The following is a 144,179-nucleotide window of genomic DNA, read 5'->3' on the forward strand; positions in this document are numbered from 1 at the left end:
CTTTGCAGGGTAACAAAAAGCCGGTACATCCCCGATGACGGGACAGAGCTCCATCCTGTCTTCCTCCTCGCTGATCAGCAGGTGGCGGCGCTCATCCATTGGCCAGCACCCGCTGTTTGGTTTGTCCTGTGACTAATCACAGCCGGCACGCCCCCTACCAAGAAATGCTGGATCACGTACTGAATACATGATCCCGCACAGGAGAGACTCTCTGCCATCGTACCCATGTGTGATAAAGGGCAAACTTTGTATTGGGTAATTCAAACCTTTTCCAACTTTGGAAAAAAGTGTTCTGTCTGTGATATGTATTGAGAGAATAGTTGGAAGTCACAAATAATTAACATGCAAAGTATCGGCTTTATCTGACTATGGATAGCCAATGGGAAAGGTATAATTTAACCACTTTAAGACCACCCCACGTAAATATACTGCAGCAGGGCGGCCCTCCTCCCAAAAGCATCAGTTAGGTGTCCGATTTGTTACATATCACAGCCCTCTCCTCTTCTAAATGTGTATAATTATGTCTTTGCTGGCCCAGCTCCTCCTCATCTCACTGTATAACCTTTTATGACTGGCAGGGTAGGAGCAGAGAAGAATACTACAGAACAGGGATATGTAATTAGCGGACCTTCAGCTGTTGCAAAACTACAAGTCCCATCATGCTTCTGCCTCTGGGTGTCATGCTTTGGCTGTCAGAGTCTTGCTATGCCTTATGGGACTTGTAGTTCTGCAACAGCTGGAGTTCTGCTAATTGCATATCCCTGCTATAGAATGTCACCTCAATGGCAGCTCTGAGTCTGCTATCTTTGCTTCCAAGATGGCGGCACCGGGCAGCAGTCTCAGGGCTTTGGGATGTCTACACCAGGCTTTTACAGGTAAATAACATGCATAACATGTATTAATTGCACATTTAATCAAATGGGAAGATTTTTGCCGAAATCAATGATCTGGCAATGTGTTTTCTTTAAAGAAGCACAGCCAAAGCTCGTTTGGCTGTACGTCTCCTATAGATTACAGAAGTGCAGTCCGTTTTGCACTCCTGTGATCCGTTTTCAGCAGACAGCGGGCTGACGTCACAGAGCCAGTCCAGGCTCGGGCAAGATTGCGAGCCTATGGTTGGTTTCAGCCATGGACCAGCACCCGGCTCAGCCTCTCAGCAAGCTGGGGAGAGCCTGAGCCGGCTGCTCCCACCCCCTCCATAGCCCAGCGCTCCAGCAAACACAGAGCAGAGAGCCAGTCATTAGCTCTCTGCTCACGGAGCTTGGAGAACCGAGCGATCGGTGGAGTTTGATCACTCAGTTGTCAGTGATAGAGCCAGCGGGGGAAAGATTTAGCATGGGACCGCTGCTGCATCTGGCTAGCCAAGTATGATTCTAGAAAAAAAGCCCATTCCCATACTTCTCTTTCTCAAAATAAAGTTAGATTTTCTTTAAATACCAGCACACATCTTTAAAAGTGATTCTAATGGCTCAAGGCTTTTTATCCAAATGCATTCTCTGTATAACAGCCCCCCTAATACTTACCTGAGCCCCACTGCGATCCAGCGATGTGCATGACAGCCTTGGCTCTCTGGGGACTCTCCCTTCTTATTGGCTGAGACTGCAGTGGGAGCCATTGGCTGTCAATCACTGCCAGTGAGCCAATTAGGACACAGAGGGGGTGGGGCCAAGTTGTGGCACTGTTTGTAAATGTACACGCAGAGCAGCGGCTGGGGCATGAGCCTGCTTAGGTGCCCCCAGAGCAAGCTGCTTGCTCTGGGGGCACTCGGCAGGTGGGAGGGTCCAGGAGCGCTGGCAGGGGACCCCGAGAAGAGGATCCGACCTGTACTGTGCAAAACCACTGCACAGAACAGGGGAGCGTAACATGTTTGCTATTTAAAAAAAAAACAAAAAAAATAATTGTCTATAATATCACTTTAATACTTAAAAAAAAATAGCTTTTCAGAGTGAAAATATTTCTTCCTTGCAGTTTATGTCTTCTGCCCTGAATCTTCGGACACCTCAAACTGCTGCTTAGGTTTAGTGGCCTCCTGCATGAGTTCATGTAACTGTCCGATCTGCTCTGGGCTGAGTAAATCCAGCTTCTCTTCTGATAGGCTGGCTCCAAACGGCATCTTCTCTGTGTCTGGATTATAGAGACAGGATTTGGCTTGTTCCCACATCATTGCAGCATAACTCTGGGAAATAAAAGATCAGCCAGTGACTCCAGTATATATGAAAAGGTAACAAACAATTGTTCAAGGAAATAAAAGACTTATCAAAGAAATGCAGGCCTGTCACAAACCGGGGCGGTGCAAAGCAAGCATGGTGATGAAAAAGTGCATTAGCGCAGGTTACCTTCTCTATACAGTAAAACCTTGGATTGCGAGCCTAATTTGTTCCAGAAACATGCTTGTAATCCAAAGCACTTGTATATCAAAGCAAATTTCCCCATAAGAAATAATGGAAACTCAGATGATTCGTTCCACAACCATTTACTCATAGGTCCTTCAGTTTATAGTCCATATAAAAAGATTATAGTAATGTGATAAGTTGTGTAACCATAAAATGTCCATCCACAAATGGAAGCCTCCACAAGGGTATTAAAAGCAAAATCCAGCAGGAGCTCCAGGGTATAAAAGAGGAGAGAGGCGCCTCTAAGTGTAGTAATATGTTACTAAATGTTGTACCTTCATAAAAATGTAACCATATTGCTACACTTGGAGGCGCCTCTCTTCTCTTTTATACTCAGTTGTGACATGACACTACTTGTATATCAAGACATTGCTATATCAAGTCAAAATGTATTAAAAAAATTTGCTTGTCTTGCAAAACGCTCTCAAACCAAGGTTTTACTGTATTCTGCACAACAGTATGCAGATACGGAAATATAGGAAGCTAAAGCTATACACGAGCCTCGACTCCCCCTGTAATAATCCAGCTTGGCCCTGCCCCTGCCTATTTTTAAATTGTTTTTAACTGGTTAAAGTGGTTGTAAATTCTCCCCCACAACTTTGTCCAATGTAAATCAGCATAAAAAACCCTGTAATCCTTTTTGTTCTTTAGAATGACGTCACTGAGCATGCCCATATCTCCCCTGATTTACGGCACACTCTGTGTGCTTGTCTGTCTATTATCAGGACTTCCTATGGCACAACACTGACATCCCACAAGACTGCATAATCACTCAGAGCTTCCTACTACACCCCATGTGACCTGGGCATCGGACAGCATTACTGCAGTCTTATCAGCTGAAGCCGATAAGATTGACATAGGCAAACACTAGATAATTGGCACAAGTAAATGCTATGTAATAAAACAAGTCAGCTATGAACAGGGAAGCAGGGTTGCCATAGAAACGTTGGATTGAAAAGGAGGCTTGGTTAACAGTACAGGAAGTGCTTAATGTAAGGGCGGAAATACACTCTACTGTGGACTCAGAAAACAATACTTAAGATGGCGCTGCCTTACCCCTGGAAGCAAGTTTTTTAAAGTTTCTTTAAAAAGTAAGTAATATGCGATTTGGGCTGGATTACAGTGGCTATAGTTTGATAATTACTTATTATAATGGACTAAATGAAAACAAGCATCAGAGTGGGAGAGTTTACTTCCTCTTTAAGGAAGCTACTAATCAAATAGGATAATAGTGGAGGTTGAGGAGACAGAAGGGGGGGGGGGGCTAAACTTGATTTTTGGAAAATTGATTTAATAGCTTCAGCTTCAGTATTTTTTGATCATTTTAAAAGGCCGTTTTCATTTATTGCGGAACTACACTGCGAGCACCACAAGCTAAACACACTACCTAATTCATTATTAATATTCAAAGCAAACTTTACTCTTTCAATCAACATTAAAGTGGTTGTAAACCCTTATACTGTATATACTCAGTAAAGTGACTGGCCTCAGGTGATGCACAGAGATGAAACAAATCCTCCTACATAAGTTATACCTGTTTACAGTGCCTTGAAAAAGTATTCATACCCCTTGAAATTTTCCACATTTTGGCATTTTACAACCAAAAACGTAAATGTATTTTATTGGGATTTTATGTGATAGACCAACACAAAGTGTCACATAATTGTGAAGTGGAAGGAAAATTATAAATGGTTTTCAAAATTGTTTTACAAATAAATATGTGAAAAGTGTGGGGTACATTTGTATTCAGCCCCCCTGAGTCAATACTTTGTAGAACCGCCTTTCTCTGCAATTACAGCTGCAAGTCTTTTTGGGGAGGTCTCTACCAGCTTTGCACATCTAGAGAGGGAAATTTTTGCCCATTTTCTTTGCAAAATATCTCAAGCTCTGTCAGATTGGATAGAGAGCGTCTGTGAACAGCAATTTTCAAGTCTTGCCACAGATTCTTAATTGGATTTAGGTCTGGACTTTGACTTCTAACACATGAATATGTTTTGATCTAAACCATTCTATTGTAGCTCTGGCTGTATGTTTAGGGTCGTTGTCCTGCTAGAAGGTGAACCTCCGCCCCAGTCTCAAGTCTTTTGCAGACTCTAACAGGTTTTCTTCTAAGATTGCCCTGTATTTGGCTCCATCCATCTTCCTATCAATCTCTTCCCTGTCCCTGCTGAAGAAAAGCATCCCCACAACATGATGCTGCCACCGCCATGTTTCACAGTGGGGATGGTGTGTTCAGGGTGATGTGCAGTGTTAGTTTTCCGCCACACACAGTGTTTTGCTTTTAGGCCAAAAAGTTAAATTTTGGTCTCATCTGGCCAGAGCACCTTCTTTCACATGTTTTCTGTGTCCCCCACATGGCTTCTCGCAAACTGAAAACTGGACTTCTTATGGTTTTCTTTCAACAATGACTTTCTTCTTGCCACTCTTCCATAAAGGTCAGATTTGTGGAGAGCACGAATAATAGTTGTCCTGTGGACAGATTCTCCCACCTGAGCTGTGGATCTCTGCAGCCCCTCCAGAGTTACCATGGACCTCTTGGCTGCTTCTCTGATTAATGCTCTCCTTGCCCGGCCTGTCAGTTTAGGTGGACGGCCATGTTTTGGTAGGTTTGCAGTTATGCCATACTCTTTCTATTTTCAGATGATGGATTGAACAGAGCTTTGTGAAATGTTCAAAGCTTGGGATATTTTTTTATAACCTAACCCTGCTTTAAACTTCTCCACAACTTTATACCTGACGTGTCTGGTGTGTTCCTTGGCCTTCAGGATGCTGTTTGTTCACGAAGGTTCTCTAACAAACCTCTGAGGAATTCACAGAACAGCTGTATTAATACTGAGATTAAATTACACACAGGTGGACTCTATTTACTAATTAGGTGACTTCTGAAGGCAATTGGTTCCACTAGATTTTAGTTAGGGGTATCAGAGTAAAGGGGGCTGAATACAAATGCATGCCACACTTTCCACATATTTGTATAAAAAATTGAAAACCATTTATCATTTTCCTTCCACTTCACAATTATGTGCCACTTTGTGTTGGTCTATCACATAAAATCCCAATAAGATACATTTACGTTTTTGGTTGTAACATGACAAAATGTGGCAAATTTCAAGGTGTATGAATACTTTTTAAAGGCACTGTAGCTGCAGTATTCTCTTCTCTACATCTGTTCGAATTCCAGAATTTATAAAGCTTGTCTGAGCGTTCAGATAAAAGGTGGCGGAGAGCTGAAGTCACACTTTGCAGAGCTCAGTGAGGAGAGGTCTGAGAGCTGATTGGAAGGAAGAGACACACCCCCTTCACATAGCACACAGGAACAGAACTGAGGCCATCAATCATAGGCTGTGTGCTGGAGATCCCTCCCCTGTTACCTTTTGTCTTTCGGTGTCAGGAAAACTTGTCAAAACTGAGCTGTGCAGAGTGTAATTTCAGCTCTCCGCCCTCTGCTTTCTGAAAGCTTTGAAAAGCTTTATAAATACTGGATTTTGAACGGATGTAAAGGAGAGAAGACTAGAGATCAGTGGCGGCCCATCCATAAGGGGCGCAGGGACACCGCCCTCCTAATCCATGCGCCCAGCCCCTAATCTACATGCAGGGTGCCGGACACATGGATTTCAATGTTTTTTTTTTGTTTTTTTTAAAGCACATCATTTGAGCCTGAGGCTCTAATTGGCTTAAAAAAATGGGTGGGCTCGGGGCGCAGAACACTTCACCCTGAGCCCACCCAGCTGTGTGACAATAGCAAATTATTATTCGCTATTGTCTTCCTGATTCTCCTCCTGGCCAATCAGGAAGTGGGTCCTGAGACCCAATTGGCCAGGAAGTCTTAGGAGTCCCGGCCAATCGGGGCTCAGGACCCACTTTCTCTTCGGCCAGGAGCAGAAGCAACGACCGTGTAGCGAGGAGTAGCAGCCCAACCCCTGGTCCTGCCTGCTAAGGTAAGGAGGCCTCTGATTTCCGCCTTCCCGTCCGTCTACCGCTGGGGTTGGGGGATCACCACTTACCCATCCCTTCTCTGCAGAGGGGGGTGTGATCGCCGCCTACCCATCCGTCTCCCGCAGGGGGGGTCCCCGCCTTCTCTTCCGTCTCCCGTGGGGGTGGGGTGGCGTTGGTTTGCTGCCCCCTCCCCCCAAAATATTGAGCACCATCCACCACTGCTGGAGATAAACAGGTGCAAATTATGTAAGAGAATTTCTTACATCTCTGTACATCACCTGAGGATAGCCACTTCAGTGGGTATAGGGTTAAACCACTTTAAAGCAGTAATAAATAAACTCAAAAGCAAACATTTATCATTTTGCTGCTTACCAATTCTTTGATGTGATGGTTGTATTGTTTTTTTAGGCTTTCTTTTTTCTATTTTTATCCGATATTCCAGTTAGCAAGTCTTTTTTTTCATAGCACACACTCTCCAGCAGAATGTATCCGTTTACATGCGTGAGACAAACCACTTAAAGGATAAGTTCACCTTTTGACAAAAAATGCTAAATACAAATTTTTTTGCAGGTGAAAAAATTTGCATTTAGTTTATGTTTTGGGAGCCTGTAAAGCATTGCAAAATATGGGTGTCTTGCGAGCCACAGATGGACTAATGCCTCTAAGGAGTAAACTATTTAAGCTGCAAGCACTGAACCACGTTTCATTGCGTGTGAATAGATATAAAATAGTAAATGTGCCCGCGCTAGTGTAGTGTCACATGTAAAATATATAATATATATAAAAATAATTTTCACATATAAAACACATATAATGTGATAAATAAAACCATACAGGTAAAATATAATGCAAATAACTATAAATGATAAACCACCAAGTGCATATAAAAGTGCAATCGTGGTAATAACTAATAAAATTGCAACATGCTGAAATATAAATATCAAAACACTTTCCAGTGACAAATGAGTGTATAACCCAATTATTAAATACAAATCACAAAAAACGTGAATAAATAGTGTCCATAAAATAAGTATACATCATGCTTCTTCTGATGGGTGTATAAATCACAACACGTGAAAACTGTGCTCTCCCGTGACACCCCACATGTGCTTGCGCTCACCTTCAGTCGTGTGACACAGTAATTAAACGGTGTCAAAATAAGCATTGGGGCCACTGCTAGGCTCACTCAGGATACAATGATGCAAAGACACTCCTCTCAGGTGAAACCAAGATCCAAAATCATAGAAAAAACAAACAGAGGGACTCCATAGTGCAATATAGCCAGGACATTTATTAAAAGAATAAAGCCCTCCAAGAGGGTACTCACATTGGATGGGTGCTAGAGTGCACCAGACTGTACAGGTAAAATAATAAGCAGCTGATCGTATGGCGTGCGGTATGGCATGTGCAATCCTCCTCCTCTGCTGACAGCTCCGTCCTAGGGGAAGGGTAGGACGGAGCTGTCAGCAGAGGAGGAGGATTGCACATGCCATACCGCACGCCATACGATCAGCTGCTTATTATTTTACCTGTACAGTCTGGTGCACTCTAGCACCCATCCAATGTGAGTACCCTCTTGGAGGGCTTTATTCTTTTAATAAATGTCCTGGCTATATTGCACTATGGAGTCCCTCTGTTTGTTTCTTCTATGATTTTGGATCTTGGTTTCACCTGAGAGGAGTGTTTTTGCATCATTGTATCCTGAGTGAGCCTAGCAGTGGCCCCAATGCTTATTTTGACACCGTTTAATTACTGTGTCACACGACTGAAGGTGAGCGCAAGCACATGTGGGGTGTCACGGGAGAGCACAGTTTTCACGTGTTGTGATTTATACACCCATCAGAAGAAGCATGATGTATACTTATTTTATGGACACTATTTATTCACGTTTTTTGTGATTTGTATTTAATAATTGGGTTATACACTCATTTGTCACTGGAAAGTGTTTTGATATTTATATTTCAGCACGTTGCAATTTTATTAGTTATTACCACGATTGCACTTTTATATGCACTTGGTGGTTTATCATTTATAGTTATTTGCATTATATTTTACCTGTATGGTTTTATTTATCACATTATATGTGTTTTATATGTGAAAATTATTTTTATATATATTTTACATGTGACACTACACTAGCGCGGGCACATTTACTGTAAAGCATTGCACCAGCGATCAGCAGATTGCTGATGCCATGCAGGTCTCCTGTAGATCTCAGTGTATCGGCTTGCTCGTACCTCATACAAGGAAGCCGATACAGTCTGACAGGAAGACTCAATGAATGACCACAGTGCCGTGGTAGTTCACTGAGAACTACAAGCCGACACCTGTAGGACTTGTAGTTTTTCCATGCAGAGAATACTACAATTTTGACAGTTAGTGGGGGGGAGGAGATCCCCGCTAGCTGTCAGAGCAGGGGACGGGGCCGCGGGGGCCGGTCCATTCATAACATGTTACATACTGACACTGAATATGTGGGTAACGTTATGAACGGCAGAGAAAAACAGATGAGCCTCCACCCCTAAATACATACATACATACATACATATATATATAAATATAAATAAAATAAAGGATACATTGGTCACGGGACTTTAAATGAGGCAAATCACTTCAAAACATAGTAGTACATAGTACACATGATTATTACAAATTTATTGCATGATAGCAGATTTCATATTGGCAATTTATAGACACAACATACCGATTAAAAAGAAAATGTAATGAGCTGATCCAGAATAGGGTTACCATAATACACACTATAAATTCATGAAAAAATTTTGATATTCGTATACATGATATTTTTTTCAGATGGAAATACATAATTAGCAAATGAAATTACATGATTGCAAAATACATAGCGATCCGCACATTTCTTGGCATCCTATAACTCTACGCATTTCGTGGATCCCTGTCCACTTCCTCAGGAGTAGATGCAAGAAAATTAGAATAATAGAAAAGATAGAAAATGCCAGAATAATAGTATTGTATTCAAAATAGGATTACTCCCAACACAGGAATAAAAAAAAAGGGAAGAAAAAAGTGGAATAAGGTGGGCACTTAGCCCTATTAGGCTTTGTTCACATATACTGTGGCTCACAGTAGGGGGTTTGGTGCATCCCTGTTCACTGATTCAGGTGCGAATCAGGTCAGAATTTTTGCCTGAATTTGCACCTGAATCGGACCAGAAGACGCACAGGACCCTTCTTCAATGCAGACCGCGGCCGCTCCGGAGCTGTGTGAACCGGATCACACTTTTCTGTCATGCGAATAAGATGCGGGGAAACCCACAACCAATTAGCATATGTGTGCACCCGGCCTTACCTACAGGGGAGCTCAAAAACAAGGGGGGATGGGTGGATCGCTATGTAATTTGGAATCATTTCCATTTGCTAATAACCCCTGTTAAAATGTCAGGTGATGTAAAAAAATTAGACAAAGATAAATCATTTCAGATTTTTTAACACCTTTGATGTGACCTATAAACTGTAAAACTCAGTTGAACAACAAACTGAAATCTTATAAGTGAAGGGAAGTAAAAATAAAAAAACAAAAATAATATGGTTGCATAAGTGTGCACACCCTTACACTAATATTTTGTTGAAGCACCTTTTGATTTTATTACAGCACTCAGTCTTTTTGGGTATGATGAGTCTATCAGCATGGCACATCTTGACTTGGTAATATTTGCCCATTCTTCTTTGCAAAAACATTCTGTCAGATTGCAAGGGCATCTCCTGTGCACAGCCCTCTTCAGATCACCCCACAGATTTTCAATTAGATTTAGGTCTGGGCTCTGGCTGGGCCATTCCAAAACTTTAATCTTCTTCTGGTGAAGCCATTCCTTTGTTGATATGGATGTATGCTTTGGGTCATTGTCATGCTGAAAGATGAAGTTCCTGAAGGTTTTGTGCCAATATTGCCTTATATTCGCAACTGTTCATAATTCCCTCTACCTTGACTAAGGCCCCTGTTCCAGCTGAAGAAAAACAGCCCCAAAACATGATGCTGCCACCACCATGCTTCACGGTGGGTATGGTGTTCTTTTGGTGATGTGCAGTGTTGTTTTTGCTCCAAATTTATCTTTTGGAATTATAGCCAAAAAAGTTCAAGCTTGGTTTCATCAGACCATAACACATTTTCCCACATGCTTTTGGGAGACGTCAGATGTGTTTTTGCTAAACTTGGATGTTTTTCTTGGTAAGGAAAGGCTTCTGTCTTGCCGCTCTACCCCATAGCCCAGACATATGAAGAATACGGGAGATTATTGTCACATGTACCACACAGCCAGTACTTGCCAGATATTCCTGCAGCTCCTTTAATGTTTCCGTAGGTCTCTTGGCAGCCTCCCTGACCTGTTTTCTTCTCGTCTTTTCATAAATTTTGGAGGGACGTCCAGTTCTTGGTAATGTCACTGTTGTGCCATATTTTCTCCACTTGATGATGACTGTCTTCACTGTGTTCCATGGTCTATCTAATGCCTTGGATATTCTTTTGTACCCTTCTCCTGACTGATACCTTTTAACAATGCAATAATTTCTGACGCTTTGTAAGCTCTCTGCGGACCATGGCTTTTGATGTAGGATGCGACTAAGAAAAAGTCAGGAAAGACCTACTAGAACAGCTGAACTTTATTTGGGGTTATTCAGAGGCACTCTGAAAAAATGTCAGGTGTGTACTGACTCCTATTTAACATCTGTTTGAATGTGATTGCTTAATTCTGAACGCAGCTACATCGACAGGTATAAGAGGGTGTGCACACTTATGCAACCACATTATTTTAGTTTTTTATTTTGACTTCCTCTCCCTAAAAGATTTCAGTTTGTTTTTCAATTGAGTTGTACAGTTTATAGGTCACATTTAAAGGTGGAAAAAGTTCTAAAATGATTTATCTTTGTCTCATTTTTTTTTACATCACAGAAACCTGACATTTTAACAGGGGTGTGTAGACTTTTTACATCCACTGTAAGTGTATATACGTATATCAAGATTGTTCATAAATTTATAGTGTGTATTATGGTAACCTATTATGGATCAGCTCAGCATTTTCTTTATAGTTGGTATTTTATTGTGTCTATAAATTCTCAATATGAAATCTGCTATCATGCAATAAATTGTAATCATGTGTACTATTATGTTTTGAAGTGATTTGCCTCATTTAAAGTCCCGTGACCAATGTATCCTTTTTTTTTTTGCATGTTATGAACGGTGTACTTATCCTTTAACACTGGCAGTAAAGCTGCACGATTCTGGATAAATTGAGAATCACGATTTTTTTTGCTTAGAATAAAGATCACGATTCTCTCACGATTATGAAAAACTTTTTTATTTTAAAGGTTTACAACCCCTGAACATTAGGATATCAAACAAGATGGCAATCAAATAAAATAAGACATAATACTCTTTGCTTCAATTAAATTTAAAGAAATGTAATGAAAAATAATGTAATGTGTGAAGAAATAAAAAAATGACCATTAAGTTATATTAGGGTCTTTTTCTTTTAGTACTCGCCGATACCAATTACGGATACCTTTTGCAACTTTTTTGTTTACACTAAAGCCTCGTACACACGATCGGACTTCAAACAAACTTTTCCGTGGATTTCTGTTCAAAGGGTGCTGGCCGTGAACTTGTTCTGCATACACACGGCAGGACTTTTTCAGCCAACTTTCACCAAATCACGTGGTTTTTCAGCCCGTTACCGCCACCCTTTGGTCATCTTCTGTATTGTTGTCGGATCTTTTGCATTGGTTCTGAGCATGCGTGTTTGTACTTTGGACTAAAGTCCGATGGATTTGTGTACACACGATTGGACTAGCCAACGTAGGACTTTTTTGCAGGAAAGTTTGTCTGTTTGCACAGCCAACATTTGTCCAATGAAAACCGAAAAAGTTTGTCCAATGGAGCGTACACACGGTCGGACGTTGCCTTAAAACAGGTAATTTGCATGTTTGCTGTCAAAAAGTCCGATCGTGTGTATGGGCCTTTAAGCTGTCAGCAATGGTACAAAGCATTGAAAAGTTATTTTACAAATAAAATAAATTAATTTTAATTTTGCGCTTTTTTCAATGTTAAAACATGTAAATATATGTTAAAGGTGTGACAATATTAATGAACAAAGCAAACAAAAAAAAGTTTTAAAAATAGTTTATAAAAGTAAATAAAAAAATAAAAAAAAACAGCAGTAAAAAAGTAATTAAATGGAGAAGGAGAATAAGGAGTGAATAAGGCTGATTAACGTAAATTAAGGGGTTAAACAGAGAAACGGTTTAATAAAAACCCCAAAAATAAGCTTTTTTTTTACTTGACAAGGTTGCTTTAAACAGGTTTCATTTACAGACCGAAGTTCATCCCTCTGATTTGTAAATGAACAGAAAGATACAATGTTTATTTGTGTCTCTCTTTCAGCACTGAGCAAAGTTGTTGAATGATAAACATTGCCGGCTGCTTTTTCTTTTTACCAGCTGTGAGCAGAGAACTGCTCTGCACTTGTTACATAAACCATGCAAATGCTGAATTAAGATCGTGTGGGGGGGATAAATCGTCTTTTTAATGATTATTCGTGCAGCTCTAACTGTCAGGGGTGATTATATTGATCAGTTTTTATTTATTCATGTAAAACCTTTATCCCAAAAGAAAAAAAAAAAAACGGTTTGCTGCAACTGCTTAGAAAGTGTATGCTAGAGTTTAGCTTCCTGTGCTCATGCATCCAGAGTTGAGGCACTCTAATACAGGAGGAGATGTGTTACTGGGCAGATCACCAGGTGATAATGGGTTTAAGGCTTCATGTACACGGGACGTTCTTACAACCTCTCCTGAACGATTTAACTTGACAGATAGTAACCCACGTTTAAAAACGTCCGTTTTGCCGCGTTTGCGTTTAGAAGCGTTTTTAACTACTTCAATACCAGGCACTTACTACACCCACTTCCCGCCCAGGCCAATTTTCAGCTTTCAGCGCTGTCGCTGTTTAAATGACAATTGCGCGTTCGTGCTACACTGTACCCAAAACTGAATTTTTATCATTTTGTTCCCACAAATAGAGCTTTCTTTTGGTGGTATTTGATCACCTCTGCGTTTAATTTTTGCTAAACAAATAAAAAAAGACCTAAAATTTGGAAAAAAAAAGTTTTTCTTTTGTTTCTGTTTTTTGTAAATAAGTAAGTTTTCTCTTTCAGTGATAGGCACTGATAAGGCGGCACCGATGAGGTGGCACTGATGGGTACTGGTAGGCGGCACTGATATGCAGCACTGATGGGCTGCACTGATGGGTACTTATGGGTGGTACTGATAGGCAGCACTGCTGGGCAATGATACGTGGCACGGATATGCGGCACTGATAGATGGCATTGATAGGCATCATTGATGGCACTGGAAGGCATTGGAGATGGGCACTGATTGGCAGCTGCCTGGGCACTGATTGGCAGCTGCCTGGGCACTGATTGGCATTTCCCTGGTAGTCTAGAGTGGCATACCTGGTGGTCCAGTGTGGTGGCAATCCCTGGTGGTCCTGGCGGCATCCTGGTGATCCTGGGTGGGCAACTGAGGGGGGGCTGCGCTCACAAACAATCAGCACAGACCCCCCCTGTCCGGAGAGCAGCCGATCGGCTCTCCTCTACTCGTGTCTGTCAGAGGCTCTTTACCAAGATTGGTGTAGCGCTGTGTCGGACTGACACACCACCAATCGCCACGATGCGCGCCCCCACAGGCGTGCGAGAGCGGTCATTCTGGAAGGCCGTCATATGACGTCCACCCAGAACGAGAGCCGCGCCGCCCAGCCGTCATTTGACGGCCGGCTGTCGGGAAGTTGTTAAAAATAATAATAAATAATTTTTTTGTTTTAAATAGACAAAAGATGAAAAACACCTGTAAATGAAACACGGCTAAGCGCTTGGCTCTTGAAATGCCTCTAAACTCAGCTTCTGAACCCATTTTTTTTGCGTTTAAAAAAAAAGCCTCTAAACTCAACTGCCAAGAAACGACTATAAACGCCCCCGTGTACAAGTACTGATAAGATAACATCGAGGAGAGTTCAAGAGCAGTAGAAGAAAATGCTCAACTGCTCCTAAACGTCCGTCTACCAGCAGCAGTGTACATGAGGGCTAATACCGCTTTAAGACTTCAGTTCCACTTTAAGAAGAATTGTCAGACAGAACGTACATTTCAGGATGGATACCTGTTATGTAAATGTCATCCTCTCTCTGAATAGAGAAAAGTTGCTCTCTGGCAGGAGCAGGAAGAATATTAAATATCTCCTTTAATTTACCCGTCTGCTTAGGAACATAAACAATCTCACTGCAGCACACATACAGCAAAACAAACATATATTTGGAAAATGATGATCCCTGACAGGCAGTTCAGTGACTGTGTCCATCTGTTCTAACAAGGAAGGTGCTGACAAAACGACATGAATTTTTTATAGGATGTTGCTATTTTTTGCAGATCCTGTTTGTTGCAGTTACTCATCAGAAAACACATAACGGATGGAGGTGTAAAAAAAAAAACAAAAAAAAAAACCATAACACTCTATAGTAAGTTAAAGCTGAATTCTATCTGCATCATAAGTCAAAGGTATGTAATCAAAACTACCAAAAAGTAGAAAAAAAGGTAACCAACTCCACAATGACACTTCTATCTAGGTTCACACCTATGCAGGTTGCGGTTGATGCATTTTTCCGGTGTGGTTTGTGCTTTCTCTCTCTCTCTCTTTTTTTTTTTTTTTTTTTGTATTTTAATCCTTTATTTCAAAAGAAAAGAAAAAAAAAGGCTCCAATCATTAGAACCTACATATTTTAAATACTAATAACCTCAATATTGGGTAATACATTCATATCTAACAAGTTAGGATTAATTTGTTCAACAATATAATATTCCATATCAACATATTAATCGGAATGTCTTATAGGGCGTACACACGGTCGGACTTCGTTCGGACATTCCGACAACAAAATCCTAGGATTTTTTCTGATGGATGTTGGCTCAAACTTGTTTTGTCTACACACGGTCGCACAAAGTTGTCGGAAAATCCGATCGTTCTGAACGCGGTGACGTAAAACACGTACGTCGGGACTATAAACGGGGCAGTAGCCAATAGCTTTCATCTCTTTATTCATTCTGAGCATGCGTGGCACTTTGTCCATCGGATTTGTGTACACACGATCGGAATTTCCGACAACGGATTTTGTTGTCGGAAAATTTTATCTCCTGCTGTCCAACTTTGTGTGTCGGAAAATCCGATGGAAAATGTCCGATGGAGCCCACACACGGTCGGAATTTCCGACAACACGCTCCATCGGAAAATCCGACCGTGTGTACGGGGCATTACCCCTCTAATGCTCTAAGGAGCCTAATCCCAAAATCATAGTCCTAGAGTAACACCTCCATCGGGGTATCTCTAAATAATAATAATAATAATAATAATAATAATAATAATAATAATAATAATAATGAGTATTAAACCATCTCTTCCCTTCCCTCTTTTTTCATTTGAATGTAGTCTTTGTTTTTGTTTTTCAGAGTAGAAAAAAAAAAAGAGGTTTACCCTTTTTCAGATGCGTTTGTAATGCGTTTCACATTTTTTTGTTAGGGGGGAGGTGTAAGTTGTCATGCGGGAGAAACCAGCAAAAAAAACGGTGCTTGCATTTTTGATGCATTTCCATTGAAGTCTATGGAACCAAAAACACAATATGCTGTAGGCAAAAAAGATTCCCCCACTGACAGCTGAAATGTAAAAAAAAAAAAAGAAAGCAGACGATTATCGGTTGTTAGGGAACGGTGCCGCGGGTCCTTAACAACCGATGACTCATTCAGCTGTCAATGATGTTCCCCTCTTAACAGCTGAAGTGTTAAAATAAGTCCGGCAATTGGAGCTGTCAAAAAAAAAAAAAAAAAGCAGTCGTGCCATGTTTATCAACAACATTGCTCAGCCGCTGAAACACCAAGATAAATATAAACATTGTCTCTTTTTGTAGCTTTCTGCTTCTTGATCTACAGATCAACGAGCTGAACTTCGATCTGCAGATGAAATCAGTTTAAAGCAACCTGTGAAGTAACAACATTTTTTTTTTTTTTTTTTGTGTTTACTAAAATGTTCCTCTGTTTAACCCCTTATTAACCCTTAATTTACTCTAATCAGCCTTAAAGAGGTTGTAAACCTCTCTGTGGAAGTTGCACCTATAGGTAAGCCTAGAATAAGGCTTACCTATAGGTACTGCAAATATCTCCTAAACGTGTGCCATTTAGGAGCTATTTACTGGGTTTTGCGGCGATGAGGTCATCGGCACATGCGCTGTGAATAAATGCCCCCCCGGGCCGTTTCTTTGCGAAGTGCTGTGACTGGCGGCTCCCGCATGCAGGTGCAGGAGTGACGTCACACGGCTCCAGCCAGTCACAGAGCCGGAGTCCACGGCCACGGAAGGAAGAGGGGCAAAGATGGATGCGCCTCCAGTGGGGACAGCGCAGGCTTCGTTTGCCACATAATGTGCTAGTATGCGATGCATTCTAGCACATTATGGTTTTACTTTGCAGGGGCAAAGAAAGGAAGTAAAACCCATCAGGGTTTACTTCCTCTTTAATTAACGCCTTCTTCTCCTCCATTTAATTATTTTCCTACTGATTTTTTTTTTTAGTTCACTTCTATTTTATAAACTACTAATAAATTAAAACTGTTTTTCTGTTTGCTTTGTGCGTTAATATTTTTACACCGTTAACACATATATTTACATGTTTCACATTAATAAAAGAGCGCAAAATGTAAAAAAAAATTTTTACTTCATTTGTAAATAACTTTTGAAGTGTAAACAAAACAGTTGCAGTAAGTATCGGTAATTGGTATTGGCGAGTACTAAAAAAAGAGTATCGGTACTTGTTATCGGTGCATTCCTAGTATAAATGATTACACAGCTGCGATAATTTGTTTCTTTTATATCTACCTTTAGTTTGGCTTTTTTTTCTGTGGTATAATAAGCTGCTACATCAAATTTCCGGCTGAAACTTTGCTTGCTAATGTCATGTATTACCGCACTGTGAGCTTTTCCTCATACTGATGTTTTCCAATTTCTCCACGCACTAGGAGTTCCTCACTGATCAGTGACCATGACCCTCTCAATACCGCCACCTCTGTCCCGCCACCTCCCATCTACTGTATATTTTTCTGCTTGGCAATGCCGGCATCATAAAGTCAAAGAAAAGGGCATCGGCTGTAGAGGACTGTGTGCATCAAGCCCGGCCACATACAGCTATGATGATAGAATGCCCTATGAGGCCTTGGAACCTAGAAAGCTTCAGATATCAGCTCAATATATATGTAAGATGAACCAGACTGGGAATCACAGAGTAAAAGTCATAAAAGACATATTATAGTGGAGTCAGTAAAACAGGGTCCGTTGACTTTGTCTCATGTACTTATAAGACGTCTACATTTGTTTTCTAACATTCCAAAAATATCTCCAAAAGCAGACAGGACTCCCAGAAAATAATGCCCTTTACATAGCAAGCCTGTGAGTGAAATGTTCCCACACTGAGTTTTTGGAAGCTAAGTCCACCCAAAAACGATATTTTAGCGTTTTAAAAGATGCCCGGTATATCTCAAGGGCCCTATTGGTTGGATCTCTGTGCTAAGCTCCTGCATATGCTCACCTGCTGTGTCCATTGTAAGGGGTTCTCACCATGCCTGCTGGATCTTTATATTATGGAGAATGCTACAGAAGGAGAGGTAATAATTCAAGGTCAGAATGAATAGGCAAAACTTCAAGGTGGGCAGTAGCAGACCAAGTGTCACGGTCAGGGTCAGGCTCAGAGTTATAGCAATAGAGAGGCTTCTACTGACCAGTTGGAGAAGTACACAAGCAGGTCACCCTGGTGGATGACGTGGGCTCACCCAAGGCACGGAGTCTAAGCACTAACTGGTATTCACCAGAGCTCCTGATGGTGTAGATAGAAGTTGCTGCGTGTTAGTGACAGGTGGCGGTCCTCACGATTGCCCCACCAGGAGACAGATAAAGCAGGTAGAGATCATGTAGAAGTGTAGTCCATAAAGTAAAGGTCGGGAACAAGTTGCAGGTTGGTGTCAAGCAGAATCGTAGTCGAGGAACAAGCCAAAGGTCAGTAGGAAATGGTTGCAAGATGGGATTGAGCAGAAAATCATAGTCAAGGAACAAGCCAAGGTCTTTAACATGTAGTAGTGAGATAAGGACAGCTACAAGTACACAAAAAAGAAAGCCATCGGCTGGAGAGAGCACAATAATCTAGCAAACAGGACGTGCAAAGGTATGGGTTAAATAGGAAGTTCATGGGACAACTAAGAGTTTCAAGGCTCAAGAGAAACAAGGTACAGGGCAAGATTGTCCAAGGAATTGTCCGTGGAGCTGTCCAGCATCTCAGGATGGCAAGAAGAGATACTGCCAGATTCAGCAGAGGTTGCAGGCTCAGATCCAGGTCCTGACACCAAGGCGCTTTGCCAGGAATACCTTCCAATTGTAAGAAGGCAGAACTGTTTATGAGTGGAGTGACCATTTAATGTGTAATTACATATCTTGCAGGACTGCCATTAACCTGTAGCAAGGTAAGTGTCAGTGGGTGGAGGCTGGGTTATTGAAGCGGAACTTCAGTTTTTTCATCTTTACATCTATTAAATCTTCTACCTTTGTTGTTTTACCTTTGGATAATAAAACATTTTTTTTCTGCCAGTAAATACCTTATACAGCCCACTTCCTATTTGTCTGGTCATTAGCCTAGGCTTATGACATCATGCACAGCTCTCTCACTCTCGTGAGAGTTTGCCGGGAAGGGAGGGGGAATGAGTTATAAGAGGGCCAATGAGAGCTGCAGAGCGGGAGATGTGCCTCTGTGTGTCTGTGTAAATCCAGGAAGTGAACAGGTAGCAGCTTCAGCTGCCCACAGTTAAAATGGCTGCAGCCAGACTCAGTGGAGGGAGATTTCTGCAGCATATTTGGCAAGTACAGAATCACAGTATATATAAAATATTATGCAAAGTGCATGGATGGAAGCTTCAGAATGGCAAAGATGTTTTTATTACAAATTATGTGAGCAGACTGCAGTTCCTCTTTAAGAGGGCTTTTTTAGGACTAAGTGGCAGGTTCACTTTAATGTCAATTTGTAGGGTAACCAAGGCTCCGTGTAAAGCCTATGTCTTGAATCCAAGAAGCTCAAAAGGAACCAATTTGACGACTAAAGCTGGCCATGGAGGGCTAAAATTTTGCCCACCAATTCCTGCTGAATCTGGCAAAATTTGAGCCATAGGTGGCTCTACAAGCTCTACAAGCACACAAAAGTCAGAGCGAGGTGGAAAATTGTCGCCAAGAATGACTGCATCCTACTGTTACCTATATTAGCCAGAAAAAAACTTCTGTGTTCCTCTCCGATTTAGTTTCACTGGGACCAGACTAGGGCTGAAACAACTAATTGATTATTATTTTCATAATCGATTAAGCGGCCAGTAACATAATGAGGTTAAAAAAACCCTAAAATGAGCCCTTTATAGTACAAAAAGAGCAAATAATCGTTACTGTAAATATTATTTTCACAGTTCTACAGTAAAAAAATGAACCCCTTACAGTAGTGATTTGCTTTTTTGTACTATAAAAGGGCTATTTTTTTTTTTAACCCCATTATGTTACTAAACATCTTAGACCTGGTTCACATCTATGTTTATTGGTGCTTTTTGCAGAAACGCACTACAGGTCATTTACATGATTTCCTATGGGACATGTTCACATCTATGCTTTTTTCAGCCACTGAAAAAAGCATAGCATTTGACCAGCATTTGTCCAAATTTTCCCGTCACTGTGGTTGAAAATGAACATCGATTCACTATCTATTAGAGGATCGAACAAAAGTTCTTAAAATTACATTTTTTTTTTTTAAGGAAGAAAATTTATTTTTTTTAAATAAAAAAAATGATCTCTGAGTATGATACCAGATGCACCCTTTAATAGTTTATACAGTATATCTCTCCTCTAATAGTATATACAGTATATCTCTCCTCTAATAGGATATACAGTAAATCTCCTCTAATAGTATATACAGTATATCTCTCCTCTAATAGTATATACAGTAAATCTCCTCTAATAGTATATACAGTATATCTCTCCTCTAATAGTATATACAGTATATCTCCTCTAATAGTATATACAGTAAATCTCCTCTAATAGTATATACAGTATATCTCTCCTCTAATATAGGAGAGATATACTGTATATACTATTAGAGGAGAGATATACTGTATATACTATTAGAAGAGATTCACTGTATATACTATTAGAAGAGATTTACTGTATATACTATTAGAGGAGAGATGCTGTATATACTATTAGAGGAGAGATACTGTATATACTATTAGAGGAGAGATACTGTATATACTATTAGAGGAGATATACTGTATATACCAGGGATCCTCATACTACGGCCCTCCAGCTGTTGCAGAACTACACGTCCCATGAGGCATTGTAAAACTCTGACATTCACAGACATGACTAGGCATGTTGGGAATTGAAGTTCCTGAACAACTGGAGGGCCGAGATACTGTATATACTATTAGAAGAGATATGCTGTATATACTATTAGAGGAGATATACTGTATATACTATTAGAGGAGATATACTGTATATACTATTAGAAGAGATATACTGTATATACTATTAGAGGAGATATACTGTATATACTATTAGAGGAGATATATACTGTATATACTATTAGAGGAGATATATACTGTATATACTATTAGAGGAGATATATACTGTATATACTATTAGAGGAGATATACTGTATATACTATTAGAGGAGAGATGTACTGTATATACTATTAGAGGAGAGATATACTGTATATACCAATAGTATATACAGTACATCTCTCCTCTAATAGTATATACAGTATATCTCTTCTAAAAGTATATACAGTATATCTGGGCAGCACAGTGGTGTAGTGGTTAGCACTTTCCCCGACCACGACACCATCTGCCTGGATTTTGCATGTTCTCCCTGTGCCTGTGTGGGTTTCCTCCGGGTACTCCGGTTTCCTCCCACACTCCAAAGACATGCTGGTAGGTTATATAGATTGTGTCAAAAAAAATTGGCCAAATATGTGTATGTGTTTGTAAGCACGTCGGGATCCCATGGGGTAAAGGACTGCGCTATACCGCAGATGGACACCGGCGGAAAAAACGCACCCTAGGGCGATTCAGTTCCCATAGGTAGCGCTACACAAGTCACTCATTCATTCATATCTCTTCTGTCTGTTATTCTCAGAGTGGATTAGATATTTTGCTCCCTAACCATATAGTTGGTTATTTATATTTACCATTGCATAGAGATATTTAAGAATAAATGGCCTTTTTTTTAAACTTTACATATTAACTAAATTATACACCACACTTTTTTTTTAAGGTTATTAACCAATTAATCGAAACAATAAATCGGCCAACTAATCGATTATGAAAATAATCGTTAGTTGCAGCCCTAGACCAGACTTCCCCTGACTGTACTAGGACTATACCCTGCCATCCAATGAGTACCTCATTCATAAATAACATCGTCATGACCATAAAGAAGCATGTTGTGTGAAATTGTTGGACATTCTGGATAAAGAACACATGATAAAACTTGCACATTAGTAATCGTAGGTGGACAGCAGAGTGCGTGTGATTCCGGACCACAGGCCATTTTAAATCAAATCACAAATGATGTGCATTTCAGAGGTGAAGGCCAATAACCCAGAGGGAGAAAATTAATGAAGGTGGAAGTGATCCCACAGACAGCAATTAGAGTAATTAGCGAGGTGCAGACTGATGGCGCGGGGTGGGCTGGCTGCACAGGGTTACTTGCATGTCTTAAAACTGGAGAACCCGCAGCTAATGTATATGTGACCAAAGTCCTCGTTCCGGCTTACAGATCAAACTTGATTGGTTGTTGGGGGTCACAGTCTCACTTTCTCCTCAGTTGAAAAAAATCAGCCTCACTGTTTAAAGTGGAACCGCGCTCTCTCAACCAACACTGACTACTTTTAATCTTTATGCTGAAAGTAAATAGGAAATGTCTTCAGTTACTCCCTGGTTTTAGCCCTTGTAGGCAAATGTCATACATCCCAGGAGTCTTCATGGGAGGAGGGGATTTCTCATCTAAGCACACCCGCTTGCCTGCATGCTTGAACTAAGGGCAGATGGATTCCAGAAGGTAAATGCTGCATGAATCATCCGCCCTTTCGCAAGGTGGCCCCCGATCAGAAATGCTAAGGGTTTTTTTCGAAGTGATTTCTCAGCAAAATAAAACACTGAGACATGGATGGAAGGGGGAGATTGCCTATATAAAAATAGTGTTTTGAGTTTGTGGTGCTCAGATACAGTGTAGTTCCGCTTTAAGCATGGAGTGCATCGCGCGGCAGAGCGATATCACAAATTTCAAGTGAATCAATGGACTGCAATTGCCAAAATATCAGCTCCTAGATAGGGTGACATGCTGTTTCCTTCTTGAATGCAAGGAAACCTACTGAACCCATGGACCTTTTTGGGGCTTGTACAAATGGTAGTGCAATAGAGAATGTCCTTCCTTGGCATAAGGGCAATTTCACATGGGGGAGAGGGGGGGTCTGGTGTTTGTCGTGGGGTATTAAAAGCAGGTTGAGCTACGGTTTTACAGCCCCCCCCCCCCAGCCACCCACTAGAACTCTAATGCCCCATACTTACGACAGGATTTTCCGACGGAAAATGTTCGATGGGAGCTTGATTCCGACCGTGTCCTTTGGACATTTTCCATCGGAATTTCCGTCACACAAAATTTGAGAGCTGGTTCTCAAATTTTCCGACAACAAAATCCGTTGTCGTAAATTCTGATCGTGTGTACACAATTCCGACGCACAAAGTTCCACGCATGCTCGGAATCAAGCAGAAGAGCCGCACTGGCTATTGAACTTTCATTTTTCTCGGCTCGTCATACGTGTTGTACGTCACCGCGTTTTTGGCGATCGGAATTTCCGACAAGATTTGTGTGACCGTGTGTATGCAAGACAAGTTTGAGCCAACATCCGTCGGAAAAAAAGCATGGATTTTGTTGTCGGAAAATCCTATCGTATGTACGGGGCATTACACAGCCTGATGGGGTTGTACAACATGTCGCAGCTGTGATGCTTCCTGGCCATGGCAATTTTAACTCTGACTGCAGAGTTGGACAGACAGCACCCGTAAGCCTTACCGTCTGTCTGAAAGAGACGTGAATGTAACTACAACTCAAGCCAACAACATAGCCAACCATAGATCATATTCTTGCAAAGTCTTGAATCAATGCAGTCGTTGGCCAACACGTTTGGGACCAGGCAGGGCCCTTAAAGCTCAACTAAACTCTCAATCAAATCAACTAAATTAATTTGAGGTGCATCAAAGTGACAGGTGTTCAATGTCAATAGGTTGTTTTCTTTCTAAAGCAGCTACAGCCTGGAGTAGAAAAGCATGTCCTCTGTGAGCCTGCAGCAGAGAACAGCCCTTGCTGCGTAGAAAAGCAGTGGTCTCTCTGTAGAGGTCTAAAAAGCACCATGTGGAGACAGAACTATAGCAAAGCTCATGCTTTCTGCTGAATGGAGAGCCCTAGCTCTGACTCAGCAGTTATGCCCCGTACACACGGTCGGATTTTCCAATGGAAAATATGTGATAGGACCTTGTTGTCGGAAATTCCGACCGTGTGTGGGCTCCATCACACATTTTCCATCAGATTTTCCGACACACAAAGTTTGAGAGCAGGATATAACATTTTCCGACAACAAAATCCGTTGTCGGAAATTCCGATCGTGTGTACACAAATCCGATGGACAAAGTGCCACGCATGCTCAGAATAAATAAAGAGATGAAAGCTATTGGTCACTGCCCCGTTTATAGTCCCGACGTACGTGTTTTAGGTCACCGCGTTTAGAACGATCGGATTTTCCGACAACTTTGTGTGACCGTGTGTATGCAAGACAAGTTTGAGCCAACATCCGTCGGAAAAAATCCTAGGATTTAGTTGTCGGAATGTCCGAACAAAGTCCGACCGTGCGTACGGGGCATAAGTGTGTCAGACTTCTGCAGAGAGACACTTCTACACAGACAGCAAGGGTCTCACTCTGCAGAATTCTGGTAGGGGACAGGCTTTTTTACTGTGGCAGCTTTATGAAAAAAAAACTATAAGGACTTTCAAGGCCTTTTGTTTTGGTTCACCTTGAATTATTCTAGCTGATTTAAACCTTGATCCAATCATTCCACAAGTTTTAATTTTTTATTTTTACAGCGCATCCAGAAAGTATTGACAGCACTTCACTTTTTCCACATTTTGTTATGTTACAGCCTTATTCCAAAATGGAGTAAATTCATTTTTTTCTCCAAATTCTGAAAACAATACCCCATAATGACAATGTGAAAAAAGTTTGTTTGCAAATGTATTAAAAAATAAAAAAGGAATAAATCCCATGTACAAAAGTATTCAAAGCCTTTGCCATGACACTCAAAATTGAGCTCAGGTACATCTCGTTTCCACTGATCATCCTTGAGATATTTCAACAATTTAAATTGGAGCCCATCTGTGATAAATTCAGTTGATTGGACATCATTTGGAAAGGCACACACCGGTCTATATAAAGGTCCCACAGGTAACGTTAGAGAACCAAGCCATGAATGCCAAGGAATTGTCTGTAGACCTCCGAGACAGGATTGTATAGAGGCACAGATCTGGGGAAGGGTACAGATAACTTTCTGCAGCATTGAAGGTCCCAGCGAGCACAGTGACCTCCATCATATGTAAATAGAAGAAGTTTGGAACCACCAGGACTCTTACTAGAGCGGGCTGCCTGGCCAAACTGAGCGATTGGGGGAGAAGGGCCTTAGTCAGGGAGGTGACACGATGGTCACTCTGACAGAGCTCCAGCATTTGTCTGTGCAGAAAGGAGAACCTTCCAGAATAACAACCATCTCTGCAGCACTCCACCAATCAGGCTTGTATGGTAGAGTGGCCAGACAGAAGCCACTCCTGGGAGTTTGCCAAAAGGCACCCGAAGGACTCTGAGATCATGAGAAACAAAATTCTCTGGTCTGATGAAACAAATATTGAACTCTTTGGCCTGAATGGTGAGTGTCATGTCTGGAGGAAACCAGGCATCGGTCATCACCTGGCCAATACCATCCCTACAGTGAAGCATGGTGGTGGCAGTATCATGCTGTGGGGATGTTTTTCAGCAGCAGGAACTGGGAGACTAGTCAGGATCGAGGGAAAGATGAATGCAGCAAAGAACAGAGACATCCTTGATGAAAACCTGCTCCAGAGCACTCTAGACCTCAGACTGAGGCGAAGGTTCATCTTCCAAAAGGACAACAACCCTAAGCACACAGCCAAGATAACAAAGGAATGGCTATCAGACAACTCTGTAAATGTCCTTGAGTGGCCCAGACAGAGCCCAAACTTGACCCTGATTGAATATCTCTGGAGAGATCTGAAAATGGCTGAGCACCGATGCTCCCCATCCAACCTGATGGAGCTTGAGAGGTCCTGCAAAGAAGAATGGGAGAAACTGTCCAAAAATAGGTGTGCCAAACTTGCAGCATCATACTCAAAAAGACTTGAGGCTGTAATTAGTGCCAAAGGAGCTTCAACAAAGTATTGAGTAAAGGCTGTGAATACTTATGTACATGTGATTTATTTCGTTTTTTTATTTTTGATAAAAAAGATTTCAAACTTCTTTCGCGTTGTCATTATTGGAAATTAATTTTAGAATTTAGAGGAAAATAATGAATTTAATCCATTTTGGAATAAGGCTGTAATATAACAAAATGTGGAAAAAGTGAAGCGCTGCGAATACTTTCCCAGATGCACAGTAAATGCCTCCATAGAGGTGTTTACTATTTCAGTCCGCCACCTTATAAATCTACCATAGCACCTATTCCAGGAACAGATGTCAGGAAAGTGAATTGCCATACCTGAAGATCTGCACGTGCGCATAGTGACATCCCTGCATTTTAGTGCATGGAGTAGCATGCATTTCAGGCACTGGCTTTTGGTGCCCAACTAAGCAGAGTTGCATCCTGCGAACCTGTGCTTAACCAAGCTTGCCTCCTGACTCTTTATATTCTGTCTTCTGTTACTGACCTTGATTTGTGCCCTGACTTTCATCCTCTGCCTGCTGTTTTTGTACTTCTTCTGCTTATCTAATAATGATCCCGGCCTGGCTTCCGACCCTGCTCCTGCCTTCCAATTTGGCATGCTTGCTACTCGGTTGTTGTTCACCCTGGCTTGTCTGGACTATGGCTTTGCTTTCTGCACCTGCGAGATTCTGTGGTCTTTGACATTAGAACCACTTTTTATTCAGCCAGGACCAGGGGTGGGCAGGAGCTGCAGCTGCCCTGGGCGCAATGGTTTACTGTTGAGATAGGGGCACCTTCCTACTATTACGAGGCTGACAGGGGTAGTGACAGCTGCAGTGATTTTGACAAGCGAGTGACTGCTCGGCATAGGATCCCCTAAACTTGCACATCATGAATAGGGAGGGGGCACAGTTTGGCATCTTTGCCCACGGCGCTGGGTGACCTTGACCCGGCACTGCTTGCAGCATAATAGTATTCCATTTATCTACTTTTATTTATTTATTTTGGATATTGAATATCGAAGGTGCATAAAACGTTCCTTCTGTGCACCAAGGGAAATGTACTAAATTCCTCTCCTTACTTTTCGCTTATTGTTTTACCTAAACGGCACACTAAAGGCCAATAAAATAAACTTGTGCCTCCATACAAAACATAACAAAATCCTTATCCATGGAACCCGCTACAGGGTGCAGAAACACTAAAGAAATCGAAAAAGCTGTTATGTCATGTTTATTTATAAGAGAAGATAACTAGCAAGATCACGTAGACAGTAAGCAAAGAATTACAGAGCCAGTTTAAACCTATGGAGGACCACGAAGCCAATTCGCCAAAGTGTTGTTTACAGGGAAGACTCCTGAGCAGCTTGTACAGAAAATATTAAAACAGAAGATGAAGCATTAGACTGATCTCTAATATCACGGTGAGGCTCTGAGGCGATACATCGGCAACGTTACTTGGTACTCCCTTGAAGCTGCCATAACCTTCTTCTCTAATAACTCTAATTAAGCCTCTTCTCTTGAATAACTTTCAGTCTAATGAAATCACTTTCCATAAGCAAAAAAATGGCAACTACCTCAATTTATAACTAGCTTTTAGAGCAAGGTGCACAAGGAAGGGCTTTGTACAGCATTAGTCACATGGGATATTTTGGTGACAACTGCAAAGTAGGAAGAAGAAAGTGGTAGGCATGGTGAACTAAAAAAAGGGCAGGGGAAGGGCATTACACTTTATTACACCAGGTGTGTCAAACATAATTTCATGGCAGGCCGCATTAGCAGTATAATTGCCCTCAAAGGACCAGTTGTATCTGGGGTGCACTACATACAGAGTGCAGAGTTCAGGAGTGTGATATGTACAGAGTACAGATTTCAGGAGTGTGATATGTACAGAGTACAGAGTTCAGGAGTGTGTTATGTACAGAGTACAGAGTTCAGGAGTGTGTTATGTACAGAGTACAGAGTTCAGGAGTGTGTTAAGTACAGGGTGCAGAGTTCAGGAGTGTGTTAAGTACAGGGTGCAGAGTTCAGGAGTGTGTTATGTACAGGGTGCAGGGTTCAGGAGTGTTTTATGCACAGAGTGCAGAGTTCAGGAGTGTTTTATGCACAGAGTACAGAGTTCAGGAGTGTGTTATGTACAGAGTACAGGAGTGTATTATGTACAGAGTACAGCTTTCAGGAGTGTTTTAGGTACAGAGTGCAGAGTTCAGGAGTGTGTTATGTACAGAGTACAGCGTTCAGGAGTGTGTTATGTACAGAGTATAGAGTTCAGGAGTGTTTTAGGTACAGAGTGCAGAGTTCAGGAGTGTGTTACGTATAGAGTTTAGGAGTGTTTTATGTACAGAGTAAAGAGTTCAGGAGTGTGTTATGTACAGAGTACAGAGTTCAGGAGTGTTACGTGCAGGGAGTCGCCAATAGCAAAGCTTTCCCTTGTAAACACAGAAGGTTTCTGTATTTACAAGTGACAGCGGGAAGCAGGAGCGGAGGCCGAGAGCCAGAGGTGGTGGAATGGAATTCCACCATGTTCAAGCTGCAAAACTGGGTGCAAGGGCCACATGATAAGGCCTGGTGGGCCAGATTCAGCCCGTGGGCCTTGTGTTTGACATATGTTATTTACACTGAAATTTTGCTCTGAATAGGTAATGTGACCATAACTCTTTAAAGCAGACTGGTATGCAAATGTTAAAGCTGAAGTTTAATCTGCGTATATTTTGCCTTCCTTAGTTCCTCCCTTCCACCGTCAGGCTTTATGTGACTTGCTGCAGCTTCTGGAGCCTGTACAACTGTGCAAGACTGAAGGCCAGCTTAAAGTTAAAACAATGCTATACAGCAGTCTTGCTAGGAGGGAAGGCCACAATAGTAACAGAAAGGATGAAACCCCCCCCCCCAAAAAAAAAAAAATACTTCGACTTGATCTGTCTAGCAACCAAAAACCTTGGCATTGGGTCACATGATACATGGGAAAAGGAATAAACTGCCATTCTGATCATGTGATTGTCTACAGCACAAGCAATGTCTTCCTTTCACTCACAAGATGGTGCTGTGTGGGTATTAGGGTCTAGCCTGAAATCATGGAGGAGATGTGTAGGCGAGCCCCTCACCTAGCACCCATTGGTCAACTGACCATGAGGAGTGGGGTCCGCTGGGCTTTTTGGCTAAGTGGACCTAATGCCGCGTACACACGACCGGACTTTCCAGTAGAGAAGCTCCGACGGAATCATTCCGTCGGACATTCCGATCGTGTGTGGGCTTCATCTGACCTTTTCTTTCTAAAATTCTGATGGACCTAGAAATAGAACATGTTTCAAATCTTTCCGACGGAATCAGTTCCTATCGGGAAATCCGCTCATCTGTATGCTATTCCTATGGACCAAAAACGACGCAAGGGCAGCTATTGGCTACTGGCTATTGAACTTCCTTTTTCTAGTCCCGTCGTACGTCATCGCGTTCTAAACAATCGTACTTTGGTGTGATTGTGTGTAGGCAAGTCCGTTTCAGCGGAACTCCGTTGGAAAGACTGTCGGAGTCTATTCTGACGGAAAGTCATGTCATGTGTACGCGGTATTAGTGTGTCTCACCCTCACCTCCATCAGGAGTCTTGTGCCCCAAGGGATCAGGGAAGGGTCCTTCTCCGGGAGGGGGCCATATGACACCATAATTGCACTTTTTGTGTTTACACTTTTTTGGTTCACATTTGGTCTTTTGTTTTTGCACACTGCACTTCGGGCTCTAAAACAAATAAAATAAAATAAAAAAAAAGCAAGGAATTTCTTCCCGAAGAAAGCTCATTATTTCAGCTGTTTTATCCATCTTATCAGCTTTAACCTTTGATAAAAGGGTTAAGAGTTCTATATATCCAGCACTCTTTATTCATTCAGTTACATCAGGAGAAAAGTTGATATCATAAATGCAAAGAAATGAGGAACTAGTATTTAATAGGACTCCGACTCTGTACAATAAGGAGCTATAGGCATTATCAATGAATGAAAGGCTTTGGGCATTATGTGAAATAACATTGGGTGAGAATCTCTTTGGAATCTCTTCCGCCTAAACAATGACTTTTCACAGTGATGCTTTTTGGGTTTTTTTTAAAGGTCATGTTACAATAAAACCGGTGGGAGTCTCTTATTGAATTCCTTCATATGCTGGAGTCATGCCTAGAAAATGATACATTTTCAGTATTTCTACTTGTAAAAAGATTCTGTGCAATGTTAACCTATTCATAAGAAATCTTTATTATTTTATTTTTGCATTTTTAGAAGTGTAACTCTATTGGTACAGTACAACAGAATACTTCCTTTTGAATAGCTCTAAGTAAAACAGGATTGTATTATTTCTTTTTAAATGAATCACTAAATGTCCTCAGGCCAATTTAAAGTGCCCTGGACTTAAAGTGGTGTTCCAGCCGAAATTATACTTTTTAAATAAAAATACCCCTATAATACACAAGCTTAATGTATTCTAGTAAAGTTAGTCTGTAAACTAAGGTCTGTTTTGTTAGTTTATAGCAGTAGTTTGTTATTTTATAAACTTACAGCAGGCCGTGGCCATCTTAAGTGTGGGCATCTGAAGCCAGACTGTATTTCTTCCTGGATCTCATCCTTGCAGATCTCGCACATGCTCAGTGCAGCACAAGCAGTGTAATAGGTTTCAGGTCAGGTTTCCATAGCAACGGCAGTGTCAGAGGAAGTTGCCGCCCCTTCCCAGAAGGCATTGCAAACAGGAAATTATGCAATGGGCCGCGGCCGGGGAGGAGGAAGTGAAAAATGAATACAGCAGATATACAGTAGGTGCTGAGAAAAAAAATTTAAAAATATCCAATTCGTTTACAGAGCACAGTTTAGTGAGGGATGCTGCAGAGTTGTAAAAGTGGGTGGAACTCCACTTTAAAGTGGTTAAAGCAAGTTTACCATTTTTTTTTTTCAACCAGGGATTTGTTCTTTAGTAAAAGTGATCCAGGCAGCTCTATAGCCACCCAATCACTGCTATAGTGGTAAGAGGGGCAGACCCCCCTTCCTTTACTGCCATCCGCAATGGTTTCCAGGTTCTGCTTTTCTTCTACAGCTATAAAATGCCCCATCTATTAAGCATGAGGAGATAGAGGAACATCTGTTCTCGAATTACCCCTACGAGTAATAGAGCCATCACTTCTGGTTTTAGAGCTGGCTACTGTAGCTGGTAAAGCTGCAGTGGAGAGTAAAAGACTAAAAGACCCATGATGCCTTCATGAAGAGGACCTGTCACCAGCCCATGCTATGACACAAATGGCTTGTTAGCCCCCTTGTGATAGCAATAAAGATAAATTTACACTCACTGACCACTTTATTAGGTACAACTTGCTAGTACGGGCTGGACCACCTTTTGCTTTCAGAACTGCCTTAAGTTCTGGGGGGCCCTCAGGCCCTCCGGTTCTAGCAACAGTTCCTCCGATCCTGGACTACACAACATCTATTCCACTTTTAGGCGGTAAAAGCAAACCATCATAGTTCATACAATGTGATGAAGGATGATATATTTCTTTAATTCTTAACATATGCAATATTTTTTAGATCTATGTGTCCCCCTGAAGAGACCGCATCAAGGTCGAAACGCATCGGGGCTTGTATAACTTACAACATGACGGAATGTAATGATGTGTACCATGTGGTTCTTACTGTGGAATGTTGATGAAATGTAACGATGTATACTTGTGTTTTTATTGCACTGTGGAATATGAATTGTGTTATTGGATCAGATTTGGTATTATACCCAATGTAATTAATCAAGCCATGTCATTGGACAATGGTTTTCAATAAAATATTCATCTATATTCAATAGACCACTTTTTTTGATTTTTGCCTATTGCTGTTTTAAAGCCCCACTAGGGAAAATCTTTCCAAAAACCTAATATATATTTTCGGGGTGTGCAGCTCTTTTTGTCTCTTCCATATGTGTCTTTTTCCCATTGAACTGTTGATACAAGGAGGGATGGATCCATGCTTTCATGTTGTTTACACCAAATTCTCCCCCCACCATCTGAATGTTGCAGCTGAAATCGAGACTCATCAGACCAGGCCACGTTTTTCCAATCTTCTATTGTCCAATCTTGGTGATCTTGTGCGAATTGTAGCCTCAGTTTCCTGTTCTTAGCTGATAGGAGTGGCACCCAGTGAATCTTCTGCTGCTGTAGCCCATCTGCTTCAAGGTTCGATGAGTTGTACGTTCAGAGATGGTATTCTGCATACCTTGGATGTAACGAGAGGTTATTTGAGTTACTGTTGCCTTTCTATCATCTCGAACCAGTCTGCCCATTCTCCTTTGACATCCACAAGGTATTTTTGTCCACACAACTGCCGCTCACTGCATATTTTCTCTTTTTCAGACCATTCTCTGTAAACCCCGAGAGAAGGTTGTGCGTGAAAATCCCAGCAGATCAGCAGTTTTTGAAATACTCAGACCAGCCCGTCTGGCGCCAACAACCATGTAATGATCAAAGTCACCTAAATCCCCTTTCTTCCCCATTCTGATGTTTGGTTTGAACTTCAGCAAGTCGTCTTCACCATGTCTAGATGCCTAAATGCATTGAGTTGCTGCCATGTGATTGGCTGATTAGCAATTTGTGTTACCAAGGAATTGAACAGGTGTACCCAAAAAAGTGGCCGGTGAGTGTACTTAAGTGTATGCAAACGTATGCATAGGACATGCACTTGTATGTAAACGATTGTGCCACACATATAAGGGCTTTGCAGGATACACTCTTTTCAGGGGTCGGCTGCTAGAACATGAAAGAGACAACCGACTCGCTGATGGCGTCAACAAAGAACATGGCAGGGCGGAGCTGGGATGTGACATCATTCAGCAGATTACTGCAGGAAAACACTGGATTCAACAGTGGGGGGAAGGTGGAGGGGAGAAGTTCCGGTTAGTTGTCTACTGTTATTGTGACCACAAGATGTCTGATTTTCCCCATTTCACGAATGTGCAAAATAACTCAATGTTTGGATTTTTTTGATCAATGCAATCCTATTTTTTATATCTTACCAAAAATTGGGTATTAAATTGTGTTTGTGTGCACTAAAATTTATTTTGGTATATTTTTTCCTAAAAATATGCATTTGATAAACAGCTGCGCAAACACTGTGTGTCTACTTTAACACCTCAAACATTAGATATTTTCTGAAAGCAATTTTCTACAAAAAATAAAATTTAAAAAAAATGCAGATTTGAACCATTTCGTGCCCACGCTATAGCCGAAAGACGACTACAGAGCGGGCTTTAATTGCTGGGCAGGCGTCCATGTACGTGCTCCTGGAAACACGCTCCCGGCACGACCCCGCGTGCAGGCATTGGGGAAAATCTGTGATGGCTGTGTCCAATCACAGTGGCCATTTACCACGTGATCGCCGTGTCCAATGAGAGATGATCTCAAATGTAAACATCAGATCATCTCTCATTGACAACTCTCTTTCCTCACACAGAGACCGTGTGAGGAGGGAGAACCACCCGTGAAGAAAGTGAGTTATCTAAAAATCTGTTACGTGCCAATATAGTGCCCAAACAGTTCCCATCAGTGTCACAGTGCCCATCATTGTCACTGTGCCTACAGTGCCATCAGTGCCCACAGTGTCATCAGTGCCCACAGTGTAGTAAGTGCCATCAGTGTTACCATGCCATCAGTGCCTACAGTGCCATCAGTGTCACCATGCCATCAGTGCCCACAGTGCCATCAGTGTCACCGTGCCATCATGTCATCAGTGCCACCATGTCATCAGTGCCCACAGTGCCTACAGTGCCATCAGTGTCACCATGCCATCAGTGCCCACAGTGCCATCAGTGCCACCATGTCATCAGTGCCCACAGTGCTTACAGTGCCATCCGTGTCACCCTTGGAAGATGCCTGTGGAGTCACCTTGGTGGTAGGATGAAAAGCATTCATTTTTGTTGAAAGCAGGAATTATTTAAATTGATAAATTTAAAAAAAAAAACATTTTATCATTACAGGAGTATGTTCAAGGGCACAGTGGCTTAGTAGGTAATACTTCTGCCCTGCAGCGTTTAGTTTAGGGCCTCAGTTAGAATCCCAACCTAGATACTATCTGCATTGAGCCAATTAACCTACCAGCATGTCTTTGGAAGAAACCAGAGTACCTGGAGCAAATTCATGCAAGTACAGGAAGAAGTTGCATGTTCTCCCTGTGTTTGCAAAGATTTCCTCTGGGTACTCCAGTTTCTTCCAAAGACATGCTGGTAGGTTAATTGGCTCAATTCAGTGTGTTCAAGATGGCTGCCTCACCTTCTAAATGCTTTGAGTCCCCAGGGGGAGAAGTGCCATAGAAAAACAAATACAAAAAAAAAAGTGTTTGGGTTTCAGTTCAAGTGTAATTAAAGTAATACTAAAGCTTGTTTTTTTTTTTTCTAAAATAACAAACATGGTATACAATGGTTTTGCACAGAGCAGTCCAGATCCTCCTTATCTCGGGTCCCACATCGACCCCTCACTCCAGCCAGGTGCCCCCACAGCAAGCAGCTTGCTGTAGGGGCACCCACATAGAGCCGTGGCTCTACCCTGCCCCCTTGGTCTTCTGATTGGCTCACTGGCTGTGAATGGCTCCCGCTGCTGCCAAAAGGCAATCAGGAGTGCGAGTTCCCAGGGAGCCAAGGCTTTCCTGGAAATCGATGGATTGAGAGGGGGCTCAGGTATGTATTAGGGGAGGGCTGCTGCACACAGAAGGTTTTTTACCTTCATGCATAGAATACATGTAGGTAAAAAAAACTTGTACCTTTAAGGACAGGATTAAATTAAAAAAATATGACGTAGTCTGTCATTAGCATTAGGCGAATGTTGGGTCCTCCCTCTAATATTGTTTTATTAGTTGTTGACCCAGTAGATCTGCCATTTTTCTAATTCCTTTAACAGGGTAACAATACTATATGTCCTGCAGTGAGACTGCAGCATCGTCACCCTGGTTAGTCTTAGATGAACAAATTGTTTTAAATGGACTTTGATTTGCTTGTGTCTTAAAGTTGAATTTATAGAGCGGTACTAAACCCGACTATCCTACAGCCATGGAAGCTGTCATCTTTGTCTCTGTTTGATCTGCCGTTGTCATAGTACTGTACGTATGATCAATTATGACACTGGTCATTTAATGGCTTGACAGTTAGGTTGAGAGCACAAGCAACTGTGACAGTTATCATTCATGGCATGCCTTGAATGCAATGGTTTTAAAGAAGCAGTTACTCTAATGGGTTTAGCGCCACTTTAAGACAATGACGTCACACACTTGAGTCTCTCAAAGAAGCCACACATAATTAAAGTAGTTGTAAAGGCATAACGTTGTTTTTACCCTAATGCATTCTCTGCATAAGGTAAAAAACCTTCCATTATCAGCTCCCCCCAGCCCCCATAAGAACTTACCTATGTCCTATCTTGATCCAGCGTTGTGCCTGAGAGTAGTCTCTCCTCATTGCACAGAACAGGTAAGGTAACAACATGTTTATTATTTTAGAAAAAAATGAAGCTTTACAATCTCACTTTTTAAAGATCTGCATCCACTTGTCCAACTGTAAGGACCTGGGTCTGAACCTCCAAACTCTGCTGTATCTGACGAAGTCTCTTCTTGCTGAGCCACCTGAGTTGCTGGAAAGCCACAGTGACTTCAAACAAAAAGTGCCCCGCCACCTTAACAAAAACCTGTTTACCGGATGGCAAGCAAAAAAGGCATGTGGCTATAGTCCAGCCAAGACCTTTAGCTTGCATGGATGATCGATGACCGAATAGCCCAGTAGCACAGGATGGCTGCAGATCTCCCCCTGTCACCGTCTATAAAGTCCGTGGCCGTAAGCCCAGCAACTGAACCAGAAAGAAAGGCTGACCATAGCGTAATACAGTCTAATCAATGTAATATATAAAGAAGTATTACACTTACATAGGTACATTAAAAGTTTGCATGTCAATATCAAAGACGGCCAGCAAACAATCAGATGCCCGTCGTCCTAGTACACAGCGTGGCACGTACCTTTCACCAGACGCGTTTTGTCATACGTGACGTTGTCAATGGGGAACAGGCAGCGTAATGACTCACCACCTTATATAGAAAATCAAACCTCATTCTGAGTCACAAGCCTTTGGCTAAAAATGCCATATTGAATATGGGCAAATCTTCCCTATCACTAGGGACAAAAGAAAAATGGCACTTTAATCCACTTGTCAGTAGTTAATGGACCAAAGTAAAGTATATTAAAAGCCAGAGGTCAACCCTTACAGCCCCGCCTCAGAATATATTATTATATATATATATATATATATATACATATACATATACACATACATATACACACGTCAACCATGAACATGTAACGCTAACTCACAAAGCACTATTCATAGCCGATCCCAATACACATTCATGTTAATAGAGACCCCATAACCTAAATTCTTGAGTAGGTACATCATCCATCCCCCAAATTAAATATATTACAAAACTATAAATGATCAGTGGATTGAATAATATGACCATAATAAATATTAACCCCTGAAAACCTCAAAATTAATCTAAGTGACGTGACAGATTTGCATAATAATAATATTAATCTACAAAAATGGGCTTGCTAAGATGTATCATAACTAAAATTAAATAGTTACATAAGTGTAATGTGATGCAAAAAACAAAAATAAATATAAAAATATATAATTGATAATTAAAATTAATATGGATATATTTGTGAGATAATCAAAAATGAAATTGAATACATTAATGAATATGAATTAAATTAGTGTAATAATAAAAAGTAAATAAAATATCAGGGTGAACCCAGAAATAAATACATTTAATATTAAGTGAATAGTGAAAAAAATATATAGTAAATAAAAAATATAAAACATTATAATATATATATATATATATATATATATATATATATATTTATTAAAATTGTTAAATAATAAATATATTATATTACAATAAACATTAAAAAGGGATAAAAAAATAGATAAAAAATCCAGTTAGGGCCTACACTTGTGTCTCAGAACAAGTTTACACTTTGACCATTTAGGAATTATCAATGAAAACGTTCACATCGACATCAATATTCAACCCGTAAGGAGCAAACGTTTTAAGCCTATGGATCCAGGACATTTCTAGTTAATTGGTTAGAAAAAATTATTCTGTTTGTGGATGGATTGAAAATATTAGGTGGTACCCTGTTCCTCAAAGAGGGAGCCCCTCTAAAGACCACCTGTGGTTTAGCAGGTAACACTCCCTTCAAAACCCTGTTGTTCACAATATGTCAATGTCTGGAAATTAGTTGTTTAGCGCTCTTATGTTGTAATGAATAGGTAGTCACTAAGGGAACACCAGAGGAAAAAGGACCATTCAAGCGTGGTGGCCTCTCAACAAGTAACTCGTCCCAATTCATAGCCTTAGTAGTTTCTAGTGTCTCAACCAGGGACTCTCTAGAATACCCTTTCTTGAGAAATCTACAGGTCAAAATCTCTGCCTGTGCCAAAAACTCACCCTGATCAGAACAGTTCCTTTTGAGCCTCATATACTGGCTCTTGGGAACTGATCTGATCCAAGGACCATAATGGCAACTAATCGAAAGGAATATAGGAATTCCTGTCGGTAGACTTAAAGAAAGTCGACGTAGCCAATTTCTCACCCTTAACCGAGATTTTCAGATCTAAAAAGTTAATCTCTGATTGGCTCATCTCATAGTTCAAGTGTATACCCCTATGGTTACCATTAAGGGATGAAATGAATCCCTGCAAGTCTAGGTAGTCTCCATCCCATAGGAGGAGGATGTCATTGATAATCCTTGCCCACAGGACTAACTGGGGTCTGTCCCGGGCATAGAGGACATCCTCCTCCCACTTGGCCAAAAAAAAGATTGGCCAAGCTGGGGGCATATTTAGCCCCATAGCAACCCAACTGTCTTGGTGAAAAAGTTGATCGCCAAACCAGAAGTAATTGTGGGAGGCGGCATACTTCAGCAATTCCATTATGAAGGACACCTGGCATTGTGAAAGCCCAGAATCTCGATCCAGGAAGTCTTTAACTGCTTCAAACCCCAGATCGTGCGGAATTATAGTATACAAGGAGGTGACATCTGTAGTCACCATCCACATACCTAGTTTAAAGGACACCTCAGAATTAGTTTTATAACATGCCGCAAAACTTTGACATATGAGGGCATTCTACGAACCAACGGTTGCAAATAAGAATCAATATATCTGCCCACCGGGGATGTGACTGAATCAATGCCACTAACAATTGGGCGTCCTGGAGTTTGTCTTAAATAACACATCACTAATATTAAGACAGGATTTAGGAACCACTCTATGTCCAAGCACTATTTGCTTGTGCATAATAAGGACCCTTCCAAGACCATTTTTCTGGGAATTGACAAACTGACAAGTTTAGCCCTCACTGGAGGGGTAGCTCATTAGTGAGGGAGATATCTAAACTAGAAATGTCCTGGATCCATAGGCTTAAAACGTATGCCCCTTACGGGTTAAATATTGATGTCGATGTGAACGCTTTCATTAATAATTCCTATATGGTCAAAGTGTAAACTTATTCTGAGACACAAGTGTAGGCCCTAAGTGGATTTTTTATCTATTTATGGTTTCTTGTTATATAATATATATTATAATTTTTTATAATTTTTACATTTTTTATTTACTATATATTTTTTTCACTATTCATTTAATATCAAATTAATTTATTTCTGGGTTCACCCCGATATTTTAATTACTTTTTATTATTACACGGATTTCATTAATTCATATTCATTAATGTATTCAATTTCATTTTTGATAATTAAAATTAACATGGATATATTTGTGAGATAATCAATTATATATTTTTATATTTATTTTTGTTTTTTGCATCACATTACACTTATGTAACTATTTCATTTTAGTGATGATACATCTTAGCAAACCCATTTTTGTAGATTAATATTATCCAAATCAGTCACATCACTTAGATTAATTTTGAGGTTTTCAAGGGTTAATATTTATTTATTATGGTCATATTATTCAATCCACTGAATATTTATAATTTTGTAATATATTTCATTTGGGAATTTAGGAATTTAGGCTATGGGGTCTCTATTAACATGAATGTGTATTGGGATCGGCTATGAATAGCGCTTTGTGAGTTAGCGCTTATTTAGCGTTACATGTTCGAGGTCAACGTCTATATATATTCTGAGGCGTGGCTGTAAGGGTTAACCTATGACTTTTAATATACTTTACTTTGGTCCATTAACTACTGACAAGTGGATTAAAGTGCCATTTTTCTTTTGTCCCTAGTGATAGGGAAGATTTGCCCATATTCAATATGGAGTTTTTAGCCAAATGCTATATAAGGTGGTGAGTCATTACGCTGCCCGTTCCCCATTGACAACGTCACGTATGACGAAACACGTCTGGAGGAGGGTACGTGAAGTCACCACGCTGTGTACTGGGAGGACGGGCTTATGATTGTTTGCCGGTCGGCTTTGATTTTAACATGCAAACTTTTAACGTACCTATGTAAGTGCAATACTTCTTTATATATTAAATTGATTAGACTATGATCGGTCTTTCTTTCTGGGTCAATTGCTGGGCTTATGGCCACAGACTTTATAGACGGTGAAAGGGGGAGATCTGCAGCCATCCATCCTGTGCTACTGGGCTATTCGGTCATTGATTATCCATGCAAGCTTAAGGCCTTGGCTGGGTTATAGCCACATGCCTTTTTTGCTTGCCATCCGGTAAGCAGGTCTTTCTTAAGGTGGCGGGGCATTTTTTGTTTGAAGTACCTGTGGTGCCATTAAGAAGAGGATTTATTTCCTTAATATTGATCAATACATGCTGTTTTAATGATGAATTTTCTGCATTGATTGGGGCTTTTTAGCGTGGCATCTCTTTTCTTTTCATCTATTATTGTGTGTATCTCACTTCAAGCTGCTGCTTTGTTTTAGTTTATTTTATTTTTGTTAGATCTCTAGCGTGGTTTCTTTGCCTAAATGCCTGATTATTGTGCTCTCTCCAGCCAATATCTCGCTCTGGTCGCTCCTGCTGCCATTCATATTTCCACTACCACTCACTACAGACTTTTGGCTTGTTCCTCGACTAAGCTTCCGCTTAATCCCAACCTGCACCCACCTGTTACCAACTTTTGGCTTGTTTTCTGACTACACCTCTGCTTGATTCCTACCGTCTATATCAGTTACTGGACCCTGGCTTGCTCACCCCCTGGTGGAGCAATCCTGAGGACCGCAAACTGGTACAAACATGCAGCAAAACCCATATCCACCATCAGGGGCTCTGGTAAACACCAGTTAGTGCTTAGACTCCACACCTCAGGTGAGCCTGTGTCATCTATTAGGGTAACCTGCTGTTGCATCTATCCAGTTAGTCGGTGGGAGCCTCTCTACTGCTATAGCTACCGGCCTCCGAGCCTGACCCCTGACACCAACGCCCAAGCATTTTTTACAGCCCCTCTCTTCTTTGGGTTTTTCCCACTTGAGGACATTTGCATTCACTTGTCTGCCGCCTGCCCTGACCTTTGGCCTGTATTCTGGTTCTCCATCTCTACTGTGTCCCATTCTGCTCCGGTGGTCTGCAGTGACACTGCTTGATCTTGTCCACAGCTCACCCCATATGGTTTTGCGCTGGAGTCCGCAGTCTCTCATATGGTTTGCAGTTCATCCAGCATGCTCTTGTACAGGGGTCTGCAGTCCTGCTGCCTGGTGTGTTTTTCTGTTTCCTCATGCAGGCTCCTATTCCATTTTCCAGCCTTCTCCGGTGTGTCCGCAGTCCTAAGTCCAACACAGTTCCCATTTTCATCATTGCCTCTAGAATGCCCTTGTGCTCATCTGCTTCTGCAAGTCCAGTCAGTCTAGTTAGTCTCCACACATTGGCCAGGGTAGTTCTAGGTGTGGACAAACACACACTGGGAGGACACAGAACCCATGGTGCAGCCGCTCTGACTGGTCTAAGCTGCTGAACATAGGCGCTTCTCTGCCAATTTCTCCTGAATTGTGGTATTTAAGATCAACCAGCCACCACAGACAAAACCTATATGCGAGTCAGCACAGGGACCAACTTTTCATTATGCACCAATAGTACCCCTTATAGTTCTTATATTTGGGGTGTTGTTAGGTGCTGGATATTTGCTCTGGGAGTCAGTTTACAGACAACCCTAGTTTCCATATTACAAAAGCTGGCTAGAGAACTTACACACTCAGCTGACGGACGTGACGCCCTTTGTGTCCGGTCCTGATCTGCTGGCGGTCTTGGTTTCGCGGCAGCGGCGCTGTCTCTCGGGTCTGGACCCTGGTGGCTAACCACACTCTCCCTCCCCTCCTCCCCCTTGCCCAAACTGGATGCCATGTGATGCCGATCTCGTAATAGCATGACAGATATACACCTCACCTCCAGCCCCTGAAGAAGAGGTAGTAACCTCGAAACGCGTTGGTCCTGCACTGTCAATTAGCTCCTGCTGATACAGCCTCTGTGGGGTTATGTGTAGCTCTGTCGACTTGGCGTGTATATCCTGGTTGTATTATCAATATTTGTAAATTGTGGCATCCATATTTGTTTTTACTTATGTGCTTTAGTATATGTTATACTTTTAAATCTTTGATACAATAAAATTTTGATATATTTTTTCATACTTTCTGTTATACTTTTTTGAGACCTCCGCCCTTTAAAATCCCACTTAAGAGGAAAAATCATCTAGTGTATAGGTGTGGACAAAGGGTCAGCACGCATCTAGGTCCAAACCTCTGGGACGGGGTCTCTGATAGAACACTGGCTGGCCCTCAAACTCTATGTCCTGAGGGATCCCGCATAACCTGCTCACACATGGGTTCACTTTATTTACTTCCATGACAAATATCTATTTTAATTTGAACTTTAGCTTCTGTTTAACCCACTGCCCAATCCCAATAACATCAAGGACCTTGCAGCATAATACTGCTACATTCTGCTTACCTGAAGCAAACTCATTTTTCTATACTGAATATCGATGCTACTAAAATGTTCTTCTTCTCTACCCCACAAGGAAAAAACAACTAAATTCCTCTCCTTACTTTTCTCTTATTGTTTTAGCCAAACAGCACACTGGAGGCCATTCAAAACCATGCACTTCCAAATACCTAAATCTTCATCTCAGGTACCCGCTACGGGTTGCAGAAACAAAACTCTACAGAAAAAACGTCATGTTTATTTATAAGAGGAGATAACTAGCAAGATTATTGAGGCAGCAAGTGATGAATTACAAAGCCGGTTTAAACCATCTCTAACCTCGAAGCCAATTCACCAAAGTACCGTATACAGGGAAGACTTCTGAGCAGCTTGTCAGTCAGTTAACTGATTAATTTTTTCTTCCCATTTCATTTCTTTTCACATGCCAGGCTTCATTTTTCAGATGTAATCATTTACTTTCTTTTTTTGGCTCATTTCTGTCAGTCTTCCATGGCTGAATTTTGTTTGCACTGACAGTACCCCAAATGGGCTGCGCCTAAATAACTAGAGTATAGGGGCATCAGACTCAAGAGCAAGTAAAATACAGTATGCCATACCAGATAAACTGGAAACCACTCTGGACCCACCACAAATGTTTAAATATTTTTTGGTGGTGGGTCCAGAGTGGTTTCCACACTCTGGACTCACCACAAAACATTTTGAAACGTGTTTAACCACTTCCCGCCCGGCCCATAGCAGATGACGGCCGGGCGGTGGTTCAGTTATCCTGACTGGGCGTCATATGACGTCCAGCAGGATAACATGCCGACACGCATCGCGGCGATCGGTGGAGCGGTGTGTCAGTCTGACACACCGCTCCACCGATCTTGGTAAAGAGCCTCCAATCACGACTGATCACAATGTCAATAGGAAGAGCCGTTGATCGGCCTTTCCTCACTCGCGTCTGACAGACGCGAGTAGAGGAGAGCCGATCGGCGGCTCTCTTGGCAGGGGGGTCTGCGCTGATTGTTTATCAGCACAGCCCCCCCTCAGATCACCACACTGGACCACCAGGGATCGCCACTAGGACCACCAGGGAAGGGGCAACATGTGGATGGCCAGGTATGTACCCCATGGCCATCCACATGTGCCCAATCTGTGCCAATCAGTGCCCACAAATAGGTGCTGATTGGCACCATTATGTTGCAGTGATGCCCAGCAATGCCACCCTTAGGGGCATCAGTGCAAACAATCAGTGTCATCAGTGCCACCCATCAGTGTCCATCGGTGCTACCTGTCAGTGCCCATCCGTGCCCATCAGTGCCCATCCGTGCCCATCTGTGCCAACTATCAGTGCCACCCATAAGTACCCATCAATGCCACCTACGAGTGACCATCAATGCCACCTACGAGTGCCCATCGGTGCCACCTACGAGTGCCCATCAGTGCCGCATACCAGTGTCAGCTATCAGTGCCCATCAGTGCCACCTATCAGTGCCACCTCATCAGTGCCCATCAGTGCTGCCGTATCAGTGCCCGTCATTGAAGAAGAAAACGTACTTATTTACAAACATTTTTAACAGAAACAAAGAAAAACTTGTTTTTTTTCAAAATTTTCTGTCTTTTTTTATTTGTTGCACAAAAAATAAAAACCGCAGAGGTGATCAAATACCACCAAAAGAAAGCTCTATTTGTGGGAACAAAATGATAAAAAATGTGTTTGTGTACAGTGTTGCATGACCGCACAATTGTCATTCAAAGTGCGACAGCGCTAAAAAGCTGAAAATTGGCCTGGGCGGGAAGGTGCCTAAGTGCCTGGTATTGAAGTGGTTAAAGTGACAATAAACAATATCTGCCATCCTGGCATATGGCACTCCAGTGGTGGACTGTACCTCAGTGTCATCATATCCAATGCAGGGCTATGTACCCTACTTTAATCTTGATGATGTCAGAACTTTATACAGCTGGAGCATGGGGGAAAAGAAGTTGCAGGGAGTGGTCTAGCTGCGAGGTGGAACGAAGGTTTGGGTAAGTACATCTTTTTTTTTCTCTAGACCAGCCTTTCTCAAACTTTTTAACACAGAGGGACCTTTGAAATACACTTTCTGGTATTGGGGGACCCCTGCTAAAAATTACTATATCGATAACTCATGATACATTAGTGTGATGGTCAGTGGGAAGAATGCTCCTTACACTTGTGGTCATTGGGGAGAATTACCCCCTTACAGATAGCTAAAAAGATCATTGGGGTCAGTGGGAACTTATCTGAAGGGCAGAAATTGCTCAAGGGACCCCTAGCAAACTGTGGAGGAACTGTAGTTGAGAAACCCTGTTATAGTCCAAAATGAGCAATAAACCCTTGCAGTGCAGGCTCAGCCACACCGCAAGGGCTAATCTTTTACTCTGAGTTGCCTCGGCATTCACATTGACTTATATGGGTAATAAAGTAACACAGAGACACCAATTTCTTTGTACAATAAAGCCCAACTCTGGGCACCTAAAAACGTAGCCCTTACAGTGTGGCTGTGCCTGCACTGCAAGGGTTCATTGCTCATTTTGGTCTAGAACAGGGTTTCTCAACAAGGGTTCCATGGAACCATTGGGTTCCTCCAGAGGTTGCTAGGGGTTCTTTGAGCAACAAGCAATGTCTGCCTCTCAGATAAGTTCCCACTGACATCATTGATCTTTTTAGTTATCTGTAAGAGGGAAATTCTTCCCAATGATTACAAATTTCGGGGGGCATTGTTCCCACTGACCACCATACTAATGTATCATACTAATATATCATGTGTTGTAGATACAGTTATTTTTAGCAGGGGTCCCCTGATACCAGAAAGTGTATGTCAAGAGTTCCTCTGTGTTGAAAAGGTTGGTCTAGAGAAACAAAAAAAATATGTACTTACCCGAACCTTTGCTCCACCCTGCAGTTAGACCAGTCCCCGCAGCTTCTTCTACCCCATGCTTCAGTGGTCTAAAGTCCTGGCATTATAAGTTAGAGTCCATAGCCCATCATTGGAAATGATGGCTCTGAGGGACAGTCCACCGCTGGAGTGTGGGGGAGTGCCATCTGCCAGAATGCCAGATATTGTTTAATGTCACCTTAAACACAGTCTACCACCATAAAAGAGAAGCAGGAGCAAGAGCATGCGGCCTGTAATTAAAACATCCTTATAATGATTCAACATGTATTATGGTGGATCTAGAGTGGTTTCCAGTTCATCTGGTATGTTCCTGTGCTGGGGTCTACAGCCTGGCTGTTTAGTCTGGAAGGGGGACCTTATACCCACACATACTTTTTTGTGCACTTAAATCTCTCTCTTTTATGGCACGAAGAATTAATTTCCAAAACCCTCTGCTTTAAAGTGATTCTAAATCTTCTCTTTTTTAAATAACAAACACATTATACTTACCTGCTCTGTGTAATGTTTTTGCACAGAGCTGCCCCAATCCTCTTCTAGTGTCCCCTGCCAGTGCTCCCGGCTCCTCCTGCCTTCTGAGTGCCCGCAAAGCAAGCCGCTTGCTATGGGGGGGCGCTTGAGGCGGCTAAATACCGAGCTGTGTGTGACGCTCAGCCCCGCCCCCTCATCACTGGATTTGATTGACAGCAGTGGGAGCCAATGGAAGAGGTAGAGCGCCGCTGCTCTCAGACACAGCGCTAGATCGAGACCAGGCCCAGGTAAGTATTTAGAGGGAAGCAGAGGTGGGGGTTGGAGCTGCACGGAGAATGCATCAAGTTAAAAAAAAAAAAAAACTTTAGCCTTTACGACCACTTTAAGCCATTCTGTGTCATGAAAGGTCTAGCATGTTATCCAAAAGGTACATATAAGAGAGGCTCAAAACTAGTCATTCCAGGGGAGGGAGGAGATCTGTCTGGTGGGGTTTTTAAAGAATTGGTGCTCTTTACAAGAGTCTGTCTTGAGTGAAATATGGTAGACTATCTGAATACATTCTGAGCTCTCCATTAAACAGCAGCCTGTGCATTAAACAATCTAAGCACATACTGTATAAAACTCACTTGATGCACCTACTTGTTATTGGTTAAAGTTATTTCTAAGCGCAAGACGTTTCAAATTCCCTGCTAGAAAACACTATGAGCAGTGAGTGCCATCTACTGAAGACTGTATGTAAAGAGTTTTTTTTTAATATATAAAATTCCATCTCTTTCTATTGTACCGCCATCCCGTTTTCATATTTCTTCTTATATATTTCATTTCATATTTATCCATCATGCCACGCCATCAGGGAAGCCCCAAATTTATTCTGCAGCAGGACAACGACCCCAAATACACAGCCAATGTCATTAAGACCTATCTTCAGTGTAAAGAAGAACAAGGAGTCCTGGAAGTGATGGTTTGGCCCCCCACAGAGCCCTGATCCCAACATTATGGAGTCTGTCTGTGATTACATGAAAAGACAGATGGATCTGAGGCAGCCGACATCCATAGAAGATCTGTGGTTAGTTCTCCAAGATGCTTCAAACAGCCTACCTGCCGAGTTCCTTCAAAAACTGTGTGCAAGTCTACCTAGAAGAATTGATGCTGTTTTGAAGGCAAAGGGAGGTCACACCAAATACTGATTTGAATTTTTCCTCTGTTCATTTACTTTTTCCTTTTTTCTTTTTGTTTAACCACTTCCCATCCAGGCCAATTTTGCCATTTCTCTCCTACATGTAAAATTCATATTTTTTTTTTTTGCTAGAAAATTACATAGAACCCCCAAACATTATATATTTTTTTTTAGCAAAGACCCTAGAGAATACAATGGCGGTCGCTGCAACTTTTTATCTTGCACGGTATTTGCGCAGCAATTTTTCGAACACTTTTTTTTTTTGGAAAAAAAGTTTCATGCTTTAAAAGAAAACAAAACATTAAAGTTAGCCCAATTTTTTATTTTTTTTTTGCATAATGTGAAAGATGAAGTTACGCCGAGTAAATAGATACCTAACATGCCACGCTTCAAAATTGTACACGCTCGTGGAATGGCGCCAAACTTCGGTACTTAAAAATCCCCATAGGCGACACTTTAAATTTTTTTACTGGTTACATGTTTTGAGTTACAGAGGAGGTCTAGGGCTAGAATTATTGCTCTCGCTCTAACGTTCGTGGCGATACCTCACGTTTTCATATGAGGGCGGGACTTACGTATGCGTTCGCTTCTGCGTGCGAGCACATGGGGACAGGGGCACTTTACTTTTTTTTTTATTATTATTATTAATTTTACTTTTTTTTTTTTTTAGTTTGACACTCTTTAAAAAATATATATATATTTGATCACTTTTATTTCTATTACAAGGAATGTAAACATCCCTTGTAATAGGAATATGGCACGATCGGTGCTCCTTACAGTGAGATATGGCGTCAATAAGATCCCACATCTCATCTCTAGGCTGGGAAGCCTGAAATAAAAAAAAAATAAAAATAAAACGATCTTGGCTTCCCAGCCAAGGCAGGCGCCATTTGAATGAATGTAGAGGCTGGGCGTGACGACATATCATCGCACCCGGCCTCCGAACGATCATAGAGACTCTGGCAACCATCTGGTCCGCCGGAAATCTCTATGGTAAACATTCCGGGGCCGGCGGATCCGTTCTCCGACTCACCGATGGAAGCGGGGAGTCGTAAGAAGCACCGGAGAGCGGCGAGAGGGGACCAGCCGCTATGATCGTACTTATGGTGCACAGAATCGCCGGCTGAAAAAGACGATATCTGAATGATGCCTGTAGCTGCACCCATCATTCAGATATACCCGCACAGTCATATGACGTACCTTGAGAGGGAAGTGGTTAATTTAAAAAAAAAATATTAACTGCTATTTCTGAAGGCTTTCTTAATTTACAGCATTTTTTCACACCTGCCTAAAACTTTTGCACAGTACTGTATATGTAAATATAATCCGTAAAATTTAATATGGGCTTTAACCACAAGCCAACCAGCCGCCGTCAATATACTGCGGCAGGTCGGCTCTCCTGCGCAAATCACCATAGCTGTACGTTAGTTTGCACAGGTGCTGTGGGAGCATGCCCGCAGGTTGAGCAGACTCTATGTCCGCCGGCGGCCTGCGATCGCCTGTTCAAAAGGCAGAATAGGGAACTGCCTTTGTAAACAGGGTGATTCCTCGTTTTGACAGGGGACATGTCAGAGATCTACTGTTCCCAGTGAACGGCAACAGTGATCTCTGTCATGTCCCTGGTATCCCCCCCCCCCACCCCAACAGTTAGAACACGCTGAGGGAACACATTTAACCCCTTGATCTCCCCCTGGTGTTAACCCCTTCCCTGCCAGTGACATAAATATCCCCCATTTTGTAGACGCTATAACGTTTGCGCTAACCAAGTAATATAAGCCTATTGCAACTTTTTTTACCAAAAATATTTAGAAGAATACATATCGGCCTAAACTGATGAATAAATACTTTTTTTATATAATTTTTTTTGGATATGTATTATAGCAAAAAGTTAAAAAAAATTGTTTTTTTTTCCAAAATTGTCGCTCTGTTTGTTTATAGTGCAAAAAATAAAAACCGCAGAGGTGATCAAATACCACCAAAAGAAAGCTCTATTTGTGAGAAAAAAAGGACGTCAATTTTGTTTGGGTACAGTGTCACATGACTGCGCAATTGTCAGTTAAAGCGTTGCAGTGCCGTATCGCAAAAAATGCTTCCGGGGCTGAAGTGGTTAAAAGGAGAAGTACAGCCAAAGCTTGTTTGGCTGTACTTCTCCTGTAGATCACAGGAGTGTAGTTCATTTTGCACTCCTGTGACCTAGTTTCAGCTGACAGCTCTGCAACAGAGTCAGTCCAGGCTGGGGCGAGATTGCTAACAATATGGTCAGGATACCCCCCATAACTCTGGACTTGCACCTGGCTCAGCCTCTCAGCGAGCCACTGAGAGCCTTAGCCAGCCGCTCTCACACCCTCCACAGCTCAGCACTCCAGTGACCGAAGGGGGGGGAGGGTCAGAGTAGAGAGATGGTGACTAAACGTCACCAGCTCTGTTCTCAAGGAACAACAGGAAATTGGGAGGAAGGCCTCAATGAGAGACCCTCGTTTGGTAGACCATGTAGTCAATTCGATATTCCAATCGCACACGTTCCCAGTCAAATGGCACATAAATAATGGGTGCTGCAGCGATTAGTCGGGTTCTGGAAGCATCAAACAAATGTACATCTTCGCCAGCACACCATGGATCAGCAAAAAGTTGTCCAGGAAGGTTTTTTAATGGAAAGAAGTTACATCACAAAAGAGGTGCAACGTTTCGGGGCCGCGCAGGACCCCTTCGTCAGGCAAGTGATGGCGAAGTGATTACCTGCCTGACGAAGGGGTCCTGCGTGGCCCAAAAATGTTGCACCTCTTTTGTGATGTAACTTCTTTCCATTAAAAAACCTTCTTGGACAACTTTTTGCTGATCCATGGTGTGCTGGCGAAGATGTACGTTTGGTAGACCATGTAGGTCTGGTACTTCATCCTAATCAATGATATAAAAAATAATGGACCTTAACAAACTAAATGTAAGGACTATAACTGTTCCCAATTTATATAAAAAGTATTCAAAAATATTATATGATAAAAATTGCACATGTATACATATATAGAAACATACATATAGAAACATACAAAACACGCAAAAACTGCACATAGAACATAACCAAAAACCATCTAGTACTCCTTGAATACAGGTTCTTGGTGGCTCCCCTATGGTGGAGCACAGCGAGTTGCTGTCATTTTGAATCAATCTCACTCCACGCTGATCTGAGGAACGCCATGGTGGGAACCACTTTACCTACCTAATATAACACCTTGTATATCGCTAGGTGCACACAATACGATTTGACTATGGATAACCAGTTCCAATCACATAGGAACTAATGACTGTCTCGGAAAACAAGGAGGACCGCCCTGTGGCATTATATGGGTGACAATGACCATTTATAGGAGGACCATTCAATGCGTTTCTATTTTGATGTTGTTAACTATTAACCGTGAGTGTTCTTGCTGAAACTTTTCCTGAAGAAGCGGGTTATCACCTGCGAAACACAAACTGCGTCGAACTTACAGCAACTCACTGTGCTCTACTATAAGGTAGCCACCAAGAATCTGTCTGTATTCAAGGAGTACTAGATGGTTTTTGGTTATGTTCTATGGGCAGTTTTTGTGTGTTTTGTATGTTTCTTGATATGTATATATGTGCAATTTTTATCATATAATAATTTTTTTTGATAGTTTTTATATAAATTGGGCGGTCCACGGTGTTTGATCGCTCGGTTCTCAGTGTTAAAGGCGCCAGGGGACAGATGCAGCATTGGACTGATGCCAATGGCGACCCTAGGGGGGGGGGCCAGAGGGGGCCCTGACCCCCCCCCAACATTATGCTGGGCCCCACCATGTGCCCCCCCCCCCCCCCCCCCCCCCCCAAAAAAAATTTTTTTTTTTTTTTACAAAAAGGCAATTTCTTTTGGTTTGTATTCATATCGGATGTGCCGCATCTTACTCGGCCACCGCTGGGGTAACAAAGTCTCTATTGAGAGGGAGAACATCCCCAGTCAGCTCCTGTGGGTGATTCCTCCCCCCTCCCTCTGCTCGCTGACACTGCATAATGCAAGCACTCACACAACCACGACCGCCCGATCTGCTCCTTCCCCTGCATCCTCATTGGCAGGGAGAAGAGCGAGTTGCAGGAAGGACTCCACCAGGACTCTCGGTTACTGAAAAAACAGACTGATTTCTCCCATCCTTAGGACAAGAGAACCAGCCTGTAAATTCTAAGAGATGCCAGACCAGAGCTGTCAATAGCAGGGGCAGGACAGCAAGAGGAGGCTGGGGAACCCCACAGTGGCAGAACACCAGGGCACGGTGGCAAGACAACCTTTGCAACCCTGATAGTTCTCCCACTGCTTTGGACCCATATATTTTCTTGGTATGCTGGTGACATATATGTTTTGTTCTCTGTCACCCTGGGGGGGCCCCAATACTGTAGGAAGGGAGCTCACTGCAGAACGTGTGAAAGGGCCGTTGTGGGATCGTAGTAAAGGGGTAAAGGGCCCCAGGATAGATATCCTGCAATATAAAATGCAAATAGATAGATAGATCTATAGATAGATCTATCTATCTATTTGCATTTTATATTGCCCCCCTATTTTTGTCCCTGTCCCCCCATGTGCCCCCCAAAATATGAAACCTGGAGATGCCACTGACTGATGCTGCATCCAGCTAGGCAAGTATGATTCTTAAAAAAAAAAAACAAAAACAAACATAAACTTCCCTCATAACAAGTTTATATACAGTAAGTTCAAAAAACCGATTTGTATATTTTTAGATCTGTAGCTTCCATTAAAATAATTTCTGATGATCACACCATGAAGGTTCTAGTTTAGGTACCGTATATACTCGTGTGCAAGCCAACTTTTTCAGCACATTTTTTATGCTGAAAAAGCCACCCTTGGCTTATACTCAAATGAGGGTCTCCCGCTGTGTCATGCAGTCTTAACTGTTCGGCAGCCATCCACTGTAACAAAGCCCCGCCTCCTCCTCGTCCGTGATAGACGGAACACTGATTCAGTTTCCCAGCATTGTATCAGTGTTCAGTGTTCCGTCAATCACGGACGAAGAGGAGGTCGTTGCTTTGTTACAGTGGACGGCCACTGAACAGTTAAGACTGCAGTTGCATAACACAGCGGAAGACATCCGCTGTTTGTAATCAAAGGTACAGGTGAGCACAGAGAGGCTGCAGATGGGCACAGTGAGGCTGCAAATGGGCACAGTGAGGCTGCAAATGGGCACAGTGAGGCTGCAAATGGGCACAGTGAGGCTGCAAATGAGCACTGATACAGGTGGCCACAGTGAGGCTGCAGATGGGCACAGTGAGGCTGCAGATGGGCACAGTGAGGCTGCAGATGGGCACTGATGATACAGATGGGCACAGTGAGGTTGCAAATGGGCACAGTGAGGCTGCAAATGGGCACAGTGAGGCTGCAAATGGGCACAGCGAGGCTGCAGATGGGCATTGTTTACCAGTAGCTGCTGCATTTGCCACCCTAGACTTATACTCGAGTCAATAAGTTTTCCCAGTTTTTTGTGGTAAAATTAGGAGCCTCGGCTTATATTCGGGTCGGCTTATACTCGAGTATATACGGTACTTCCTGTCATTGGGTGACCACATTCTGTCCCAGTTGTCACCCCGTGAACCTAAGCTTTCTCCATGCAGGGCAAAGCAAGGCGTCTACATAACTGCAGGACTTCCAGTCACCCGCGGTGTTGAAAAAAGGAAGTCCTTGCAGTTTGGACTTCACAAAGAGCTGAAGACTCTCTCTATAACCCCATGTGATAGCAGGTTCCCTTTAAACAAGAATATGTTACATAAAAAAATATATTCTTCATTTTTCAATTTCACTAAGCTATTATCTATTAAGTGATTAAATATTAAGCACAGACAAAAGCATAATAACGCAACATCTCCAAGTACTGAGAGTTTGCTGAAAGCAGGGAAGCTTACAATTTACAGTGACCCCCCAACCTAAAAAACAAAACAAAAAAAACGAATATCGAACCTTCACTATGTGGTGGGTGTGAGTTTAGCCTCTGTGTTTACAGCATATGAAAAGGCTTCATTTGAAGAAAATAAAAAACCCTGAAGCTCTCCGCTTGCATAAATGTTCAAATAAGACAAGCCTCTGATTAATAGGCTCAGAATATTGGAGGATAAAAATAAACTCCAGGCAAATTTAAAAAAAAAAGAACCCAAGAATAAAAACCTCATATAAGCTTAACCACCTCAGCCCCGGAAGGATTTACCCCCTTCCTGACCAAGCCCTTTTTTGCGATACTGCACTGCGTCGCTTTAACTGACAATCGCGCGGTCGTTGCGACGCTGTACACAAACAAAATTGACGTCCTTTTTTTCCCACAGAGATTTCTTTTGGTGGTATTTGATCACCTCAGCGGTTTTTATTTTTTGCGTTATAAACAAAAAAAGAGCGACAGTTTTGAAAAAAAGCAATATTTTGACTTTTTGCTATAATAAATATCCCCCAAAAATATATAAAGAAAACCTAATTTCTTCCACAGTTTAGACCAATATATATTCTTCTACATATTTTTGGTAAAAAAAAAAATATCTCAATAAGCGATTTTGATTGGTTTGCACAAAAGTTATCGCATCTACAAAATAGATCTGTCCGGAAACCGTAAATTATGTCACGTCATCGCTATCGTGTTACTATTATGAGCAGCCGAATAAAGCTGATGCCGGCTTTGCTTGGGGGACGCGCTAGCTGGTCGCTCAGGTCTCTCGATGGAACGGAACAGCCGAGAGAGCTGCAGAAAGCAGAGGGGAGGACGTCCCCTCCCGCTGCTTGTAATAGCAATCAAGCTGCTGGTTAGCCACTCTGATCGCTATTACATGAGAGCGGACCACAAGCTCTAAAAAAACGATACTGGAGTGATCACCCCAGTATAACCACCGAAAGTCCAGCGACGTACGGGTACATCACTGGACGGGAAGTGGTTAATGCCCAGACATAGCACATATCAGCCCACGGACAGCCGAGCAGTACAGTGACAGAGGGGGCATAGGCAGCTTCCTGTCTCTAGTAATGATGGGGAGTGGGCAGGACCGGCTCCCGATCATGTGACCTCTGCAATACCCAATCACAGTGGCCACATGATTGGAGAGTCTTTCTGGGCATAAAGACCCAGTTAGCCACTTCCATACCGGGCCAATTCTGGCACTCCTCTCTAACATGTAAAAATCATCATTTTTTTGCTAGAAAATTACGCAGAACCCTCAAACATTATATATGTTTTTTTAGCAAGTTTTTTAGGCGACGCTTTAAAATTTTTTACAGGTTACCAGTTTAGAGTTACAGAGGAGATCTTGGGCTAGAATTCTTTCGCTCTAACGTTCAGGGCGATACCTCACATGTGTGATTTAAACGCCGTTTACATATGTGGGCACAACTTACGTATGCATTCACTTCTGTGCGCGAGCACACGGGGACGGGGGCGCTTAAAAAAATTTTTAATTGTTTATTTTACCTTTATTTTTTTAAGTTTTACACTTTCTCTTTACACTTTTTTTTTTTATCACTTTTATTCCTATTACAAGGAATGTAAACATCCCTTGTAATACTAATAGGGCGTGACAGGTCCTCTTTATGGAAAGATGTGGGGTCTATAAGACCCCACATTTCTCCTCCAGGATGGAAAGACTGAGATAATAAAAACAAAAAAACCCCACTGTCTCGGCCTTTCCACCCACATCCCTGACTTTGTTTATATCTGCCAGCCCGGACGTGATGTCATAAGGTCACGCCCGGGCCTCCGAGCGTCACAGAGATGACTCGGGACTATCTAGGGACCACCAGAAATCTCTATGATCAACTTCCGGCGGCGACCGATTTGTTCTCCGGCTTGCCGATCGTACGAGCGAGCCCGGAGAAGCATCAGAGGGTGGCGGGAGGATGTCCCCTCCCGCCGCCTGTAAGAACTATCAAGCAGCTGAACTGCCGCTAGGATTGTTTTTACGGTGCACAGAATCGCCGGCCGAAAAAGATGATTATGTGAATGGTGCCTGTAGCTGCACCCATCATTCAGATATCCCCGCTCAAAGTCCAGGACGTCATATGACGTCCTTGGGCTGGAAGTGATTAAAGGGATGCTGGGTGGGAAGGGGTTAAAAGAGGGTAATAGAACTCCAAAAATTGCTTTCAATCTTTTTAAATCTGCAGCTATCATTAGAAGAACACCAGGTGATCCTGCCATGAAGGTCCTATGATGGGGTGACAGCATCCTGTCGCACGAGACTGCAAATGGCCGTGCCGACACACAAGGGGTGCAGATGGTCCACCATTGAGAAGCTGGTCCAGGTCAATGTGCAGCCAATGCTGGAGCGAGTGCATGTCCTCCAATACTTTGCAAACTGGCTTTAACCCTTCACCTCTCCAAAGAAAATGTTTAGCTTTAGATACACTTTATTATTATTATTATTATACAGGATTTATATAGCGCCGACAGTGTACGCAGCGCTTTACAACAACATGAGGGCAGACAGTACAATTACAATACAATTCAATACAGGAGGAATCAGAGGGCCCTGCTCGTTAGAGCTTACAATCTAGGAACTTTAGTACTACAGTGCCTTGAAAAAAAAAAACTATTCATACCCCTTGAAGTTTTGCATATTTTGTGGAACATTTTGTCCCCCCCCCCCCCCCCCCCCCCACACACACACACACACACACACACACACACACACACACACACTTTACACATTTTTTTGTAAAAAAATTTAAAAACCATTAATCATTTTCCTTCCACTTCACAATTATGTGCCTGTTCGTGTTGGTCTATCACATAAAATCCCAATAAAATACATTTACATTTTTGGTTGTAACATGAAAAAATGTGGAAAGTTTCAAGATGTATGAATACTTTTTCAAGGCACTGTATGCAGCATTATGGAATATTACAACTGCCACAGAAAGGAAACAAGACACTAAATGTGGTGTTTTGTCACCGCCTGGTGGAAGAATAGAACACTGCATGCTGGATCTCAAGATTGAGGGGTTTTTTTTTGTTTGTGGATATTAGATAAAAATATTTTATTATATAACATATTCATCTAAAATTAAAACGTATCAATATCATTCATGATTGCATTTTTTATTTTATTTTTTATTTTCCTGGACAAAACAGCAGTTTTTAAAATAAAGATTTCATAAGAAACTCATGGGGATGTCAAAGCTGATCTTTTTAACAATGTGCAGTAAAACCTTTGGATTGAGAGCGTTTTGCAAGACAAGCAGAATGTTTTAATACTAATATATATATATATATATATATATATATATATATATATATATATAATACAAGCGATGTCTTGATATACAAGTAGCGTCATGTCACAGCTGAGTATAAGCCCTGGTTCACATTGGTACGATTTGACATGTCAAATCAGTGGCAATTGACAGCAATGGCACCGTCCTAATCGATGCAACGCTGCATTTGCTGCGCTGCACCGATTTCAAAAAGTAGTTTCTGTACTACTCTTTGCGATCTCAGGATGCGATTTACATTGACATCTGTGAAGAAACCTGCACAGATGTCTCCGAAATTGCGGCTGAAATCAGGACTGACATGCAGGAGTGAAATCAGCTGAACACACACGGCTTCATTCCTGCAGCTCAGTGTGAACCTTACAACCAAAACTGTCCTAACTTCAAAAGAGAAGAGAGGCGCCTCTAATGCCCTGTACACACGGTCGGACATTGATCAGACATTCCGACAACAAAATCCATCGGATTTTTCCGACGGATGTTGGCTCAAACTTGCATACACACGGTCACACAAATCTTGTCGGAAATTCTGAACGTCAAGAACGCGGTGACGTACAACACGTACGACGAGCCGAGAAAAATTAAGTTCAATAGCCAGTGCTGCTCTTCTGCTTGATTCCGAGCATGCGTGGACTTTTGTGCGTCGGAATTGTGTACACACGATCGGAATTTCTGACAACGGATTTTGTTGTCGAAAAATTTGAGATAAAAACAAACAAAGGCGCCTCTAAGTGCAGAAGATAAACATTTTTAATACCCCAACTGGGTTAGAAACACTTACAGAATAGGAGTAATATACAGGCACATCGGGGGTGAGGCTGCATTGGAAAGGGTCACGACCAGAGGAAGCCTGCAGGAAGATGGTTGTAGTCACTGTCAGCAGCGGTGTAAAGTCCAGGGAGCCGCTGTGAAGCCGGCGTCGTCAGCGTGTGAGGGCTGCGAACCCGGAAGTGATGTCATCCGCAGGGCGGCTGTGTGACCAGCCTGAACCGCAAACGAAGAGCCAGAGAGGGGATGTGACGTCACATCCGCCCTGCGGATGACATCACTTCCGGGTTCGCAGCCCTCACACGCTGACGACGCCGGCTTCACAGCGGCTCCCTGGACTTTACACCGCTGCTGACAGTGACTACAACCATCTTCCTGCAGGCTTCCTCTGGTCGTGACCCTTTCCAATGTAGCCTCACCCCCGATGTGCCTGTATATTACTCCTATTCTGTAAGTGTTTCTAACCCAGTTGGGGTATTAAAAATGTTTATCTTCTGCACTTAGAGGCGCCTTTGTTTGTTTTTATGTCATTTTAGACTCTGCTTCAGTCTTTTAAAGTTGCAGCCCATTTGCCGAAGATTACCATCCTCTTATCCTCATCACTCTCACCAACCAACATTTTCCTGTACATTTTGGACTGCCGATCCTCAATAGAGACATTACTTGGACTACGTTAGTCCTGTGCGCCCTATACAACTTTCTTTTCTTCCATTTGAAAAATTTGAGAACCAGCTCTTAAATTTTGTGTGACGGAAATTCCGATGGAAAATGTCCGATGGAGCCTACACATGGTCAGAATTTCCGACAACAAGCTCCTATTGAACATTTTCCGTCGGACGACCATGTGTACGCGGCCTAAGTGTAGCAATATGGTTACATTTAATGAAGGTACAACATTTAGCAACTCACATGGTTGATCATTAAAACAGACACATCTAAGTATGCAGGGATCCGGGGGAAAGCTGTTCACATAGACCATCCTCCACACCACCATCGACGTCATCCCTTCTACATTGTGCTCCACGAGCGCTTCAATCGCTCTCCTGCATGATAGTCTTCCTGGTCACGATTGCAGACTGACAGCAATGAGAGCCAGCGGGGCAGGGGATGGTCTATGTGGACAGCTTTACCCCGAATGCCTGCATACTTAGATGTGCCTCTTAATCAACAACCATGTGAGTTGGTAAATGTTGCACCTTCATTAAATGTAACCATATTACTACACTTAGAGGCGCCTCTCTTCTCTTTTATACTCTGGAGCTCCTGCTGGATTTAGCTTCTAATCCCCTTGTGGAGGCTTCCATATGTGGATAGACATTTTATGGGTCACATTGCTATAATCTTTTTATATGGTCTATAAACTGAAGGACTTATGAATAAATGGTTGTGGAACGAATCATCTGAGTTTCCATTATTTCCTATGGGAAAATTTGCTTTGCTATACAAGCGCTTTGGATTACAAGCAGGTTTCCAGAACGAATTATGCTCGCAATCCAAGGTTTTACTGTACTTGCTTATTTTTGGGTGGAGGATCGCCCATTAGTCATCAGATCACTAGTAGAGATGAACTCAGGCTTGTTTGGATACTTGTCTGAACCTATCTGAGATATTCCGCCAGGAAGCCATCACTGGAGACTGTCAATCATAAGCGCCGCAGGCATTCCCCACCCCATGGTCAAGTGTATTTACGTAGTTGCGGAGGGGTGAATGCCTCAGCTACTTATGCTTTCTGGCGGGATAGCTCAGGAGGGTTCGGACCAGTACCTGAACACACCTGAGCCAATCCCTGATCACCAGTAAATCAGGGGGGAAGCTCCACACCTCTATCAAGACGGCCACCTCCACACAGAGACACAATGCAGTTCATAGGGATGCACTGATACCCAGGGCTTTGTTTTCAGCAGGAACGAGGGGCAACACAGTTCCAGCTCTACCAGCACTTAATCTATGTAATGGCAAGGGGTGCTAGAGGGTTAATTGATGTTGGCTGCTGGGGGGGGGGTCCATTGTTGCTGGGGGGTAGGGGATCTATTGTTGAGGGAGGGGTCTATTATTGCTGGGATGGCTCTTAGGTTGCAGTTAGGTCAATTCTTGCTGGGAGGGATCTACTGTTTATTGAGGGGTCTATTGCTGCTGGTGGGTCTATTAATGCTGGCTATAGGAGATTTATTGTTGCTGGTAGGGCTCTATTGTTCCTGGGGTGGATCTGTTGTTGATAGGGGGCATTTTATAGCTGCTATATAATGCTGCTGGGTGATCTGTTGTTATTGGGGGTCTATTGTTGCTGGGGGATCTATTGTTAACACAGGGGTCTATTGTTGCTGGGGAGGAAGGGGGGGTCTTATGTTGCTGGTGGTCAATTGTTGCTGGGCAGGATCTACTGTTGAGAGAGGGGTCTAATGTTGCTGCTAGGGGGTATTTTGTTGCAGGGGGTCTAATGTTGCTGCTCTTTTTGTTATTATAAACAAATTCCATACAAATTACTTAGCACAACAAAATGATACTTGGTTCTGTTTTCTCTCAAAGGGGAGGTACTGGGAAGTGGGTAGGGGGTGAAACCAAGAGACCATGCTTGGAGGTAGGTATGGGGGCAGCAACAAGGGGTGACTTGTAAAAGGGCAGTTCCTGCACTTATTCTCTGCAAAAAAAAAGCTCTGCTGATACCCTTTACAAAATGATTGGGCGAAAATCGCAGCTCCGTCTCCTGATCTGATTGTGGACATCTGCAGCTGGGGGTTCAGGCTTCTCCTGCCTCTCCCATGGCTTTGTTCCCCACATTTCCAGTGTCTCTCCCTCCAGCAGTTCGAGTCATCCACTGGACCCCTTCGCACCGCGTTCCTAATTAAATCGCATGCAATCACGCAAAGTGCAATTTGCGTCCATTCATTTTGTATGGACTGCAAAGTATCGGTTTCAGGTATCAGGAGCATTCTCATGAGTACTCGTGAAAATACTCCACATCGGTGCATCCCTAGCAATTAATGTCATTCAGTGAACAGAAACAAGAGTAGGTGGGATACGTCTGTTGATACAAGACTGCTGATTGGCTCCTGTGAGGCTGGAAGAACGGAAGCTGCCAAGACACTGACAAATTATATCCTAATATATACACTTTTTTGCTGACTGCTTTGTCACATTAACCACTTGCCACTAGGGATGAGCCGAACACCCAAACATTCGGTTCACAACAGAACATGCGAACAGGCAAAAAATTAGTTCAAACACGTGAACACTGTTAAAGTCTATTGGACACGAACATGAAAAATCAAAAGTGCTAATTTTAAAGGCTTATATGCATGGTATTGTCATAAAAAGTGTTTGGGGACCCGGGTCCTGCCCCAGGGGACATGGATCAATGCAAAAAAAAGTTTCAAAAACGACCGTTTTTTCAGGAGCAGTGATTTTATTTGCTGTCAGACTGTTCTAAACATGGGAAACATGCGCCCCTTTACAGGCATACTATAGACACCCCCCAGGTACGAAATTTAAAAGGAATATTACACTTTTATTGTTTCACTTTAAGCATTATTAAAATCACTGCTCCCGAAAAAACGTCCGTTTTTAAAGTTTTTTTTTGCATTGATACATGTCCCCTGGGGCAGGACCCGGGTCCCTAAACACTTTTTAGGACAATACCATGCATATAAACCTTTAAAATTAGCACTTTTGATTTCTCCCATAGACTTTTAAAGGGTGTTCCGCAGCTTTCGAATTTGCCGTAAACACCCCAAATTGTTCACTTTTCAGGGAACGAGCGAACAGCCAATGTTCGAGTCGAACTCATATTAGACCCGAACATAAAGCCCATCCCTACTTGCCACCCTGCCAAATTCTGACATTTCTGCCACACGTGTGAAAAAATTATCTTTTTTTTTGCTAGGAAATTACTTGGAACCCCCAAACAATATATATATTTTAAGCAGAGGTCCTGGAGAATAAAATGGTGGGTGCTGCGATTTTTTGTATATCACACGGTATTTGTGCAGCGGTTTTTCAACACACAAATTGGAAAAAATACACTTTAATGAATACAAACACAATATAATACCCAATTTTTTAATAAAATATAAGAGACAATGTCACACTGAGTAAATAGATACTGAACATGTCATGTTTGAAAATTGCGCACTCTGGTGGAATAGCGACAAAGTACGGAACCTAAAAATCTCCAAAGGGGATATTTTAGAAGCCTTTACAGGTTACCCGTTTGGAGTTACACTTGAGGTCTGGCGCTAGAAATATTGTTCTTGCAGCGACGCGTCATGTGTGGTGCGATCACAGTTTACATTTGCTAGAGAGACCTACATGCACGTTCACATTGGTGAGGGCGGGCGGGGTCTTCGGGGCACTTTACTTTTTTTTTTTTTTTTTATATACATGTATTATTTAACACTGTACTTTTATCATCAACTTTATTGCTATCACAAGGGATGAACAACATCCCTTGTAATAGCATTGGCCTTCTCTTTATGGAGAGATCTGGGGTCTATTAGACCCCAGATCTCTCCTTTGGCCTCTAAAGCATCTGATCAAACCTGTACCGGCTTGTCAACAAACAAACTGGAAGTGACAAAATCCTCCTCCCTTCCGGTTTCTGACATCACAGAAGAGGGGAGGGAACTTTAGTTCCTTCCCTCCCCTCTTCCTAAGGAATGTGACTGAAGTAGTTGCATCGTTACTGGGCTCCCTGATTGGACAGGAGAGCCCGGTAAAGGCAGTGGCCGGAGGGGAGGGTGGACCCACTTCCACCACCTGTAGAAATGATCAAGTGGCTGTATTGCCACTCAAATCACTTCTACATTAAGTCTCCATGCACACTGGAGCTCATAAATGTCTGTTTTTTGGAGTTTGGGCGTTTTTTTTTTTTAACAGCCCATAAACTCCACTCTATGTTATCCTATGTGTCCATGCATACATGGACGTTTTTGAACTTTTATCAGCAGTGGAGTTTATGAGCTGTTTTCTGAATGGCATAAAATCGCGTTCAGGAGTCGTTTTTCTGACCACAAAAACACCAAACGCTCATAAACTTTGATAAACGCTCAAAAACGTGGCTCACCAGCGTTAACGTTTTTTGATCCATTGAAAAAATTACGTTACAAGACTCACTGCAAAGCTACTGGCGTTTTTATGACGTTATTTTAACGTCCAGTGTGCATGGAGCCTAAAAGGAGAAGTATGGGTTTGTCTTTTTTCCCCATAATCATACTTACCTAAGTGGATGCTGCATCTGTCCTCCGGCGTCTCTGCACGGAGAACCGAGCCACAAACACTGCCGATGGCTCGGTTCTCTCAGCTCCCCGAGAGGAGAGCTGCTGACTGTCAATCATCAGTTCTCCTGCTCTGCTCCTTCACGCTCACTGGAGCGCTGAGCTGTGGAGGGAAGGGGAAAGGCTGTCTCAGTGTGGCTCTCTGAGTCGTCCAGGCACCTGGCGGATCCAGAATTCTGAAGTCGTGATGACGTGATGCCTGGACTGATCTGTGTGATGTCAGCGAAGAGAAGGGACTTCAGATCGCTCTCTGCTGAAAACGGGTCACAGGAGTGCAAAACGAATTGCATTCCTGTGACCCAGAGGAGAAGCTCAGCCAAACGGACCCAGGCTGGACTTCTACTTTAAAGAGAATCACCTCCTGAAAATCTTTACACCAGGATGATGCCTGCAGTTACAGACATCTTCCCAATATAACCACTTCAACTTGAGAACGTCACCTGAAGTCCTACGGGCAGGAAATGGTTAAACTGTGCTAATAAATCTATTAAATGAGACAAACTTCAGATGGTAAAGCTGAATTCAGCTGAACTGAGCACAATATTTTTTCAATATATTCCTCAATAGCCACAAAAGATATAAATCCACTTTGTGTGCACCAAATGACTTTGAAAACCCAGATATTACCTTGTAAAAGTAGAATCACTGTGCTGTACATAGCCTGTGCAGAGAGCAAAGTTGTGGGAGGAGCACAGCAGGCCCCACCCACTGCAGGCTGCCTGCAAAAAAACGACAGGAGGGGGGCAAACAAGACCAGTCAACCTGCACAAGGAGTGGAAGCAGCAGTGACCGTTCTTTAGAACAGGAAGCCCCTGTACAGAGGAAAGTGTAGGAGTTGTTTTATGATAAAATTACTGCACAGATCTAAAGGAAATACACAAAGTGCACCAAAAGTCAAGGAATAATATACATGGCTCCTATATTTACACAAAATTTGTTTAGCTTGGAGTTCAGCCTTCACTCCAGGTCTGCTTGTAAGGGATGCTTCGAAAGACGTCACGTATGACGAAACGCATATGGCGGAGCTACAGGTTGTCGTCATCGTGTAACTGGAAATTACCCCATGTTCTGAGACTTTCGCCGGCTCCTTAGTCCTCCGTACTGCGCAAGCGCTGCGCCTGCGCAGTACAGGGTGGACATTATCCAACGGGAGGCCTTTCTCGGCAGAACACCGGCAAATGGATGTCCGCTGGCACCCACTGATCAGCAAAGAGAAAGACAGAACTATGTAAACAATGCAGAGCTCCCCCTGTCAGCGGGGATGTGCTGGATTTTGTTTCCCTGCAAAGCCGGGATTAAAATCCAGCACATCCTTTATCAAAAGCACCACACAAAGTATACACAAAAACACTGGTTAGGCACACAGTTACCCCTTTAATCGCCCTAGATATTCGATCCTTTCCCAGCAAGTGTCATTAGTACAGTGACAGTGCATATTTTTATCACGGATCTTACTGTCTAGTGTTTTAGCACTAGATACTGGTGTCACTGGTTCCCAAAAAGTGTTAGTTGGGGTCAGATTGTCCACCACAAGATCGCAGTCCCACTATAAAAGTCGCTGATCGCCACCAATACCAGTATTAAAAAAAAAATTCCAGTATACATCCCATAGTTTGTAGACGCTATAATGTTTACGTAAACCAATCAATATGCGCTTATTGGGATTTTTTTTACCAAACATATGTAGCAGAATGTATATTGGAATAAATTTATGAAGAAATTTGATTTTTTTTTGGATATGTTTTACAGCAGAAAGTAAAAAAAATTTTTTAGTTTTTCCAAATTTTCGGTCTTTTTTTTGTTTATAGTGCAAAAAATGTAAAACCCAGTGGTGATCAAATACCACCAAAAGAAAAGCTCTACTTGTGGTGAAAAAAAAATGATATAAATTTTGCCTGTGTACAGCATTCCACGAGCGCGCAATTGTCAGTTACAGCGGAGTTCCGCCCAAATTTGAGAGGTGGTCTTAAACGAAAGACCACCTCTCCACCCCTCGTTTTTGGATATTTAAAAATAATGTTTTACTTTCTAACTTACCTTTTTTGGAAGTACTAAGAGTACTCTTCCGATCCAGCCGGGCCGCGGCCGAGGAAGTCACAACCTCTTCTGCGGCAAGCCCCCCGTTGTCTTCTGGGACATGTGTGTGTGTCCCAGAAGACAAGCCGGCCATTCACAAAGCGCCGCGGGACTCGCACATGCGCAGTCGGAAACCGGCAGTGAAGCCGCAAGGCTTCACTGCCGGTTTCCCTTAGTTGGAATGGCGGCGCTTGCACACGATCCGATGGACGGATCAGCCTCGGGAGGCCAACATTGCAGGCACCCTGAACAGGTAAGTGTCCTTATTATCTGCTTGCCGACCGGCGCACGCCGATGTACGTCGGCACAACGGCACGGCTAGGCAAAAGGACGTACCTGTAAGTCCTTTTGAAACTGCCGCCGTGCCATTGCGGGTGCGCGCCGGCTGGGGGCTCTGTGAGTCGGGTCGCGGGTCCCACGGACTTGATCGCCGCGGGGATACCCGCAATCGCCTCACGGAGAGGAAGAACGGGGAGATGCTAATGTAAACAAGCATTTCCCCGTTCTGCCTAGTGACAGTGTCACTGATTTCTGCTCCCTGTGATCGGGAGCGGTGATCGGTGTAGTGACATTGCTAGCCCATCCCCCCTACAGTTAGGCTCGATTCACACCTATGCATGTTGCTTTTGAGCGTTTTTGGAGGTTTTTTTTTCATGCTTGCCGCGTTTTTGAGCCGCGTTTTTGCCGCGTTTTTGCCGCAAATTGCGTTTTGCGTTTTTTTTTTTTTTTTTTTTTTTTTCATTTTTTTTTACAGTCTTAAAAAAAAATTACAAAAAAAAAACAAAAAAAAACAAACAAAAAAAAAAAAACGGCAAAAACGCACCAAAAACGGTGCACTTGCGTTTTTGATGCTTGTCCATTGAAAACCATTACATGCAAAACGCTGCTTTTTGCATGAAAAAAAGTCCCCGACCCTTTCCAAAAACGCAGAGATACAAAAAAGCATTGATGTGAACATGTTCCATAGGAACCCATGTTAAAAAATTCCCGTGCATTTCTGCAAAATGCAAAATGCATCAAAAAACGCGCTAGTGTGAATGGGGCCTTAGAACACATCCCTAGGATACATTTAACCCCTACAGCGCCACCTAGTGTTATAACCCCTTCACTGCCAGTCACATTTACACAGCAATCAATGCGGATCGCTGTATAAATGTGAATGGTCCCAAAATCACGCCAAAATTGTCCGACGTGTCCGCCATAATGTCGCAGTCAAGATAAATAAAAAAAAAAAAAAAAAAAAAAAAAAAAAAAAATCGCTGATCGCCGCCACTACTAGTAAAAAAAAATAAAATAAATAAAAATGCCATAAAACTATCCCCTATTTTGTAAACGCTATAACTTTTGCGCAAACCAACGGTTATTGCGATTTTTTTTTACCAAAAATATATAGAAGAATACGTATCGGCCTAAACTGAGGGAAAAAAATGTTTTTTTATATATTTTTGGGGGATATTTATTATTGCAAAAAGCAAAAAATAATGTGTTTTTTTTCAAAATTGTCGCTCTTTTTTTGTTTATAGCGCAAAAAATAAAAATCGCAGGGGTGATCAATTACCACCAAAAGAAAGCTCTATTTGTGGGAAAAAAAGGACGCCAATTTTGTTTGGGAGCCACGTCGCACGACCGCGCAATTGTCAGTTAAAGCGACGCAGTGCCGAATCGCAAAAAGTGCTCTGGTCAGGAAGGGGGTAAATTCTTCCGGGGCTGAAGTGGTTAAAAGTCAGCAGCTACAGTGTTTGCAGCTGCTGACTTTAAAAAAAAATAAAATTCGGCTGGAACACCGCTTTAAAGTAACGCAGTGGCAAAAAAAAAGGCTTGGTCATAAAAGGGGGTAAATCTTCTGGAGGTCAAGTAGTTAAATGAGCATTTACCATATTTTATACATGTTATTGACCTGTAAAAGCCTCCCTGATGTAGAGATCTCAAAGCCCTGAGACTGCTGCTGGGTGCTTCCATCTCAGCCGCGGCAGACCCTGAGCTGTCACACTTTATAGTATTCCCCTTCGCTCTTCCCATGGTATCTACATAATAGGTTATGCAGGGAAGTGGAGGAGCTGGGCCAGCACAGACAGCAGTTAACTCAGAGGAGGTGAGAGCTATGACATGCATGGAGAGAGGGGGCTGTACTAGGGAATGGAGTAATCAAACCTTCCAGCAAGGCCAGAGGCCCACTGCAAGTGAACAGAAAATTGTATATGAAAAAGGAAATAATGCTGCACATTAGCATTTAAAATACTTGATTCTGCTGGGCTTTTACCTGCAATCTTTTAGGTTGGTGACAGGGTCTCTTTAAGGAGTTAGTGGGTAATGCTTTATTTTCTCTACAGCACTTCTGTGTCTTTGCTGCCATCTGCTGGATTGTACAGTTATTGCACCACTATGATGGCAGTCCAATCACTGAAATGTAGAATCTTTTTAAAGTTTGAATAAACAGAACATAAAAGACAAAATTTCTTTGGACATCATTTTTTATTACGATGACTAAACATTGTGTCGCCGAATTTAAAATGTTGTTCCTTTGTTTAACCACTTAACATTTTTTTTTTTTTAATTTCACACATACTACTTTTTTTTACTAGAACATTTCTTAGAACCCCCAAACATTATGTATTTTCTGAAAGCAGAGGCCCGGAAGAATAAAATGGTGGCGGTTGCAATTTTTTTTATGGCGCACAATATTTACCGTTTATCAAACGCAAATTTTCTGGAAAAAAAAGACAAATTAATTTTAGTGCAGACAAACACAATATAATACCCAATTTTCTGGGGGTAAAATATAAAAGGTGATGTTGCCTCGAGTAACTAGATACCAAAACATGTCAGGATTAAAAATTGCGCATGCCTGTGAAATGGCGGTAAACGACAGTACCTAAAACTGTCCTTTAAAAACCTTTACGGGTTATCAGTTTAGAGTTGAACGTGAGCTCTGGCACTAGAATTATTGTTCTCACTCTGACGTTCGCTGCGATACTTCACGTGTGGTGCGATCACAGTTTACATATCCATAGCGGACCTATGTGCGCAGGGGAGCTTTTAACCACTTGACCTCCGGAAAGTTTTACCCTCTTCATAACCGGACCATTTTTTTTAGCTATTCAGCACTGCGCTACTTTAACTTGACAACTGCACGGTTATGCGACGCTGTACCCAAATAAAATTGATATCATTTATTTCACACAAATAGAGCTTTCTTTTGGTGGTGTTTGATCACCTGTTTTTTTTTTTTTTTTTTTTTTTATATAAATAAATAAATAAGATATTAGCGATTTTCATCATGACTGCGACATTATGGCGGACACATCGGACACCATTTTGGGACCATTGTCATTTATATAGCGATCAGTGCTATTAAAAAAATGCACTGATTACTGTGTAAATGACACTGGCAGGGAAGGGGTTAACACTAGGGGGCGATTAAGGGGTTAAGTGTGTCCTAGGGAGTGATTCTAACTGTGGGGGGGGGATGGGCTACCACTGATATGACAGCGATCACTGCTCCCGATGACAGAGAGCAGTAGATCTCTGTCATGTCACTAGGCAGAACGGGGAAATGCCTTGTTTACATAGGCATCTCCCCGATCTTTTGCTCCGTGACACGATCGCGGGCCGCCGGCGGACATCAAGTCAGCAGGACCCCCGGGCACGGAGCACGCGGTGGGCACAATGTTGCCCACAATGTCGCGATTTAAAAGGGACGTACCTGTACACCCATTTGTCCAGCCGTACCATTCTGCCAACGGATATCGTTGTGCGCTGGTCAGCTAGTGGTTAAAGTTCATGTGGGTGTAAAGGCAGGCGTCCCAATACTTTTGGCAATATAGTGTATATAGAAAATACGTTAAATGCACATATAGTCCTATGGAAAGACTGTTATTGAGATCTATAGTCTGAGGATAGGGTCAGTTCTATCCAGTGTTCTTTAGTTTTTGTTTTTTTTGTTCACCCCCTAATACCCACCTACCCCCCCCATCCATCCATCCAGCCCCCCCCCCCCCCCCCCATGATGCTGTGCATGGAATCTGGGCCGCCATATCCACATGACTACAAGCGAGCTAAAATCTCCTCAATTTTGACACAGACAGCAATAACAGAGGCAATAACCTCCCCCGTTCTATCCAAATCTAAATAAAAAGCTTTGTCCGGAGTTCCACTTTAAATATTTTCAGCTCTAATTACAAAGAAGAACGAGTCCATACCTCCCACTCCTTCATAAATAGTTTGGCTTCCGCTGGGCTGACAGCTTTGTGTCTTCTGAACTCCTCCTTCACGTATTGGTCGCCCAGAGCTTTCAGGTGGAGGGGCAGCATGCGGTGCAGGAGGAGGATCTTCCTGTAGAGGGACCTCACCCGGGACACATGAGAAGACATTCCCACCGGGGGCCTGCAGGGGGCACATTAGGGACACCAGATAAAAAAAAGGAAAAACAAACAATCATCAAGCAGTTCTAATGACATTGTGTCTGTTCTTTTGTGCAGCCAGTCATCCGTTCCATTAGGGTTCCTTCAGACGCGCAGCAGTTCTTAACATCCTTTAAAAAGTGATCTGTGGTGGATCGATTTTAGAGGACAATAAGGTCATCAGGAGGCGGAACTGGCATCTGTTTTTTTTTTTTTATTTTACTTTAAAATTTCCAAATGGATTTTTTTTCCTTGGGGGAAAGCTCCACAACTGTGAATCGAGCGAGCAACCACTGTATAGTGACAGTCCAGTGGGCAGCCTGGGGTCAGTAAAACTGCGATTCAGCCACTGTTTTTACCACCCACTGGCCACCCCTTATGGTCCCTAGGGCCAAATGACCACTATAGCTTTAAAAAGTGTCACTAGAACCCATTTATTTATTTATTTATTTATTTTAGAGATTTCCTTCCTTTACAAGCAGCACAAGTCATATTAAACCCAAAAATGTAATATATTGCAGCTTACCAATCAGTAGATAAGATGGCTGCATTAGTTTTTTTTCTTTTACTTGGGCTCCCCCCCCCCTCTGTTTTCACCTGGTGATCTGGCCAGTAATACATCTCCTGTATTAGTGAAACACAACTCTGGATGAATGAGAACAGGAGGCACAGCAGACAGAAGTATTGTCAGTCTGAGAGGGAGGGGAGTGTTTAATGTATTAGCAGATTTAGATACACTAAATTGGAACCAAACTCCAGCTCAAACGTTATAATCTGTTTTGTTGGGGATAAAAGGTTTTACAACAATAAATAAAAGCTGACCATTATTAGAACCCCGGCCAGTATTGAATGGTTTGTCTCAACCATTTAAACTGATATATTATGCTAAAAATATATATAGACTGACTTACTGACCAGACCACTAGATAAAAAGAGAAGGAAAAAAAGCCTAAGGCCTCTTTCACACGAATGATCCGTTCAGGTCCGCCTGTCAGTTTTTTAGGCGGACCTGAATGGACCCTTCATAGATCTCTATGGAGCGTCGGATGTGAGCGGTGACATGTCCGCTGACATCCGACCCGCTCCGATCTGAAAAAGTGTAACAGAGGAAAACCCTACTTTTCCATCCGTGATCGGATCGGGTGACGACGGACTCTACGGTCCGTCATCATCCGATTCCCCCATAGGGGAGAGCGGCGCTCTGACAGGTCCGTCGCTGCACAGTGTGCAGAGACAGACCTGTCATCTTCCTGCTCAGTGGGGATCGGCGGAGCGATCCCCGCTGAGCAAGCGGATGTTCACGGGGCGGATCATCACTGATCTGCCCCATGTGATAGAGCCCTAAAAAAGAAAAAACTAATGCAGCCATCACATCTAAGAATTGGTAAACTGCAATATAATAAACAATTGCTTTTGGGTTTAATACTGCTTTAAAAGTGGAACTAAACCTGAAATGTAAAAAAAAAACACTGCAATAGTTTGATAAGTAGGAGACCATATACAGTGGATATAAAAAGTCTACACACCCCTGTTAAAATGTCAGCTTTCTGTGATGTAGAAAAGAGACAAAGATAAATCATTTCAGAACTTTTCCCACCTTTAATGTGACTTATAATCTGTACAACTCAATTGAACAACAAACTGAAATCTTTGGGGGGAGTAAAAATAAATAAAATAATGTGGTTGCATAAGTGTGCACACCCTCCTATAACTGGGGATGTAGCTGTGTTCAGAATTAAGCAATCACATTCAAACTCATGTTAAATAGGAGTCAGTACACACCTGCCATCATTTAAAGTGCCTCTGATTAACCCCAAATAAAGTTCAGCTGTTCTAGTAGGTCTTTCCTGACATTTTCTTAGTCGCATCCTACAGCAAAAGCCATGGTCCGTAGAGAGCTTCCAAAGCATCAGAGGGATCTCATTGTTAAAAGGTATCAATCAGAAGAAGGGTACAAAAGAATATCCAAGGCATTAGATATACCATGGAACACAGTGAACACAGTCATCATCAAGTGGAGAAAATACGGCACAACAGTGACATTACCAAGAACTGGACGTTCCTCCAAAATTGATGAAAAGATGAGAAGAAAATTGGTCAGGGAGGTTGCCAAGAGGCCTACAGCAACATTAAAGGAGCTGCAGGAATATCTGGTAAGTACTGGCTGTTGTGACAACCATCTCCTGTATTCTTCATATGTCTGGGCTATGGGGTAGAGTGGCAAGACGGAAGCCTTTTCCTACCAAGAAAAACATCCAAGATCGGCTAAATTTTGCAAGAACACATCTGAAGTCTCCCAAAAGCATGTGGGAAAATGTGTCATGGTCTGATAAAACCAAGGTTGAACTTTTTTGGCCATAATTCCAAAAGATATGTTTGGCACAAAAACAAGACTGCACATCACCAAAAGAACACCATACCCACCGTGAAGCATGGTGGAGGCAGCATCATGCTTTGGGCTGTTTTTCTTCAGCTGGAACAAGGGCCTTAGTCAAGGTAGAGGGAATTATAAACAGTTCCAAATACCAGTCAATATTGGCACAAAACCTTCAGGCTTTTGCTAGAAAGCTGAACATGAAGAGGAACTTCATCTTTCAGCATGACAACGACCCAAAGTATACATCCAAATCAACAAAGGAATGGCTTCACCAGAAGAAGATTCAAGTTTTGGAATGGTCCAGCCAGAGCTCAAACCTGAATCCCATTGAAAATCTGTGGGGTGATCTGAAGAGGGCTGTGCACAGGAGATACCCTCACAATCTGACAGAATTGGAGTGTTTTTGCAAAGAAGAGTGGGCAAATATTGCCAAGTCAGGATGTGCCACACTGATAGACTCATCATACCCAAAAAGACAGAGTGCTGGATAAAATCAAAAGGTGCTTCAACAAAGTGTTAGTTTAAGGGTGTGCACACTTATGCAACCATAATAATTTATTTATTTTTATTTTTACTTCCCTCCACCTAAAATATTTCAGTTTCTTGTTCAACTGAGTTGTACAGTTTATAGGTCACATTAAAGTAGTAGTAAACCCTTTACACCCTTTACAACCACTAATAAGGCTTACCTGTAGCTACCCCGGATATCTCCTAAACCTGCACAGTTTAGGAGATATCCCCTGTATCTGCATGTGCCGACGTCATCGGCACATGTGCACTGAAGTCATTAGTACAGTGACAGTGCATATTTTTAGCACTGATCACTGTATTAGTGTCACTGGTTCCTGCAAAGTATCAAAAATGTCAGTTAGTGTCCGATTGTCCGCCACAATAAGTCGCTGATCGCCGCCATTACTAGTATAAAAAAAATGAATAAATGAAAACGCCATAAAATATATCCCATAATTTGTAGGCGCTATAACGTTCATGCAAACCAATCAATATACGCTTATTGTTTTTTTTTTTTTATCAAAAATAAGTTGCAGAATACATATTTGCCTAAATTGATGAGGACATTCGATTTTTTTTATTGGATATGTTTTATAGCGGAAAGTAAAAGTAAAATATATATATATATTTTTTTTTTTTTCAAAATTTTCGGTCTTTTTTTTGTTTATAGCGCAAAAAAAAAAAAAACGGAGAGGTGATCAAATACCACCAAAAGAAAGCTCTATTTGTGGGGAAAAAAATATTACAAATTCTATTTGGGTACAGCATCACACTTCATGTTCGGGGCGCCTCAACATAGAAATTAAATTATATGACAAAAAGTGAAGTGAAATAAATTATGAACAGTATCTAGCTCCTAACCGCTTGCCGACCAGCCGCCGTCATTATACTGCGGCAGGTCGGCACATTCCCGCGAGCCATCGTAGCTGTACGCCAGCTCCTTTAAGCGGGATAGCAGACGCGTCCTGCACTGCGGGGGTGCCGATGCTCGTGGCCGACCGTCACGATGACCGCCAGCCATGAGCAATCACGGGCGCGAGAGGCAGAACAGGGACGTGTATGTGTAAACACAGAAATCCCTGTTCTGTGAGGAGTGACAGATCGTGAGTTCCTAATAGCTAGGAATCACGATCTGTCATCGCCTCTAGTTAGTCCCCTCCCCCCACAGTTAGAAACACACACTAGGGAACACAATTAACCCCTTGATCGCCCCCTAGTGTTAACCCCTTCCCTGCCAGAGAAATTTTTGCAGTAATCAGTGCATTTTTATAGCACTGATTGCTGTATAAAAACCAATGGTTCCAAAAATGTGTCAAAAGCGCCCGATGTGTCCGCCATAATGTTGCAGTCCCGATAAAAATCACCGCCATTACTAGTAAAAAAAAAAAAAAAAAAAAAAAAATAATAAAAATGCCATAAAACTATCCCCCATTTTGTAGACGCTATAACTTTTGCGCAAAGCAATCTATATAGGCTTATTGTGGGTTTTTTTTAACAAAAATATGTAGAAGAATACATAATCGGCCTAAACTGAGAAAAAATTAGCTTTTTTTTTTAAAAGAAAAATGGGGATATTTATTATAGCAAAAAGTACAAAATATTGTGTTTTTTTCAAAATTGTCACTCTTTTTTTGTTTAACCACTTGAGCCCCGGACCATTATGCTGCCTAAGGACCAGAGGTCTTTTTCCAATTTGGCACTGCGTCGCTTTAACTGCTAATTGCGCGGTCATGCAATGCTGTACCCAAACGAAATTTGCGTCCTTTTCTTCTCACAAATAGAGCTTTCTTTTGATGGTATTTGATCACCTCTGCAGTTTTTATTTTTTGCGCTATAAACGGAAAAAGACCGAAAATTTTGAAAAAAAATCCAATAAACTAAATTTTAGTCATACATTTAGGTCAAAATGTATTCGGCCACATGTCTTTGGTAAAAAAAAAAATGTCAATAAGCGTATATTTATTGGTTTGCGCAAAAGTTATAGCGTTTACAAACTAGGGTACATGTTCTGTAATTTACACAGCTTTTAGTTTATGACTGCCTATGTCATTTCTTGAGGTGCTAAAATGGCAGGGCAGTACAAAACCCCCCCAAATGACCCCATTTTGGAAAGTAGACACCCCAAGGAAATTGCTGAGAGGCATGTTGAACCCATTGAATATTTATTTTTTTTTGTCCCAAGTGATTGAATAATGACAAAAAAAAAAAAAAAAAAATTTACAAAAAGTTGTCACTAAATGATATATTGCTCACACAGGCCATGGGCATATGTGGAATTGCACCCCAAAATACATTCAGCTGCTTCTCCTGAGTATGGGGATACCACATGTGTGGGACTTTTTGGTAGTCTAGCCACGTACAGGGCCCCGAAAACCAATCACTGCCTTCGGGATTTCTAAGGGTGTAAGTTTTTGATTTCACTCTTCACTGCCTATCACAGTTTCGGAGGCCATGGAATGCCCAGATGGCACAAAACCCCCCCCAAATGACCCCATTTTGGAAAGTAGACACCCCAAGCTATTTGCTGAGAGGCATGGTGAGTATTTTGCAGCTCTCATTTGTTTTTGAAAATGAAGAAAGACAAGAAAAAACATTTTTTTTTTTCTTTTTTCAATTTTCAAAACTTTGTGACAAAAAGTGAGGTCTGCAAAATACTCACTATACCTCTCAGCAAATAGCTTGGGGTGTCTACTTTCCAAAATGGGGTCATTTGGGGGGGGGGGGGTTGTGCCACCTGGGCATTCCATGGCCTCCGAAACTGTGATAGGCAGTGAAGAGTGAAATAAAAAATTTACGCCCTTAGAAAGCCTGAAGGCGGTGCTTGGTTTTCGGGGTCCCGGCTAGGCTCCCAAAAAGTCTCACACATGTGGTATCCCCGTACTCAGGAGAAGCAGCAGAATTTATTTTGGGGTGTAATTTCACATATTCCCATGGCATGTTTGAGCAATATATAATTTAGTAACAACTTTGTGCAAAAAAAAAAAAAAAAAAAATTTGTCTCTTTCCCGCAACTTGTGTCGCAATATAAAATATTCCATGGACTCGACATGCCTCTCAGCAAATAGCTTGGGGTGTCTACTTTCCAAAATGGGGTCATTTGGGGGGGTTTTGAACTGTCCTGGCATTTTATGCACAACATTTAGAAGCTTATGTCACACATCACCAACTCTTCTAACCACTTGAAGACAAAGCCCTTTCTGACACTCATTGTTTACATGAAAAGTACTAGTTACTTACCGGTAACTGTCTTTCTGGGAAATCTTCCAGGACGGCACACCTGAGAGATGAGAGGCTCCTCCCCACAGGAAACACAATCAATCAACAGCTGTTTTAAGTCCACACCCTTCCCCCTGATCCTCAGTTTGTAGAGAAGTAACTCCTGAACCTGGTTCACAAGGGAAATCATTCCTCATAGGCACTCACCTTCTAGTGTTCTAAAATTTTCCCTCCTCCAATGGGTGGGAAGTAGGCCTGCCGTCCTGGAAGATTTCCCAGAAAGACAGTTACCGGTAAGTAACTAGTACTTTTCTCAAGTCATCTTCCAGGACGGCACACTTGAGAGGATAATCAAGTAGCTCAGGCCTACCTTTAGGGTGGGACCACTGCAAGACCCTCTTGGCGAACCTCGGTTCTGCAGTGAGCTTTACCTTCACTCCATATGCTTGATGAAGGTATCTTAGCTGGATCATGCGGCTGATCTGCCGGTCTACTCCACCGGTGTCCCTGCCTTCTCTGTTTCGGATGCAGGATCTAGGTGGAGTGGGCTCTTAAAGATGGAATCAGAAAACATGTTAAACTTGTAGGTTATCAATGTTGTCTGTCACACATCTACCAACAATGGCCTATTCTGCCTATAGGTGCTGTTTAGAACCACTAAAAAGATTAATCGGAGACCTGTGTTGTAAGACAAGGACACTACATTGATCCATAAGGGGGCCTGTCTTAACACAACCCTGTCCAGGGAAATAAAACTGCCAAAAAAGGGGGGCCCCTGACAGACAACCCCTTTTTGTTCATTTTTAGCTTTACGTCAAAGACTGAAGGGAAACCTACTTAAGGGAAATAGATTAACAAAAACTTAAACCCTGGGTTTAAGGCATGCCCAATCTATAGTTTCTTACGCCTGAGAGCCTACTCAGGAGATTAACATCTATAGCAGGAGAAGAACACTCATATTGCTACATCTAGTCTTGCTAGAAGGGCAAAATGAAGGCCATGCACCGAGCTGTAACCTATTTAGTCGGGTATACATGTTTATACTTCATCTTCAGGCCATAAAACTCCTCTGAACCGAACTTCCCAAGTTCTTATTAAACGGGGCGATTCATTATCGCCTTCCTCCAGTGACCCATAACTCTACTGGGCTTCAACCCTAGGAAATGGCTCTGGCATCCCTGAATGTAAGGGGTCGAGGCTTTCTGACATGTGACATCTGCACCAGAACTCCTGGCCCTTTCACGGAAGAGAAGGCTGAAATACAAAAAGGTGATACATGTATTATTAATATCACAAATAAAAAAAAAAAATCATAGGATTGTGGACATAGCACAATAGATTTAGACAGAAAGGACACAAGCATAGACATCAGTGTTGTGTATCTGAGTGTGACTAGCTAAACCAAAATATCAAATATGGGAAGAGACCCAAATCTGAACCTCACAGTCTGGTTTTCTGATGTGCGGCCAATATGTAAGCATTAAGACACAAACACACCTTAAATGCTGCACATTTCTGAAGTGCAGCTAGCTAGGTCATAACTGGTAAATACAGAAAGGACGGGAACCCCCTTTTACAATGATGTTTTACTGATGTACAGCAAAACAAGGCTATAAAGAGAAGACAGAAAGACCCAAAATTCTATGTTGCGTATTTATGACGAACCACCAAGTACAGTTATAAGACAATCCTTCCTGTTATGCAGTTCTGTAGTGCAGTTACATAGAACCAACAGAGAAAGAACACAAGCAACCTACAGCATTGTGTTTTTCTGAAGTGCCATAAGGTAAGGCAATATGAAACAGAAAGCACCAACAAGCTTCAATGTTGAGTACTTCTGCTGTGCAGCAACATAAAAACAAACAACAGACAGCCTTTACAGCTGCGATCTTTCTGGTCTACTGCAAAATAAGGCAATAACTCCACAATGAGTATTCCTGCAGCATTGCAAAACCTGAACCAGAAGGGACAGATAAGCTTAGGGTTCCCACACCCGTGCGACCCAACCTGCCACTTGGGACTGCAAGACGCATGAGAAGTCATACTATGGCTTCCAAAGGGTATCATTCGTAACTGTGCGACTCCAGGTCGCAGCGTATCCAGCAGTCCCTGCTTACGGAACCACAGACCTCAAGATTACACAGGTCGCAGGAAAAGCAGTTTTCGGGTCGAACAAACAAGGGGTCCCCATGCTGTGGCTCCCTGGAGGAGTGCAGCCAACAACCCCCTACTGTGTATACCTAAGAAACAGCAAGGAAGATCAATGAGAAACACCACTTACTGCTGTGCCTTTCTGATATACGGACGATAAGTCAGTAAATATAGGACATACAGGACACAAACAATGTTCAATCTTTGTGTATGTCTGATGTGTAGCATATACCAATACTGAGCAGAGATGTCATTACCCTCAATGTGTCTCCCTGCTGAGCAGCAAAAACAAATCAGAAAAAGACAAACAACCTTCACTGTTGTGTCCTTTCTGATATGCAGCCAATAAGGCAGTAAACCTTCAATTTTGTATGTGTCTGATGTGCAACAACAATCTTGAATAGAGATAGCACATCCATATTCAAGTGATTTGGCATGTGACTCAACATGTCAAATCGCATGCCTAAAATTGGCAGCCATTGCCGTTAATAGCACTGTCTGAATCAGCCCAGGCCACTTTGTGGTGCTGCACTGATTACCAATGGCAGTATGTGTACTACCCCTGGCACAGGTTCAATTTTGTATTTTCCAACAAAATCAGGACCATCTGTCATCACTGCTGCCTTTCTGATAAGCAACCAATAAGGCAGTGATATAGTACCCACAGACAAACCTCAATCTTGTATATGTCTGATGTGCGATAATATAACAGTTCTGAATAGAGATAGCACATCCATATTGAAGTGATTTGGCATGCAACTCAACATGTCAAAGTCGCATGCCTAAAATCGGCAGCTATTGCCGTTAATAGCACTGTCTGAATCAGCACGACGCCACCTTGTGGTGCCGTACCGATTACCAAAGGCAGTATATGTACTACCCCTGCCATCAATCTTTCCTGCTGCCTTTCTGATAAGCAACCAATAAGGCAGTAATACAGGACACAAAAACCCCACAAAACAGACCCCAATCTTGTGTAGGTCTGATGTGCAGCAATATAACAATTATGAGCAGAAATGTCATCACCAGACTCAATGATGTGCGTTTCTGGCGTGCAGCACAAAACCAGAAAGTACAGACCACCTTCCCTGTTGTATTTTCTGATCTGTAGCCAAACAAAGCAGTACCTTTAGGATATAAAGGACACCCAACAAGCTTCAGCAGAGATGTCACAAATCTCAATGTGTACTTTAGTTGTGCCACCAAACACCCCAGCAAGGACAAACCTTCACTACTGAGGTCTACTGGTGAGCAGCCAAGAAGGAGTCATGGTGTATCCCTTTATGAAATAACCAAACAGGAGCAAATTATTTCATAGGCATAGCCTGGGCTGTAGATACTAATCCTTCACCACCAGTGAAGGAACCAATCCTAAAATGGTTGGACACCTTACTATAGTAGCTGTTGTCCTACCTTACCTCCGTAGATTGAGCAAACGCTAGCCAGCTCATACACGGGTGGGGCTGATCAGTAAGTCTCAATGAGCCCCGCCCTAGAGACCAATATAAGACCTCTAAAAAGGGTGGTTACCAATTTAGCCTGGAGGTAAATAGCCACCTGCAGCCCTTAAAGAAGCAATCATATAGCCATCTAGCTCTTGCATATGTTTGCACAGAAAATCCTTAATCAAAGGATATAGGAAAAACGATTTATGGTAAATCGCTTTTAGATCTGTCACTGAGTGGACTGTAGCCCAAACCAACAAAAAGGTTTTTCTTACCCCCTGCATTAAAATATAACCACAATGTAAGAGTGGAGTGGGAGGTTGGAGCTTATGAAAAGTTACCCATAGCAAGCAACCCCCAAAAGGAGGATCTGTCACAAGGGAACCCCTACTGTGCCACACAGAAGCTTGGTCCCTGCCACATTGTTGAAAGTTAGGTCAGCTTTTAAGCATCATGGAGCAACTTTAAGCAGATTCCTAGCAGCTGGGCAAATAGGGCCAGATAACCTAGTGCACCTGCTGAGCAAGGGAGTTTACTCCTGAATCCTTCAACCATTGCACCATTAATAACTTGTTCAGTGGTATACCTGGCCAGTAAGGAACTCTTTGTTCTACCAGGTCACCCTCTTTGCTGTATTCACCCCTACTGGGTATGTAGGGAGAGGCTGGCAACCTACTGTTGCGATAACCACAGTGTCTCTGCTGTAAGAGGAAGCTGTGGCTGGCGGTTTTTAGCAGTAGCTTCTGGGCTATTTTGTTATGCAGACCCCAGGTCCTGCACTGCACCACTCAGTAAATACAGGTGGAAGGGGAAAAAATGCCTTACCTACCTCTTTCCCATCTGAGGTGGTTTAGGCACACTCGCTCCTCTGCACCACTTGTCCACCATACAGCATCTCTGATGTAGGAGGGAGCTGTGGCTGGTGTGTTTAGCAAAAGCTTCTGGGCTATTTGAATCCAGACCCCAGGGGAGATTATCTCAAATGCCCAGAAACCATCTGGCTGGGATTGGGGATTTTTGGCTCACCGTTGTCGTCTTCCCCTTTTTCCACAGCCACCGGGCTTGCTTTTCCATCCTTATGGTCCACACGCAAGGAGGATAGCCGCCAAAGTGCCCCCCCCTCCAACTGCTGTCCCTTTAGGGAGCTGCAAGGTTAGGCTGTGTCCTGCACTGTCCAGTCAGTATATACACATGGGGGGGGGGGGGGGGGGGGGGGCAATGCCGTACGTTCCTCATTCCCATGAGGTGGTTTAGGCAGACATTCACCATAGTAAACTGGTGCCTCCTCGAAAGGAGTATGTGGGCGCCTGCTCCTGCTGACTCTCAGCCTTCCCTTCTGGGTAAGAACGCGGGTCGTTCAGGCGGTGCCCTCTCCAGCAGCCCACGCGAGCTACCAGGGACCCAGGAGTCAGGGGATACGATTCCCCTGGAAAGAACCGACGGCCAGCACCCCCGTCTGAAAGGACTTCCGGACAGGTAAGGGGGGGGGAGACAGGATAAAGGCCCCTGAAGTTCTGGGGACACCACTGTACCCAGGGGCCTTCAGCTCTCAGGGGGGCTCTTCCAGTTTCTGCTGCCCCCCCTGAGGAAAGGATAGGGGAACCCCCCGGGAAGGATAAATATATCCCGCCAGACCCAGAGGCTTCCCAGGCATTTGGTCCGGCTCCCAGGGGGAGACCACCAGCCCCAGGCTTCGGTCATTTGGAAAAAAACAAACGGTTTCGCTGTGTAGGGAGAAACACAATCAAAAACTGAGGATCAGGGGGAAGGGTGTGGACTTAAAACAGCTGTTGATTGATTGTGTTTCCTGTGGGGAGGAGCCTCTCATCTCTCAGGTGTGCCGTCCTGGAAGATGACTTAAGAAAAAGTTATTTTTTTTTGCAAAAAAATTACTTTGAACCCCCAAACATTATATATTTTTTTAAAGCAAATGCCCTACAGATTAAAATGGTGGGTGTTTCATTTTTTTTTTTTTCACACAGTATTTGCGCAGCGATTTTTCAAACGCATTTTTTGGGGAAAAAACACACTTTTTTAAATTTTAATGCACTAAAACACACTATATTGCCCAAATGTTTGATGAAATAAAAAAGATGATCTTAGGCCGAGTACATGGATACCAAACATGACATGCTTTAAAATTGCGCACAAACGTGCAGTGGCAACAAAATAAATACATTTTTAAAAGCCTTTAAAAGCCTTTACAGGTTACCACTTTAGATTTACAGAGGAGGTCTACTGCAAAAATTACTGCCCTCGATCTGACCTTCGCGGCGATACCTCACATGCATGGTGCAATTGCTGTTTACATTTGATGCCAGACCGACGCTTGCGTTCGCCTTAGCGTGAGAGCAGGGGGCGACAGGGGTGCTTTTTTTTTTTTTTTTTTCCTTTATTATTTTTTTGCTTTTTTATCTTATTTTTAAACTGTTCCTTTCATTTTTTTTTTTTTTTAATCATTTTTATTGTTATCTCGGGGAATATAAATATCCCCTATGATAGCAATAGGTAGTGACAGGTACTCTTTTTTGAAAAAATTGGGGTCTATTAGACCCTAGATCTCTCCTCTGCCCTCAAAGCATCTGACGACACCAAGATCGGTGTGATAAAATGCTTCCCCAATTTCCCAATGGCGCTATTTACATCCGGCGAAATCTAAGTCATAAAATGCTCGTAGCTTCCGGTTTCTTAGGCCATAGAGATGTTTGGAGCCACTCTGGTCTCTGATCAGCTCTATGGTCAGCTGGCTGAATCACCGGCTGCATTCTCAGGTTCCCTGTTGAGACAGGAGAGCCAGAGAAAAACACGGAAGACGGTGGGGGGGGGGCATTCCCTCCCACGGCTTGTAAAAGCAGTCTAGAGGCTAATTAGCCGCTAGGATTGCTTTTACATGAAAGCCGACCGCTGGCTGAAAAGAATGATACCAAGATGATACCTAAACCTGCAGGCATCATTCTGGTATAACCATTCAAAGTCGTGAATGGCGTACCTGAATACAAAAAAATGGTTAACAATAAAGCACAGTAAACGGTAAAGTATAAAAAATTGCATACCTGAAAAGCAAACATGATAAAACATAATAACAATAAAACATTGCAGAATAGAATACAGTAAAAAAGAGCAGAACAATAGAGAGAGAGAATAGAGAGAGAGAGAACAATGAAACGACAACTATTTTTTTTTATTTTATATATATTTTTTTTTTTTTTTACACTTTTTTTGTAACTAACTTTTATAACGGTAACCGGTTCCAGGTTCGGGTCTCTCAAAATGCGATGGCATCTTGGGAGACCCTGTGAAAGTGTGCCTAGTCTGTGCAATGCTGTACCCTACGCTAATACTCAACTAGTGAATGGTAGTGTTCAAAACATTCACCAATGCAAAGACCAGGATTGTCAGGACAGGAGGGACAATAATAGAGGGTGTCACGCCTATTTCTGCGCTTGCTGCAGACACGACATCTTTTTTGGGGGGGTTCGTTGGGTAGGGGTACTCGGGAGGACATAAAGAAAATGCCTCTCATGCAGCCGACTGCATTTGGTTGGGGATGTGAATGGGGGAAGTACGGGCGCTGCAGAAGTGGTGGGTTCCCAATTAGGATTGGCGAATGCAGCAGGAAGGGCATTATGGGCACGACGGGCCTGTTTGTCTTTTTGGTGGCAGCGGGACACTACTTGTGCTTGCCACCTCACCAGCTTGAACTGCACTTATGGGACTCGCCACGTCACCAAGTGTTACTGCAGTGCTGGTTTGACTACGGCCGGGGTGTACTAGGTCACTGGTGCTTGCCACTTCACCAAAACGCTACCAAAAAAACTGTTAGCGATCGCAGGGATCAGGCCTGACTCTGCGAACTCTGATGAAGCTCTGATGAAGAAGGGATGAGCCCTTCGAAACGCGTAAGCGAGCAGTGTTATATATTCCTCGGAAATACCTTTGGAAGGCTTTGTTCATCATTTTTACCACTTGTTGCAAGTTGATGTCCAAGGTTTATGGCACATGATTCTTTACTGCTTGTGAGTAATTTCCTTTATCATTTTACTTAATAAATGTTTTACAAAAGATAATGCACATGGCTGGTGCGCCCTTCTCTCTTTTTATTTCTTTGCTAGCAGGTATCTGGGCTGATCCCGCTAACACTGCGTTTTTGGGAACCCTAAACTGCTGGGGACGCCAGTATAGATCTGATCGGATCAGATATTGATCCGTTCAGATACTATACCACTAAAGGAGGCGTATGCTGCGTGCGTGGGTGTTAGCGCTACTGGCGCTAACCTGACGCTGCCTGGGGCTGGTGCTTGCCAGTTCACCAAAACACTACCAAGAAAACTGTTAGCGATCGCAGGGATCAGGCCTGACTCTGCAAACGCTGCAGTTATGTGTTTAGTGTTTTGTAAGTGACAGTGATCAATCGATACTGCACTTGGGTGGGCTGGGCGGAGGGGCAAAACGCAGGTGTTAGCAGGTATCTGGGCTGATCCCGCTAACACTGCATTTTTGGGAACCCTAAACTGCTGGGGACGCTAGTATAGATCTGATCGGATCAGATATTGATCCGTTCAGATACTATACCACTAAGGGAGGCGTATGCTGCGTGCGTGGGTGTTAGCGGTACTGGCGCTAATCTGACGCTGCCTGGGGCGACGCATATCACCGCCGGGCGATCAGGGGGCTAAACCTTTATTCGGTAATAAACGGCGGGTGCCCTGACACTATATAAAATAAACAAACTAACCAGCGTCACCCGTAACAGTTATACGGTGATCAGTGGTGAGAGGGTTAACTAGGGGGCAATCAAGGGGTTAAAACATTTATTCGGTAGTATATGGGGGTCCCTGACGCTATAAAACGCTGACGGCGAACCTAAATATTTAGGTCCCTAACTATCGTCACCAGCGACACTAATACAGCGATCAGAAAAATGATCGCTTAGCGACACTGGTGACAGGGGGTGATCAAGGGGTTAAAACTTTATTAGGGGGGGTTAGGGGGGTACCCTAGACCTACAGGGGGCTAACAATAACTGTCCCAACACTGTAACTGTCACAAACTGACACCAATGCAGTAATCAGAAAAAAAAAAAAAAACTGCTGGTGTCAGTTTGTGACGGGGGGGGGGGGGGGTGTTTTGTGTGCCTGGCATGTTCTACTGTGTGTGTATGTGTTGTGCACTCACATTCCAGTCTTCTCTCCTTGGGCCGGAACGGAAATTACCGAGCCGAGGAGAGATGACATCATTTCCTTTGCTGCTGTTTAGCATACAGCAGCAAAGGAATGTTCCCATTGGCTGGCAGCGATCGCGAGGGGGGGGCCACGAACGGATGGCCTCCCCCTCACCTCCGATCGCCGGGGGACAAAAGACGACCGCCTCGGGCACCGATCGGACCCCCCACCCGCGGAAGGCAAATCACGTATATGTATGTGATTTTGCCTGTCCGTGCCACCTTGCCGACGTACATCGGCGTGAGGCGGTCGTCAAGTGGTTAAGAATAAAAACCGCAGAGATAATCAAATACCGCCAAAAGAAAGCTCTATTTGTGGGGAAAAAAGTACATCGATTTTGTTTGGGTGCAGCGCCGCACGACCTCGCAATTGTCAGTTAAAGCGACGCAGTGCTGAATCGCAAAAAATGGCCTGGTCATTCAGCAGCCAAATCTTCCGGGGCTGAAGTGGTTAAAAAAAAAAAAAAATATGTTAGGTTCCAAAGAAGACACGTGTCTGATTTTTTTTTTCAAAATTTTATTTACTGTTATGCCGCGTACACACGGTCGGATTTTCCAACAGAAAATGTTCGATGGGAGCTTGTTGTCGGAAATGCCGACCGTGTGTAGGCTCCATCGGACATTTACCATCGGAATTTCCGTCACACAAAATTTGAGATCTGGATCTCAAATTTTCCGAAAACAAAATCCGTTGTCGCAAATTCCGATCGTGTGTACACAATTCCGACGCACAAAGTTCCACACATGCTCGGAATCAAGCAGAAGAGCCGCACTGGCTATTGAACTTCATTTTTTCTCGGCTCGATGTACGTGTTGTACGTCATCGCGTTCTTGGCGTTCGGAATTTCCGACAAGATTTGTGTGACTGTGTGTATGCAAGACAAGTTTGAGCCAACATCCGTCGGAAAAAATCCATGGATTTTGTTGTCGGAATGTCCGATCAATGTCCGATCAATGTCCGATCAATGTCCGATCGTGTGTACGGGGCATTAGAATACTCATCACACAAGTAATTGGCACTGACAAGTCGTACATCACAGTTATCCATCACAATACAATATTTACAGCAAGTCTTTCTTTCTGCACTTATAGCATCTGCAAGATCTTTAACTAATTCATCAAACTCTAGAACGGGGAGGACTGTGGACAGCCATTAGGCACAGAGCACTTAGTCTTTCATGGGTCATAATTCTTTATCAGTGCCAATTTTCTGAACAACCTTTCTGCCGAACAACTAGTTACCATCAATAGAACATACATGACCTGATCGGAGCTTGGCAAAGTCTGCAAACTGGACAATTTCCTCAATGAACACTCTACTGAAGTCTCCAGGGAAAATAAGCTTCATTTTTTTTTTTTTTTTATAAAGGAAGTCTCAGGCAGGGGGTCCCGATGCCAGAGGTGTGCGAAGGACGCCAATATCTCCTACGTGGCACAGACGGAGTGGTTTTTGATCCGAACAAGGTTTTGTTTATTGCCCTTAAAGCGGTGGTAAACCCTTACAATCGACTTTTTACTACAGGTAAGCCTAGAATAAGGTCTTACCTGTAGCTACCCCGTGCAGGTTTAGGAGATATCCCCTGTATCAGTATGTGCCGACGTCATCGGCACCTGCGCACTGAAGCATTGAGTCGTTTGTGCCGTTGCTTCAGGTGAGTGACGTCACCGCGTCTCCGGCCAATCACAGCGCCGGAGCTCGCGATACCTGCAAATAACTCCGGGAGTGATGTCACCGGCTGGACCAGTGTACGGGCACCACAGCGGAGGTTTCGATCGAAGGTGAGTATTTGGTAATGAGCTAGTATGCTGTGCATACTAGCTCATTATGCCTTTATCTTGCAGTTCTTTGTTTTTTTTTAGTGGAGTGGGTTTACAACCACTTGAACCACGTGTCTACTGGGCACTTTCACCCCCTTTCTGCCCAGGCCAATTTTCAGTTTTCAGCGCTCTCACACCTTAAATGACAATTGCGCGGTCATGCTACACTGTACCCATAGGAAATTTTTATAATTTTTTTTCACACAACTAGAGCTTTCTTTTGGTGGTATTTAACCACCACTGGGGTTTTTTTTATTTTTTGCAAGCGAAAAAAGATCAAACATTTTGAAAACAAAACAAAAAAGTGTTTTATAGTTTGTTATAAAATTTTGAAAAATAGGTAATTTTTCTCCTTCACCGATGTGCGCTGATGAGGCTGCACTGATGAGGTGGCACTAATAGGCACTGATGAGGCTGCACTGAGGAGGTGGCACTAATGGGCACTGATGAGGCTGCACTGAGGAGGTGGCACTAATGGGCACTGATGAGGCTGCACTGAGGAGGTGGCACTAATGGGCACTGATGAGGCTGCACTGAGGAGGTGGCACTAATGGGCACTGATGAGGCTGCACTGAGGAGGTGGCACTAATGGGCACTGAGGAGGCTGCACTGAGGAGGTGGCACTAATGGGCACTGATGAGGCTGCACTGATGGTCCCCTGTTAAGGCATGGACTCCGTCGGACAATTCGACCGTGTGTGGGCTCCAGCGGACTTTTTCTCCCAAAAGTCTGACAGACCTAGAAATAAAACATGTTTCAAATCTTTCCGACAGACTCGAGTCCGGTTGAAAAGTCCGCCATGTCTGTATGCTAGTCCAACAGACAAAAACCGACCCTAGGGCAGCTAATGGCTACTGGCTATCAACTTCCTTATTTTAGTCTGGTGTACGTCATCACGTATGAATCTGTCGGACTTTGGTTGATTGTGTGTAGGCAAGTCCATTCATTCGAAACTCAGTCGAAAAGTCCGCCGGACCTAGTCCGTCGAAAAGTCCGCCCGTGTGTACGCGGCATAATGGGCTCTGATGAGATGGCACTGGTAGGCACCGATTGGCAGCACTGATAATCAGTGCCGATGTCCCTTTAACACTTTGGCCACTCATTAAAATTAGAAGAAAAGAGGTTTAACCTTAAACTACGTTGAGGGTTCTTTACTGTAAGAGCGGCAAGGATGCATTGATAGTTTCAAGAAACTATTAGATAATCACCTGAACGACCGCAACATACAGAGATATACAATGTAATACTGACATATAATCACACACATAGGTTGGACTTGATGGACTTGTGTCTTTTTTTGACCTCACCTACTATGTAACTATGTAACACAAGCTGGTTATCGGCTCTCTTCTTCTCTCCTCAGGCTGTCAGCGTGAGGAAAGAAAAGAGGATAACCGGCTTGTGTTTACATCCGTGATCAGCTGTCATTGGACACAGCTGATCACATGATAAAAGGCTGCTGTAATTGGCCCTTTACCCCAATCTGTGATCAGCTGAGTCAGAAGGACACAGAGTGTGCCGCCCGCACAGTGCGATCATAGGAGGACCTCCATGGGCGCCCTCCCGGCAAAGTAAGCCCGCGCTGTGGCCGTCTTTCCGCTATAGTGTGGGCAGGAGGTGGGTAATCAGGCGTAAAACACCGTTTATGATTGGATATAGTGTTTGGCACCAATGGGTGCAGTTTTGATTGGATAATTGTAGTCATACGGTTACTAGCTGCTCCTTTATAAGAACAGAATGTCTCAGGCTCCATTGCTGCAGTGTATGGTCTCTGGACTGGGGGCTTCATTTCTGTCACAATATTAATAGGGGAAGCCTTGATACTTCTTTTTTGACTTAAAGGAGAAGTATAAATAAAGCTTGTTTGGCTGGACTCCTCCTATGGATCACAGGTGTGCAGTTCGTTTTGCACTCCTGTGACCAGTTTTCAGCAGAGAGCGGGCTGAAGTTGGCTCTCTGCTGACATCACAGAAGTCGGTCCAGGCTCCGCGTCATCACCACCATGGAGTCAGGACCCGCCATATGCCGACAGACACCCGACTCAGCGAACCGCTGAGGGCCTGAGCCGGCCGCCCCCCTCCACAGCCCAGCGCTCCAATGAGCCCTAGACCTCCTCAGTAATTCAAAAGATGTAACCAGTAAAAAATTTTAAAGCGTCTCCTATGGGGATTTTTAGGTACCAAAGTTTGGCGCCATTCCACAAGCGTGTGCAATTTTGAAGCGTGACATGTTAGGTATCTATTTACTCGGCGTAACTTCATCTTTCACATTATGCAAAAAAATTGGGCTAACTTTACTCTTTTTTTTTTTGTCTTGTTTTTTTTAAAAGCATGAAACTGTTTTTTTTACAAAAAAAAAAACGCGTTTGAAAAATTACTGCACAAATACCGTGCGAGATTAAAAGTTGCAATGACTGCCATTTTATTCTCTGGGGTCTCTGCTAAAAAAAAACGCATATAATGTCTTGGGGTTCTATGTAATTTTCGAGCAAAAAAAAAAAAAGATGATTTTTACATGTAGGAGAGAAATGTCAGAATTGGCCTGGGTGGCAAGTGGTTAAAAAAAAAAAAAAAAAAAGTGCGTTTTTTCCAAAAGAATTGCGCTTGTAAAGGCCCATACATACACGATCGGACTTTTTGACAACAAACATGCAAATTACCTGTTTTAAGGCAACATCCGACCGCGTGTACGCTCCATCGGACAAACTTTTTCTGTTTACATCGGACAAATGTCGGCTGTGCGAACAAATAAACTTGGCGGCAACAAAAGTCCTACGCCGGCAAGTCCGATCGTGTGTACACAAAACCATCGGACTTTAGTAAAGTACAAACACGCATGCTCAGAACCAATGCAAAAGATCAAACAACAATACAGAAGTTGACCAAAGGGTGGCGCCGGAGAATTGAACGTCCTCTTTTGAAGTGTCGTCAGTGCGTTGAAACGTCACTACGTTCGTGTTTGTTGCCTAAAAAGTCCTGCCGTGTGTATGCATACCAAGTTTACGGCCAATGCCCTTTGGACAGAAATCCACTGAAAAGTTTGTTTAAAATACGATCGTGTGTACGAGGCTTAAGACCGCTGCGCAAATACGGTGTGAAAAAGTATTGCAATGGTCCCCAATTTTTTTCTCTGCCAAAAAAAATATATATAAAATGTTTGGGGGTTCTAAGTAATTTTCTAGCAAAAAATATGGATTTTAACTTGTAAACAACAAATGTCAGAAATAGGCTTGGTCCTTAAGTGGTTAAAGCGTCACATGTTAGGCATCTTTTTACTCGGCGTAACATCATCTTTTAGGCTGGGTTCACACATTGATGCGGTGTGCCGCATTGCATGTCATCTGTACATGAATCGCACCGGATTCCTATACAAATGACATGTGAGCCATACATTAAAGTGGGGTTCCACCCAAAAAACAAAAATACATAAAAATCCTAAAAAACAAAACAAAAAAACATTTGGATATATTTTTTTTAACTTACCTCTAAATGCCTGTTGCTAGGTGGCCCCTCGTAGTCTGCCTCTTCCTTTGCCTGGGCTGGTGACATCACTTCCCCCTCGGCACAGGAAGGGCTCCGCTCTGCTCCCTCCCTCCTGTCAATCATCTGGGACCCATTACAGGTCCCAGGTGACTGAGCGGCCAATCACAGCGAGCGGCGCCGCTCGCGCATGCGCAGTGGGTGCCAGGCTGTGAAGCCACAGCCCGGCGCCCACAGTTGCAATGCCGGTGCCGCTGAACGGAGGGGGAGACGAGCGGGGCTTCGATCCCCCGCATCGCTGGACCCAGGGACAGGTAAGTGTCCAGTTAAAAGTCAGCAGCTGCAGTATTTTTTTTTTTTTTTAATGGCCCCCCTGGGTGGAACTCCTCTTTAAGCATTGCTTAATTTGCACTGGATTCGCACCAAATAGGTGCGGTGCCCTTTTTTTTCATCCGCGCTGAAATCGAATTACATGGGTGTTCAGATCCATGCAATCCGATTCCATCAGATTCCACAGCTCACACTGCCAGCCGATTTGGGGGTGTCATTAACTTTACATTGACGCCCCCAGCAGAGCGCAGTGTAAACTGCCTTGTGATTCTGATGTGATGCGGGAACCCGCACAGGAATCGTTGTGGTTACCGCACCAGTCTGAACCCAGCCTCATATTATACAAGAAAAATTGGGATAAATATTGTGTTTTTTTTTTTTGTTTTATTCATTAAAAGTGTATTATTATTATTTATTTATTTTTTTTTTTTTACCACTTTAGCCCCGGAAGGATTTACCCCCTTAACCCCTTCCCGACCGGCGCACACCGATGTACGTCGGCAGAATGGCACAGGTACGTCCATTTGACTTCCCCGCCGTGCCATTGCGTGCGCGCCGGCCGGGAGCTCCGTGAGTCGGGTCCCGCTGACTCGATCCCCACGGGGATACCCGCGATCGCCTCACGGAGAGGACGAACGGGGAGGTGCTGATGTAAACAGCATGTTCTGCCTAGTGACAAGTGTCATTGATCTCTGCTCCCTGTCATCGGGAGCAGAGATCAGTGACATGTCACAGCTAGCCCCTCCCCCTACAGTTAGTAATCACTCCCCTAGGACATACTTTACCTCTCCCCGCCCCCTAGTGGTTAACCCCTTCACTGCCACTGTCATTTATACAGGAATCAATGCATTTTTAATCGCACTGATCGCTGTATAAATGACAATGGTCCCAAAAATGTGTCAAAAATGTCCGACGTGTCCGCCATAATGTCGCAGTCACAATAAAAATTGCTGATCGCCGCCATTACTAGTAAAAAAAAAAAATTATTAATAAAAATGCCATAAAACTACCCCCTATTTTGTAAACGCTATAACTTTTGCGCAAACCAATCAATAAACGCTTATTGCGATTTTTTAGCAAAAATATTTAGAAGAATACATATCGGCCTAAACTGAGGGAAAAAAAATGTTTTTTTTTATATATTTTTGGGGGATATTTATTATAGCAAAATGTAAAAAAATAATGCGTTTTTTTTTCCAAAATTGTTGCTCTTATTTTGTTTATAGCGCAAAAAATAAAAATCGTAGAGGTGATCAAATACCACCAAAAGAAAGCTCTATTTGTGGGGAAAAAAGGACGTCAATTTTGTTTGGGAGACACGTCGCACGACTGCGCCATTGTCAGTTAAAGCGGAGCAGTTCCGAATCGCAAAAAACGCTCTGGTCAGGAAGGGGGTAAAATCTTCCGGGGCTGAAGCGGTTAATGACCAGGCCATCTGCGTTAATTTAACTGACAATTGCGCGGTCGTGCGACGTTGTACCCAAACAAAATTAACGTCCTTTTTTTTCCCCACAAATAGAGCTTTCTTTTGGTGGTATTTGATCACCTCTGCGGTTTTTATTTTTTTCGCTATAAACAAAAAAAAAAAAAAAGCGACAATTTTGAAAAAAAAAAAAATATATATTTTTTACTTTCTGCTATTATACATATCCAAAAAAAAACGTATTCATCAGTTTAGGCCGATATGTATTCTTCTACATATTTTTAGTAAAAAAAAAATCCCAATAAGTGTATATTGATTGGTTTGTGCAAAAGTTATCGCATCTACAAAATAGGGGATAGTTTTATGGCATTTTTATTTATTTATTTTTTTTACTAGTAATGGAGGTGATCAGTGATTTATAGCGGGACTGCAACATTGCGGCGGACAGATCGGACACCTAAGTCCTCATGCACATGGACGTTTTAAAAAACGAGCTGTAAAGCTAGGTTCGACGCCTGGAAAAACCGGCGTTAAAAACGCGATTTTTACCGTGTTTTGCATTAGCGTTTTTGCGCGTTTTTCCGCGTTAGCGCTAAGTAGCGTTTTTTAAAGAAAAACACATCTCTCAGCTATATACACTCCCAAATTTCCCACAATGCCACAGAAACCAAAGAAAATATGTTAATGAGCATGTGTCGGTGCCATTTTGGTAGGAGAGAGAGAGAGGAGAGAGTGTTTCAGAGTGTTTCAGAGTTTTCAGTATATTTCAGTATTTTTCAATATTTTTCTGAGAAATATGGATCCTGTCATGCAAAAGATCAATGAGGCAATCCTTCTGATTATTTTGCGGAGGCAGCGGAGAATGAGACAGGAGGAGGAGAGAAGCAGCAGACGTCGATTTTGGGTGCATCCAATGGTATCCAATCGGTTTTCTACGGGGTACTTTGGCAATATTTATTCCCAACTGCGCTCATATCCAACAAAGTTCTTCAACTTTACAAGGATGTCAGTGCCGCTCTTTGATGACCTGTTGGAGAGGCTCAGGCCAAGGCTCACAAGGATGGACACTGCGTAGCTCTGTGTCACCGGAGGAACGGATGCTAGTGACACTCAGGTAAGTGAATACACATATGGGAGGAGGGGTTAGGGTTACGGTTGGGGTTAGGGTTAGGGTTTAGGATTAGGGTTAGGAGTTAGGGTTAGGAGTTAGGGTTAGGGGGTTAGGGGGTTAGGGGTTAGGGGTTAGGGTTAGGGTTAGGGGTTAGGGTTAGGAGTTAGGGTTAGGGGGTTAGGGTTAGGGTTAGGAGTTAGGGTTAGGGTTAGGAGTTAGGGTTAGGGGTAATCTAATGTCCAGACAGGAAATTCCTGTTTTTACAGAGATTACAGTGTCCAATCATCTCTTTTTAACCAAAAAACGCCGGAGTTAAAAAACGCGAAAAAACGCCGCGGTCGCGTTTTTGCGCATTTTTCCGCGTTTCGCGTTTTTACAGCTCTAGCGCCGCTCCTCGGAACGCACTGGTCCTGGGTTTTTTTTACAGCTTAAAAACGCCTAGGCTATTTGCAGCTCAAAAACGTCTAGGTGGGCATGAATCCATAGACTAACATAGACAGGCGTTTTTAAGCTGTGAAAAACGCGGCTGTAAAAACGTCCGTGTGCATGAGGACTTACTGACATTTTTGACACCTTTTTGGGAACCAGTGACATTATTACAGTCATCAGTGGTAAAATTAAGCAATGTTATTGTACTAATGACACTGGCAGGGAAGGGGTTAACATCAGGGGCGATCTAGGGGTTAAATGTGTTCTGACTGTGTGTTTTCTAACTGTATGGGGGACGGTGTGACTGGGGAAACACACAGATCCGTCTTTCTGCTTAGCAGGAAGACAGATCTCAGTGTCATCCCCTGACAGAACGGAGACCTACCTCGTTTCCTTCAGCAGATCCCCATTCTGTCTCTGTGGGGAACGATCGCTGATTGGCCAGCAGGGGGGGAGCCAATCGTAGCGCGTATGCGCCCATGAAAGCTAGTGCATGAATCGCCGTACCGCGATTTGCGCAGCCGAGCCACCTTGTACATCTGCGGCGGGTGGTTAAAATTGTGTTTGAAAGACCGTTGCGTAAATACAGTGTGGCACAAAATATTGCAACGATCGCCATTTTATTCTCTAGGGTCTCTGCTTAAAAATTTTTTAAAAAACAACATATAATGTTTGGGCTTTCTAAGTAATTTTCTAGCAAAAAATACAGATTTAACCACTTACAGACCGCCGCACGCCGATATACGTCCTAACTTTGAAGAGGAACATTGTTGTATCCCAGTATCCTCTTCTTCGGCCGGCGGTCCCCTTTCCGATAATGGTGGTCTCTGCGGCGGATTTGCCGCAACATCTTTTTTAACGGCGGTGGGAGAGGGCCCCCCCCTCTCCCGCCTTGCTCCGGTGCCCTCCGCCGCTTACTGGAGCCGTCGGTAGCGGCAGAGGCGATCAGATGTTGTCCCTTGCTGGGTATGGAGACGAGTGAGGGGAAGATGGCCCCCACCCATCTCCATACCATTGCAGGGCGGAAGCGACATCAAAATTTCACTTCCACCCACAGATCTTAAAAGGGCCATTTTTTTTTTATTGAATTTTTTTAGTGTAAATATGAGATCTGAGGTCTTTGACCCCAGATCTCATATCTAAGAGGTCCTGTCATGCTTTTTTTCTATTACATTGTGATGTTTACATTCTTTGTAATAGGAATAAAAGTGACACATTTTTTTTTTTAAAGAACAGTGTAAAAATAAAAAGGTAAAATAAATAAGAATTTTTTTTTTTTTAAACACGTCCCGTCCCGACGAGCTCACGCGCAGAAGCGAACGCATACGCGAGTAGCGCCCGCATATGAAAACGGTGTTCAAACCACACATGTGAGGTATTGCCGCAACCGGTAGAGCGAGAGCAATAATTCTAGCCCTAGACCGCCTCTGTAGCGCAAAACATGTAGAATTTTTAAAACATTGCCTATGGAGATTTTTAAGGGTAAAAGTTTGTCGCCATTCCATGAGCAGGTGCAATTTTGAAGCGTGACATGTTGGGTATCCGTTTACTCAGCGTAACATCATCTTTCACAATATAAAAAAAAATTGGGCTAACTTTACTGTTGTCTTATTTTTTAATTTTAAAAAAAGTGTATTTTTTTCCCCAAAAAATGCGCTTATAAGACCGCTGCGCAAATACGGTGTGACAGAAAGTATTGCAACGACCACCATTTTATTCTCTAGGGTGTTAAAAAAAATGTATAATGTTTGGGGGTTCTAAGTAATTTTCTAGCAAAAAAAAAACCTGTTTTTAACTTGTAAACAACAAATCTCAGAAAGAGGCTCGGTCCTTAAGTGGTTAAACAAAAATTTCCAGAAAAGGCGAGGTCAGCGATTGGATATACTTCTTCCAGGTCACAGGTGAAGGTGAAGGATCACCATGGCAGCCAGGCAACCAGCATTGTCCATAGCAGAGGTCAGCACTGGCTGCTCCTTCATTCTCCTCTGTGACACCAGCAACCCCATGACATGAATGCATTCAATGATAAGCACCCCTCCCCCCCCCCCTGAGATCACAGGAAGCCCAACCTGCTGTCTGCAGGACTCTCATTACACTCCTATATGACCTAGAAGGAGGTCACATGACACACCTATATCTGTAGTACTGGCAACCCCCCCGTGCCTCCATCACCCAGGACCCTCAGAGGGGTACAATACCTAAAAATCTGTAAATATTAACAATGGCAGGAAGCAGGATAGCTCTCTTACCAGAAAACGCGATTTCCCTCTGCTGAAGTTTGGACCACCGCGGGCAATGTAGTCAGCAAACTTACGTAATTAGCTGTTCACAATCAGGAAGTACTGCCGGCGCCATCTTTACTGTGGGCGGCTTTTTTTCCCCCCATAGCAGTGCTTTTGAGAGTGTACAGCAGGTGGCGCTGTTGTCTGTGAATTTCTAGGAGCTGTTCAGCTGTTACTGCTGCTGCCTGGAATTTACCTGATCACACCTGCAAAAGAAAGATTTGTATGATAATTAATTTATATTCTGATACTGTTTTACATTATAACCGCTTTAACATAGCTCCCAATTGTCCCTGATTTGGAGGGACTGTCCCTGATTTGGAGCAATGTCCCTCTTTCCTCCTCATTTGTCCCTCATTTTGGTCTGATCTATATAGTTGTATATAAAATGCACTTTTTATATTTCAAAAGTGTTTCCCAGTGCTAAACCTTTCCTCCAATTTCTAAATGGCTGCATTTGTTCATTTTAAAAGCCAATATAAAGGAATAGTAGTGGTAAAAAAAAAAGTCCTTGTGGATTTGATTAACCTTTTTTTGGGTTAATTCTCCTTTAAGGGGGTGTGGCAGGGGGCGTGTCCTATGCCTGCATATGTTTGTTAGTAGGTGTCCCTCATTCCCATCCCATGTTGAGAGGTATGCTTTAACTCCAGAAGATTTACACCTCCCCCCCCCCCCCTTCACAAACCGGCCATTTTTGTACGATACGATACTGTGTTGCTTTAACCACTTAAGGACTGAGCCTCTTTTTGAGATTTGTTGTTTACAAGTTAAAAGCAGATTTTTTTGCTAGAAAATTACTTAGAACCCCCCAAACATTATGAATTTTTTTCTAACACCCTAGAGAATAAAATGGAGGTCGTTGCAATACTTTCTGTCACACCGTATTTGCGCAATGGTCTTACGAGCGCACTTTTTTTAGGAAAATATAAGCTTTTTTTAAATTAAAAAATAAGACAACAGTAAAGTTAGCCCAGTTTTGTTTTATATTGTGAAAGATAATGTTACGCCGAGTAAATTGAAACCCAACATGTCACGCTTCAAAATTGCGCCCGCTTGTGGAATAGCGACAAACTTTTACCCTTAAAAATCTCCATAGGCGACGTTTAAACAATTCTACAGGTTGCATGTTTTGCGTTATAGGGGAGGTCTAGGGCTAGAATTATTGCTCTTGCTCTACCGATCGCGGGGTGTATGGTTTGAACACGTTTTTCATATGCGGGCGCTGCTCACGTATGCATTCGCTTCTGCACGCGAGCTCTGGGCGGGGCGAGTTTAAAAAAAAATATTTTTTCCTTATTTATTTTACCTTTTATTTTTTATTTTTACACTGTTTTTAAAAAATAAATACATTTGTGTCACTTTTATTCCTATTACAAGGAATGTAAACATTCCTTGTAATAGAAAAAAAGCATGACAGGACCTCTTTAATGTGAGATCCGGGGTCAAAAAGACCTCAGATCTCATATTTAGACTAAAATGCAATAAAAAAAAATTAAAAAAAAAAAAATTTTGTCATTTAAAATTTTTTTTTTTTAAATGTCCCTTTAAGAGCTATGGGTGAAAGTGACGTTCTGACGTCGCTTCCGCCCTGCAATGTTCTGACGAGTGGGGGCCATCTTCCCCTCACTCGTCTCCATACCCATCAAGGGGTAACATCCGAACGACTCCGCCGCTGCCGGTGGCTCTAGTAAGCGTCGGAGGGCACTGGAGCGCGACAAGAGGCGGGGGGGCCTCTCCCGCCGCCAATTAAAGTGATCTTGCGGTGAATCCGCCACAGAGACCACTCTTATCGGAAAGCGGACCGCCAGCCAAAGAAGAGGATACCGGGGTTGCAGCAGTTCGCTGCTGCCATAACAGCGATATTCCTCTTCAAACTTAGGACGTATATCGGCGTGCGGCGGTCCATAAGTGGTGTCGTGTGACGTTGTACCCAAATAAAATTGATGTCCTTTTTTTCCCACAAATAGAGCTTTCTTTTGGGGGTCTTTGATCACCTCTGCGGTTTTTATTTTTTGGGCTATAAACAAAAACAAAAATACCGAAAATTTTGAAAAAAAAAACAAAAAAAAACAATATTTTTTGCTTTCTGCTATAAAACATATCCAATAAAAAATTTAAAAAATCAAGTTTTTCATCAATTAGATCAATATGTATTCAGCTACGTATATTTGGTAAAAAAAACAATCCCAATAAGCGTATTTTTTTAGTTGGTTTGCGCAAAAGTTATAGCGTCTACAAACCATGGGATATTTTTATGGAATTTTTATTTATTTATTTTTTAACTAGTAATGGCGGCGATCAGCCACTTATAGCAGGACTGCGACATTGCGGCGGACAAAACGGATACTAACTAACTCATTTGATACTTTTTTGGGGACCAGTAACACTAATATAGTGATCAGTGCTAAAAAATAAGCACTGTCACTGTACTAATGACACTGGCTGGGAAGGGGTTAACATCAGGGGCGATCAAAGGGTTACGTGTGTGCCTAGGGAGTGCTTGCAAACCGTGTGGGGGAGGTGATTTTACTGGGGGGGGGGGCAGAGATCCGTGTTTCCGCTTAGCAGAAACACTGGATCACTACCTTCCCTTGTCACAGAACGACGATTTGCCTTGTTTACATAGAGAGACCGCCATTCTGCCTCCTGGCAGGCTTCGAGTCCACAGGACCTGATTGGCTCCCGCTGTGTCCAATCACAGCGGGAGTGGGTCGCTGGTGGCTGCAGACCCAGAAGTGCAGGATCAGTACCTGTACGTTAATCTGTACGTTAATCTGCGCTCAGTAGCAGTAAATGTACGTGGGGCGGTCAGCAAGAGATTAACTAATTACACTTTATGTGCAGCCAGAACTTCTTTTTTTAGTTTAGGTGCGTTGCATTAAGGCTCGATTCACACAGGGGCAACACGACTTCAACGCGACTTTGCAACGCGACTTTAACCCGACTTCAACACGACTTGTGGATCCGACTTTCAATGAACGGGGATCCGACTTGGATCCCCGCCACTGTGTTTGGTATGAATCTTTAGGGGGAACTCCGCGCCAAATTTTAAATAAAAATCCGGCATGGGTTCCCCCCCCCAGGGGCATACCAGGCCCTTGGGTCCGGTATGGATCTTGAGGAGAACCCCCCTACGCCGAAAGGACGGCGTGGGGGGTCCCCCCAATCCATACCAGACCCTTATCCGAGCACGCAGCCCGGCCGGACAGGAATGGGGGTGGGGACGAGCGAGCGCCCCCCCCCCCTCCTGAGCCGTACCAGGCCGCATGCCCTCAACATGGGGGGGTTGGTGCCTTGGGGGAGGGGGGCGCGCTGCGGCCCCCCCCACCCCAAAGCACCTTGTCCCCATGTTGATGAGGACAAGGGCCTCTTCCCGACAACCCTGGCCGTTGGTTGTCGGGGTCTGCGGGCGGGGGGCTTATCGGAATCTGGGAGCCCCCTTTAATAAGGGGGCCCCCAGATCCCGGCCCCCCACCCTATGTGAATGAGTATGGGGTACATGGTACCCCTACCCATTCACCTAGGGGAAAAAAGCGTCAATAAAACAAACAGTACACAGGTTTTTTAAAATAATTTATTAGGCAGCTCCGGGATCTTCTTCCGACTTCGGGGGTCCTCTTCCGACTTCGGGGGTCTCTCCGCCGTCTCCTCCCGGTGTCCGCATCTTCTGCCGGCTCCTCCGCTATCTTCTGCAGCTCAATTGCTAGCGGTGGTCCGGACTTCTGCCTTCTTCTTTTCTTCCAAAGATGTTGACACGACGCTCTCTCCAGCTGGAATGGTCTCTGAACGCTCCGCAACGGACTTATATAGGCGGTGACCCCGCCCCCTTATGAGGTCACTGTCCCAGGGCATGCTGGGGCTGTGCCGTCATAAGGGGGCATGGTCATCACCCGGTGACCACGCCTCCTAAAACGTCACAGACCCAGCATGCCCAGGGACTGTGACGGCATAAGGGGGCGGGGTCACGGCCTATATAAGTCCCTTGCAGAGCGCACAGAAACCATTCTGGCTGGGGAGAGCGTCGTGTCAACATCTCTGGAAGAGAAGAGGGAAGAAGATGATCCAGAGGTCCGGACCACCGCTGGCAAAAGAGCGCCAGAAGATAGCGGTGGAGCCGGCAGAAGATGCGGACACCGGGAGAAGACGCCGGAGAGACCCCCGGAGTCGGAAGAAGATCCCGGAGCTGCCTAATAAATTATTTTAAATACCTGTGTACTGTGTTTTTTATTGACGCTTTTTTCCCTAGGTGAATGGGTAGGGGTACCATGTACCCCATACCTATTCACATAGGGTGGGGGGGCCGGGATCTGGGGGCCCCCTTATTAAAGGGGGCTCCCAGATTCCGATAAGCCCCCCGCCCGCAGACCCCGACAACCAACGGCCAGGGTTGTCGGGAAGAGGCCCTTGTCCTCATCAACATGGGGACAAGGTGCTTTGGGGTGGGGGGGGCCGCAGCGCGCCCCCCTCCCCCAAGGCACCAAACCCCCCATGTTGAGGGCATGCGGCCTGGTACGGTTCAGGAGGGGGGGGGGGGGCGCTCGCTCGTCCCCACCCCCATTCCTGTCCGGCCGGGCTGCGTGCTCGGATAAGGGTCTGGTATGGATTGGGGGGGACCCCCCACGCCGTTTTTTCGGCGTAGGGGGTTCTCCTCAAGGTCCATACCAGACCCAAGGGCCTGGTATGCTCCTGGAGGGGGAACCCATGCCGGATTTTTATTTAAAATTTGGCGCGGAGTTCCCCTCAAGATCATTTGAGCACAAGTCGCATGCCGAAGTCGGATCATGCGAGACGGCGATCCGACTTCAATGATAGTCAATAGGCTGAAGTCGGATCAAAGTCGGATCCAAGTAGTACAGGGAGTACGCTCTGAAGTCGGAGCGACTTCAGTAGTGTCTATTAAGACGCTCCCATGCACTGTAATGTGAATCTCTTTCTGGGGCGACTTGGGGCGACTTGAGGGCTTACAAGTCGGATCCCAAGTCGCGGTAGTGTGAACCGAGCCTAAGACAACAAACCCTAATGCTCTGTACACACAGTCGGATTTTCCGATGGAAAATGTGTGATAGGACCTTGTTGTCGGAAATTCCGACCATGTGTAGGCTCCATCACACATTTTCCATCGGATTTTCCGACACACAAAGTTTGAGAGCAGGATATAAAATTTTCCGACAACAAAATCCGTTGTCGGAAATTCCGATCGTGTGTACACAAATCCGACGCACAAAGTGCCACGCATGCTCAGAATAAATAAAGAGATGAAAGCTATTGGCCACTGCCCCGTTTATAGTCCCGACGTACGTGTGTTACGTCACCGCGTTCAGAACGATCGGATTTTCTGACAACTTTGTGTGACTGTGTGTATGCAAGACAAGTTTGAGCCAACATCCGTCTGAAAAAATCCATGGATTTTGTTGTCGGAATGTCTGAACAAAGTCCGACCGTGTGTACGGGGCATTACATGCTAAAATCGCCCTTTTTTACATAATGTGATATTACTATGTATTGTGGTGCCCTACAGCGCAGATTTGGCACCTTAATGCAGGGATCTCCAAAATGTTCAAGACCACATTGTTTATTTTACAAATATTCGGGGGCAGGGGAAAAAAAATGGTTTAAGGCCCCTTTCACACGAGGCGGACTCTGTTTCTACGGAGCCCGCCTCGGTCCGCCGGCTCAGCGGGAGATCTGTCCGTTGATCTCGGCTGAGCCGGCGGATGACAGGTCCCTCTCTGCTCACTGAGCGGGGAGGGGCTTGTCAGGCGCCGCTGCCGCCTATTGAGGGATCGGATGAAAACGGACAGCATGTCCGTTTTCATCAGGTCTCACCCGATCCGATCCGCCAGCGACGGACCTGGACGTAGAGCCATCCGTCTGCTTTTAGCGGATCGGACCGGGTCGGATGTCAGCGGACATGTCTCCGCTGACATCCATCGCTCCATAGACTAACATGGAGCGCCCGTTCAGGTCCGCCGTCAAAACTGACAGGCGGACCTGAACGGTCCGATCGTGTGAAAGGGGCCTTATAGATCAATGAGTAATAAATTGATACATTTTACCGGGATCTTTTTTTTTTTTTTTTGGATTTAGTATGATATGATTCCAAATAAATGAAGGATTGAAATTAGGACGGTTCAGCGAGGACCAGATGATTTTATTTCCATCTATGGTCGTTTCTGATCAACAGAATTTTAGATTGAGCGGGAATGTTAGAAATGTTTCTCGATTACCGGGCTGCAGCGCTGATCATTCCCACTGTCAGAATACAATCGCCCAGCAGAGAGGATTCCTTCTTTTACCTTACTTACATCAGTATCCCTATCAGAGTCCCAACTTATATCTGGATCCCTATCAAAGTCCCCACTTACATCAATGTCCCATCAGAGCCCCCCTTGCATTAGGGTCTCCATCAGAGTGCCCCTGATTATATAGTTACATAGTAGGTGAGGCTGAAAAAAGACACAAGTCCATCAGGTCCAACCTATGTGTGTGATTATGTGTCAGTATTACATTGTATATCCCTGTATGTTGTGGTCATTCAGGTGCTTATCTAATAGTTTTTCGAAACTATCAATGCTCCCCGCTGAGACCACCGCCTGTGGAAGGGAATTGCACAACCTTGCCGCTCTTACAGTAAAGAACCCTCTACGTAGTTTAAGGTTAAACCTCTTTTCTTCTAATTTTAATGAGTGGCCACGTGTCTTATTAAACTCCCTTCCGCGAAAAAGTTTTATCTCTATTGTGGGGTCACCAGTACGGTATTTATATATTGAAATCATATCCCCTCTCAAACGACTCTTCTCCAGAGAGAATAAGTTCAGTGCTCGCAACCTTTCCTCATAACTAATATCCTCCAGACCCTTTATTAGTTTTGTTGCCCTTCTTTGTACTCGCTCCATTTCCAGCACATCCTTCCTAAGGACTGGTGCCCAGAACTGGACAGCATACTCCAGGTGCGGCCGGACCAGAGTCTTGTAGAACGGGAGAATTATCGTTTTATCTCTGGAGTTGATCCCCTTTTTAATGCCAATATTCTGTTTGCTTTGTTAGCAGCAGCTTGGCATTGCTGAGCCTATCATCTACTAGGACCCCCAGGTCCTTTTCCATCCTAGATCCCCCCCAGAGGTTCTCCCCCCAGTGTATAGATTGCATTCATATTTTTGCCACCCAAATGCATTATTTTACATTTTTCGACATTAAACCTCATTTGTCATGTAGTTGCCCACCCCATTAATTTGTTCAGATCTACTTGCAAGGTTATTGCCCTGCTTAGCTTAGTATCGTCCGCAAATACAGAGATTGAGCTGTTTATCCCATCCTCCAGGTCGTTTATGCATGAATTAAATAGGATTGGTCCCAGCACAGAACCCTGGGGAACCCCACTACCCACCCCTGACCATTCCGAGTACTCCCCATTTATCACCACCCTCTGAACTCGCCCTTGTAGCCAGTTTTCAATCCATGTACTCACCCTATGGTCCATGCCAACGGACCTCATTTTGTACAGTAATCGTTTATGGGGAACTGTGTCAAATCCTTTTGCAAAATCCAGATACACCATGTCTACGGGCCTTCCTTTATCTAGATGGCAACTCACCTTCTCATAGAAGGTTAATAGATTGGTTTGGCAAAAACAATTCTTCATGAATCCACACTGATTACTGCTAATGATACAGTTTTCATTACTAAAATCTTGTATATAGTCCCTTATTTTCCCCTCCAAGAGCTTATATACTATTGATGTTAGGCTAACTGGTCTATAATTCCCAGGAATGTATTTTGGCCCTTTTTTAAATATTGGTGCTACATTGGCTTTTCTCAAATCGGCTGGTACCTTTCCATTCAGTAGACTGTCAGTAAAAATTAGGAACAATGGTCTGGCAATTACTTGACTGAGTTCCCTAAGGACCCTCGGGTGCAAGCCATCTGATCCCGGTGACTTATTATTGTTAAGTTTTTCAAATCTATTTCTAATTCTGTCCTCTGTTAACCATGGAGGTGCTTCCTGTGATGTGTCATGAGGATAAACACTGCAGTTTTGGTTACTGAAGCCCCCCGATTCCCTCGTGAATACTGAGGAGAAGAATAAATTCAATACCTTCTCCATCTCACCATCCTTTGTAACCAGATTCCCTTCCTCATTCTTTATGGGGTCAATATGGTCTGTCCTCCTTCTTCTACTGTTTACATACTTAAAGAAATCCTTGGGGGCATTTTTTGCTCTCCTTTGCTATGAGTCTTTTGTGTTCTATCTTAGCCACTCTAATTGCACTCTTACATGTCTTGTTGCATTTTTGGTAAAGTCTGAATGCTGATGATGATCCCTCAGCCTTGTATTTTTTGAAGGCCTTCTCCTTTGCTTTTATATGCCTTTTTACATTGGAGTTAAGCCATCCAGGACTTCTGTTCGCTCTTTTCAATTTATTTCCCAGTGGGGAAATAATATGCTCTTAAAGCAAACCCATCTTTCCTCCGCGTTCTTTGTTCCTAAGATTTTATCCCAATTTATATCTTCTGGCAAGGTTCTTAGTTTAGGGAAGTTGGCTCTTTTGAAATTCAGTGTCTTTGTATTCCTCTTATGCTTCCTATTTGTGTAATTTATACTGACCTGTGATCGCTGTTACCTAAATTGCCCCGTATTTCCACATCCGTGATCAGGTCTGTATTGTTGGAAATCAGTAGGTCTAGTAACGCTTTGTATCTAGTTGGTGCGTCTACCATCTGACCCATAAAATTGTCCTGCAAGACATTTAGGAACTAGCAAGCCTTAGACGAAAGCGCGGTTATTTCCGCCCAGTCTATGTCTGGATAATTAAAGTCCCCCATTATGATGACACCTCCCATCCTTGCCGCTAATGCAATTTGTGATAGGAGGTTCGTCTCCCCCTCCTCCCTCAGGTTAGGGGTCCTATAGCCTACTCCCAGTATCACTTTCCCCTTAGTTTCATCCCTTTGGAGCACTACCTATAATGATTCCATCTCCTCCCTAGCTCCCTTAGTGATGTCATCTCTCACATTCACTTGTACATTATTCTTGATATATAGGCATACCCCTCCACCCTTCAGGCAGGTGGCCTGGTGTGGGAGTCGGGAAGGCTTTTAGGTGGAGACGCCGCCACGAAAGAGGGACAGGCGCTCTCTAGTATGTCTGTATGAGGCAGATCTGGCCCGTGACCAAGCAGCACGCAGCTGAGCAAGTAAGCTCCAGGAGGGAGTTTGAATAAGTAAGAGTGAGTGGGCCGGGAGGCTGAAGTTTTTCTGTTATACAATGATGGTGGAACCCCCTGCGAGGGAAGACTTTCTGTGAAGTTTGTTTCGTTTAAATAAAATTGGGCTGCCACACCCTTAAAAAATACAGCCTGGATTGACCGGTGTTCCTGAAAACGTATACACCACTTGAGCATAATCACCTCAGATCGCTACAGTACCAAAATAAAGTTATAATGTATTTTTTTAGTCAACAAGCATATATAAAAATACTTGCTTTATTATAGATTATATTAAACCTGTCTGATCAGGACCCAACATGTAATTACACATAATTCCTTGGATCTGACAACTTTTACCATCACCAACAAAATAAGACTATCTAAAAAAGTAATCTTGCAATCCGATCTTAATCTTACTCCAACAAATAAAGGAGTCGGCTCATATTATTAACACCTATGTATGACTTCTATTGGGGTCCCCCCCCACGCGACTTCTCTCCAACAAGTTACTTCTGCAAACAGAACATTGTATATAGTCTACATTAACCTGTTGGCCAGGAAACATCGGAGGGCCGTTCTCCTTTCACTTTCTTCTTAAAAGCTTAGGTAAACTTTTTCATGAATCTTGGCTGGGAGAGAGCGGAAACCCGAGCCAGGGTTTTTAAAATCGAAGTCTTGCACTTTTCACCTCCAGTTAACACATATTTTTCAGCATAAATGCGGCAAGTAAGCCTATTCATTTCAAAGGCGTTTGTGTACGTGCAGGGATTCTGTGGCCTAGTTTGGGCTGAAGCATAAGTTCACCTTTGTAACTTTTACTACCTATTACATATTTGCTGGGTTCCTCACTCTCTCCATTATATTTACTTAGTTTTTTCATTTTGTATATTTTTTTTTTTCACAAGTCTTCTGCTTGTTGGGTCCTCTTTAGGGTTGCACCGATACTGTTTTTTTTTTTATGGGCGAGTACGAGTATCAATATTTTCGGTAAGTACTCGCTGATACCAAGTACTGATTCTTTGCGTTGCAATTTGCATTAATACACATTAAATGGGCGCAAATCACCCTGCAAAGAATCAAATGCGATTTCCCCCACCGTTCCTGTGTGCATGGCTCCCAACTGTCCCTGATTTCGAGGGACTGTCCCTGATTTGGAGCAATGTCCCTCATTCCTCCTCATTTGTCCCTCATTTTGGTCTGATCTATATAGTTGTATATAAAATGCACTTTTTATCTATCAAAAAGTGTTTCCCAGTGCTAAACCTTTCATCTGATTTCTAAATTGCTGAATTTGTAAATTCCAAAAGCCAGTATAAAGGAATAGTAGTGGTAAAAATGCACTTGTGGGTTTAACCAATCTTGTTTTTTTGTACAATTCTCCTTTAAGTGGGCGTGGCAGGGGGTGTGTCCTATGCCTGCATACTTTTGCTGATAGGTGTCCCTCATTCCCATCTCAAAAAGTTGGGAGGTATGCCTGTGTGTGTGAGTGTATATAAAAAGGGAAAAGTGCCATCTAGTGGGCAGTTTAATAAAAAGAGTTGTAAAGGCAGAAGGTTTTTCATCTTAATGCATTCTATGCATTAAAGTGGTGTTCTGGCCGAAATTATACTTTTTAAATAAAAATACCCCTATAATACAAATGCTTAATGTATTCTAGTAAAGTTAGTCTGTAAACTAAGGTCTGTTTTGTTAGTTTAGCAGTAGTTTGCTATTTTTTTAAACTTACAGCAGGCCGTGGCCATCTTAAGTGTGGGCATCTGAAGCCAGACTGTATTTCTTCCTGGATCTCACACTTGCAGATCTCGCACATGCTCAGTGCAGCACAAGTAGTGTAATAGGTTTCAGGTCAGATTTCCATAGCAACGGCAGTCTCAGAGGAAGTTGCCGCCCCTTCCCAGAAGGCATTGCAAACAGGAAATGATGTGATGGGCCACGGCCAGGGAGCAGGAAGTGAAAAATGAATACAGCAGATATACAGTAGGTACTGAGAAAAAAAATTAAAAAATATCCAATTTGTTTACAGTGCACAGTTTAGTGAGGGATGCTGAAGAGTTGTAAAAGTGGGTGGAACTCCACTTTAAGATAAAAAAAAACCTTCTGTGTGTAGCAGCCTCCCCAGCACCCCCCTAATCACTTACCTGAGCCCCTTCTCTCTCCAGCGATGTCCACGAGTGTCTTAGACATCCAGGACCCTCCTTCTGATTGGCTGAGACACAGCAGCGGAGAGAAGGGGCGGGGCCGGGTCGGGGCTCCGTGTCTGAATGGACATAGGGAGCTGTGACTCGGCTCGGGTGCCCCCATAGCAAGTTCTTTGCTTGTGGGGGCACTCGACAGAAGGAAGGGGCCAGGAGCAGCGAAGAGGGACCCAAAAAGAGGAGGATCCAGGCTGCTCTATCATACCTTCCAACATTTTGAGATGGGAATGAAGGACACTTACTAGCAATAGGACACGCCCCCTGCTAAGCCCACTTAAGGAGAATTAACCAAAAAAAAGTTTTATTAAACCCACAAGGATTTTTTTTACCACTGCCATTCCCTTATATTGGCTTTTAAAATTTACAAATGCAGCAATTTAGAAATCAGATGAAAGGTTTAGCACTGGGAAACACTTTTTGAAAGATAAAAATTGCATTTTTTATACAACTATATAGATCAGACCAAAATGAGGGACAAATGAGGAGGAAAGAGGGACAGAGGGACATTGCTCCAAATCAGGGACAGTTGGGAGCTATGCTCTGTGCAAAACCAACTACACAGAGGAGGTAAGTATAACATGTTTGTTATTTATTCATTTTTGAAAACGAGACTTTGCAATCACTTTAAGTACATATCTGGTCAAATGCAAAATCTGCATAGGTGTCCCGGTCCCGCCGATGATAGCAAATCACGGCCGCTAGAGGTGCTCACAGGGCTGGAGGAGAAGTTCCGGGACCCCTGTGGGTATAGGGCTGAAATGGTTTCAGCTTGGGAGTGGACCACCTCTACATATCCTCCAGCCATGTGAGCACCTCCAGCGGTCGTGATTCACTATTATAATTGTAATTTTAAGAACGTTCGTTCGGTTTTCTAATCATTAGTGGGGTCAAATTGACATTCGTTTTCAACCACAGTGACGGGAAAATTTGGAAATAATAAAAAACTTCTTGGTGAAAGGAATTTTCAGACAGTGTATGTGGTTTTCATTCAGAAATTACATTCGTTTTAAAACAGAATGTTAAAAACAAGTGAAAATTTCAAACAACATTCTTTCATTCAGCGAATGTACAAATATTTTTCGTCTGAATATTCTCGTCTGAAAATTGATCCGTGTGGCCAGCATAAGGCTCGGTACACACCTATGCAGTTTGCTTTTGATCTGTTTCTGTAGTGCTTTTTGCTGCGCGTTTTTTGATTTTTTGCACACCTGGTTTTGCTGCGATTCGCGTTTTTGCTTTTTGCTTTTTTTTTTATGTTTTTTTTTTTGACCAATTTGTTGTTGGTCAGATTAAAAAACACAAATTGCTGCAAAAACGCATTACATGCTTTTCTGCAGCTTTTCCATTGAAGTCTATTGAACCAAAAAAGCACCATTCTGTGTTGAAAAAAGTCTCCGACTCTTTCCAAATAGAGCGGCTGAAAAAAGCATTGATGTGAATGTTTTCCATAGGAAACCATGTAAATGAAGTATAGTGGGTTTCTGCAAAAAGCACCAAAAAACACATAGATGTGATCCAGGCCTAAGACGTTTAGTAACATAATCGGGGTAAAAAACTAAAATTAGGCCTTTATAGTACAAAAAGAGCAAATAATCGCTACTGTAATGGGTTCCTTTTTTACTGTAGAACTGTGAAATATTTACAGTAGTGATTATTTGCGCTTTTTGTACTATAAAGGGCTAATTTTAGTTTTTTTTTTACCCCATTTTGTTACTGCCCAATTAATCGATATATGAAAATAATATGAAAAAAGGAATCAATTAATTTCATAATCAATTAGTTGTTTCGGCACTAATAAAAACACTCCCATTAGATTCACTTGACATGGACACAGACACACAAACAGCTATTTCCTTTAGAACAACAAAAGGTAAGAATCTGCAACAAAGTTTGTTAAAATTGTTGCAATTGTCATAGATCACCCAGAGGGGAATGTTTTTTTCTCAACAAAAGTGGAGTTACTCTTTAAGTCTCTCTTGCAGTGGCGGCTGGTGCTCAAAATTTTTTGGGGGGGCACAAACAAACTGAAAAATTCTGAAAAAAAAAAACCCCCATCAATTGCAGCCTCACTGTGCCCATCAAACGCAGCCACTGTACCAAATGCAGCCACTGTGCCATCAAACACAGCCACTGTGCCCATCAAACGCAACCACTGCTCCCATCAAATGCTGCCACTTTGCCCATCAAACACAGCCACTGTGCCCATCAAACGTAACCACTGTGCCCATCAAACGCAGCCACTTTGCCCATCAAACACAGCCACTGTGCCCATCAAACGCAGCCACTTTGCCCATCAAACACAGCCACTGTGCCCATCAAACGCAACCACTGTGCCCATCAAATGCTGCCACTGTGCCCATCAAATGCTGCCACTGTGCCCCAAATGTTGCCACTGTGCCCCAAGTGCTGCCACTGTGCCCCCCGCCATCTGCCCGGCACTTACCTTGTCTCAGGTGGGAAACGGGCGACGGAGGCAGGCGGAGAGTGGTGTACGGTGACCTCCATTTCTTCCCCGATGTCTTCTCCCGCCCGCTCATCCTCTCGTCCTCTGCTATGATTGGACGCCTGATAGGTATCCAATCACAGCGCCTGTCATTTCAGCCAATCAGGTGACAGGTAACACAGACCCGGCAACCTGATTGGCTGAGAGGTGGTTCAATGTTAGCAAAGTGAATTCCTTCACTTTGCTAACATACAGCTGAGTGGGAAGCGAACGCACATTGTTGCGCCCACTTCTCACATTTTTGGGTGCCTATTAGAGCCTATGGCTCTAATCAGGTGCTTCCAAAAAACACCCCCGCCGGTGTAATTCAGATGCCCGGCACCTGAAATTGGGCCGGGCACCTGAATAGGGGGTGTCAGCAGCGACCATAGATAGATTCATGCAATGCATGAATCTATCTATGGTGATTAGAGAGTGACAGGAGAGGGGGCTGTGCTCCAGCGCCCTTTTTGGACGCACTGCCATTGCTCTCTTGAGCTGTTTGACTGCAAGTTGAAGTTGCATTGAAGAATGGTAGAACTGGCACTGATAGACGCAGGGCACTTGTCCCTGAACCTCTACAGAAAATTGGGGCCTTCTGCTTTATTACGGGTTCATTTATTTTAGATGTGACTCGAAAATGCTTAGTCACTTAAAGTGTATGTAAAGCCTAATAGTGAACTTATCCTGTTTGCTCCCTTTTGGTCTATTAAATATCCCATTGAAAGCATTTTGTTATATCTGTTTATTGAGTGCAAAAAACAAAAATAACAAACCCTTACTCATTCAAATGGGAAGGGCAGTATCTAGGAGCCCCCTTATTGTTAAAGGGGGCTTCCGGATTCTGATAAGCCCTCTGTCCCCCAGGCCAGGGTTGTGGGAAAGAGGCCCTTGTTCTCATCAACATGAAGAGAAGGCACTTTGCCTTTGCCCCCCCCCCCCCCCCAGGAAAGGTACCCACCACATGTTATGGGGGTAAATGTGAATGGGGGTGACTTTATAATTATCAATCAGCTGCTGCACTTGCAGGGCTCTAATGAGGAAAGTGGCAGGGTCTGCATCCCTTTTGACATGCTTTCCCTTTTGGGAGTATCTCCCCAAAAATAACATTTTTGTTGCAGGGGATGCCCCAAATCTGACTTGTATCTTGCAAACTCCTGGGAAAATCAGTCAGCCGATCACGCAATCAGGAAATGACATTTATGGGGGGCGTTCTGTACACCATCCGTAGCCATATTGCATTTTACAAAAAATGACAGCTGCAGATTGAAAAAGAAAGGTAATTTTAATAAAATTCAATTACAATATGACTTGTGCTGCAACTGTATGTGCTATATTATTTTTTATTTGATTTGCTATTTATTCCCTCAAAAGTGGAGTTACCCTTTAAACCAGGGATATACAATTAGCGGACCTCCAGTTGTTGCAGAACTACAAGTCCTATGAGGCATAACAAGACTCTGACAGCCACAAGCATGACACCCAGAGGCAGAGGCATGATAGGACTTGTAGTTTTGCAACAGCTGGAGGTCCGCTAATTGCATATCCCTGCTTTAAAGCAATGAAAAGGTGTTTTATATATTATATGTGTACATCAATGTGTGTTTAGAGGATTGCATTATATCCACTTCCTGTCCGCAATATGTATATATACTCTGTGGTTTGCAAGTGTTTTATTGGGATTATGGCTGAAGCTATCGGCCATGACCCTGGTATTTTTTCTTCTTCTTTCTCATAAAAGCAGTCTGAGTGGCTCATTAGCTGCTGGATCACTTTCTCTCATTGCCTCTGTGACCAGCTGGCTGCACTGTGGGATCGTTTCTGGGGTGTCGCAGGGAAAACGGTAAGCCTGAGAAACACAAGCGAGCGGAGGAAAGGGACAAAGCAGAGCATGATCCCCTCCCTTCGGAGACTGTCCCGCAGGGCAGTATTCCAACATGATAATGACCCCAAACACACCTCCACGATGACCACTGCCTTGCTAATGAAGCTGAGGGTAAAGGTGATGGACTGGCCAAGCATGTCTCCAGACCTAAACCCTATTGAGCATCTGTGGGACATCCTTAAATGGAAGGTGGAGAAGCACAAGGTCTCTAACATCCACCAGCTCCATGATGTCGTCATGGAGGAGTAGAAGAGGACTCCAGTGGCAACCTGTGAAGCTCTGGTGAACTCCATGCCCAAGAGGGTTAAGGCAGTGCTGGAAAATAATGGTGGCCACACAAAACATTGACACTTTGGGCCCAATTTGGACATTTTCACTTAGAGGTGTACTCACTTTTGTTGCCAGCGGTTTAGACATGAATGGCTGTGTGTTGAGTTATTTTGAGAGGACAGAAAATTTACACTGTTATACGAGCTGTACACTCACTACTTTACATTGTAGACAAGTGTCATTTCTTCAGTGTTGTCACATGAAAAGATAGAATAAAATATTTACAAAAATGTGAGGGGTGTTTTTATATATATATATATATATATATAAACACCCCTCACATTTTTGTAAATTTTTTTTTACATTTTACATTTTTACATTTTTGTAAATAAGTTACAGCCATATATATATATATATATATATATATATATATATATATATATATATATATATATATATATATAATGTTTGGAGGTTATAGGTAATTTTCTAGCAAAAGATTGTGATTTAAACTTGTAAACAAAAAGAGCCAGAAAAGGCCTGGTCTTCAAGTGGATATTTTACACTTAATTATCCTCCTTAATCTAAGTGCCGGTTCACACAGGGGTGGCACGACTTGCAGGTCGCCTCAGCGAGGCGACCTGCAAACGACTTCTGAGGCGACTTGCAAAACGACTTCTGTATAGAAGTCTATGCAAGTCGCCCCAAGTCGCCCCCAAAGTAGTACAGGAACCTTTTTCTAAGTCGGAGCGACTTGCGTCGCTCCTATTAGAACGGTTCCGTAGCACAGAACGGGAGGCGACTTGTCAGGCGACTAGGTCGCCTGACAAGTCGCCCCTATGTGAACCGAGCCTTATTCTGAGTCGCAATTTCAAATTCAACCACTAGGTGGAGACATCGTCCATTATAGTGTTTCAGAATATTAGGAATGACTGTTCATTTAAAAGTATAACATGTTACCATTTATATCTCTTATGTTTAAAATGAAATATATTTCTATCGTGTACATTACAACCTCCTACATACAAGAAAGCAGATCAGCCAACATTTGTGCTATGAAATAAAGCTCTCCTGTCATTCAGATTGTTACATTCTTCCATTAATGTCACAGCCTGAGCACACTTCCATTTTATCAGACATATATAAGCCCCTCCCACTATGTCACAGAAACAGCTATTACACTAAACACAAGGTGTCCCGTTGGGAATCCGTGTTGCACTTCTTACAGACTTGGAAAAAGGTCAAAGGAATCATCCAGGTGTGACACCGTCTGCAGAACTGACATTAAAAGTAATTAAAGTGGATCTAGCATTAGGTACATACATGCTAGTAATGTAAAAGTGTAACACTTCCATTACTTATGAACTCTTAAAAAGATCACAGTGTTCCCCCTGACAATACCATCATCTGTTTTTATCTCCAGAAGGACGGAGCCAGCTTTGTTCAGGTACCATTCAGGGGCAGCTTTCTGGAATAAGATGCCGGCTCAGAGATGACACAGTCATGGCAATCCTGGTGTTTGTGCAGTTCTTGGCTGTGTTCACAAATATCCAACACAGATCAGCCCCTGCTGCAGCCTTTTAGTTTGTGACTTGCTACAAAGTTACAATGTACAGTCTAATCTCTGGGGGAGGGGAGACTGAAGAAATCCTTCCTCCTGCCTGCAACAGACTAATGACATCATCTTATACTATGTAAAGTCACAGACTGGAGCTTAAAGTGGTTGTAAACCTCTGATGTGGTACATGAACAAAGCATATCCCTCTATAGTGTGTACTCGTCTCATTCCAGAGCACTAAGTGTCATTTCTGGCTGCTGCCTGCTTCCTCTGCTATCTGCATGAGTCACTTCTGGCAGGTTTTCCTGATGCCAAGAGAAAAAAGGTGACAAGGGAGGGATCTCCAGCACACAGCCTCTAATTGACAGCCTCAGCTCTGTTCCTGTGTGCTGTGTGAAGGGGTGGGGGGCTTGTCCCTTCCCTCCAATCAGCTTTCACTGAACTCTGCAAAGTGTAACTTCAGCTCTCTGCCCCCTGCTGTCTGAAAGATTAGACAAGCTTTATAAATGCTGCATGTTGTTTTATCTGTGTACCACCTGAGGCAAGTCACTTCACTGGGTATATGTCATTTTTTTTCCAGTTAAGTTCACCTTTGGAACATCTTACACATTTCACCTGTGTAGCATCCTTGTCCTAAACAGGGCTGCTAGTAAATTTAGTTGTGCTAGGTGGTAACTAGCCTGGCAAATTTGTAGTCTTGATCAAATGGGTTTCTCCTAATCTTCGGTTTAATTGTGATTTCTCTCTTCTGTCAATAGGTAGCACTGTTACCTTTGGCATTAGTATGATAGATTACAGTGAATTCAGGTTATGAGTGAATATGCTTTTCTCAGCCAATCAGCAGGAGTTACTTTGGCTGCTGAGGATCCAGAAGGTAGGTGTGAGTCCGAGGAACCCAGCGGGTAGGTGTGAGTCCGAGGAACCCAGCGGGTAGGTGTGAGTCCGAGGGAACCCAGCGGGTAGATGTGAGTCCCAGGAACCCAGTGGGTAGGTGTGAGTCCGAGGGAACCCAGCGGGTAGGTGTGAGTCCGAGGGAACCCAGCGGGTAGGTGTGAGTCCCAGGATCCCAGCGGGTAGGTGTGAGTCCGAGGGAACCCAGTGGGTAGGTGTGAGTCCGAGGGAACCCAGCGGGTAGGTGTGAGTCCCAGGAACCCAGCGGTTAGGTGTGAGTCCCAGGATCCCAGCGGGTAGGTGTGAGTCCGAGGGAACCCAGTGGGTAGGTGTGAGTCCGAGGGAACCCAGCGGGTAGGTGTGAGTCCCAGGATCCCAGCGGGTAGGTGTGAGTCCGAGGGAACCCAGCGGGTAGGTGTGAGTCCGAGGAACCCAGCGGGTAGGTGTGAGTCAGAGGAACCCAGCGGGTAGCTGAGAGTGAAGCTTGAGAAGTTCAGCAGGTAGCTGGGAGCTAAACTTGAGGATCTACAGTGGGATACTGTGAGAGAAGTGGTTGCTATAGGAGACAGCAGTTGCTACAAGATACAGATCGCTGCATTCAGCTTAACCACTTAAGGACCGGAAGGAATTACCCCCTTAATGACCAGGCCATTTATTGCGATATGGCACTGCGTCGCTTTAACTGACAATTGCGCGATCGTGCAACGCTGTACCCAAACATAAATGTCCTTTTTCCCCCCACAAATAGAGATTTCTTTTGGTGGTATTTGATCACCTCTGTGGTTTTTATTTTTTAGGCTATAAACAAAAAAAGACCGACAATTTTGAAAAAAAAAACTATATTTTTTACTTCTTGCTATAATAAACATCCCAACAAAAATATTTTTAAAAATTGTCTTCCTAAGTTTAGGCCGATATGTATTCTTTGACATATTTTTGGTAAAGAAAAGTCACAATAAGCGCATATTGATTGATTTGAACAAAAGTTATACAAAATAGGGGATAGATTTATAGCATTTTTATTATTCCTATTTTTTTTTACTAGTAATGGCGGTGATCATCGATTTTTAGCGGGACTGTGACATTGTGGCGGACACATCGGACACCTTTGACATTTTTTTGGGACCAGTGACATCAGTGCTATTAAAATGCACTGATTACTGTATAAATGACACTGGCAGGGAAGGAATTAACACTAGGGGGGCGATCAAGGGGTTAAATGTGTTCCCTGGGAGGTGTTTCTAACTGTGGGGGGAAGGGAATGACTGGAGGAGGAGAGAGATCGCTGTTCCTAATCACTAGAAACAGACGATCTCTCTCTACTCCCCTGTCAGAACGGGGATCTTTTTGTTTAAATTGACAGATCCCTCTTCTGGCTCTCTGTAGAGCGATCGCGGGTGGCGCCGGTGCCGCTGTGCACGCACTACTGTATCTATTGCACGAATCGACGTACAGCTACGGGGATTCGTGCTGTCTGCCTAGTTTTATTTTTGTCTGCGGAATCTGCCTATTGTTATTGCATTTGCCTAAGGGTGTCCTGTGCCCTAACCCTCTCTCCACTGTTCCTGTTGTTAAGAGAAATAAAACTCTCGTTGTTCATTTTTAAAAGTTACTGGCGCCCATCTTTCCATCTTGCACCACACCCACCAAGCCTAGTAACCTGCACCCTGAGGAGGAATGTCAGCCCTTCCTGACTCTGGGGGTCACCCCCAGGCCTCTGGAGGTCGAGGAGAGCGCTACATCTGTATTTAGAGTAGAACATACCTGTATTACATGTTCCAGCCCCTGTGACAGCGCTGAAAGCTGAAAATGGGCCTGGGCAGGAAGGGGGTGAAAGTATCCAGTAGGCAAGTGGTTAAGGACTTTTAAATGATAAATGATGGAGTTTGTCTTAAAAACGATCTTCTTGTTTTTTTTTTTTGTTGTTGTATATTGTAACATGCCAGGAATTAATTCAAACTTCTACATTTATAGAAAGCTCCAAAATGATATTGTTATTCTTCAATAATAGCCCAGACACATCCACTACTTAAAGGGATTGTAAGGCTTTGTTTTTTTTTTCTTAAATAACAAACTTACCTCCACTGTGCAGTTCGTTTTGCACAGAGTTGCCCCGATCCTCGACTTCTGGGGTCCCCCGGCGGCGCTGGTAGCTCCTCCCCGCATCGCATAACCCCCTAGGGGAAGCGCTCCCATGGCACCACATCATTGGTTTTGATTGACAGCAGCGGGAGCCAATGGCTGCACTGCTATCAATCTATCCAATCAAGAGCCGAGACAACGGGCAGAGGGGAAGAGCGCATCTCAGGCGGGGGAATACAGGACTCAGGTAAGTAAAACGGGGGGAGGGGGGGGCTGGGGGGCCGGTCAGTGACAGAAGTTTTTTCACCTTAATGCACAGGATGCCTTTAGGTGAAAAAACACGAGGGTTTACAACACCTTTAATGGCCCTGTAATCTATTTTTCATAAATTCCTTCTTACTGTGTTTCTCTGCCTCCTTGTAATGTCCCCTGTGAGTTCCCAACACTATCCTTTTCCCTCCTCACTTTGGTTTGTTTGGAAAGAGCCATGCATGCTAGTTGTGGCCATGTACACTACTCTATGCACACTACAAACCCCCTAGTCCTTCAGGCCAGCCTCCTTACACTATCAAACTTGTGGGAAAAGCCCAAAGTTGAGCTGCATATCTACCCCTCAAGGGCTCCCTCTTTTACTGGGGTTGTATACGTGCCATGGACACAATGCTTTGCTAGTCACAAAAGGGATTACACCTCTTTTCGCTTTATACGGACATAGTGCTCACCGACCTTGACTCATTCAGGTGAATGGGGCCGGTCTGCAAGCACCCCACACAACGTAAAGCAGGTGGTGAAGAGGTGATACAATACCTCCTCACTGTCTGTCAAATGCTTTCTTAAGAGTGATCTAAATGTGGATCACTCTGTAGAGTTCAAAACACGTGTGAAGGAGCCCTAACAGAATCAGTCGGAGTTTCTGACTTTTGCAGAGGATTTGGGCTCTTGTAATGCTATTATATGGGGAGAGGGGCTGTACCCTAAAACACAAGACCCACCTTACTGGCTGTGGGAAAATGAGGCCACAAGAAAACATGAGAGGGTCTGCAAAGCAGCTTAGGAGCACTCGCCGGGGGTCCCAGGAGCAGACAATGGCCAGATCTGTTAAAATTTCATGGAAATCTTCATCAGGCAAATTTGCCGATCCAGGACAATCCTGATTGGTGCAAACGAGTTACCTGTTCTCCAATGGAGACACAGTTTCCATGGTGACGTCAGTGATGTAAAAAGTTGGCAGATGATTATACTGACCCCTGTTCAAAATTTAAATACCTGTTTTGGGTGGAGCTAGTAGTAGTTAGCTAGTCACATTCAACTGAGCAAGTTCTGAAATGTTGAAGACGTTTCATAGATTCTCCAAGCCACTTCTTCAGTTCTAATGAGTGCCAGAAACATACCCCAACATTTATATCCACACCTTGATCCATGGGATGGGTCAAGGCAGATGTTGTCCAAGAGCAAGATTGGAGGTATGAAAGTTGTGGAACCACCTTGTTCTAGACAAGTAATCCCATCCTTGGTGGCAGTCTGGGTAGGTGTCAATCATCTGAGTCTGGTGGCTGAAGTTGTGAAGTGTTGACAAATTGCTGGAGTAGAGACATTAAAACGGCATTAAATGTTGAATTCAGATGGTGTCAGAGACCTCTACTTCTGTTCATCGATGGTTTTTCCAGTTTGACATGGTAGATGTCCTCTTTCACGTCTCTTGTCAACCGATTGTCCTCCCTGCCCAAAATGTGCTCCTCACTGCCCTTGGAAGAATGTCCTTTTTCCTTAAAACTGCCGAGTATTGACCTGTAGCGTTTGCCGTCCTACTTTGGACCATTCCTTTGTTGAGATGATGTTTTATCCCTCCAATGGGTCTTTCCACTCCTCCATACACCGCACTGCATATACCGAGTCACTTTTGGGTTGTTTGGAGTGGAGTTGGCTTTTAAGGCGTCAGAATTCCTAAATGAGCATCCTACAAATCTGATTCACTCTCAGTCCTCTGTGCCTCTGATGCCAAAGCTAGATAAGCCACACACTGCGTTTCGGAAATTTTAAAGTATAATTAGTGTGACGGAGGAAGGATAATGATAATGTACCGTGTTTACTCAGAGCCATACACTGCCAGTAAAACCGCGGAGCTTGTATTTAGACACTCATGTAGACAACATATCTCATTATAGAAAATGGACAGGACGACACTTGTTCCTAAACAGAATCTTACGTTGTCTGAAAGTTCTTTGTAGTTAAAGGGAAAGTCTAATGTGTTTTTGGGGGACACCCAGTTACCCACATTTGGTCAACAAGGAAACAACTGAAGGGAATATATGTAATATATTGCATCTTACAATTCTTTAGATGTGATGGTTGCATTAGTTTCCTCTTTCAGGCTTTTCTCTCTTTATTTTCACCTGATCTTGCCAGTAATACGCTTTCTGTCCTGGGGTGATGACGCCCAGTCATCATACTGCATTTAGGCATGTGATACTATGGCTATTTTAGTGATTTGTATAGCGTAAATATAAGAATGATGCATTTTAGTTACATGTATTGTTTTTAGAAGCCAAGCTTCCCCTATTTGTGTGCTAATGAACTTGTTGGACTGGTTCATGAGCTCAGGACCAGAAGTAATGCTACTGGAAGTAGGAGGAGGGAATAAAGAACTTGGACAGCTGTGTGTTGAGGACACAAAGAAACTGGTAGTAGTTTGGAAGGACCCCCAGAAGCAAGAAGCAATCTGGAGAGATCTTGGACACAAGAGGAGGAAGACTCCATCGCCAGGAAAAGCTAAGTAGCTGTTTAGTGTAATCGCATCCATTGTATTTATTTATTGTTGGTACTTATATAGTACTGTCAATTTACACAGCACTAATACATATATATTGTAAATTCACATCAGTCCCTGCTCTTAAGGAGCTTATAATTTACGGTCCCTAACTCACATTCTTACATACTAGGGCTAATTTAGACAGGACCTACCTGCATGTCTTTGGAGTGTGGGAGGAAACCCACACAGGCACAGGAAGAACATGCAAACTCCAGTCAGGTAGTGCCGTGGTTGTCCATGCTCATTTGCTAGGAAGGATAGATGGTCTGTGCATGTGTATGTTGTAGGCATATTTTGTAATACTCTGCAGGCCTTTTCAAGTTTTCCTAAAATCTTACATAGTTTGTGTGAGTACAGCATTTTTGTATAGTAAAGGAAACATGAATACACTACATACACTAGTACACTACAGAGGTTTTTAAGCCTTGTTGCTTTAACCGCAAAGAACCTTAAAAGGCATAAAGCAAAACAGCGCAAAAACAGCTTTGTCAACCTACTGTAGAATAGGATGGCAAAAACCTCTCTCTCTTCTATTCCCCATAACACTGTGACCCTCAGCGATAACTGGGAACAATGTAAGTGATAAGATTGCAGCACAGATAGAGAGAACAGTTGCATAACTATAGACATAGCAGCCCATGCAGCAGCTAAGGGGCTTGGGCGTAGGAGGAGGCCCCCCACTGCTGAGTAAATTTAAAATGGTTCTAAAGGCAGAAGTTTTTTTTTACCTTAATGCATTGTATGCATTAAGGTAAAAAAAACCTTGTGGGTGCAGCTCCCCACCCCCATTAAACTTACCTGAGCCCCATCTCAATCCAGCAATGTGCATGAGAGCAGCGGCTCTCCTGGGTCTCTCCCTCCTCATTGGCTTACATAACAGAGTGAGCCATTGGCCAATGAGAAGAGAGCAGGGGAAGCGGGGCCGAGCTGCGCTCTGTGTGTGAAAGGATACACAGAGCATGGCTCAGGAGAGAGCATACTGGTGTGCAGTGTGAAAGTAGCAGTGCCCATACACATCACACTGTCATTTCTTTTTCTTGTTAGAAGAACTTCATTAAAATGCATACAAGGGAAACAAATCTGGATAGGATTTTACAGGCATTCCACATACCCAACATTGATAACTGTAAAAAATGTATATTTTATTCAAAACATATTATAAAATTCCATAAAAACACTACATGAAGCCGCTCAAAGGTTCCATGATCTAAATGTATTGGGTACAATTTCTCATGGTCTGACGCATTTCTTGATTACGTTCTTCCTCAGGGGTGCTAAAAATACGTAGAAACTGAAAATCAGGCAAAAAGACCCATCATCACATACAATCCCTTTATAACATGATGGTGTATACAGTATATATAGAGTTTGTTATACACTTACAACCCCCATAAATCACATGACATGCAAGCTAATAAAATCAGCACCATGTTGAAGGGCTGCATGGCCATCCCCCTCAGGCAAACTCAGGAACGTCTCTCCTAACAGGATCTATGGGTGCCAACCTTAAAGAAAAAAGGAGAGCATATTATATATTCAAGACTAAAGAAAGGGGGTGGTTCATAATCTCAGTACGCCGACATTATACCCCAAACTACACAGAGTATAGGAAAATATACCTCAAACAGATATAGATGTAGCACCCCCACCCCTAAGGAATTGCTGATGGACTTAGTCCTATTCCCCCAGATAATGTAAAAACTGTCTAGGGGAAACCCCCACAAAGAAGAACTGGACAATTTGAGGTCTCCTTAGCTATCTTGCTGAACTGCACTTTGAGAATGTCCCACAGGATCTATTATAGGTGCACCGGAAAAAAACCTGGTTTGCGTTTTTGATGTGTGTTTTGAGTCATATGACCTATGAAAAGCACACCATAAGCACGGTAAAATCGCAGAAAAATCACAGTAAAATTGTGGCAAAATCGCGATTATCGGCACCTTCTTCAGCAGCCGCCTGAAATTTCGGTGCATCTCTAGAATCTATGATGCTGACGGTGACTATGACTTCTCCCAGAGACCAAAAGCTACACACAAGTCACAGACTCTCCAGCACTGGGGTCAACTACTCACATAGTCACAGGATCATCGGTTGCCTCCTGCCAATATCCACCATGTTCTTTTCAGTGAGGGAGATGTACACTCACACCACCGTAGGACAGCTGGATACTTACCCACCTACTTCGTGAGCATGCTTTTTAGCATGTTAACTCATGCATTGTGTTCTTTAATGGGCTGCCCTATCTGCGAGGGTAGCACCCACCAGTGTTGCTAGAGTGCTAGAGTTTTTGTGTTAGTGTAGGTAAATTTTCAGGCTTGGCTAGCAGCCAAGCCTGTGTGTTTTCCTGGGTTGGGCAGAGATCCAGGGAGAGCTGGATGACTCATAGGCAGCATCACTGAGACCTCCCCCCTACTTCTAAAATTTACTGGAACCTTCTAGGAGAATGGAAGGGGAAGTAAGGTGGAGCTGCCTGGAGTATTCTGAGGGCTCTGACCAACCCTAAACGGAAGGGTTGGCAGGGGGCAGGCCCCCTCAAACACTCTGGGTCAGCCCAGCTGGAGAGGGTGGAGTTCGGTTGGAAGATAGAGATGGAGTGTTAGGCTGTCGGGGTCTTTGAGTCTGGGGGGGGGTGAACTCAGGCCTGGGCTCAGGCGTGGAAAGGACCCCTCTTCATGGCACACAGGGGGATGCGGGAGCAAGGAGAGGACAGCAGGTGGACACTGCCAGGCAAATATGCAAGGAGGAGGACAGCCACGTGGGCTGGTGAGTGATACAGTTAGGGGACGGAGAGGCACACCTGAAGGGACTGGGTGCAAGCAGTCTGGGATGGATGCAGAGTCAGTCTGGGACGACTGTGGAGAAGTAGCCAGGAAGGCTAGTGAAAGGGGCAGCTGCAGCCAGGCGGGCTGGCAGTGCCTGAAGATGTGGTACTGGGACAAGTAGCCACTGGAAAGGACAGCTAGCACCAAAGACCTCTCTATTTTTGCAACTCCAAAAGGGGCCTGCAGTCCCTGCCTTCAAAGGGCATTCTCAAGGAGCTCAGTCTGTGTTAGATCAAACCAACTGTGCTAGCTGGTCCTGGGAGTAGCAGTTCTGCAAGCAAGTGTGCTGGAGGTAGAAGAGGTAGAAGAGGAGTGTGTATACTGGTTGAGTCCCGGAAGAGTTCTGGTGATCAAGTGGCCATCCCATATTAACCCTTCCCAATCCAAGTTCAAATCCCCCTAATAAACAAACAAAGCTGCAAGGACTGTTTCTTGACTCCAGGGTGTATGGAAAATTCATGTGCCTGGCTGTGCAGGGTGGGAGATAACCAACATTCACCAGCGGCTCCTACAGGGGGTAGCGCTACACATGAAACATACAAAAAAGGTGCCAGCAAGATGCTGCATGAAAACAACGCAAGCTGTGAAGCCTGCCCGACCAGTCCTTAGCAACCAATGATGTAATTGGTTGGCAGGATGCGAGCGGGTGGCCCAGACTGCATTCCATATTGCCAACAGGAGTATAAATACTGGCAGAGAGGAGGAGAGAGCCAGGAAGAGGAGTTGCGGGTTGTGCTCTCTCTCTCTCTCTCTCTCTCTCTCTCTCTCTCTCTCTCTCCCTCTCTCTCTCTATACTGGAGTTAACACAAGCCAGATTCTTGTCCTTTTGCCGCGGCACACCGAGTTATGACCCGTACACACAATCCGAATATCGTACGAAAACTGTCGTCCCAAGAAGAATCGGATCGTGTGTACACTACTTTCGACAGCCGATCACAACAGTTCATCCGATATTATTTGATCGGACATGCAGGAAAATTTTCCTCGTACGATTCCAGATCGTACAATTTTCGTTTAGTCAGTATAATTGTCGTTCTGAAAATACAATACAAATACATTACAACACATGACATCACTTCCGATTTTTTTTCTGTCGTACGAGAATTTTCGTGACTTTATTTACCTACCCTCTTTCCCCTAAAATAAGACCTAGCGTGATTATCGGTGATGGCTGCAATATAAGCCCTACCCTCCAAATAAGCCCTACCCTGTTTTCCCAAAAATAAGCCCTACCCTGAAAATTAGACCTACAAAGACTTTAACTAGGGCTTATTTGGGGGGTAGGGCTTATATTGAAGCCATCGCCGACAGTCACGCTAGGTCTTATTTTAGGGGAAACAGGGTATTCAGTTTCTACTTTGGATCGTGTGTACGGCCATTAGAAACGCTGCTCTAGAATACAGGGAGAAGTAATCAGAGCAGCAGCCTGTGAGAGACTGAGCAGACCTAAACAATCAGCCCCAGATCCACTCATTACAGAGGAGCTAACTAAATTTACCTGGCAACCTACAATATTCTATGAGAGTGCTACACATGCCATACTTTTGTCTATATATTTGGACTGCATTGGGCATGGGCATTGCTGCCCAGTTCAGCCCAACACCTCTTGTGCGAATGGGCCCTTAATGTAGCATTTTAGAAAGGCTGAAGGGGCCACACTAAATAAATAGCATACCTCCCAACTTTTTGAGATGGGAATGAGGGACACCTATCAGCGAAAGTATGCATGCATAGGACACACCCCTTGCCATGTCCCCTTAAAGGAGAATTGTACAAAAAAAACAAGATTAGTTAAACCCACAAGTGCTTTTTTTACCACTACTATTCCTTTATATTGGCTTTTGGAATTTACAAATGCAGCAATTTAGAAATCAGATGAAAGGTTTAGCGCTGGAAAACACTTTTTAAAAGATAAAAAGTGCATTTTGTATACAACTATATAGATCAGACCAAAATGAGGGACAAATGAGGAGGAATGAGGGACAGAGGGACATTGCTCCAAATCAAGGACAGTCCCTCGGAATCAGGGACAGTTGGGAGCTATGAAATAGTCCTTGCTGTTTTAGTGGAAAGCCGGCTCTAAGTCTTCCGATTCTCCCAGCTAGTCCGGGATAAGTTTACACGAGATCCACAACTATAACAAAAGTACAGAACAAACATTTGCACGGCTCAGATTACCGGCACTTATTGTTAGAATAATAAAACGCTCTCTTTAGGAAGTGGGAGATCCCTGTTTGTGATGTAAAACCTGCGCTAATCCAATATTCATCACAGCTAAACATGACCCCGAAATAATGGGCGAGCAAAGTTTATTCGCAGGATACCTAAAAAAAAAAAAAAAAAAAAGATAGAACTAATACATGATTTAAACAGGTTTTATGGGTGTTTTAATTATAGTCTGCACACGAAACCATGAAAGATCTTTATGTCATGAAAGCCCGCCACCCTGGTCCTGGCAATCGAGCCCCTATACCACCCACATTGCATGCTAAGTATGGACTCAAACAGGAGCAAGGAACGCTTTGGGTGTTTGTACAATTCCGTGGGTTCCCACCCATGAAACCTCAGCAGAATCAACACTAAGTCACATTTTAATATAGAAAAAAAAAAAAAAAAAGTGTCGGCGGTGTTTAAAAATATGTCAGCAAAATACTGCGGAGACCTATAGATACTTATATCTGCATTCGTTTTATTAACCCTGCTCCTTGGAGTGTCTCGTATATCCGGGTGTACGCCACATCAAACGCTAATATACCTGAAAGGAGGGCATGGGGCTCACCAGTTTTACAGAGGATTTTACATGTATGGGATCACACAGCTGCATGGAAATGGATTTTAACCCATGTTCTCCCCATTAGAGGTCAAATGCGTTTTTAAACACAGTACGAACGCGTATACAAGAAAAAATGTATTTTATGCACTTAAGTACTGAGCTTATTTTTCAAACTTGTTGTTTACACATTAAAATCAGGTTTTCTTGCTAGAAAATTACTTAGAACCCCCAAACATTATATATTTTTTCAGACACCCTAGAGAATAAAATGGCGGTCGTTGCAATACTTTATGTCACACCATATTTGCGCAGCGGTTTTACAAACACATTTTTTGGAAAAAAAATACACTTTTTTTTTTTAATTAAAAAATAAGAAAACAGTAAAGTTAGCCAATTTTTTTTTTTTTTTACGTAATTGATACCCAACATGTCATGCTTCAAAATTGCGCCCATTCGTGGAATGGCGACAAACTTTGACCCTTAAATATCTCCATAGGCAACGTTTAAAAATTTTTGCAGGTTGCCAGTTTTGAGTTACAGAGGAGTCCTAGAATCATTGCTGTTGCTCTAACGATTGCAACATTACCTCACATGTGTGGTTTGAACACCGTTTAAGTATGCGTTCGCTTCAGCGGGAGCGCGGAGGGACAGGGCACTTTAAAACATTTTTTTTTTTTTAATTTATTTAACTTTTTATTTATAATTTTTACACTGTCCCTTTAAAAAAAATATTTTGGATCACTTTTATTCCTATTACAAGGAATTTAAACATCCCTTGTAATAGAAAAAAAAGCACACAAATGCGCTTCTGGAAGAATAGTCAAACATTCCCATAGACACACTCCTAAACCTTGTGGACAGCCTTCCCAGAAGAGTTGAAACTGTTATAGCTGCAAAGAGTGAACCCTATGGACTAAGACTGGGATGTCATTAAAGTTCATGTGCGTGTAAAGGCAGGCGTCCCAATACTTTTGGTAATATAGTGTGTATATATGTATATATATATATATATATATATATATATATATATATATATATATTTATTTATATATATATACGGCAGTAGGGCAGTGGACGATGTCAGTAGAGCAGTGGATGGTATCAGTAAGGCAGAGATTGGGGTCAGTAGTTTATTTTTATTATTTTATTTTATTTATTTTTTTACACATTTTTTTTTTACATTTTTTTTAGGAGCCCCGTTGGGGGGCTTTGGTGAAAAATCAGGGGTCTAAATAGACCCCTGATGTCTCACTTTTGAAATTGGGAAAGGGACTTAGATTAGACCGAGATTCCCCAGTCCAGGTATTTCAGGTATTTTTCAGGTATTTCACAGTTGGATTTCACATTTGGTAGTGAATGTTGTGAATGTTCCAAAAATGCACTCTGAATGCATTAGAAATGCTATAGGTGTGTCTTTGGCGCTCTGCAATTGAGTTCAATGGAGACAGCAGGTTACAGAAAAGCCTAAAGAATGTGATGTGGCCTACAATTCTTGACTCAAGGTAAAGAGAAGCCACATTAACGCTAGGGTTGCCACCTGTCCAGGATTCACCCGGACAGTTCGGGTTTGGAATCATGTGTCCGGGTTTCAGACTTCCTGAAACCCGGACACATTATTTAGACTGGACTATGGCTTCCCAGCAGGGTTGCTGGCTGCAGTTGTCTAAGTTGAGAGTGTCTGTTATACTCGCTTTTATGCTGCCCAAAGCCAACACTAACAATCACCCCCCCCCCCCCAAATACAAACACAGACGGGAGAGTAGAGAGGGCTCGATCTGCTCCTCTTCCTCCCAGCTACCCCTCTGTGTCTGCCCACACTCCAATCCCCAGCGCTGTGCCTCAGAAAAGGATAGTGGGGGCTGTAAATTTGAAGTCCAGCAGCCTCAGATACATCTGGGTGAGAGGTGCTGACTGCCAAGGGGTGAATGAGCTCACCATCCATCCCTGTCTGTGACTGAAGTCTCCCCCCCTTCTCTCTCCTGCCTCTGAGTGAGTACACTAAGGTAAATCAGAGTTCTCAGAGCACCCCTTACATCAGAGTTCCCCTTTACACAAGAGGCCACAGTGTTCCCCCTTACATCAAAGTCCTCCCCATACATCAGAGTACTCAGTGTTCCCCCTTAAATTAGGGTTCCCAGAGCCTCCCTTATGTTAGAGTCCCCAGAGTTCTCCCTTACATCAGAGTCTGCAGAGTCCCCCCTTACAGTGAATGGGAACTCTGCGAGTTCAGATGTAAAAGAGGAACTCTGTGGGCTCTGTTGTAAAGGGGGACTCTTGTTATTAACTTCATATGATTAGAAATGTTATTTAACCACTTCAATACAGGGCACTTAGACACCTTCCCGCCCAGGCCAATTTTCAGTTTTCAGCGCTGTCACAATTTGAATGACAATTGCGCGGTCATACAACACTGTACCCAAACAAGTTTTTTATCATTTTGTTCCCACAAATAGAGCTTTCTTTTGGTAGTATTTGATCACCTTTGCGGTTTTTATTTTTTGCGCAACAAATAAAAAAAGACCGAAAATTTCAAAAAAAAAACAAGTTTTTCTTTGTTTCTGTTAAAATTTGTTGTAAATAAGTATGTTTTCTCCTTCAATGACGGGCACTGATATGGCTGCACTGACGGGCACTGATACGGCGGCACTGATGGGCACCGATGAGGTGGCACCAATGAGGTGGCACTGATGAGGTGGCACTGATGGGCACTGATGATGGGCACTGATAGGCGGCACTGATGGGCACTGATAGATGGCACTGGTATGCGGCACTGATGGGCACTCGTAGGTGGCACCGATGGGCACTCATAGGCAGCACTGATGGGCACTCGTAGGTGGCATTGATTGGTACATATGGGTGGCACTGATGGGTAGTTATGGGTGGCACTGATGTGTGGCACTGATGGGCACTGATAGGTGGGCACTCATGGGCACTGATGGGCACTGACAGGTGGCACCGATGGGCAATGACAGGTGGCACCGATGGGCAATGACAGGTGGCACTGATAAAACATATTGGGGGCATTGCTGGGCAGATCTGGAACATAATGGTGCCAATCAGTGCCCATTTGTGGGCACTGATTGGCACATATTGGGCACATTGGGCACATGTGGATGGCCATGGGGTACATACCTGGCCATCCACATGTTGCCCCTTCCCTGGTGGTCCTAGTGGCGATCCCTGGTGGTCCAGTGTGGTGATCTGAGGGGGGGCTGCGCTGATAAACAATCAGCGCAGACCCCCCCCTGTCAGGAGAACCGCCGATGGGCTCTCCTCTACTCGCGTCTGTCAGGCGTCTGTCAGTGCCGGAGGCTCTTTACCAAGATCGGTGGAGCGGTGTGTCAAGCTGACACACTGCTCCACCGATCGCCGCGATGTGCGCCCCCGGGGGCGCGCAGCGGCATGTTATCCTGCTGGACGTCATATGACGCCCAGTCAGGATAACTGAACCACTTCCCGGACGTCAGTCCGCTATAGGGCGGGCGGGAAGTGGTTAATAGCAAAATATATGTATAATTTATACACCAAAAAAAAACTTCTGTGCGCTGCTAAAGTGTTCAGAAGGGGAGAGGGCAAGGGGGTGGGACTTTTCGGGTTTGACTTGAAGAAAAGGTGGCAGCCCTAATTAACGCACCCTATTCATTGGAAATGGGCTTCCTTACAGCAACACATGTCAAAGTCTATGGACAAGTCTATGGACGGGGCTGAATGCTGTCCTGAGTGGTACTTGCGTTTAAGGCCCTATGCTCTTAGGGGCAAAGGTCCAGAATGAAGAAGCTAAAATGTAATCTGTTTATATTTTCCCCTGCTTGGTTCCTCCCTCATCCTTCATTAACTTAATAATCACATCTGTTTTCACCACATACAGTATCTTATTTTAGACCTAGTCACTGGGTCTCTGTTCTTCTCCAGGCAATGCAGTTAGATCCTCGCTGATGAGAGGACCTGGTAGGGTGCTGTACACTGACTTATTTATTTGCCACCATGCTGTAGTACATGCTTATTCACGAGCACCAACGCACACAATTCCCACCTCCTTGCTGCTACTGCATCATCATCATGCACGTATTCACTTCCATATTTTGCTAATTTCATATGCAAATAAATGGTAAAAGATTCCCTTTGGATGACTCTTTCCTGGCAGTGGTGTCCACCTTTGCTTGCCCTCGCTATGTTCGCAGTTTGTAGGTTCTCCAAACTCCTGCGGCCCGTTATAACTTGATGACTTTGGCCAACGGTGACATTTTCCCGCGTATTATTTGTAGACTATCTTCGAGTCGGTCCAACTTACATATTTGCTGTTTCCTCTTTTGACAATTTTCATTTTAACTTCCTTTTTAGCCACAGTTTTTGTTAGCTAACTCCTGTCCTAGTTGTTGCCCCCGTGTCCGAGGTTTAGTAATTATAGCACGCCTTGTCTCCGCTCTTGTATGCTATCAGGGAGGACAAGTATACAAAGTAGGAATAGAAATGAATAGCACTGGCTTTTTTTTAGGTAGTCCCGGCATACTTGGCCTTGTCTGACCACCTCTGGTAGTGAATCAATTCAGGAGCAAGAATGAGGTGGGATGGGGTGAGGGTGAGCAGAGGGAAGTCCTAATACATTAACATACAGTCACCGGACACTTAATTAGGTACACCTTGCTACCCTGTTTCCCCGAAAATAAGACCTAGCGTGATTGTCGGTGATGACTGCAATATAAGCCCTACCCCCCCAAATAAGCCCTACCCTGTTTCCCCGAAAATAAGCCCTACCCTGAAAATAAGACCTACAAGGACTTTAACTAGGGCTTATTTGGGGGGTAGATCTTATATTGCAGCCATCACCGACAATCACGCTAGGTCTTATTTTCAGGGAAACAGGGTAGTTCCGGGTTGGACCCCCTTTTGTCTTCAGAACTGTGTTCTGCCTGTAGAAGCAGCTCAATGTTCTCTTTGAAGTCACACAAGTATGTAAGGGGACTAAGTGGAATTTTTTTTTACCAAAATTATGTAGCAAAATACATATTGGCCTAAATTTATAAAGACATTTGATTTTTTAACATATTTTTATTGGGTATGTTTTATAGCAGAAAGTAAAAAATATAGTTTTTGTTTCCCAAAACTTTCGGTCTTTTTTGTTTATAGCGCAAAAAATAAAAACCGCAGAGGTGATCAAATACCACCAAAAGAAAGCTCTATTTGTGCGAAAAAAATAATATAAATTTAATTTGGTTACATCTTTGCATGACCATGCAATTGTCAGTAAAAGTAACACAGTGCCAAAAAGCAAAAAATGGCCTGGTCATGAAGAGGGGTAAATCTTACGGATGGTAAGTGGTTAATTTGAGATTTGGAAATCTTGCAGTCATCCATTAGATCTGGCTGCTCTGTGGCTAAGTACACTATATGGCCACGAATGTGTGCACACCTAACCATCATACCTATACTATATGACCAAACGTATGTGAACACCTCTTTAACTCTTCAGCCCCATACACATTATCAGATTTTCTGCTGAGTTTTTCCTTCAGATTTACCAAAACCATGTAGTGCAAGGGCCTGCCTGATTGCATACACATTGAAACCCCTAAGGTTTGACCTCATACCCTGTTTCCCCGAAAATAAGACCTAGCGTGACTGTCGGTGAAGGCTGCAATATAAGCCCTACCCCCCAAATAAACCCTAGTTAAAGTCCTTGTAGGTCTTATTTTCAGGGTAGGGCTTATTTTCGGAGAAACAGGGTAGGGCTTATTTGGGGGGTAGGGATTATATTGCAGCCTTCACCAACAGTCACGCTAGGTCTTATTTTCGGGGAAACAGAGTATTATATGTTTTTGGTAAATCTGAAGGAAAAACTCAGCAGAATATCTGATAGTGTGTATGGGGCTAGAATGTGTTTCCAGTGAAGAGTTCTATTAATGCTACAGCATACAAAGTCATATTAGACAATTGTACTCTTCCAAACTTGTTGTAACAGTTTGTTGAAGGACCTTTTATGCCCCATCATGACTGTACCTCTAGGTACGAAGCCAGCTCCATAAAGACCTGACCTCAACTCTACTGAACACTTCTGGGATCAGCTGGAAAGCCAGTTGCAAGCCAGGTCTTCGTATCCAATATCAGTCACTGAAGGTCTTTTAAGCATGACTTAGTCCCTGTGTACAAAGCCAGCTTCATAACGACATGATTTTATGAGTTTGGTGTGGAGGAACTAAAGAGACCTGAACTCAACCCTACTGGACACCTCTGGGACCATATAACTGAGTCCATGTGTACAAAGCCAGCAACATTAAACTCATGGTTTGATGAGTTTGGTGTGGAGGAACTCAAGAGACCTAAACTCAACCCTACTGAACTCCTCTGGGATCAACTGTAAAGCCAGTTGCAAGCCAGGTCTTCTCATCCAACATCATGAATTCTCACATAAACACTCGAAAATCTTGTGGAAAGCCTTCCCAGAAGAGTGGAGGCTGTTAAAGCCACAAAGGTCAAGCCAGCTCCATATTAATGGCCATGGTTTTGGAATGGAATGGAACATTTTATTATGTAAGCGGCTTTCTCTACCTGTAAGTTTTGAGCTCTTGCTGTGTTCAGTATCTGCTATTTATCAGCAAAGCTAAGAGATGACAGAAACCCCTAGAGGAGTCCAGACACGTCACTACAGCACTTCGTTCAAAGGAAGACATTCCACCAACCCCGAGTGATCTGCTCATTGCATTGTACTGTGTTCATGGTCATCTGCCCAAAGACTTTGATAAATTACTCTATTACATGTTCCAAGATTTCTGGAAAAGGATCTTCATTACAATATGTATGGCTGCAGAAAGACCGAGAACGTTTACTGAAATCCAATAAATAATCTTTGCAATAAAAAATATTTTCAATTGTTTGTCTTTTTTAACTGCTTGCCAACCCACCACAGTACATATACTGCAATGGGGAGGCTCCTACAGGCACTGCGACGTACCCATATGTCGCTTCCTGTTTCTGGGTTTCGGATGCGTGCGTGCCCCCGCCCGCCTACTCCCCTGTGATTTGACAGAGAGGGAGTTTGTCAGCACATATCGTCCAATGATTCTAATAGAGGACATACCAGGGGTGGACTGACCATTGAGCCACTCGGCCACTGCCCGAGGGCCCTGGGCCACTAGGGGGCCCCATCAGGGTTGCCAGCCTCAGTAAAACCAGGGACAGTATGTATAAATCTGTGTTTTTTTTTTACATCTGTCTGTGTATACTGTGTGTACATGTATGTGTATACTGTGTGATTGTATACTGTGTGTACATGTCTGTGTGTACTGTGTGCACATGTATGTGTATACTGTGTGTACATGTCTGTGTATACTGTGTAGGGCTGCAACTAACGATTATTTTCATAATCGATTAGTTGGCCGATTATTGTTTCGATTAATCGATTAATCGGTTAATAACCTTAAAAAAGTGTGGTGTATAATTTAGTTAATATGTAAAGTTTAAAAAAGGCAATTTATTCCTAAATATCTCTATGCAGTGGTAAATATAAATAACCAACTATATGGTTAAGGAGTAAAATCTTTAATCCTCTCTGAGAATAACAGACAGAAGAGATGTACTCTATATACTATTAGAGGTTGAATCCGGTAAATATCATCAGACTCAGATCAAATTTTTTTTTATTTAAAGAAAAAAAAAAAATTCTAGACTGTTTTACAGATTTTCAAACAGAACTGTAATATTACATGCTTTTCTGCAGCTTCTCCGTTGAAGTATATTGAACCAAAAAAGCACCGTTTTGCATTGAAAAAGGTCCTTGACCCTTTCCAAATACACAGCAGCTGAAAAAAGCATAGATGTGAACGTTAAATGAACTGTAGTGCATTTGTGCAAAAAGCACCAAAAAACACATGGGTGGGAACCAGGCCTAAGATATTTAGTAACATAATGGAGTTAAAAAAATATAAAAAATTAGCCCTTCGTTTTTTTACTGTGCAACAGTGAAAGTAATATTTACAGTAGAGATTATTTGCTCTTTTTGTACTATGTAGAGCTAATTTTAACTTTTTTAAACCCATTATGTTACTGGCCGATTAATCGATTATGAAAATAGTAATCGATTAATTTCATAATCGATTAGTTGTCGATTAATCGATTAGTTGTTTCGGCCCTAATACTGTGTGTACATGTATGTGTATACTGTGTGATTGTATACTGTGTGTACATGTATGTGTATACTGTGTGTACATGTATGTGTATACTGTGTGTACATGTATGTGTATACTGTGTGATTGTATACTGTGTGTGTGTATACTGTGTGGCCCCATAATCTCTGATTGCCTGGGGGCCACATAATCTCCTATTGCCGGGGGGCCCCATGAGTTATCAGTCCGCCCCTGGGACATACTGATAGGAGGAGAGAGCAGAATGACAGAGGGTTGAGGTTATCAGTCTGGCACTTTCACTGCCAATCACAGGCTGTGGGAGGGACAAGACTTTTGTTACTAATTGGCAGTAAAGAAAATCCGGTCTCCTACTCTGCCAGATAGGGCTGTGTAAAGCCTCGTACACACAATCGGATTGTTGGCCAACAGAGCGTCAGACTTTTGTCCGAAGGGCGTGTGCCGGGAACTTGTCTTGCATACAAACGGTACACAATTGTCGCCCAACAAACACGAACGTAGTGACGTACTACGTGGAATTTCATCTCTTGAGCGCCACCCTTTGGGCACCTTCTGCTAATGTCGTGTTTGGTGAGCATTGATTCTGAGCATGCGTGTTTGTACTTTGGACTTTTGTGTGACGGACTTGTGTGCAGACGAGACGAAAATAGGACAACAGACCGTTCTCCGCCGAAAATTTACTAGCCTGGCATCCAACATTTGTTGGCAGAAAGTTGGACAACAATTGCCTGATGGAGCGTACTAACGGTCATATTTTAGGCAAACAGTCTGTCATCACACAATTCCCTGACGAAAATCCGATCGTGTGTACGAGGCTTTAGTCTCTGCATGAAAAAAAAGTTTTCTTTTATTTTTTTTTTTACAGTTTTTTATTTTTTTTTTTACAGTTTTAGAGATTAATGCCTGCCCTCCTGCCTTTCAAAAGGATTTTTTTTTTTTTTGCAATAAATGCAAAGTGGCTTATGTAGTAATTGTATATATATATTTTTTTTTAAAGAACATGAGCTTAACTTTAAATGCAAAATGTTTAACTGGACTGCTCCTTTAATTTTCATCATTTAACGTGTGGGGCTTTTTTTTTATGTTAGTATTATTATTAAACATGTATAAAAGTAGCATATAATTACACAAGTTTGAATCCAATGTATTTATAGTTTATTTGTGGTCTATGGGCTGGAATCCTTGTACTGGAGCTGTTCTGGGGCTGCATCTCAAATAGGGAGAGCGACGTCTCAATGTAATACTCATTCCCTCTGGGATTTTTTTTTTTTGAACGTCAGACGGATCTTAAAAAAAATGCAGCTTTGTATTCATTAATACTTCAGCACCTTAAGATTTACCCCCCTTCATGACCAGGCCATTTTTGCGATACAGCACTGCGTTACTTTAACTGACAATTGCGCGGTCGTGCGGCGCTGTACCCAAATAAAATGAATGTCCTTTTTTTCCCACAAATAGAACTTTCTTTTAGTGGTATTTGATCACCTCTGCGGTTTTTTATTTTTTGCACTATAAACAAAAAATTTCGACAATTTTATAAAAAAAACAATATTTTTTACTTTCTGGTATAAAACACACCTAATAAATATAATTTAAAAAATCGAATTTCTTCATAAATTTAGGCCAACATGTATTCTGCTAAATGTTTTTGGTAAAAAAAAAAATCCCAATTAGCATATATTGATTGGTTTGCGCAAAAGTTGAAGCGTCTACAAACTATGGGATATTTTAATGGAATTTTTATTTATTTATTTTTTTACTAGTAATAGCGGTGATCGGCGACTTATAGTGGGACTGCGACATTGCAGACAAATCAGACACTAAGTGACACTTTTTGGGGACCAATGACACCAATCCAGTGATCAGTGCTAAAATATATGCACTGTCACTGTACTAATGACACGGGCAGGGAAGGGGTTAACTTCAGGGGCGATCAAAGGGTTACATGTGTCCCTATGGAGTGCTTTCTAATGGTGTGGGGGTGCTTGTACTGTGAGAAGACAGAGATCTCTGTCTTCCCTTGTCACAGAACAGCGATTTGCCTTGTTTACATAGGCGGACCACCGTTCTGCCTCTGTCGGGAACAACCGGCAGGTCCAATCACAGCGGGAGTGTGCGCACCACAAACCTGGAATTGAACATAATGTACAGGTACGTGATTTCGCCTGTAGGAGCCGCCACCATGGGTGTCCGCAAGGGGGGGAAAGGGGGGGTCAAGTGCCCCCACCGGAAGCGTGTGCACCGGGTGCACTGCACCCAGGCGCCGCAAGCTGAGGCAGAGGAGGGGCACCAAAGCTGTCTGTGCTGCCCGGCTCCTATCACAGGATCTGCACACACACAGATCCTCATTCTCCGGGAGCTTAAGGCAGCTGTGTGGGGGAGGGGCGCTGATGTCACCCTGCAGGAGCCCGGGAGGAAGAAAATCTACCATGCTGCATAAAAGAGGTCAGTAAAAAGGGAGGATTGTGCAGAAACTGACCTTTGGGAGTGAAATGATTGTACTGGGGGCTCCCCTCATGTCATGTGCAGTGAAGTGACCACCGTGTGATGTATTGTGCCCACCATGTCATGTACTGTGCCCACCATGTGCAGTGCAGTGACCACCATGTGATGTATTGTGCCCACCATGTGCAGTGCAGTGACCACCATGTGATGTATTGTGCCCACCATATGCAGTGAAGTGACCACCATGTGATGTATTGTGCCCACCATGTCATGTACTGTGCCCACCATGTGCAGTGCAGTGACCACCATGTGATGTATTGTGCCCACCATATGCAGTGAAGTGACCACCATGTGCAGTGCAGTAACCACCATATGATGTATTGTGCCCACCATGTGCAGTGCAGTGACCACCATGTGCAGTGCAGTGACCACCATGTGATGTACTATGCCCACCATGTGTAGTGCAGTGCCCACCATGTCATGCACTGTAACTGTGCCCACAATGTGATGATCTGTGCCCACCTTGTGATGTACTGTGCCCACCATGTGCAGTGCAGTGCCCACCATGTCATGTACTGTAACTGTCCCCACCATGTGATGTACTGTGCCCCCAAAGTCATGTACTGTGCCCACCATGTCATGTACTGTGCCCACCATGTGCAGAGCAGTGCCCACCATGTCATGTACTGTGCCCACCATGTATGTACTGTGCCCACCATGTTGCAGTGCAGTGCCCACCATGTCATGTAATGTAACTGTGCCCACCATGTGATGTACTGTGCCCACTATGTGCAGTGCAATGCCCACCACGTCATATACTGTAACTGTTCCCACCATGTCATGTAATGTGCCCACCATGTGCCGTGCAGGGCCCACCATGTGATGTACTGTAACTGTGCCCACCATGTGATGTACTGTGCCACCATGTCATGTACTGTACCCACAATGTCATGTACTGTAACTGTGGCCACCATGTGATGTACTGTCCCACCATGTCATGTACTGTAACTATGCCCACCATGTCATGTTCTGTGCCCATATGTGGTGTGGTGATCCCACCGTGTAATGTGCTGTAATGTACAATGCCCACTATGTAATGTGTTGTGCCCATCATAAATTTGCAGAGTGGTGTGCCCTCCATGTAATGTGTTGCGCCCACCATATAATTTGGTATGCCCATCATGTCATCTGCTGTGCTGTACAGTGCCCACCATATCATGCGGAGTAGTGTACTGTCTGTGTAATGTGCTGTGCCCACCATGTCATGTGCTGTGCTGTAAAGTGCCCACCATGTAATGCGGAGTAGTGTTCCCTCTGTGTATTGTGCTGTGCCCTCTGTGTAATGTGCTGTGTAATGTGGTGTGGTGTGCCCACTGTGTAATGTACAGTGCCCACTGTGTAATGTGCTGTGCCCACCATGTAATGCAGAGTGGTGAAAAAAAGGTAAGAGTAAGAAGACTAAGTAAAGGGGATCTATTCTATGGGGGAGCTGCCCTGGCCTGCTCTAAAGGGAGATCTATATGGGGGACCCTGACCTGGCCTGTGCTTTATGTGATAATGACTAAGCCCCTCCCCTTCATTACTTAGTCGAAAAGGGGTGGAGAATGGGTGACCTTAAAATGATGCCCCCCCAAAAAAGTTCTGCAAACGCCCATGGCCACCGCCACGTAGTATATATACATAGCGGGGTCGGAAAGCAGTTAAAGGAAATCTACAGTGACAGCATACATTTTTACATAGTTACATATTTACTAAGTAGGTAAGGTTGAATAAAGACAATAGTCCATCCAGTTCAACCTGTGTAGGTGGACGTGTGTCAGTGTCTATAATTGTTTCCCATATCCCTGTATGTTGTGTTCTTTAAAGTGGTTGTACACCCTGTACAACCACTTTTACCTACAGGTAAGCCTAGATTAAGGCTTACCTGTAGGTGCTTGAAATATCTCCTAAACCTCCACGGTTTAGGAGATATTTATGAAAAAGACCCGAGCGCCGATGAGTACGATGCATGCGCCGATGCACATCGTGCCGTCTCTAATAGGGGTCATGCCGTAACTGGCGGCTCCCGCACGCATGCGCGGGAGTGACGTCACGCGACTCCGGCCAATCACAGAGTCGGAGTTCGCGGCCCTGGAAGGAAGAGGGGCGAAGATGGACGCTCCCTGCTAGTGGGGACAATGGAGACATTGCGGGCTTCGGTTTCAGGTAGGTGACACATAATGGGCTACTATTAGTAGTTACTTCCTAGTAGCCCATTATGCTTTATCTTTGCAGGGAAATAAAGAGGAAGTAAAACCCACCAGGGTTTACTTCCTCTTTAAGATGCACATCCAAGAGTCTCTTAAAATATCCAAACTCCCCGCAGCCACCACCAATTGTGGAAGAGAGTTCCACACCCTTATTGCCCTGACAGTGAAAACCCCCTGCGCAGTTTAAGGTTAAAACGCTTCTCCTCCAATCTCATTGTGTGGGCCAGTGTCCTCTTACACTCCTTGAGACTGAATAGTTATTTCCTATGCTGGGAAAACCATTGAGATATTTGTAGATCGATATCCCCTCTCAAGCGTCGCTTCTCCAGCGAGAATAAATTTAGTGCATGTAGTCGTTCCTCATTGAGATCCTCCAGTCCCCTTATTCATTTAGTTGCCCTTCTGAGGACCAGAACTGGAAGGAATATTCCAGATGTGGTCTAACCAGAGTTTTATATAGTGGCAGGATTATCGTTTTTCACTTCAACATCAGCATTATAATAACAATACAAACAATAGTTATTCCTGGCAATCCAATATAAGCTTACTTCAAAAATGTCCTTTCATGTTTTGAGCGCTACCTGCCTTCTCTTTCCACAACTTCCTGCATTCCCTGCATGCTTTGTAGCTTCCCTTGAATTTCTAAGGACTACATATCCCATGGCACCTTGCTATCTGCAAGCAGTGATCACTGTACTGACTCCGCCTCCTGAAACTCCTCCTCTCAGCACCTCTGTAGATCAGAAGGCAGGCTCTATGAAATGTACGTCACAGCAGTGCCTACCCACAGGACATAGTGACTACGTGTCACAGAATTCAAGGAAGTAAGTGTGTGGGGATCTTCACAAAGTAAGTTTGCAAACTTTAAGATCATTTAGAGTAATAGAAGTGGCCTAGAAATAATTTAAAAAGCTGCAAAAAGATGATTAGGCGCCTGTTGAAGGAATTCAATACAGGTATTGATTAGATATCAGTCTTAAGGATCATTGCTGCTGGGAATAAACTCTTGGGAAAGAGTACACAGTTAAAGCTGCAAGAAATTGTTCCAAAAAGCACTTAGATCCAAAATTGTGTGGTCTTTAAATGGATAGGATGTGATGGTAACATAACCTGATGACACACCAACTTGTATAAAAACCATAAGTTTATTCAAATGTGTATTAAAAAGCTTCACCCATAATAAGAAATAATTAAAACACAATGTGGAAATGAATCTATGATGTAAGGATCTGATGCCCTCTACTGTCTGAATTTGTAAATGCCTGTAAATATAATATGTATGCACTTCCCTTCCCTGGGTTGTTGGCTATGAAACCCTGGAAGGCAGAAGTGGAGAGAGAGAGAAAGTCTCAGCCACACGTCCTGTCTATGCTGCTAAACCCTAAGCCAGAAGAGTCTATTATGCAAGTATTCATATGATCTAATAGTTTAGCTGCAGCTGCTGAGTGTATATATAAATCCTTGTGACAGAGTATCTCTGCCCTGTCCTTGGGATTATTGCACATGCATAGTGCCACATAGCCAGGTCTAGTGGCGGCCGGTGCTCAGTTTTTTTTTGGGGGGGGGGGGCAGCAAACCTAACCCCCTTACTCCCATCTGCCGTCGCATGAACAATCGCCGCACCTCATCCAGATGAGCGGTGGTCGCTTCTCCTCCTGGTCAATCAGGTCTTAGGACTCCCGGCCAATCGGGTCTTAGGACGCCAACCAATTAGGACCTGCTTCCTGATTGGCCATGAGGAGAAGCAGGAAGACATTAGTGAATATTAATGCTAAGACTCCCTGGCCAATTGGGTCTCAGGACCTGCTTCCTGATTGGCCAGGAGGATAAGCAGGAAGACATTAACAAATATTAATCCCCTAATTTTACACAATATTAGGGTGGGCTCGGGGCACAGTGCTCACCCTTTTTGAAGCCAATTAGAGCCTCAGGCTCTAATCACATGCAAAAAAAAACACATACATCGAAATCCATGCGTCCGGCACCCTGCATGGAGATTAAGGGCCGGGCGCATGGATTAGGGGGGCCCCTGCGCCCTTAATGGGGGGGCCGCCACTGACACAGAACATGAAAATGCAATTATTTTAGTAAATATAGACTGCTAAATACCTTTTTTCATCAGCAGTATATAGCAGTCTTGTGACTTCTATAAGTGTCTGGTTAAAGCTTGTAGGAGGAGTTTTCATATTGCACTGAGCTGTCCTATGAGGCTGCAGGACATTGCTGCAATACACACCAAACTGAGCATGTGCAGAGCGCCTCCAAAGCTCTGTCTTATCCAGACTTGTCCAGGGGGACAGTGGGAGGAGGGGGAGGATCTGTGCATACAGGATCAAGCAGCCTTTTTACACAATGCAGATGATTAACCCCTTAGGGTCCACAGTGAGTATAACAAGCATGCTTTAATGCATATACAGACTGATTTTACTGTGGTGGGTTTAGTAACACTTTAAGGGACCCGGAAGTCTAAATATTTTTTTTTTTTCTTTATTTAAAAGAGCTGTTTGTTTCATTTAAATACAGTAAATGGTTTGTAGGGATTAAATATACCCAACGTAAAGTTTTAATCCTAAAGGCAAGTATTATTAAGGTTGTCCTAGAGGTGGAGATGTCTTTCTTGAAACAATGGTGACAGTGACATGCGTTCTTCCTCCGGTGTGAGTTATGAGTTTTGCAATAAAGTTTTGACCCTAAAGGGAAGTATTTATTGTATTGTCATGAATGTGCAGATGTCTTCCAGGAACAATGGTCAGGGAGACATGGAGCCGTCCTCCACTGTGAGTTATGAGATTTGCACCAATGCCGGACACAACCAATTAGTAAATCCTCCACACCCGATGAGATCCCATAGGATTAACCCTGAACCATCATATCCAAACTGAAGTTTCACATTAATGTGGTATTAATCCCAAAATCAAACATTTATTATATTGCAGCTTTCCAATTCCTAAATGTGAGGGCTGCATTCGTTTTCTTTTTTAGGCTTTCTTGCTTTTATTTTCCCCTGGTGATCTGGCCAGTAGGTCTGTTGTTTTTCAACAGGACAAGCTGTCCTCCAAATGTATCAGATAAGAAAGTTTAGACAAACCATTAAACACAGACAGGGGTGCTTACAATGATCAGCTTTTATTTATCCACTTGACCTCCCGAAGATTTAACTCCCCCCCCCCCCCCCCCCCCTTCAAGGCCATTTTATGCGATACAGCACTGCATTACTTTAACCGCTTGCCGACCAGCTGCCGTCATTATACTGCAGCAGGTCAGCACGTTCCCGCGAGCTGTCTTAGCTATACATTGGCTCCATTAAGTGGGATAGCAGGCGCGCTCTGCACTGTGGGGGTGCCGATGCTCGTGGCCGACGGTCGCGATGACCGCCGACCACGAGCGATCGCGGGCACGAGAGGCAGAACAGGGACGTGTGTGTGTGTAAACACACAAATCCCTGTTCTGTTCTGTTAGGAGATGCAGATCGTGAGTTCCTAATAGCTAGGAACCACTATCTGTCATCTCCTATAGTCAGTCCCCTCCCCCTACAGTTAGAACACACAGTGAGGGAACACAGTTAACCCTTTGATCGCCCCCTAGTGTTAACCCCTTCCCTGCCAGTGACATTTATACAGTAATCAGTGCATTTTTATAGCACTGATCGCTGTATAATTGTCAGTCGTCCCAAAAATGTGTCAAAAGTGTCCAATGTGTCCGCCATAATGTCGCAGTCATGATAAAAATCGCAGATCGCCGCCATTACTAATAAAAAAAAAATAATAATAATGCCATAAATCTATCCCCTATTTTGTAGACGCTATAACTTCTGCGCAAACCAATCAATATACGCTTATTGCGATTTTTTTTACCAAAAATATGTAGAAGAATACATATTGGCCTAAATTGAGAAAGAAATTTTTTTTTTAATATATGTTTTGGGGATATTTATTATAGCAAACATTTAAAAACATTGCTTTTTTTTCAAAATTGTCGCTTTTTTTTGTTTATAGCGCAAAAAAAAAAAAAAAAAAAAAAACGCAGAGGTGATCAAATACCACCAAAAGAAAGCTCTATTTGTGGGGGAAAAAAAGGACGTCAATTTTGTTTGGGTACAACATCGCACGACCGCGCAATTGTCAGTTAAAGCGGCACAGTGCCGTATCGCAAAAAGTGCTCTGGTCAGGAAGGGGGTAAATCCTTCTGGGGCTGAAGTGGTTAACTGACAATTGCGCGGTCATGCAATGCTGTACCCAAATAAAATATATGTCCTTTTTTTGTCACAAATAGAGTTTTCTTTTGGTGGTAAATGATCACCTTTGTGGTTTTTATTATTTGCACTGTAAACAAAAAACAAAAAATGTGAATATATATATATATAATAAATATATATATATATATATATATATATATATATTTTTTTTTTTTTTTTTTTCACTTTCTGCTATAAAACACATCCATTAAAAACATTTAAAAAAATCTTATTTCTTCATAAGTTTTGTCCAGGGATATGCAATTAGCGGACCTCCAGCTGTTGCAAAATTACCAGTCCCATCATGCCTCTGCCTCTGGGTGTCATTCTTGTGGCTGTCAGTCTTGCTATGCCTCATGGGAATTGTAGTTCTGCAACAGCTGGAGGTCCGCTAATTGCATATCCATGGTTTATTCCAATATGTATTCTGCTCCATATTTTTGATCCAATAAGCGCATATTGATTGGTTTGCACAAATATTTTAGCATCTACAAACTTTGGGATATATACTGGAATTTTATTTTTTATATACTAGTAATGGCGGCGATCAGCGACTTATAGCAGGACTGCGATTTTGCGGTGGCCAATCAGACACTAACTGACACCTTGTGGGAACCAATTACACGAATACAGTGATCAGGGCTAAAAATATGTACTGTCACTGTACTAATGACACTGGCTGGAAAGGGGGTAAAATCAGGGGCGATCAAAGGGTTAACTCTGTGCCTAACCAGTGTTTTTGTGTAATTTGTGTGCTACTTTTGCCAAGGGATGTGCTTTGCAGGGAAAGAAAATCCAGCACATCCCCGCTTGTTTACATAGAGTTCCGTCCAGCCTCTCTTCCTGACGATTGGCGGGTGACAGCGGACATCCATTCGGGGGCACCTGCTGATCAACTTCTGCTGTGACTTATCACAGTGGAAGCTGTGTGCCTTCTACCTGGAAGTGCAGAATCACATATATATATATATATATATATATATATATATATATATATATATACGTGATTCTGCACATAACGGCCACCCTGTGTCAGTAATTCTGCTATGGGTTGGTAGTCAAATGGTTATTTATGTAAAACCTTTATACCAAAAGGGAAAACAATTTTGCTATAAGTTTTTATGTAACTGCAGTGTGAGCTGAAGTTTGGCTGCCATTTGTTAGTGTATGTAAATCTGCTAGTCAATCTAATACTCCCCTCCCCCCAGATTATCAATGCTGCTGTCTGCTGTGCCCCCCATACTCCTTCATCCAGAGTGTAGGTACTCTAATACAGGAGGTGTATCTAATACAGGAGGTGTAGCTAGATCATCAGATGAAAACAGAGTGGAAAAAAGCCTAATAAGAAAACTAATGCAGTCACCACATGTAATGATTGTTAAGTTACAATCTATTACATTTTTGGGGGTTTACTGGTTGTAGCCTCTCTGTTGGTAGTGTAGGTAAATTAGTTTGGCTCCCCTCTGGGTCGGGGCGCATGTGTTCATTTGTTTAGGAGGCTGTATAGTGCTTCAAGGGCTGTGGCTCAATTACCTCCCCCTGTCTTCTGGAACTCTCTGGATAGTTCTAGAACATAGTGGGTGGAGGGTCAGAGGCTGCAGCCTGAATATTTATGAAGTTTCCACCAGTCTCTGGGGAGGAAGGGCCCAGAAGATGGGGAGACAGCCCATAAATACTCAGAAGCCTGGCAGTCTGGGAGCAGAGTCCGGGTTTCAATTGTCTGGAGGTGACCCCTGTGCTGGGGACTCTGCTCCTGGGGCAGAAGGAAGTGCAAGAGAGCAGGAGAAAGAGAGAGAAGTGGGAAGCCTCAAGTTTTCGCTCAGCCATTGCCTCAGCTAAGCTTAGCTGCAGACTCCAAGCCCAGCCAGGAACAGCCTGACCAGCAGAGAAGCCCGTGCAGCAGCTTTCTGGATTTTGTTAAAGGAGACTGAGTAAAAACCAGCATCACACCCAAAGCTGCAAAGAGGACAGTGTAGTGCAATACTGCACATGTCTGGGACCTAAGGGGACAGCTTGAGAGCAGTGCAACACAGGCAGGAGCACCCCAATATCTCTACATTGGGCCTAAGAGCAGCCAGGTGCCATGCAATACTGCCAGGTGCTGTCTCTTGAGCATTGACTTGTTTGTCAGAAATTTTTGCTATTTTTTTGTGCAGCTGTTTTGGAAGTTTACCAATCCCTACCCAAGTTCATCATTCTAAAATAAACACTAAAAACCAAAATCCCCAGACTCTTTCTTGAGCCATTTGGAGTGTGTGGAAAATTCCTGTCGCCTGGCTGTGGGTACTATGTGAGGGAAATAGGCCCGAATTCCAGTGGTTCCTTTGGGGGTAGCACTCAATACCGCTTTAACCACTTGATGACCACCCTATAGCAGATTTACTGCTACTGGGCAGCCGTTCTGTGCAGAATTACATATACAGTATATATACGTAATCCTGCATTTCTGGGTAGGGGGCACACAAGCACCGCTTCTGCTGTGATTAGTCACAGCAAAAGCCAATCAGCAGGTGCCGGCCAATGGATATCCGCCGGCGCCCCCTGTTTGGGGAGGAGAGAGGTTGGACAGAGCTCTACATATGTAAATAATGCAGAGCTCTGTCCTGTCAGCGAAGTTGTGCTGGATTTTGCTTCCCAAATCCAGCATATCCCTTAGTAAAAGTACCACACCATGGGGGTTATTTACTAAAGGAAAATCCACTTGGAAGTAAAGTCGCTGTAGATCCGAGGGGGACATGCAGGGAAAATAAAAGACAGCATTTTAGCTTGCACATGATTGGATGATAAAATCAGCAGAGCTTCCCCTCATTTCAGATCTACCCCTCAGATTTAGAGCGACTGCACTTCCAAGTGCACACACAGTGAAAAGTGGATTTGCCTTTCGTAAATAACCCCCTATGTGTTGTGCAGAGTATTGCCATTGTCCTTCCAACACCCCTTCTCAACAGCATGTGCTTTGTCAAATTACATTCAGCTTTTTCTGGATATAACGATGACGTTCCATCAACAAAGGCTTGGTAAATGCATCAGCATTCATCTCCTCTGATGGGCAGTATTGAATGTCAATAACACCTTGCTCTTGATTGTCCTTCAGTAGATGATACTTGACGTCGATGTGTTTGGTCCTAGGATTGACCCTTTCTGATTGCGTTAGCTTTAAACATCCCTGGTTGTCTTCAAAAAGGGGAAATGTTTTTGACATGTCTGTCCCAATGTCCACAAAAAGTTGAGGAATCCATATCGCTTCTGGACATGCGTGTGCTGCTGCAATGTACTCTGCTTCAGCTGAAGATAGAGCGACAGTTGTTAACTTTCGACTAGACCAGCTTATGGTTGCTTCCCCATACGGGAAGATGAGTCCACTTGTGGATTTACGGTCTGTGCAGTCATCGGCCCAATCAGCATCCACATACCTGACTAGTTTTGGATCTGATGTTTCTGGTAACCGTAACTTCATCTGAATTGTTCCTTTAAGGAACTGCATCACTCTTTTTACTGCGTTGTAGTCACACTGACAGGGAGCTGAGACTTTCCTGCATAGTATGCCCACTGCTGTGGCTATGTCTGGGCTTGTCACAGTGGCAACATATAGCAGCTAACCGATTGCTCTGCGATACATGTAATTGTTGGGTAGCAAGTTTTCTGTTTCATTGCTCTTTTGATAGCGTGGTTCCATAAGAGCTTTCACTTACTTTGCATCTTACATATGGAATTGTTCCAAGATTGTGGAGATTTTCAGAGATTGGTTGAGAAGATAACTTGCATCTTCTTCTCTCTCTATTTGGATTCCCAGATAGTAGCTACCATAATTTTCCCTATCTCTTTGATTTCAAAATGTTCTAATTATAATCCCCTTCTTGTTCAAAACAGGTTATAATGTCATCAACATAGATAAGGATGTATATCCATCTGTCTTCTCGATTCCTGGAGTAGAGACAGGGGTCTGCTTTACTTCTTGAGAATCCCTCTCTAGTAAGCACTTCATTCACTTTCTCATTCCAAATCCTTGCAGATTGCGTAAGACCGTAGATGCTCTTCTGAAGTCTACATACAAGGTTGTCTCCTTGCTCAAACCCTGGTGGTTGCTCCATGTAGAGGTCTTCCTTAATGTCTCCATATAGGAAAGCAGTTTTAACG

The 144,179-nt window shown here is 43.2% G+C and overlaps 1 protein-coding gene across 1 annotated transcript; it reads right to left on the reverse strand.

Annotated features, from left to right (window-relative positions):
- Positions 1 to 1,898: 1,898 nt before the first annotated feature.
- On the reverse strand, positions 1,899 to 94,085 carry SDHAF3 (succinate dehydrogenase complex assembly factor 3). The gene is made up of 3 exons (XM_073629561.1): positions 93,971 to 94,085; positions 68,011 to 68,194; positions 1,899 to 2,176 (listed from the first exon to the last, which is right to left on the reverse strand). Exons 2-3 carry the CDS (start codon positions 68,179 to 68,181, stop codon positions 1,970 to 1,972), a joined length of 378 nt encoding a protein of 125 aa, XP_073485662.1. The 5' UTR covers positions 68,182 to 68,194; positions 93,971 to 94,085; the 3' UTR covers positions 1,899 to 1,969.
- Between the last annotated feature and the right edge of the window lie 50,094 nt (positions 94,086 to 144,179).

The sequence above is a fragment of the Aquarana catesbeiana genome, linkage group LG05 (assembly GCF_042186555.1).
Source record: "Aquarana catesbeiana isolate 2022-GZ linkage group LG05, ASM4218655v1, whole genome shotgun sequence".
NCBI lineage: Eukaryota > Metazoa > Chordata > Amphibia > Anura > Ranidae > Aquarana > Aquarana catesbeiana.

Coding starts and splice junctions, on each gene's coding strand:
- SDHAF3 (XM_073629561.1), bottom strand. CDS start 68,181: ATGTCTTCTCATGTGTCCCGGGTGAGGTCCCTCTACAGGAAGATCCTC. Junction 2,177..68,010: donor TATTTATGAAGGAGTGGGAG/GTATGGACTCGT, acceptor TTTATTTCCCAG/AGTTATGCTGCAATGATGTG.